Source organism: Tamandua tetradactyla, chromosome 1, assembly GCF_023851605.1.
Source record: "Tamandua tetradactyla isolate mTamTet1 chromosome 1, mTamTet1.pri, whole genome shotgun sequence".
Classification (NCBI taxonomy): Eukaryota; Metazoa; Chordata; class Mammalia; order Pilosa; family Myrmecophagidae; genus Tamandua; species Tamandua tetradactyla.
In genome coordinates, this window is record NC_135327.1 from 68,714,520 (window position 1) to 68,858,698 (window position 144,179).

Consider the following 144,179-nt stretch of genomic DNA (forward strand, 5'->3'; position numbering starts at 1 on the left):
CTACCTCTTACCCATGTATTGTGTCCATAGATTTGCACCACTCAGATATTCCTTCTAGGGAACCTGCTGTGCGGGGCACAGTTTCCTGCAGCCTGCAGCTGCAGAATCTTTGGATCTGCATGATACAGTGCTGCAGCCCCACCCATCCTGGGCTGCTCCCAGCCAATCCCTGAATACAGTGGTGTCACTTCTGTATACAATAGGCCATTCCTATCTGAAGCAGGACTCCTTTAATGGGCAACAGTTGCTTGGGGATTCCTGTCAGCTTGACCAAGACTTCTTCAGAACTGCTTTTGTTCTAAAGCTCTTCCTACCCTTGTCTCCCCCCTGCCTGTGTCCCAGCTGTATCTTGACCCCTGCCCTTTATCTTTCACAGATATTTTGTACCAAAATCTTTTTCATGTCTATCCTTACTTGGCGTCTGCTTCTTGAAGCATCCCAACCGAGTCACCCTCACTCTAAAATGTCCTTTCTGACACTAGCCAATGACTGACAGCCAGTATTTCATAAGATGCATGTCTTCTGTTCCTTTTAGTCCATCATCCATTCGAAATATTTATGAAAAATTAACTCTGTGTTAGTGAATGGAAGAGAAGTTCCAAAGACGAATAAGACACAGTCTGTGTCCTTAAGGAGCTGGTAGTTCATGGAGATGATGGACACTCAAAAGTAAGTATAAAACAGGGTTAAAATTACAATACACTACATTATAGAGAGCTAAAGGATCGCATAAGAAGAAACATTTGGGGAATGAGTGATAAAGAAGAACAATGCATTCTATAGAGAGGGGAGCACCAGGGTGAACTTTGGATTTGTTGAAACCTAGAAGAGAATTAGGGGAAATGGAGCTAATAGCATACTCAACAATCTTTCCAGAGAATCACCAGTAGAAGGAAGTGAGACTTCTACCTCAGGCCAAGATTTAGTAACAGAAATTGGATTTACCTTCCTGTCTAAAACAACAACAACAATAAATTAGAAAGCATATTCAAAACAACAGCTTTTCAGACATTGGACTTCAGAAGATGATCCTTGAAGCACAGTAAACAAGAGAGAAAATATAATTAATTACTATTAATTTTTTTTACATGGGTAGGCACCAGGAATCAAACCTGGGTCTCTGGCATGGCAGGTGAGAACTCTGCCACTAAGCCACTGTGGCCTGCCCAATTACTATTAATTAAAACAATGTCGAAATATATAGCCTTCACAAGGTTCCCAGATCACAGCACAGGAATCCAAAGCGAGCACAAGTTGAGAAGTCATAGATAAGTGGAGAGGGAAAAAGACTAAAGTGTCTAGAGTTTCCAGGGAAAAGTTACAAAGGGGAAAGAAATGCCCAGAGTAAACCCCAGAGATCAGCAGAGGGATGCTTTGAGTATTTAACAGAGTCCTCATCAGCCCATCCACATGTAGAAAATGCCAAGGCCAGAGAAATAATTAGCTAAAAGTGGTAGAAGAAACAGTGCTTGATGCTCACACAAGGCTCAGTGTAGAGCCAGTTTCCATCAGCCACAAGGGAAAACTGCATAACTTACAGGAAACTGAGCAGGATGCTTGGACTAGTCTGGCCACAATAGTAAGGAATAGACAGACTTAGAATGAACACTTTCACTGGTCCCACAAAGCAAAATTTCAAGGCATGCCCTAAAGGAAAAAAACTGCTTCTGAGTAACTGAATTCCAGAACAAAATTCAAGAATATATATATATATACACACACATATATATATGTATATGAATACAAAAATATCCAGCACTCAAAAAGGTAAATTCACAACATCTGGCATTCAATCAAATATGATCAGTCTATGAATGGCACTATTTCTATTAAAGAAATTATATTTATAGCTAAAAGCCTTTCCACCAAGGAAAATCCTTGCCCAGATGGATTCACTGCTTCATTTTACCAACATTTAAGGAAGAAAGAATTTCAATCCTACAAAAACTCTTCAGGGAATTGAAGAGGATATAGTTTCCAACTCATTTTAGGAGGACAGCATTGTCCTGATGCTAAAACCAGGCAAAGATATTAAAAGAAAGGAAAATCTTAGACAAAATCTGTTATTTACAAAAATTATTAACAAAATCCAAATCTGTGTTTATATCAACTATTTGCCTGGCAATGTGCCCTTAGAAACATCAGCAGTCTGAGAAGGGTGAAGGAGGCATAAAATGGAGGAGAGGCAGTAAGGGCAAACACGCAGAGGTGAGATTCAAAGCTCACAGATACTAAAAGACAGTTTAATTCAATGTCTCTGGATAGTAACAGGTCACAGATGGTGACAAGAGATCAGGAGAAAGGGTATTTTGGTACTGAACTTGATGGCCATACTAAAAATATGTGAACCTTTCTTGGGGTAGCAAGGGAGTCTTTTAAGTGCCCTCCCACCTTTTTTCTCTCTTCTCCTTTCCTTACTTCTTTCTCTCCCTTCTCAAAATCTCTTCTTTTATTTCCCATTGTCTCTTCCCACTTGATCTCACCCACTATACCCTTCAATTTTTCATCCTCCAAGATTGCATTTTCACTCCTCCATCTTCTCCTGGGATATCTACACCAGTCATCACACACTACCATGAGGAAAAGGAAAGAGATCAAGAGTGACCCGAAGGTGTTTGTTTTGAGCACCAAGTTTGAGGGTCATATTTTAAACAGAGTTTGGGAAAAACAGAGCATGGATTTGTGGAGCAGCAATGATTCTCAGGACCTAACTCAATATTGCTGAAATAGATAAGGCCATTTTGTTGGGAATGTGAGAAGAGACTGAAGATGCAAGAAGAGACTTAATTAGTGAAGATCTTTTTTTTTCCTGAGAGTAAATGGATGTCCTCCTCCATGCTTTCCCTTTCTTTCCTTCTTTCTGTTTTTCTTTCTCTCTTTTTTTTTTGAAGAAAAAAGTGACAACTTTTTAGAATGTTCTTTCTGGTGATAGAGCAGAGTCTAGATTTATAGAAAAATCTAAAAGGAGGAAGACAAATCAGGAGGCTAGAACTAAGATCAGTCACACGATGACTAAATCCTCCCTGCTGAGTTACTTCTCTGAAATAAAATTACCCATTGCCTGACATCAGCACTCTTTTTGCCAAATCTTCTCATTTTGAATGCAAATTCCAAAGTGTGCTTTCAGCTAGGGATAATTATCTAATTCTCTATTATCCAGTGCGTATGGTTTCATTTTCTCTCTTTTCTTCCCTTTGTTTAGTGTGTGGCTTCTGGCAGGCTTGGGAAAGACATGACTCACTTGCCTGTCAGTGCAGCTTTAGTGAGAAAAACATCATGGGAAAGGAATTGAACTTGTCTCAAGGGCAGAGTAGTAGTTGATTACTAATTACTGAAATATCGTATCTGAAGGAGGGAAGGCAGAAGTCTATTTTCCAAGGCTCCAAGAAATGAACACACATGTTTGTGACTCCCTGGGATGACCTGAGAAGTGATATATCTGAGAAGAATGAAAGCTTTTGAGCCTCCTTATAAGATCCACTATGGCTTTTACCTGATGAGTTTCTCATTCTCAATCATGAAGGATGGAGCATTGGTTTGCACACTTTCCAAAGAAAGGTGTATTACAAGTTCCCAATAAGTTCTCAAGAGGAGGCTTAAAACAGAAAAGAAAGGGAATGAAAGAAATTGAGCACTTCACTTTCTAAAAAACAATAAGGGTAATCTCTCAGAAACACAAATTAATTACTCAGCAAGACTGGGGTGCTGTGTATTTCTATCTGCTCTTTTGTTAGAATTAATTTAGGTTTACATAAAAACTACAAAGAGTATAGAGTGTTCCCATGTATGCCACCCCCAGTTTCCCCTATTGTTAACATCCTACATAAATATGGTGCATTTGTTACAATTAATGAGCTAATATTGAGACACTATTACTAACTGAAGTCCTTACTTTATTCAAATTGCCTTAATTTTTCCCTAATGTCCTTTATCTGTTCCAGAATCTATCCAGGACATTATATTATATATGGATATCATGTCTCTTCAGGTGCCTTTTGCTTTTGACAGACCTTCAGACTTTTCTTGATTTGATGACTTTTACAGTTAATTGTCAGATATTTTGTAAAGGGTCCCTCTATCAGGATTTATCTCATTTTTTTTCCTCATGATTAAACTGGGGTTATAAGTTCTAGGGTGAGAGACCACAGATGTGCAGTACAGTTTTCATCACATCATATCAAGGGTACATGCTATCAAAATGGCAACACTTTTCATGTTGACCTTGATTGCCTGACTGAACCAGTGTTTGTCAGCTTTCTCCACTGTTAAGTTTCTCTTTTTCTCCCTTTCCATGCTGTGCTCTTTCGAAGAAAGCCTCTATGATTAGGAAACACTTAGGAGTAGAGAGTCATGCTCTACCTCATTGAAGGCAGAGTATATGCGTAGGCTATTTGGAATTATTCTGCAATTATTGTCTCTTCAACCCTATTTATTTACTTTTTCAATCTCTTATTTACCAGTATGGACTCATGGCTATTTATTTTATACACTGGCTTATAATTCAATACTGCTAGTGTGTTCCAACTTAGGCCTTTGGAATTTTTTCAGTTGACTTCTGTTTCTCTTGACATAATCATTGTGGGTTGTTTATTTTTGTATTGTTTAGCTTCAATTTTGTTTATTTAGCACTTCTTTGCTTTCTGACATTGTAATATGCTCCAGGCTCATCTTGTTTATTTGCTGCCCCAGCCCTAGAATCAGCCATTTCTCCAAGAAGCCTAGTTCCTTGTATTGAATAATGACATTGGAAACCAAGACCTGGGTGCTAAATGAGCTCATTGTTACTGTGGTGTCATTGCTTCTCAGCCTGAAGAGCAAGGAAATAGATGTGTGTATACTAACCTATATATACACACAGCTGTAAATATTTCAACATGTAACCATCTTATCTATATCAAAGTAAACATAAATACATACAGACATCTCCAATTCTAATCCATCACCATATGGGTCATGGTACACATCTCTCCTTGTTTATCCATAAACTCCCTCTCTAACAATAAGAAATCTGACTACCACTCTGCACCATCCATTTACTTAATTGTTCAATTTCAGTTTAAATGTACAGCAGTATCAGATTGTTAGTCCATACCTCCACAAGAAACAACCTTATCAATTACAGTAAGGTAATTAGGTACACGTTCTTTTGCCTTTAGTCTTACAGACCCTTATTTCCAAAGGTATTTGTCAGCATCTGTTTTCCCTAACCCCTTTCAGTGAGGTTGCTACATATATTTCTAATACAGTTATATTATTTTATCATATTATCCATTCCATCCTGGGATCCCTCAATTTCCTAGATAACATTTTTTAATTTACATATTTTAAGTTTCCCTATTTGTGATGTAAATTTCTATAGGTTCATAAAATCCATCATTACAGTATCATAGAGAATAGTTTCACTCACCTCCTTAAAATATCCACTGTACTGAAACTATTCAACCCCCTCAAATCCAACTACCTCTGAGAAGCACTGAGCATTTTACCATTTCTATAGTTTTCGCATTTTCCAGTATGTCATTTAATTGGTATCATACAAAAGGGTAGCCTTTCAAACTGGCTTCTTTCATATGAGAATATGTATTTAAGATCCATCCATGTCTTCTTGTGACTTGATAGTTCATTTCTTTTTAATCACTGAATAACAGTCCATATATGGATGTATCACAGTTTCTTTATCCATTCACATATTGATTTCAGGTTTTGGCTGTTATGCATAAATCCATTGTAAATGTTTGCACATAGGTATTTGTGGAGAAATAAGTTTTCACATCAGTTGAGTAAATACCTAGGAGAATAATTACTGGATGGTATGGGCTGATTATGGGTAGCTTTGTTAGAAACTCAAACTATTTTCTGAAGAGATTATATTTGCATTCCAACCAGTAAAGAATCAGCTTCTGTGGCTCTGCATCCTCACCAGCATTTGATAGAATCAATATCAATATATATGTTTTTAATGGATGTGCAGTGGTCTTTCATTGTCTTAATTAAATTCCCTGACGACAAACGATGTTGAATGTCTTCTTCTATGCTTATTTGCCTCCTGTATATCTTCTTTGGTGAGCTATCTATTCACATTTTTTGCCTTTTTTGAAATGGAGTTGTTTCTTATTGCTGAGAATTTTGTTCTTTAAACAAATTGGATCCAGTGTTCTTCTTTTTTCTTTTTAAGGTTACTAATTATTGATTCAATTTCTTTACTAGACAAAGCCTATTAAGATTACCAATTTCTCCTTGGTGTTTCAGTTTGCTAAAGCTGCCAGAATGCAATACACCAGAATTGGATTGTCTTTTACAAAGAAATTTATTAAGATACAAATTTATATAGCTCTAAGGTCATAAAAAGTCTGAACTGAGGAATCCAGAGAAAGATATCTCTTGACTCTGAAGAAAGGCCAATGGTGTCTGGGTGTCTCTGTCACATGGAAAGGCACATGGTGATGTCTGCTGGGCTTGCCTCCCAGTTTCTGGTTTCAAACAGCTCTCTCTGCTTCTCTGGGTCTTTCTGGCTCCCCCCAGGGCATGTTCTTTCTGCATCTCCAAATGTCTGTGTCTTGATTTCATCTCTCTGATCTCTGTGTCAGCTCTGAGTGCTCTCTGTTTTCTGCCTTTTATTCTTTTTATAGAGGACTCCACTAAAAGGTTTGGGATTCACCTTAATTGGGTGGGTCATCTCCATGGAAATAACCTAATCAAAAGATCCTACCCACATTAGGTCTGCCCCCGCAAGAATAGATTAAAAGAGTATGGCTTTTCTGGTGTACATAACAATTTCAAACCAGCACAGTGAGTTTGGGTAGTAAATGTCTTTCAAGGAATATTTTCATGTCATCTAACTTATCAAATTTGTGATCAAAGAGTTATTCCTAACATTCACTTACTATCCTTTTGATGTGAATGAGATTAGTAGTGATGATATCTCTTTCACTACTGGTATTGGTAATTGTGTCATCTTTCTTTCTTCTTGGTTGAGCTAGCTAGAGGTATATTAGTATTATCTTCACAAGGAATCAGTTTATAGTTCATTGATTTTCTTTATAACTTTTCTGTCCTCAATTTCATCAATTCTGTTCTAATGTTTATGATTTCTTCTATTTACTTCAGAAGAAATTGCTCTTCTTTCTCTCATTTCTTAAGGCAGAAAATTAGATTACTGATTTTAGATCTTTCTTTTCTAATATTTGTATTTAAAGTTATATATTTTCCTCTAACTACTGCTTTTGCTACATTACTTAACTTTTGATAATTTATAATCATTTTCAATTAGTTCAACATGTTTTAAAATCTCCCTTGGGACTTCTTTAAATCAGGTGTTATTTAAAAATGCTTTATTTACTCTCCAAATATTTTGGCATTTTTTCCAGCTATCTCTCTGTTTTTGTCTGCCAATTTAACTCCACTTTGATCTGAGAACAGATTTTGTATTATATCTATTTTTCAACTTGTTAAGGTGTGTTCACAAAATGTGGTGTAACTTGGTGAATGTTCCATGTACACTTGAGAAAAATTTTATTCTTCTGTTGTTAGATGAAGTTGTCTATAAATATCAATTAAATCAAGCTGATTAATAGCGCTGCTTAGGCCAGTTGTCTTCTTATAAGTTTCTATATGCTTGACCAATCAACTATTCAAAAAGAGGTGTTGAAGTCTCTAACTATGGTGGTGAATTTTCCAATTTCTCTTTGCAGTTCTATCAGTTTTCATCTCACATATTTATGATCTTTTGTTATGCGTATACAAATTTAAGATCATTATATTTGGGGGGGGGGTTGACCCCTTTATCATTATATAATGCCACATTTATCCCTAATTAGTTTCCTTGTTCCTAAGTATTCTTCGTCCATATTTAATATAGCCATACCAACTTTCTTTTGACTGGTGATAGCATGGTGTATTTTCCTTTCTTCCTTTTATTTTACCTAAGTAAAAAGAAAAAAACACCATTTATATTAAAATGGGTTTCCTGTAGTCAACATAAAGTCAAGTCTTGCGTTTTATCCACTCTGACAATCTCTGTTAATTGGTGTTTTTAAACCACTCACATTTGAAGCGATTATTGATCTCACTGAAATAATGTCTAAAATGTTTTGTAATTATTTTTTATTCATTTCATTTGTTGTTGCTTTGTTTCTCCACATTTTTTGGCTTCTCTGGTTTAATTGAGCTTTTTTGATGATTCTAATTTCTTCTCATAGCATAAATATTGTATTACTTTTAATATTTTGAGTAGTTGTCACAGAGTTTGCAATATATATACTTTTAACTAATCTAAATTAATTAGATAACTAATTTTGAATGACACTTTACAGCTTCATCTGTATTGTGCTTACCTTATAACAGAAGATTCACAATTTATTCTTCTTGTTCCTTATATATTGCTGTCATTCATTTCACTAATCAATATGCTATAATCACCCAATATATTGTTACTATTACTACTTTAAATATTTATCTTTTAGACAAATTAAGACTAAGAAAATGTAAAGATTTATTTTAACTTCCTTTGTTCCTTCTCTGATGTTCTTATTTCCTTTGTGTAGATCTGAATTTCTAACATGTTATTTTCCTACTGCCTAAGGAACTTGAAATATTTCATGCAGAACAAGCCCACTGATCATGAATTCCATTAGGTTTTGTTTCTCTGAGAAAATTTACTTCTCTTTCACTATTGGAGGATAATTTTACAGAAGATAGAATTCTAGGTCAGTGTTTAGTTTGTTTTTCATTCTTTCAAGACTTTAAGAATCAGATTCTACTCTGTTCTTGCTTGCATGGGTTGTTGAGAAGTCTGCTATAATTCTTAACCTTTTTTCTCTGTTGATAAGGTGTTCCCTCCACCCTCCAGCTTCTTAGAAGTTTTTATCTTTGTCTTTTGCTTTCTGAAGTTTGAATATGATATGCATAGTGTCTATTTTTTGTGTATATACTGGTAGGTGTTCTCAGACTCTCCTGGATCTTTGCTTTGGTATCCATCATTAACTTCACATAATTCTCAACCATTATTACTTCAATTTTTTATTTTGCTCCTTTTCTCTTTCTGCTCCTTCTGGCATTCTTATTCCACATGTATTACACCTTTTCAAACTATTCCACATTTCTTGGATGTTATATTACCTACCTACCTACCTTCCTTCCTTCCTTCCTTCCTTCCTTCCTTCCTTCCTTCCTTCCTTCCTTCCTTCCTTCCTCCCTCTCTTTTTTATCTTTGTGTTTTCGTTAAGGACATTTCTATTGATATATCTTTAAGCTCATTGATTCTTTCTAATGAAGAGCCAACCACAGGCATTCTTCACTTCTGTTACTGATTATTGATTTCTTTCACTTCCTCTTGATTCTTTCTTGAGTTTCCATCTTTCTGCTTGAATTACTCATCTGTTCTTGCATCAGTCTTTTTTCATCAGGGTCCTCAACAAATTAATCATAGTTAATTAATCTGTAATTCCAAAATCTATGTCATATCTGAGTCTGCTTCTGATGCTTGCTTTGCCTTGTCAGACTGTGTTTTTCCTGCCTTTTAACATGCCTTGTAATTTTTATGTTGAAGGACAGCCATGATGTATTGATAATAAGAGCTGAAGTAAAAAGACATTTAGGGTGAGGTTTTATGTTCACCTGGCTAAAGTTTGTTATATCTGTAAATGCCCAAGCTTCAAACTCTTCCAGTGCCTTTTCTTTCTCTGACTTCTAAGTGCTCTTCCTCTTGGAGAGTTTATATCTTGCAGCTCTTTAATCTGTAATCCACTGTTATTATACTGAGTCATGTTAGTGAGCAGGTAAGGTGTGGAGGAGGGAAAATGTTCTATAATTTTAAGATTAAATCTCAGTATTTTTACTTCAGCTCTTATTATCAATTTTGGAATGAAACAAGAGCTGAATAAAGTATTTTACTTTTATTTTTTAAATATAAATTATTTTTAAACATAAAAAAATTATGTTTTTTATAATTCCACAAGATTAAATACAAAAGTACATAAATGTATCTAGGGTCTTACGTATACAAATAAATGTCCAAGAGTATAAATCTACTGGAGGACAGATATGCAAATAAAGAAAACTAAAGGGATATGGTAAGTATTCCAATAAAAATTCCATGAGAAAACAGGAGAGTGAGACATTAATTATGCTAAAGAACCAAAAATTGCTAGAGAAAAGAGGAGAGATTTCATCTTGGCCTTTCAAAACAAATGTGAAATCAGCAAATGACACACCTTATTCTCATTGTTCATCCTGTACTATTCTTGACTTCAGCAATTCATGTCTTCATCAGAACTCCAATTTCCTTGTCTATAGCCTAACACAAGAAAATGTTGCTGACCTTCAAATATGTAACTGAATCCATTGCCTTCCTTGAGTAACAGATGTTGGAATATATTAACAGATCAATATCCAGGGCCCCAAATACCACAGCAAGTCGTGCTCACAAATCATTGTTTATTTTGCAGGGCTAAGCAAGTTTTGTAGTCTTATGACACAATTAAAAATAAGAGCACTAAAAGAAAGCATTTGTCATGGTTTAGGCTCTGCAGAAGAGAGAAATTGTAGGCCTTTGTCCCCTTTCTTGAGGAATATTATTACATTCCCTAGTGGGATAATAAAATATCTCCCACCCAACAATATTGAATGAGGGTTAAGGAACTTGGCTTTTCTGGGGCTCACAACAGATTCAAACCAGCACGGTAGAGCTTTATCAGTTTGTATTTTTTTCCTAATATAAAATGTAGCTAAGGAATGAAAAGGAGATAACAACAAGGCTTGGGTAGTATAATACTAATTAAAATTAGAAACTTCAACTGCCTTGTAGTCATAGAAAGAGCAAAGTGCTATGACAGAGAACAGGATAGGAAAATATTATAAAAGATATAATAATACAGTTATAAAAGAAATTGGCATATGTTTAGACTCCAGTAATAAAGTCACAAAGTGCTCACATAACAGAAAAATGTGACTTGTTCTATAGAAAACCTGCAAGGAATAATATCATTATTATAAATATATCTACATTTGAGAACTTAATTCAAGTTAATAATTAATCAAATTTTGTAAACATTAAAATTATGCGATTTGAAATGATGTGATAAAAACATTCTTAAAGACCCACTGTATGAGAAAGATTTGCAAAGCAAATGTGAATAAAAAAATCTGTTAATGCTTATGAAGAACCACATATTTTCATGGGAGGTGCCACAAATGAATTGCAAATTCATGGTATGCACACAGCAGAGTTAATTTTCTCTGAAAAAGAGATATGTCTGTCATTCTTTGCTTGCATCTGTGAACTAAGCTTTAGAGTTTCAGTGGTTTATTATCATGCTGATATTTTAATATCATCTGAAACTTTTCAATATATTATGGCAGGAGTTTGTAATCCATGACAAATTCAGCCTGCCATACGCTTTTTTAAATAAAGCTTAATTTTGGAACACAGCCAAACCCATTTGGTTATGTATCATCTACATATGACTAGTTTTGTGCTACAATGGTAAAGTTGAGTAGAGACTGCATGGCCTGCAAAATCTAAAATATTTAGTATCTGGTCCTTTTACAGAAAACATTTGCCAATCCCTGTCCAATAGCAATGTGATGCTATCATTCCTTAAGCTGCTATGGTATTGCCACTGACAATATTGAAAAATGCATCCCCCAACCTAATACTTTGGAATGGATGTCTCATGGGCCAACCCCATTAATGTATGTGTGGTTAATGTGTGGACAAATCCTCAGTATATATTAGAAATAATGCTGAGAAAATGAAAATAGACCCCTTAAAATCAAACAGATGATTTATAAATATATTTAGTCTGAAAATCTAAAGTTATATTAACATCTATTCTTATGGGAAAAAATTAGTCTTGGATTGTGCAAATGTTGAATATTGGGATGTCTCCAAGGCCAAACTTCTAGCATATAAATGAAGCTGTTCACTATTAATGGAGCACCTTTTTTTGACATGCTCTATATGCTGACTCAAAGTCAAGTGTGCTTTCTGCCACAACATGCTAACCTCATTATGCAGCTTGCAGTTTGGAATGAAAAAGTTAAGTTTTTATTACTTCGTTGGAGTTTTCCTTCTAAAATCATACATGGCATGCTTACATAAATATAATTTGATTAAATGGATTGATTTTGATCATCCAAGACTTTGATAAATTCATTTGTGTATGCTGTTTCCTCTTCCTGGAATTCCTTCCCAATCTTCTCTACCTAGAGAAATCTCAAAAGCATTTAGGACAGTTTAGTCTTATCTGCTTGGAAACCTTTGCACAGTCCCATTCCCCAGGGCTGGCTCTGTTCTCTCTCAGCCTTGCAGAAGTGTTGCAATTCCACACATTTCTGTCTTCCCTCCTGGACCATAAGCACATGGTGATGTGGACCTGACACTGTCTCTATTATTCTCGTGGTCTTGCTTATCTGATGCTCAGGACATTCTAAATACAAACTTCCTAAAGGAATTCTTTTTGTGTATTTCAAGTATCTCAAGAGAATGTGTCCAATAATGATTTTTATTATTATCCTATCTACCATGGAAATATTCTTGAAACATGAATCTCAAACATTAATTTATCTGTTCTAAAAATTTCTAAATGTTTAGAAAGCCTAAAAAAATCAATTTGGGATAGAAAAGAATTTATTCTATTTTCCCTCAATTATTAAGATACTACAATTAATAAGAAATTGGAAACCACAAAAAATTTTGAATTATTCAAGTCCTACCATCCAAAATAGCTGCTGTTAAAACCTGACTGCTTTTTAATATACCTTCTTTGAAGTTTAATCATTCATGCCCGGTGGACGTCCTCTTTCAAGGGTGTACATAACAGAATGAAGACGGTCATACTGCTTTCACATTAAATAGTCTAATATATTTCTAATTACTTTAAGTGGTCATGTTGCATTTAATAAAAAAATTATCACCAATTATTTTTTTCAAGGTGATTTCTGAGCTTCAGGCTGTAGATTTACATTAGCTTGCTTGTTTTCAGTGAAGTTGGTTAATGAGTTTCTGTAAGCATGCCATGTACTCATAAAGGAAATATTTATTTTCATATACTGTAACCACCAATCATAAGACAACATTCCTGCCTGCATATCAGTCCTTTCTTCCGGTTTCAATTTCCTTCTTCAGAGAGTATATCCTTTAGAAGTTTATTTAGTGAGAGTCTGTTGGTGGTAAACTCTGTGTGCTGGTTTGAAAGGATGTATGTACTCTGGAAAAGCCATGTTTTAATCAAAATCCCATTTCATAGAGGTAGAATAACCCCTATTCAATACTGTATGTTTGAAACTGTAATCAGATCATCTCCCTGGAAGTGTGATTTAATCAAGAGTGGTTGTTAAACTGGATTAGGTGATGACATGTCTGCACCCATTTGGGTGGGTCTTGATAAGTTTCTGGAGTCCTATAAAAGAGGAAACATTTTGGAGTATGAAGGAGATTCAGAGACAGCAGAGAATGCTTCAGCACCATGAAGCAGAGAGTCCATCATCGAGCGCTTTGGAGATGAAGAAGGAAGATGCCTCCTGGGGAACTTCATGGAACGGGGAGCTTCATGGAACAGGAAGCTGGGAGAGAAAGCTATGTGCCCTTCCAGTTGGGGGAGAAACCGTGACTGTATTCACCATGTGCCTTCTTGGATGAGAGAGAGAGACCCTGAACTTCATCAGCCTTCTTGAACCAAGGTTTCTTTGCCTGGATACCTTTGATTCAGCATTTCTATAGACTTGTTTTAATTGGGACATTTTCTCAGTCTTAGAACTGTAAACTAGCAACTCATTAAATTCTCCTTTTTAAAAGTCATTCCATTTCTGGTATATTGCACTCTGGCAGCTAGCAAACTAGAACACTCTGTTATTGCATATTTGAAAAAGTGCCATTGTTTTAAAGTGATGGTATATTGGGGGGAAGGGATTGTTTATTTTCAGTTATAATTTCTTCATTCCTTAACATTTAAAGTATAAAGCAGAAAGCAAAGATAATAATGAAAAATTCTATTTTATTGTTATTGATGATTTTTTCAGTTGGTACAATTTTTGCTCCTTTTCATTCAATACTTATTTTTCTTTCACTGTTTCTTCGGCATTATGCACATTCATCATGATGTCTTCAGGTGTGGGCTTCTTTTAATTGTTTTTCTTTCTATTCATCATCTTTGGAATTCATTATGTTCCAAAAAACCATGAATTTTTGTTCTTCATTAATTCTGGATAATTCTTAGCAATGAACCATTTATTATTCCCACATCCCATGCTCTATTTTTGGAAATTCAATTAGATGTATTTTCATATTCTCAATATTCTTCTTTGTGTAACTTGATTTCTGCTTAGTATTTTCCTCTTTTCTTTCTATGCATTCTACTTCAGGTAAATATTTCAGGTCCTATCTTTCAGTTCAGTAATTATTTTTCAGGTATATCTTATATGATATTTAACACATTGTGTAGGGGCATTTCATTGTAATGACTTATTTTCATTTTAGCAGTAATAGTTGGTTATTTTCAACTTAAGTATTGTTTGTAGCATTTTGTTATTTTCTTTTCATTTCATACTTCATCTTTTATTTCTGTAAACAATTTAAATATAGCTATTTCATACTTTGTATTCTATGCTTCCATTATCTGAACATCCTGTTTCTCTTGGTGCTAACTCAGGGTGACTGTCTCTTTATGTGCTTAGTAATTTCAGATTGGGTGCTCATGTTTTTATGGCTCCTGCAATGTGTGAGTTAAAAGAGCAATACTTCCCAAAGATAGACTGATATTAAATTTTTTTCTGCCAGGTGTCCAAGGTATAACCATATTATATTAATTTCTAGGTTTGGCATTTTCTGTACCACGCAAGTAATGTAAATTTGATTACCAACCATGTGAAACCAAAAACCTACGACCCAGGGAAGACTATTTTTTTCCTCACTGAAAGCACAGGTTAAGACAAACAAACATCTTTGACACTTTGACTCCTTTTGTTCACTGGCTGGTAAGTGAGTCGTTTTTATTCCATTCTTTCCCTGGGGCTGTGGCCAATAGAGAGCCCTAGCTTTATGCCAAGTTCTAGATGCCAATCTCTGCATTGTGAAGCCAAGGATTTGTAGCTTATCTCTCTCATAGCTGTTAAAAACTAGTGTTGATATTGGCAAGCAGATTAAGACAACTATGTTTCAGTTCCTAGCCATAGATTTTGTTTACAACTGCCTTTTCATTGTTGGTCCTTATGTATTTTCCTTAGTTTCTTGGAAGATAAATTATGAACTTGATGCTACATTTGTTATTTTCTATGAAACGTTTGGAGGTGTTTTGATGCATGAGGGTTTTTAGATCATGTTCTGTACTAGTTATGTCTATAACTTCTTTTGAATTAATGGAAATTTCATTACACTATTTAAAGATTATCATTTAAACAAATTTTGTACATGGTACTGAAAGGTATATTGTACTAAAAAGACAAGTACCTTTCTCAAAGCCTACTGGAACCCATGTGTCCCATTCTGCATAGGCAATGGTTTTCAAATCCTTTAGCTTTTATGTATTTCTTCATAATTCAAAATGATGTGATAATTCCACCTTGCCTTGTTGAATGAATTTTAGAAATTGTTATTGCTCTTCACCTTTGGTAGATACAGATTTGTTTCACAAGCCCCTTAACTATCTTTATCTGCATCTTTACTGCAGATACTCCTTTACATTTCTCCTAATAAGGCTAAGGTACTTTTTTTTTTAGTAAAATCCATAAAGATTATTTACGTTGTTCTGACTGAGTAAATATTATCCAGTATTGATTCCAGTACCCTACTATGTTTACAATACAGTATTTCACATATTTTTTCCAATGGTCAGTTATTGTTTCCTTTTTAAAAATAGCTTTATTTTGAAATAATTAATTATAGAGTAAAAGGAATTTGCAAAAATAATAAATTCCTTGTACCCTTCACCCAGTTTCCCTCAATCTAACTATAGTACAGTATCAAAACCAGGTGACACTAATACAGCATGCATGCATAGTTTGATGCCCCTTTATCACATTTGAAAGTTTTTGTAATCACTATGAACTTCCATCATCACAAAGATCCCCTTCCTGCAACCCCTTTATACTCACACCTCCACCACCCCTAACCCCTGGCAACCACTAATCTGTTTTCTATCTCTATAAATTTGCCCTTTGAAATATATTACATTGAAATCATAAATTATGTGACCTTTTGAGATTAGTAGTTTTCACTCAGAATAATGTCTTTCAGATCCATTCAAGTTATTGCATGCTGGTGGGCTCCTTCACTTTTACTTTCCCAGTAGCAATGTGTGCGAAATCCAGTTTCTCCACATCCTCTCCAGTATTTAGTACTGTGGTGGTTGTTTCATTTTATTTGCTCTAACATGCATGTAATAATATCTCTTTATGGTTATAATTTGAATTATTATAGTGGTTCACGATGTTAAACATCTTTCCATGTGCTTATTTGTCATCTGTAGCTCTTCCTCAGTTAAGTGGTTTTTGCCCATCTTCTAATAAGATTGTCAGATTTTTAATTTTGAGTTATGAGAACTCTTTATAATTTTCAATATGGTTCCTTTGACAGATATGTGATTTGCAAATATTTCTCCAAGTCATCCTCATCACAGGGTATTTTGCAGAGTGAAAGATTTTTATTTTGATCAGGTCCGATTTGTCAATTTCTTCTAACGGATCAGTCTTTTGTTTTCATGGCTAATGAATTCTTTACCAAGTCCCATGTCCACAATATTTTCTCTGATACTATTGTTTAACAGTTTTATCTAGTTTTACATTTTACATTAAAGCCTATGATTTAGTTTGAGTTAATTTTTGTATAAGTTATGTTGTGTAGGTTGAAGTTCATATTTTGCCTATGAATGTCCAAGAACTTTTTGATGAAAGAAAAGAGCTATCCTTCCTTCATTGAATTACTTCTTAAAACTTCGAAAAACTTGATTGGTGACACTATAAGATGGTGGTATAAGACATCCCTGGGGATATTCTCTTTAGAAACAGCTAAATAAAAAGGTAGATTCAACTCACTTGGAACCTAGGAGGATGATTGAGTTTGGAGAAAGACTCAAAAAATGCTGGATCAAAAGAAAAAAATATAACAAAAAGAAAGGTGAGTGGCTACTCTGGCTTACCAGTAAAGAGCTCCCCATCATACTCAGTTCTGTATGACACACAGTGGCAGTACTCTGCCCAGGCACCTACTGCCCTGGTCATTGACCACTAAGCCTCCCATAAGATCTATGTAGTGTCCCAAGCGCATTTAGGCACAGAAACCCAATGAATCTATTCATGGTAAGCACAAACAAAGTTGTCTTCTGGGAACAAGAGTGAACCATGGCAGAATTGTTGGCAATATCTGCACATTCACAGCTCATTCCTTAATTTCTCATGCACCTAAATAAAATTCTGACTCCTTGGCTTGGGATCCTCTAATATGGAAGTTACTGAAGATGGAAAACAGCACTGAAAAGGGGGAACTTGAATTACAGTAAGGCAGGGTGGGACCAGGAATGAAGGTAGTGAAAAGTTGGTCTGGAGTGTGGAAGAGCAATTGAGCAAATAATAGCCACTATGATCTTTGCATGAAAACAAAGAGAACAGGGTACATGGGTGGTTCAGTGGTAGAATGCTTGCCTTTCATGCATGAGACCCATGTTCAATTCCTGGACCATGCGCACGTGCGCACACACACACACACACACACACACACACACACACAAAGAGAACAGCCTAGGACTTCAGAGGAAAAAATGTGGAGAGGAAATCCTTTCCTGGAGGGGAAACAGTTGTACATAATAGGGTAGTCTTAAGTCACTGTGCATGCCCAGGGAAAAAGGTGGGCCACAAATACTAGGAAAATCTGTAGTGTTAACCATGCGCTGCTCTAAAGGTTCAGAATAAACTGGACTAAGTGTTGAAAAAGGTTAACATAATGGCAATCTACAATTAAGCCCTAGGCAAAAGGGAGAAACTGTTTTCCAGAGTTAGCATATCACAATAATCAAATGCACAGACATCAAAAAAGATCACAAGTCTTACAAAGAAATAGGAATAACCATGGAATGGAGAATGCCTTCTTAACTAAAAGGGGGGAAAGAAGTGGAACAAAATAAAGTTTCAGTGGCTAGAAGATTTAAAACAGAGTTGAGAAGTCATTTTGGAGGTTACACTTATGCAAGCTTCAGACAGGTTTTGCAAACTACCACATTATGTCAAGACCAATGAATAGTATTCTTGAATATCCTAGGGAGTGCTCTAGGCTCTATCTAAGTCTCTATAAAAGGTTTTCTTAGTAAGTTTATTTTTCCCTGAAGACTGAGAGGAAAATCAAATGAGAGGGAGGAGGTAAAACTGAGAAATTAGAATGTAATAAATGACTGTGACTACTGACTCATTATATAAATACTTCTTTTTAGTGTCCAGTATTTTAGAATAGCCAGAAAAAAATGTCAGAAGTTGTTGAACTGTAATTCAGTAGCACTGGTTTTTGGTAATGATTGTAAAACTAAACAGTAATAATAATAAAAAAAGGTGGTTGTCCATGTTTGTGTGTTTCTACTTCTGAAAGTTTTGTTCTATTCCACTGACAATAGATAGATAGACAGATAGAGATATAGAGATAGAATAGATATATAGATGAGATATATAGATACATATATTACTGACAATAATACATTTTCTTAGTCAAATACCTCAATTGTAAGTCTTAAAATTGGATAGAGTCCAATACCACTGGTCAATAAGAGGGTGAGGAAAGTGGTATGGGATCTTTGGTGTTTTCTATTTTCTACTTATTTCTTTTTCTGAAGTAATGCAAATGTTTAAAAAATGATCTGGTGGCAAATGCATAATTATGTGATGATACAGTGAACCACCGATTATGCACTTTGGGTGAACTGCATGGTGTGTGAATATTTCTCAAAAAAATTACATTAAAAAAGAAATAGGAATATATGTTGCATTCAGGGGAACAAATTAAAACTTAAGAAAAAAAGGCAGACATTGGGACAAATAATCAAAAGTAATCAATCAAATCTCCTAAATCAATTCAAGGAACTAAAGTAAGGTATGGATATAAATAACCTGAGTAATATGTATATAAAGCTAAAAAATGATAAGAAAACAATGTGTGAACAAAGGGAAGAATTAGAAGGTTTTAAACAGAACCTATGTAGAAGAAAAATACAATAATTCATATTAAAATATATTCAAGACATTCAACAGCATACTTGAACTCGTTGAAGAGTCAGTGAACTAGAAGACAAGACAATCAAAATCATAGAGTTGGAAGAAGAGATAGAGAAAATAATCTTTTTTAAGTGAACAGAACCTAAGGGACATATAAGACAACATCCAATAAGCCATTATATGTATTATGAGAGTCCCAGAAGGAAAGGAAAAGGGACAGGAAGAATATTTGAAGAAATAATGATTGAAAAACTCTAATTCTTAAGAAAGACATAAATATACAAGTCTAAGAATAGCAACAAACTTCAAACAGAATAAAACCTATTAGACCTACTCCAAGACACATAATAATCAAAATGCCAAATACAAAGATAAAGAGAGATTTCTAGAAAATAGGAAGAGAAGCATGATTTGTCATATAATGGGATACTCAAGAAGACTAAGTGTTGTTTTCTCACTACACTATCTCAAGAGGTCAGTGGTATGGCATATTTAAGGTAATGAAGGAGACATCTGCCCACAAAAATTCTTTATCCAGCAAAACCCTCCATCAAAACTGAAGGAGAGCTTAAGACATTCACATATAAACAAAAACCGTGAGGGTACATCACCAAGAGATCTATCCTACAAGAAATGCTAAAAGGAGTTCTTCAGGTTGGAAAGAAAATATAAGAGATAGTAGCTGTAAGCAGTATTTGTGAGTATCTCCAGTAAAGATAATTATATTGCCAAATGCAAAATCCAGTAGTAAGATATCCTCGGTGTATAGTGCTACTCTTTGTTTCCTATAATATTTACAATACAATTGAATAATAACTGATTATACTTCCTTTTAATGGGCATGCAAAATATAAGAGAAAGGGTATAGCAAAAACAACATATCTTTATTACCTGGGGTTCTACAGGCAAACAGAACCAACAGGAGATATCTTTAAATAAAAGATTTTTATAAAAATGGCGTCACACAACTGTGGATGTGCACAAGTCCAAATTCCATAGGACAGGCTGCAAGATGGGAATGTTGATGAAGGTTTTTGATTAATTCCCCAGGAGAATCTGGCTGGTTGAAGTAGAGAAGGATAGTTTCTCTTCTGACTGCTGAAATCATCACCTCTTCTTTTAAAGTCTTCAACTGACTGGATGAATTATCTTTTATTGTTGAAGCCAATTTCTTCAGTTGATTTAGATGTATTCAGCCATGGATGTAAACAACTTCCTGATGGTTTAAGTCCAAGCGGTGTTCTCACAGTAGCAGTCGGGCTAGTGCTTGATTAACCAAACAGCTGGATATCATCAACTGGTTCAGTTGACAAATTAACATAACCTTCACAGTATGTTTGTGAACTAGTAGGGAGGACATACTTTGTTTAATACAAACCCCAGGATGATCACAAAAATGTATTTAAAGTATACACAGAAAGATATATACAGAAAGTTTCTGCATATTTCTTTCTGTGTATACTTTAAATACTTTCTGTATATTTCTGTATAAGATCAACTATAGAGAAAACAAGGTTGTAATAACTGAAAGGAAGAACAAAAAAGATATTAGCTATACTAATATTGGACAAAATAGAATTAAATTAAAAGGGTCAATATACCAATAAGAAATAACAATCATAAACATACATGCACCTAAGCACAATTACCAAAAAAATGCATGATGAATACTGACAAAACTGAAGGGAGAAATGGACACCTTTACATTAGTAATTAGAGATTTGAATATTAGAATTAGAATATTTGAATATTAGAGTTATTTGAATGGATAGAAGACTGAGACAGAAGATCAATAAGGAAATGGAGAACATTAACAACACAATAAATGAGCTAATTCTAACTTACATATAAAGAACACTGCACCCCAAAACATAAGAATACACATAGTTCTCAAGTGCATCTGTATCATTCTCCATGATAGACCACATGTTAGATCACAAAATGAGTCTCAATAAAATAAAAGATTGAAATTATACAAAGCATCTTCTCTGACCACATTGGCATGAAGCTACAAATCTATAACAGAGGGGAAACTGAAAAATCTACAAATATAAGGACATTAAACAACACACTCTTTAAAATGAATGGGTAAAAGAAGAAGCCATAATGGGAATCAGGAAATACCTTGAGACAAATTAAAATGAGGACACAACATTTCAAAACTGTTGAAACAGAACAAAGGCAGTGCTCCAAGGGAAATCAATAGACTTAAAGCTAACATTAAAAAAAAAAGAGGAAAGAGCTCAAATCAGATACCTAATCACACACAAAGAAAAATGAAATAGAACAGCAAACTAAACTCAAAGCTGGCAGAAAGAAAGAAAAAACAAAGCTCAGAGCAGAGATATATGAAAAAGAATTTTTAAAAACAATTGAGAGAATGATGCATGGGTTATTCAATGGTAGAATACTTGCTTTCCAGGCAGGAGAACAGGTTCAATTTCCAGACCATAAACTGCACCTAAAAAAGAAAAAAAAAAAAAAAAAAAAAAATAGGCTCTTTGAAAGGATCAATAAAATTGACAAAACTTTGACTAGACATAAAAAGAGAAATTGCAAATAATTAAATCAGGAATAAAAGGGAGAATATACTGACACCACAAAAATAAAAAAGGATCAAAAGAGGATACTCTGAACAATTGCTCATCAAAAAATTAGGTAACCCAGATGAAATGGGAAAATTCCTACAAAGACACAAACTACACATGACTCTAAAAGAAATAGAAGATATAAAAAGACCAATAAGAAGTAAAAAAATTAAATCAATAATTAAAATCTTTTCTACAAAGCAAAATCCAGTACCAGACAGTTTCACTGGTGAATTTTAACTAACAATCTGATACACAGGTTCAAAAAGAGAATTAACACTAACAAAGCTCATACTCTTTCAAAACAATTGAAGATGAAGTTATATTTCTCAATTCATTCTATGAGATCAGCATCACACTAATACCAAAACAAGATAAAAATATCACAAAAAGAAAATTACAGATGAATTTGCCTTATAAGATAGATACAAAGATCCTGAGCAAATTTCTAGCAAACAATCCAACAGCAAGTGCATATTAAAAGAATTATGTACTAAAATAATATGAACAAAAGGGTCAATCTTAAAAATTATACTGCATATCCAGGGCAAAAATCAGATTAAGAAGACCTGAGAAAATCTGAAAAGTTAAACATGGGCTACTCTGAAGGTCTAGAATAATTTAAAACAAGTGTCAAAGAAGACTCTTAATACAAAGCAAATTGACCATAAAGCCACAGACATGAAGAAACAGGCCTTAGAGTTAACCTATCAAGAGAATCAGATGCTTACACATCAGGAAAAAAAAAATCACTAGCCATACTAAGAAACAGGGAGATATGACTCAGTCAAGGAACCAGATTAAACTTCAGAGGAGACTCAGAAGTTAGGACAACTAATCAAAGATGTTCAAACAAATCTCCTAAATCAATTCAAGAAGATGAAGAAAATGTGCATAAAAAATAAAGGATAGGGCGGGCCGCGGTGGCTCAGCGGGCAAAGTGCTTGCCTGCCATGCCGGAGGACCTCGGTTCGATTCCCGGCCCCAGCCCATGTAAAAAACAAACAAACAAACAAAATACAATAAAACAAGAAAATGTTTAAAGATGTTTCCTTTCCTTCCTTCTATCCTTCCTTCCTTCTCTCTGTCTTTCCTTCCCTTCCTCCCTCTCTCTTTAAAAAAAAAAAAAAAAATAATAAAGGATAATAAGAAGATACTGTGTGAGCACAAAGAATAATTTAAACGTATAAAAAGAAACATAAGAAAAATTGTGAGGATGAAAGTTAAAATACTGGGAATTAAAAATATACTAGAGGCATATAAAAGTAGATTTAAACAGTCAGAAGTATGAATACAAGCTAGAAAATAGGACAATCAAAATTGTACAGTCAAAAGAACAGATAGAGAAAATAATAGAAAAAATTGAGCAGAGTCTCAGAGATTGACTAGCAGCATGAAACGCAAACATATGTGCCATGGATGTCCCAGAAGTAGAAGAGAAGGTTAAAGGAGCATAAATAATATTTGAAGAAATAATGTTCAAAAAATTTCCCAACTCTAATGAAAGACAGAAATATGTATGCCCAGGCAGTGCAATGCAATACAAACACAATAAATTTGAATAAATCTACTCTGAGACACATACTAATTAGAATGTTGTATTAGTTTGTAAAAGCTACCAGAATGCAATATATCAGAAACGGAATGGCTTTTAAAAAGGGGAATTTATTAAGTTGCAAGTTTACAGTTCTAAGATTGTGAAAATGTCCAAATTAAAACAAGTCTATAAAAATTTCCAATCTAAGGCATCCAGGGAAAGATACCTTGGCTCAGGAACACCGATGATGTTCAGGATTTCTCTCTCAGCTGAAAAGGCACATGGTGACATCTGCTAACTTTCTCTCCAGGTTTCTTCAGTGGCTTCCCCAGGGCTCTGGCTGTTCTGTTGGCTCTGTTGGTTCTCATGGCTCTAAAGCTTTTAAAGTGCTTCCTTCTTCAAGGGCTCCTGTAAGCAACCCTACCTTGAATGGGTAAAGATATATCTCCATGGAAACCATCTAATCAGAAGTTACACCCACAATTGGGTAGGATCCATTTCCATGGAAACAATCATAAAGGTCCCATCTAGCAATATTGAATGAGAGTTAAAGGGCATGGATTTTCTGAGGTACATTAAAACTTCAAACCCACCCAAATGTCAAATGTCAAAGATAAAGAAAATTCTGAAAGCAAAATAAAAGCAGTTCATTACATTGAATTAAATTGGGACTAAGTCCCAATTGCCATGGAAGCAAAAAGGCAATGATATGATATATTTAAGGTATTGAAAGAGAAAAACGATGAGCCAAAAAAGTCTTTATCCATCAAAACTGTCTTTCAAAAATTAATGGAGACTCCTCTGAGTTATTAACAGCCCCATCCAACATGAAAAGTTAGAATGGCCATAGCTCAAATACCCTTAAAGAGTAGATAGAAAAATCAAAGGCATTGGTGGAGTTATACAGAAAAGGTAGGGTTTAACAAATGAATATGATTGGTGAACCATTAAATTGATATTTCTTTTAGTCTCCAGTATCTTAGAGTAGCTGGAAGAAAAATCTAAAATTGTGGAATTGTAACCCATACCAAACTCTGAAATCTATTCTACAACCACTTATTGTGCTGTGCTTTGAAATTTATTGCTTTATATATATATGTTACTTTTCACAAAAAAATTTTAAAAAGTCGATTGTGAGGATAAAAAGTATTTATTCCTTGTAGCCTCTCTATTCTGCAACAGCTAGAAGAAAAAATCTGGGACAATCGTGTGGTAGCCCATGACAAACTCTGGGATCTGCCATGTAACTACTTGTTGAAGGGTACTTTGAAAACTATTGCTTTCTTCTTTCTTCGCTTTGTATATATGTTACAAAAAGGTTTAAAAAAATTAAGGGAGAATGTATGAATTTTTTCTTTTTTCTTTTTATATCTTTTTCTGGAGTGATGGAAATGTTCCAAAAAAATGATCATGGTGATAAATATACAACTATGTGATGATATTGTGAGCCATTGATTGTACACCATGAATGGAATGTATGTGTGTGAAGATTTTTCAATAAAAATATTTTAAAAATAAGGCAGTGTCTAAAAGTATTCACAGATAAACAAAAACTGAGACAGTATGTCAACAAGAGCCCAACCCCATAATTACTATATGGTGTCCTGTAGGGTGAAAGGAAAACACAGGAGTGGCTTGGAACAGTGTGAAGAAATGAAGATACTCAGTAAGGTAACTAAAAGGGTAAACACAAAACCCAGTAGTACTATATCCTCAATATATAACCCTACTCTTTAATTAACATATGAATCAATAAAATTGAACAAGAGAAAGGTATATTTCTTGATAATGGATGTATAAAATATAAATGGTAAAGTGGGAAAAGATAACATAAAGATGGGAGCAGAGTGATATGGGAGCACAGAACATATATGCTATTGAAGCTAAGTTGGTATCCTTTCAGATGGAAAGACTATAAATGTAGGTTGTGTAATTTAAACTTCAGGATAACGCCAAAGAAAAAAATATTTTTAAAACATACAGAAGCAGAAATGAGAAAGGTATCTGTCAGATGTATCCCAAAAGGTTAACTATACAGGAAAAAAGGATGCAATAAGTGAAAAGAGAGACAAAAGAATAATATGACATATAAAAATGAAAGGACAAAATGGCTGAACTAATCACTGACTTTAGTGTAATAACAGTGAGTGTTAAAGGATTAAACTCCCCAATCAAAAGACGCAGGTTGGAAAAATGGATAAAAAAATCATGGTTCAACTATATGTTGTATACAAGAGACACATCTTAGACACAAAAGCACAAACAGGTTGAAAATGAAAGGATGGAAAAAATATATTCCATGCAAATAGTAAACAAAAAAGAGCAGGGGTAGCTATATTAATATCAGAAAAAAAAATACTTTAATTCAAAAGCCATTGTGGGGTTTTTATAAAAGCAGCTGTTTCTTTTAATCCTTATTCAGTATTTTAGGTTGGAAAGTTCATTAGGTTATCTCCATGGAGATGTGACTGACCCAATTGTGGGTATTAACTTTTGAATAGAGGGAGATTTGACTCCACCCATTCCAGGTGGGTCTTGATTATGTTACTGGAATCCTTTAAAAGAAGAAGCATTTGGAAAAGCTTGAAAATGACAAGAGAACTACAGAGAAGTACAGAGAAGTACAGAGAACTTGAAGATGAAGCAGAAAAATGCCTCTGAGGGAGCGTCACTAAACAAGAAGCCTGGAGAGATAGGTAGCAGATGTCGCCATGTTCGCCATGTGCCTTTCCAGATGAGAGAGAAACCCTGAACTTCATTGGCCTTTCTTGAGTGAAGGTAACCTCTTGTTGGTGCCTTAATTTGGACATTTCTATAGACTTGCTCTAACTGGAACATTTTCATAACCCTAGAACTGTAAACTAGCAATTTAATAAATTCCTCTTTTTAAAAATCATTATGTTTCTGGTATATCTCATTCTGGCAGCTAGCAAACTAGAACAGCCATTATGAGACAACCAGGACATTTTATATTAATAAAATGAGGAATATATCAAGAAAAAATATATTTATGTAGCTCTGCACGTGTCCTCAAAATACATGCAGCAAACACTGGCAAAACTGAAGGGAGAAATAGACATCTCTACAATAATACTTAGTGACTTCAGTACACACTCCATCAATAGAGAGAACATCTAGATGGAACAATCAATAAAGAAACAGAGAGCCTGATAATGAGATAAATGAACTAGATCTAACAGACATATAAAGAACATTTCATGCCTAAACAGCAAGGTATATATATATATTGTTCTCAAATGCACATGGACCATTCTCCAGGAGAGTTCACATGATGGGTCACAAAACAAGTCTCAATAAATTTAGAAATACTGAAATCATACAGAGCATTTTCTCTCACCATAATGGAACGAAACTGGAAATCAATAACAGACAGGGAACAGGAAATCCACAAAATATGCGGAAGATAAATAATACTTGCTTAACCAACCAGTGGGTCAAAGATGTAACTTCAAGGTAAATCAGAAAATATCTTGAGACAAATGAAAACAAGCACATAACCTACCAAAACATATGGGATGTAGTTAAAGTTGTTCTGAGAGGGAAATATATAGCCCTGAACACTTACATTAAAAAAGAAGAAAAAGCTAAAATCAAAGACCTAATTGCACATATGAAGGAAAAACTAAAGCTTAAAAAGAACAGCCAGTTAAGGCCAAAGCAAACAGAAAAAAGAAATTAGCCATAATTAGAGCAGAAATAAATGAAATTGAGGATAAAAAAGCAATAGAGAGAATTAACAAACCCAAACTTAAATATTTTAAAAGATCAATAAAATTAGTGCATTCTTAGATAGACTGACAAAGAAATAAAGAGAGAACACACAAATAAAATCAGAAATGAGAGTGGGGACATTAATTATGACCCCACAGAAATAAAAAGTTTTCATAAAAGGATAACATGAACAACAGTGTACCAACAAATTAGACCACCTAGATGAAGTGAACAAATTCCTGGAAACACACCAACAACCTACACTGACACTACTAGAAAGAGAGGAACCCAACAGATCAATAACAGGCAGAGAAATTGAATCAGTCATCAGAAACCTCCCTAAAAAAGAAAAGCCTAGTACCAGATGGATTCACAGGTGAATTCTACTGATCATTCCAAGAAGAGTTAATACCTATCCTGCTTAAACTCCTCCAAAAAATTAAAATGAAAGGAAAACTATCTAACTAATTCTATGAGGCCAACATCACCCTAATACCAAACCCAGATAGAGAACTACAAAAAAAGAAAATTACATTCCAATTTCTCTTATGAATATAGGTGTAAATTTCTCAACAAAATGCATGCAAATAGAATCCAACAGCACATCAAAATAATTGTACACTAAGATCAATCAGGTTTTATCCCAGTTATACAAGTGTGGTTCAACATAAGAAAATAAATTAATGTTTATGTTACATCAGCAAAATGAAAGAGAAAGACAAATGATCATCTCAATTGATACTGAAAAGTCATTTGGCAAAATGCAACATCATTTTTTGGGAAAAAAAAACACTCAGAAAAGTAGGAACAGAAGGAACTCACTCAACATAATAAACGGGCACATATGAAAACCCACTGCTAACATCATACTCAATTTGAAAGAATGAAAGTCTTCTCTCTAAGGTCTTGAAAAAGGCAAGGATGCCCAGTGTCATCACTGTTATTCAACATAGTACTAGAAGTTCTAGCCAGAGAAATTAGTCAGTAAAAAATAAATAAAGGCATCTAAGTGTGAAAGGAAGAAGTAAAACTCTCACTTTTGCAGCTGACATGATCCTACATAGAAAGTCCTGAATAATTGACAATAAAGCTATTTATTTGGAAGGTTATGTGGCCCCTGAATACATGAAAACTTCCTGAAACAGAAGAATGAAGTTGGAGGACGCAAATAACCTGCCTTTAAATTTTATTACAAAGATAGAGTGGTCAAAATAACATGTTGCTGGCACAAGGATAGATAAATCAACCAATGGAATCAAAGTGAGAGTTCAGAAATAGACCCACACAACTGAATCTTAGCAAGGCTGCCAAGCCCACACAATTTGGAAAAAAAATTAGTCCCTTCAATGAATGGTGATGAGAGAACTAGATATCTATATGCAAAAGCATGAAGGAGGACCCTTATTTCACATCGTATACAAAAGTTAACTCAAAATACATCAAAGAATTTAATATAAGGACCAGGACTGTTAAACTCCTAGAAGAAAATAAAGAGAAGAATCTTCAGCATCTTGTGTTAGGCAATGATTTCTTATTGCTGAAGCAATAAAAGAAAAATATAGATAAATTAAGACCCCCTCTAAATTAAATATTTTTGTACATCAAAGGACTTGTCATGAAAATTAAGAGATAACTTATTCAATGGAAGAAAATATTTGGAGAAAAACGAGAAAAGAATAAGGGTTACTATCAGAATATATAAAGAAATCCTACAGCTCAACAATAAAAACAGTACACAATTTTTAATAGACAAAATATTTGAATAGACATCTCTCCAAAGAGGATAAAGAAATCACAAAAAAAAAAAAAAAGCACATGAAGAGTTGCTTAAAATCACTATTAGGGAAATGCAAGCCAATCCAAAATGAGATATCACTTCACACCCAATACAATGGCTACAATTTTAAAAATTACAAATATTGGAGAGGATGTGGAGAAAGAGGAACTCTCTTTCATTGCTGGTTTGATGTAAGATGGTATAGTCACTGTAGAAGACAGTTTGGCAATTCCTCTGGAAGTTAAGTATAGAACTACCATATGATCTGACAACCCCATTACTAGGTACATACTCATAAGAATTGAAAATAGGGATGCAAACAAAAAAGGTATTTGTACACCATGTTCACAGCAGCATTATTCACAATTGCCAAAAGTTATAAATAATCCAAGTGTCCAGAAACTGATGAATGGACAAGCAAAATGTGGTATATACATGTAATTGAATATTATGGCAATACTGTTTCATAAATTTTAACAAAGTTACTAGGCTAATGCAAAATGTTAGTAATAGGGAAAACTATGTGTGTGAAGGGTGCTTATATAAGAATTCTGTACTTTCTATATGATTTTTCTATAACTGCTTTAGTTTTTTTAAAAAATCAGTTGACCGTACCTATATGGAAATATTTCTGGGTCCTCTGTTCTGTTACATTGATATATTTGTGTATCATCCTGCCAATTCCAAACAATTTTGATTATTATAGCTATATAATAAGTCTTGAAATCAAATAGATGGATTTTTTTCTTCTTTCTCAAAATTGTTTTAATTATTCTAGTCCTTTTGGCTTTCCAAATAAACATTAGAATAACGCTTTCTATATCTAAAAAAGAATTTTGCTAAGATTATGTTAAATTTACATACCAATTTGACAAAAATTAGCATTTTTACTATGTTGAGTCTTCCAGTCCATGTACACAGAATATTTCTCCATTTATTTATATCTTCTTTGATTTATTTCATTAGTATTTCATAGTAGTTTCCAGCATGCAAATCCCCTACATATTTTGCTAGATTTATACCTTAATTTTTCAGGTTTTTGAGCAGGTTGTGAAATGGTATTGTGTTTTTAATTTCCAATTCCATGTGCTCATTTCTAGAGTATAGAAAGATAATTAGATTTATATATCAAACATGTATCTTGCAATCTTGCTGAACTAACTCATTAGATCTAGGAGATATTTTATAGATTCCTTGAGATTTCTATGTAGGTAATCTGGAAATAGAGACTGTTTTAATTCTCCTTTTCTGATCTGTGTGTGTGTGTGTGTGCTTCTTTTACCTTACTTTAACTGAACTGGCCAGAATATCCAGTTTTATTTTGAATAGCTATGGTGACAGTGGACCTCCAATATTAGAGAAATAACACTCATTCTTTCACCAGTAAGTATGATGTTAGCTATAGTTTTTGTTTTATTTTTTGTAGATGTCCTTTAAAAGTTGAAGAAGCTGTCTTCTAATTTTTAGTTTGCTGAGATTTTTACCATAAATGGATGTTGAGTTTTGTCAAATCTTGTTTTGCCTCAATTGATATGATCAAATTTTGTTTATTTAATAGATGTATTGCATTTATTGTCTTTAAAATATTGAACCAGCCTTGCATTCCTGAGATAAACTCTTATCATTCTTTTGATGCTGTATGGCAGGGTCACATTTCATTATTTTCCATGCGAGTACCTCATATTGCAGCACCATTTGTTGAAGTTTTGTTTTTTGTTTGTTTGTGTGTTTGTTCTGCTTGTTTGTTTATTGTTTGGGAAGTGCATGGACCAGGAATTGAAGCCGGGTCTCCCACATGGCAGGTGAGAATTCTACCACTGAACTAACCTTGCACTCTGTTTGATTCAATTTTTACATTAGGGATACTATCTTGTAGTTTTCTTTCTTTCTTCCTTCCTTCCTTCCTTCCTTCCTTCCTTCCTTCCTTCCTTCCTTCCTTTCTTCCTTTCTTTCTTTCATCTTTGTTTGGTTTTGCTATCAGAGTAATTGAGGCAATGTAAAATGAGTTTGGAAGTATTCCCTCCTACTCTATTTTCCGGAAGATATAGCCCAATATTGGTCTTATTTTTCTTTAAATATTTGATTGAATCCCCCAGTGAAAGCATCTACGGATTCAATTTATTTAATAGCCAAAAGACCATTCAGGTTATCTATTTCATCTTGGGTAAGCTTTAGATCTGTAGTTTTTGAATAATTGCTCAAAAGGAAGACATACAAGGATACACTATTATCTCAAAATGGAAATATCCATGAAATCTTTGGCTAAAAATTCTCAATTATACTTAGTCTGCTTTAGTATAGATAAATAGTACATACCTTAAGATAAGTACTTTAATTATACTTGCTATCTCATTTTTTTTATGTTTTATTTGGAGTCATTGACAAACTGTCATATGTCAAGAGAAGAGTTCAGATTGTTGCAGGGACCTGAAAAAGATTTTAGACAAGACATTAAATCTTTAAGTATGATAGAATTTTTTCAGTAGAAATTTTTAAGGCATAATTAGGAAGGAAATAAAAAAGTATCAAAGCAATATAAGGAGGACTTTCTATCACTTGGAACTCTTCTAGTGTAAAATTATGAATTCCGGGGTGGAATTCAGGGACCACAAAACTACCTGCTAGGGGAATTGGAAATATCTTCATTGTATGACTCCCAGATCCCAGGTTCTCTTACATTTATCAGTGTTATATTTCTACATTGGTTTTATAAAGTAGGCTATTTTAATACGATGTTGCTTTAAAATTTAAACATCCTGAGAACGCTATTCTTCTTGCTAAAATATCAGTGATCTGCTTCAAAGAGATAACTTGACTTTGCTAGATATTTTCCAGCCTTTGGTAGCTTTGTAAACTTTTCATTTATTGTTTATTTTGCATTGCTTTTCTTTAAACACTAAAGAGCAAAGAATTTAAATGTAATTTTTAATGTTTAGGACCATATCCTGTTAAATCACAGATACCCACTATGGCTGAGCAAATGTTTACCTTCAGAGCCCACCTAAACAAAATAAAAACAACACTCACAAACATTCCTGAGGCCTCTCTCCTGAAGTTTTAATCCTAATCTTAAACATTTGCTGAACTAACTTGAGTAAAGTCATGACTGCAATCTTATTATCTGTTCTTCTTCATGTATACCATAAATGCCAACTGATAATTGATCCTAGAAAAATCAGTCTTTTGTGATAATTTGTTTTTAATTAGTGGAATTAATTAAATGTGCTTTTAATTAGTGGAATTACTTGATGTTGGCAGACTAGAAACCTCATATAGGCATATGCTGCGGGATTTGGCGCAGGGTCCTGTCAGTGCATGCCTAACCCTCGGAGCCAAAGAAAAATCTCCCATAATTAGCTTCTTTGCTTAACTAGCCTCCTTATTAAGAACCAAAATATCAGTCATGCTGGATAAGCATATCAAGATATCATGGACGCCAGAAGATGATGAAATACTTTGGCAAGAGTAATGACCAGCGTTGTTATAATAACTTGCGGTTCGACTCCTATGTGGAGGGGGAAACAATGTCATTGCTGATTGCTCAATATCCTTGTGTAGATGTGACTGCCATCTAACTGGGGAGGTAGAAAAGAGGATTTTTGTTTATTTTATTTTTGTTTGTTTTATTTTGAAACTGAAAAAATAGTCTCTCAGTTGAGGGACAGTGGGAAGGCTCCTGGGTTTGAAGTCGGTGGTCACGAAAATTAAGTTGCTTCCCTGTTCCCTGGTTCTAAAAGTTTGTGCAAGTCATCACCAGCATCTCCAAGACTCCCTTTCCACCTCTACAAAATGAGGATGCACTTCATGATGAACATGAGGGAAAGCGTTGAAAGCACACTGTAAACTATAGGGATAGAGATACTGTTATTCTTTCTTTAAAAATGATGATTACTTCATCTTTACAGAAACTTCCACTAAAATGAAAACTAAAGGCAAACATTCCTAAATGTTACTAAAAATGCAGTCATTATGGAACTTTCTGAATCCCTGAATTTTAAGCTTTAATTTTTAAGCCTGCTCAACAAAGGTTCCTTTTTTTCTCTCTGAATATAACCAAAGCTAAATGTGGGCATGAAACATGGGGAATTTTGTGGTAATGGGGCCAAGAAGTATTTATTGTTTCTGAAAGCACTTCCTGAAAACATTTATAACCATGGAGCCAATAGAATGACTGCTTTAGAGATAAGTATGCTGGAAGGAAGCAAAAGCCATTGCAACACAGGGCTAAATGCTCTGGAACTGGTCTTCCTTGTATTATTAAGCATAATTTTTGCATTAATATGAAGAGCCAATATAAAAGTTCCCTGCTGGGCTTACACAATAATTGTATGATTTCCACCTTATTCCCTACGGTGGGGCTGTTGAACTACTGACCTCTATAGTTTTTCTTAATCTGTTCCCCCTTTATAAAATGTTTACTCCCCAATCTCTATAGAACCAACCCTATCCATTTTTTAAAGTCCCAGTGACGTACCATATTGTCTACATGCTCCCTTTTTCCCTTACCCCACTACATATTATTTCATTCTAATGAACTGTCATTTGCCATTTGCCTTGTGTACTGGGTTTTACAGTGTCCCCCCGAATTCATGTTTACTTGTAGCCTATAAATGTGACTTTATTTGGAAATAGAGTCTTTACAGATGTAATCCAGTTAAGAAGAGGTCCTCCTAGGTTAAGGAGAGCCCTTAGTTGATAAGACTGGTATTCTTACAAGACAGAGAAATTTGGATACAGCCACACAGACACACAAGGGAAATGCCTTGTGATAAGGGAAGCAGAGAAGGAGTGATGCATCTACAAGTTAAGAAATGCTGAAGATTTTTGACAATCATTGAAAGTTAGGAGGAGGCAAGGAGGGAACAGCCCCTAGAGTCTTCAGAGCTGTGAAATAATAAGCTCCTGTTGTTGAAAGCCATCCAGTTTGAACTAATTTGTTACCACGCCCTTAGAAACTAAGACACCTTGCACTGGTATATTCCGTGAGGGCAAAATCTAAAATGCATCCACCTTACACCACCTCCCACCCACACACACTGTCTTAGGATAGTACTTAGGTGTGTTCAGTGTATTCCACATAAAATTAATCAAAAGACAAAAGTCATATTCTTCAGTTGCAATAGCTGCATGTGTCTTCTTACAGGGTAAGACAAAGGCAGTGTTACTAGCACTGGCCAGTCAAGGTAGGAAAATTTGATTTGAGAACTTAACTCTTTTTCACTAATGAATCAGCAAAAACACACTAGCCAGCTCATACAGGAACAGATGGTGAGGCTGGTCACTGTTACCAAGTTAACTGGTAACCATTATTTTACAGAGTCTATTAAAGGAGAATAACTTGCCCTGCATAATAGAGACTTTGTTCTTTAAAATAAACTGAGGGAGAAACGTAGACCATGAATAAGAAAAGCATGGACACACAGACTAGCTCAGCAGAGCATGACAAGTAGAAGCTCAGCAGGAATCAAAATGACTCCAGAGCACAAATAATTTCTTAGTCAAGGGCTTTCACCAACATTCTGCTGAGAAGAAAATTAAAATACAGTATTAAAACTATGGCATATAATATAATTTCCTATAACTTAAAATTAATAACAATCGAATAGCAAACTGTAAGTCATTAAATTTCAACATATGGCTTAATCTCTAAACTTTAGATTGTTTTTGTAATCTTTGAAGTTAAAAAAGCCTGTAGATATTCATTCGATTACTTATAACAAAGTGAACCCTGTTGTGGAGATGAAGATGCTTATTAGGACAAATATAAGAATGTTCTTCCATGAACTAGAACAAATGTATGTCACTATTACAAAGTATGAATAATAGGTTGGTGTTCTAGTTTGCTAGCTGCTGGAATGCAATACACCAGAAATGAATGGCTTTTTAAAAAGGGGGATTTAATAATTTACAAGTTTACAATACTAAGGTCATGAAAATGTCCCAATTAAAGCAAGTCTATAGAAATGTCCAATCTAAGGCACCTAAGGAAAGATATCTTGATTCAAGAAAGCCAATGAAGTTCAGGGTTCTCTCTCAAGTGGAAATGGCAAACACGGAGTCTGCTAGCTTTCTCTCTTGGCTTCTAGTTTCATGAAGCTACCCAGGAGGCATTTTTCTTCTTCATCTCCAAGTCCCTAGCTGGCAGACTCTCTGCTTCTCATGGCTGTGTCATTCTTTGCTCTCTCAGAATCTCGTGGCTTTCTCTCTTGTTGTTCTGTAGCTATTTCCAAAGTGCTCTTCTTTTAAAAGATTCCAGTAAAACCAATTAAGATTCACCTGGAATGGGTGGAGAATCATCTCCCCTAAGGAAGTTTAATACCCATACTTGATTGAGTCGCATTTCCATGGAGTTAAACTAATTAAAGTTTCCAACATACAGTGCTGAATAGGGATTAAAAGAAGCCATTGCTCCTTCAAGGTTGATTAGGATTAGAACATGGCTTTTCTAGGGTAAATAAACCTTTTAAAATTGGCACAGTTGGTATGTCAGGAAAATATACCTAATGCAAATTATGGACTATAGTTAGTAATATTAAATATTCTTCCATCAATTGTAACAAAGTTACAAGGCCAAAGATAAATTTCAATAAAAGGATCATGTAAGGGATTTGGAGTTTTTATTTTAGGAGCAATGAAAATGTTCTAAAATTGATTGTGGTGGTGAAAGTGCAACTCTGTGGCATGGAAACAGTAGCTATAATTAACGATCTGGGGAATTCCAAGCACACTGCTGAAAGTCACAATTGGTTTATTTTAGCTATCTATGATAACTTAAGGATAAACAATTGAGTTAAAAAGAGAGAGAGAGAGACCAGTTAGTTTTCAAGCAAAATTTAGATGAAATAGAAAGGAGGCAGGTCTCACAGGTTTGAAAATAAAACTTATTTATGATCCTAGGCATGTCCAGATGTCAATCAATGCTACAAATAAGATCCTCAAACCAAGATCAAATCCAGGATAGGTTTTAAGATCACTTCTTAAAGACCTTTTAGAAGGTAAAAAGACCTTTTAAGAATCTTTTAGAAGGTAAAAAGACCTTTTAAGAATCTAAAAGGTTAAAAATCTAAATGGATTGATTCTCTCTGTTAAAAATATGGCTACTAAGAAGATTAAGATCATCATCCCACAACAATTTTAGAGAAAGCCCAAAGTAGACTAGTGCTTGGCTCATAGGGATTTGTGGTGATAGCATTTGCTTAATGCAATGGACCTCAATCTCATAGGAAACCAATAAAATTTAAAAGAATTGTTCTATGGAATCACTACCAGCTTGACCTAAAAGAAACAGAGACAGTACAAAGTGTAAGGAAGCCGTTGGACCCTCAAAAGTTTGTTCCAATAGGCCAAATTTTAATGTGGCTCCCCAAGTTTCCTGGACTCTTTCCCCCAGCTATTGAATCAAACTTTCATGTAGGTGCTTCTTTGCAGGGATTTTGCAAATGTGATTAAGGTTCCAAATCAGCTGTCCCTGTGATAGGCTTGAGAATAATCTAACAAACCCTTTAACAGCAGAAGAGGAAATCAAGGAGACTTTCTCCAACAGGCCTGGAAGCAAGCACCCATGTTGTGAACTGCCTTTGGGGACCACATGGTAAGGTACTTGTGGTAGATTCAGTTGTCAACTTGACCAGGTGAAGGCACCTAGTTCTGTTGCTGTGACCATGAGCCAATGGTACGTGAACCTCATCTGTTGCTGATTACATCTGCAGTCAGCTAGAAGGTATGCCTGCTGCAATGAATGATGTTTGACTTAATTGGCTGGTGCTTAAATGAGGGAGCTCAATGTAGCACAGCCCAAGCAGCTCAGCATACCTCATCTCAGCACTCACAGCTCAGCCCAGGCCTTTGAAGATGCAGAAAGGAATCACCCCAGGGAAAGTTGTTGGAACCCAGGGGCCTGGAGAGAAGGCCAGCAGAGATCACCCTGTGCCTTCCCACGTAAGAAAGAACCTCAGTTGAAAGGTAGCTGCCTTTCCTCTGAAGAACTAAATAAATAAATCCCCTTTTATTAAAAGCCAATCTGTCTCTGGTGTGTTGCATTCCGGCAGCTAGCAAATTAAAACAGTACTCCAGGTGACCTCTGAAAGCTGAGTACAGTCCCCAACCATCAGCTAGCAGGAAAATGGGGTCTTCTGTCCTACATCCACAAGGAAGTGAAGTCTGTCAACAATTGCCATGGGCAATTGGGCCAACAATGGGCCCTTGCTGGGGACTGAATCATATCCCTCATAAAGACATGTTCAAGTCTGAACCCTTGGTTGTGTGGGTATGAACTCATATTTAAATACAGGACCTGTGAAAATCCTGTTTAGATGAGGCCAAATTGAATTATGTGGGCCCTAATATTTATGACTGGAGGGCTTTTAAGTGGAGGAAACCTGTACATAGTTGGTTAGTAGGAGCAAGAAGTCAAACGAAGCAAAAAAATGGGGCAGAGCACCATGTGATAGAGACAGAGATGGAAGTCTGGCAACCCCAATGATTGTGGCAGCCAACACCAGAAACACTACAGACGCTGAGAGAAAGTACAACCTGTTGAGACCTTGGTTTTCGGTTTCTATTCTCCAAAACCATGAGCCAATTTATCCCTGTTGTTTACCCAACCCATTATGTGGTATTTGTCATCACAGCCCTGGCAAACTAAGACCACCCTGATCCAGCCAAGAACCTCAGCCCAGGCTGATGCATGTATCTCAGCCTGGGAAGACCTTGCACAGAGAATCCAGCCTCACTGTACTGGACTTATAACCCACGAAAACTGTGAGATAATAAATTAGTGTTGTTAAAACCCACTGAGTTTGTGTTAATTTGTTATGCAGCAGGAAGCAGCATAAGAAATGAGTCAGTCCTATGGAAAAAGAAAGAATTACTCAGTACCCAGAGTGTGGAGCCAGCAGCAGGACTAGTCCTTATCCATGAACTGCAACCTGGATCTGAATGGACCTCAGAACTGACATGGATTATGATGCTGTAACCTTCTGTCCTCTTTGAACATGAGGGTCTTGAGTGGTCTTTCTTATTTGTGTTCTACAGTTGTATGTTTGGTGAATGAGAGACACATAAAAACTACCTCTTTAGTTCACAGGTTTTCAGATGTCAGGAATCTCTCCAAAGAAACTTCAACTTCATCTGAAATCATCAGTGATGGAACTTTGGGGGGAATTGGAGAGGGAATGAATGTAATTTTCATGTAGGGGGAATGTAAATACTCACAGGACAGAAGTATGATCATAGTGGTTTTCATATTTGTGTAAAAATCCTTTAACATTCTCCTCATTAGGAAATAGAGTCTCTTTCCCATCCCTGCGACCCTGGGCAAGACTTTGTGATCACCCCTATATGGAAGAAATCATGCTTCGTGACTTCTGAGGTCAGGCTAGAAAAGTCCATTCAGCCACTGTTCGTTTTCCTTGGAGTACTCTGACTCTCAAAGTTGTTTGAGATGGCCAGCTCCTCTGAGCTCACCATGTGGAGAGGTCACCTGGAAAGAGGAAAGAAAGAGTAATAATGGTACCTAAGAAGACCCTCTGTGCTGGCCCCAGCACGAGAACCTCCTCAGCCCAACACTGGACATAGAGGTGAAGGCACCTACATTTGTCTGCAACCCCAGGCAGAGATGCCAAATAAAGAGAGGGTAGCCCAGCCAGTTCGAGCTGCTAATTCATGAGTGAAACCATGGATACTTATTTTTAAAAAGAAGAAAAACCAAAGACAAAGAGAAGAGATTAAACAATAGAACAGTCATCTAAGAGGATTTCCAGAAGGATGTAGCAGAGAAATTAAAGGAGATATAGTTTGAAGAAAAAAAAATCTACTTAAACAGAAAAAAGACTCTGCCTTTAAGTTGAAATGAACTTCCAAATGTTAGCAAAGACATTGGGACAATAAACAGCTACACTGAGATACATTCTGGTGAGATTTCTGAGCTCTGAGGGTAGTGGCTCCGTTATGAGCAGTTATTTAGACAATTATGTCATTCCTTCTTTGCAAGTACATGCTTCCTTATACCACATTATCTTCCTTGAATAGCTTTAATTTTTTCAAGGCACATCATTGACTGATTCTTTTGAATAGCTTTCCTTTGTGACAATCTTTTAGTCTTCACTCATGATTTAAGTAAAAAAAAAAAAAAAGGCTCATTCACTGGCAGAAAAATATATCAGAAAGAAATGGAAAATGTGGAGAAAATGGTTTGCTGCCATGCTAGGCATACCAGAAGCCTGTGCCTGGGGATGGGCACCTGGGATTTTAAGGGAAATCTAAAAAAATATTCTCTGCCCAGACCCAGACCTCAGGGTCCATGTTCTTTCTGAATTCCATTTTGACTCTCTTGATCATGCTCTCCCCTCCATGACTCTAACTATAGGGATCAGTTGATATAACACCTCACTCCTGCTCTTCCTTCCTCTGATTCTTCTCCCTACAATTCCTTGGGCACAAAAGTCTGGGCTTTCCTCTTCCTTTATTCCATTTCCCAATTCTCCATTCTTGGCCTTTAGTAAAACTATAATCAACTTAGGCAGATCTTATACTTGAAATACTACTGACAGCTAAAGAAGTTGAGGCTTTTTTTCCCCCCACTCTCAAGACATTGCTTGGTTTCAGAATCTTTGTATCACTAAAGTGGTAGAAGTAAGTTGCTTTACTCTACAAATAACAGAATATTTATTTAAAAGTGTCCTAATGATTTTTTAAAAAGGTATTTCTTATAATGAGAAATGAGGAAGTTGAATGGCTGCAGTAACTGTTCATTCATTGAATCAGGCTTGTCATCAAGGGTGCAGGCTTAGTCCTTTGGAGGATGATTTCATGCTTCCATTCACCCCCTCTTTGTAGCAAGGTAGCCACAAAGATTTAGCCATTGGATTCTTACTCAGCAACATGCAAAGGGAGTCCATCTCTATGGAAAGAAAAACCTTTCCCAGATCCGTATCCCCTGCCTGTGCAGAGAGCCCCCTGGAACCACTGTACCATTGAGGCTAGGAAACCAAGCCTTGGTTAATGCCAGCCGCTTGGATGGGAGCAACACTTCCAGAGAAGGATCAGGTGCAAGTAGAGGAGATGTTGGTTGGCAAACAAGCATCTTCCATAGAGATCAAGAAATTCTGAGTAGCATCACCATTTTCTTTCATAGAGTGAGGGCCCTCATAGTTCAGCCATGGAAGAGAAGGAGAGAAATCAAAATGCATTAATTAAATATTTTCAAAGCATTATCCATATTAGATCTGCAATGGACAAATATGCATTGAAATATGATCTGTTGATTTCTGTGAGGGTGTGATAAAGTCTGTATCTGTCTTAAGAGGACATAGACAAACAACTTATAAACCTTCCAAGTGGTAGAGAAGAGGCAAACTTCAAACCCCTGAGGCAAGATAACATGATAAGAGAAGGTACTGGGAAGCTCAACCTCAGATACAGGTCTTCAAACCCAATAGAAACATGTGGATTCAAAAGACAGACCCTGAATGGGAAACTTTGCATTCTATGGAAAACCATCAGCGATTTTTATAAAATGAAAATATAAGACCTGAAATGATTATAGGCATACCTTGGAGAAATTGCAGATTTGGTTCCAGACCACAAAAAAAGCAAATATTGCAATAAAATGAATCACATGAGTTTTTTTGGTTTCCTAGTGGATATAAAAATTGTGTTTGCACTATACTATAGTCTATTAAGTATGCAATGGCATTCTGTCTACAAAAAAAAACAATGTATATACCTTACTTTTAAAACACTTTTTTTGCTACAATAATCACCTTGCCTTGATGTTGATAGTTGCTGACTGATCAGGGGAGTGGTTGCTGAAGGTTGGCAATTTGTTAAAATAAGAAAGCAATGAAGTTTCCTGCATCAAATGACACTTCATTTTGTGTAAGACATCAAACATCCGATGCTGTTTGATGGCATTTTACCCACAGGAGAACGTCTTCTAAAATTGAAGTCAATCTTCTCAGGCTATGCCATTGCTTTATCATCTAAGTTGTAATCTTCAAAATCCTCTGCTGTCATTTCAAAACTGTTCACAGCATCTTCACCAGGAGTAGATCCCAACCCAAGAAACCACTTCCTTTGCTCACCCATAAGAAGCAACTCTTCATCCATTAAAGTTTAAGATTTTAGCAGTCATCTTCGGGCTCCTCTTCTAATTCTAGTTCTCTTGCTGTTTTTACTATATGTGCATTTACTTCCTACACTGAAGTCTTGAACCCCCCAATGCCATCCATGAGGGTTGGAATCAATTCCATCCAAACTCCTGTTCATGTTTATATTTTAACTTCTTCCGATGAATCATGAATGTTCTTAATGGCATGTAGAATGGTGAATCCTTTCCAGAAGGTTTTCAATTTACTTTGCCCAGATCCATCAAATAAATCACTATCTATGACAGCTATAACTTCAAAAACTCTTCCTTTCATGTAAACATTTAGAGACCGCTATAGGGTTATGGATTGGCCTAATTCAGTATTGTCATATCTCAGAGAAGAGGAAGGTTGAGGAGAGAAAGACAGACAGGGAAATGGCCTGTCAGTGGAGCAGGTCAGAACACATACAATGTTTATCAGTTAAGTTTGCTATATTATATGGGCATGGTTCATGTGGCTGCAAAACAAATCCACTAGTAACATCACAGATTACTGATCACAGATCACCATAATAGGTATAATAATAATTTAAGAGTTTGAAATATTGCAAGAACTACCAAAATGTGACAGAGAGACATGAAGTGAGGCTTTGAAAAATAATTGCACTGATAGACTTGCTTAATGCAGGGTTGCCACAAGCTTTCAACTGTGAAAAAAAATAATATCTGCAATATGCAATAAAGCTGAGCATAATAAAATGAGATTGACCTGTATGTTTATATCAGCATTTTTAAAACTGATGAAGTCTTTGCAGAGCTGTCCCAAGAATAGCTATCCCAATATGTATGTAATAAATGAAACAAGTAACTGTAAAATTCTATGATTTTTAGACATTTAAGAAATGCCCAGGAGAGAAAATAAATGAATATTTATATTTTCCTTGACCTTAAGAGTAACAAAAGTAACTATTTTCACTTTTTAAGCAATGTTGCTGCCTTATCTTGTTTTTATTCCCTGGAAGCTGCCACTCAGTGACTGTTGGTCTTTCAAATCTTGTTTGTATCTGTGACTTTAAGCAATCTAACTCCTTTAAGTCTATTTCCTGGTTTGCTAAATGAATATAATAATTATAAATGTACAGTGGGTTATTCAAAGAGATGTGGGTGAAAGAGCTTTTTATATTTGACAGGGATTATAAAAATAAGTTATTGTCAAAAATCAAATGTAATGAACAGGAAGAAGAGGATTCTGGTTAACCAAGAGAACAGTGTAAGATGCTCCAAGTGCCATTCCCTCACAGAATGTGTGAACAACAAGCACAAACTGGGTGAGCCATCCTCCTCAAAAATTAGGGAAACAATTACAAACAAGAGTTGCAGTAACTGGGCCAGTGACAGATTTAAAAAATGCTGCTTTAAAAATGGTAGGAGTGGGTGGTACAAGAGTAGCTCAGTGATGGAATTTCCACCTGCCATGTGGGAGACCTGGGTTTGTCCTTGCCAAAAAAAAAAAAAAAGGTAAGAGTAGTTCATGGCCTCTTTGCTGGGGCCCCTCATACCCTCCCTGGTGTTGTGGATCCAGCCTGCACTCCTACTGTGGGTCCCTGGCCCTGTTCTAGTGCTAGCTGAGTAACCCTGCGTACATACTAGAATTCCTGAATGTCAGTATGAATCTATAGGATGGCAGCCAGAAGGAGTGAACCAGTTAACTTGTCTCTGACTCACCCTCCAAGAACTTGTCCTACAAGGAGAAGCAGCTTGCTGATGGTTAAAGCAATGTAAGAAACAATTAAGTTGAAGTTGACTAAGGCCAAGGGTTACCGGCTTTCAGACATATACAAAGCAACCAGGAGGGGGATGTCTATTTCCTGGTGGGTAAAGGGTCTGTAGGTGGGGAAATTCCTAAGGCCATGTGAAAGCATGAATGCAGGATGAGAGCCGGGCTCAGAAAAGATGGAGAGGACCCTGCATTTCATTCCTATCTTGGGCTAGTCTTCTTGATAGAGAGGACTAAACACTAGCCAACTAAAACTATCCTGATTTTTTACAGAATGTTCCAAATGGAAAACATTTTATAAAGTTTTATAAATGTTTATTTCTAAATCTTGGTCTATTCTTTAATTATAGAATTAAAAGCTTGAAATAAATACAGCAAAAAATCACTGGAGTAGGATTACTAAAATTTTCTAGCAACTCATGACATGCTAAATTTATCTTATCTTAAACATGGTAAATTTAGAAACACTCAGTGAATGGGCTACTTTGCTAGTTTACCTTGCATAATTTGGAAGAAAATACTTTTCTCATGTATCTTGTGACAGAATGAGAAATTCAAGTTTAGTATGCAAAACTCTGATTTCTTAGTGTAATCACTTTCGTATAATTAAACACAGTTTCAAAATATAACAGTGTTTTGTTCTGCATGTGGTATCCTTATAACAAAATTGGAATCATTGCTGATACTGATCCCGGAGCTGAAAGGAAGAGAAATTTATGACCCTAAATTGCCAAATTATCCTTTTTCAGATAATTAAAAACACAAGCAAAAGATGTAACCAGGTTTGGCCATGTTAGTGATACTTAGATACTTGGAGATATTAACACAAAGAATAATTGTGTGTGAGGGTGTATATCTTTTAACAAAAGCAAACAACGAACCTGGGTATGAAAAATACTATGTCTACCATTATAAATAATTCATTGCTGACACTATTATAAATTTCTCTGAGAATATGTAAGTTGATGTAATTGCAGTGTGTTTAATTTTATCCAATACTGTTTTGCAAGACACTGGTATCTTATTTGCAGTCAGTGCCTGTTGACGCAGCAGCTGTATGTGATCTTTCCTGCTGTCCTTTCTGTGACATCTGGCAGGACCTGACTATCTAGTCAGATGTCACTTTATTTTTGCTAACTCATTTAAACAGTGTTTGGAGGCCTAATACAATTTCTTTCTTCTATGGTACAGAATGTACATGGGTGTATGTATTTTGTTTATATAATGAAGTATGCATTGCAAAGAGTTCTGCTTCTATATTCCACCCCTGACAACGATGTACCTTAGAAAGTGTTTCCAAGCAGCATGTATCACCTAATTCTTCCTTTATGATGAATTGCATGGACACCTCACAATTTACTTGCTCTCCCATCTGAATTGCCATTTCCATTCTTTCCAGCCCTTCCTAATGTAAACAATGCTTCAAGCAACATTTTTATGACTATCTTAGAAATTATATGTCATGATAACTAGTAAGATAAATCACTGCAAGTTTGACTGCTAAATCTTTTTCTATTCGGACAAAGATTACCCAACTGCGCTTTAAAAGTGCTACATTCCGAGTCGAAAACCCCTTTACAGTGCCCTTGTTTTGACTAGTGGTGCAGAGCACCCAAATTTTGGGTCATACATATTCACAGTATTCAGAATAAAATCATGTGACATGCTGACTTGCTATTTTAAAATAATAAAGATACAAAAATGATTAGGCTAGGGATAGGTACCTTATAAATATCTGCAGACCTACAAAAAACACAAGCAGTGCAGTGCTCCAAACTTCCTCAACTTGCAAGTACATTTACAAGCTCAAAGTCATGCCAGGGAAATGGCAGAAGTAGCTTTGAACAAAATCCAGGTTAAACCAGGTACACAAGTTATCACGATGCTAACTTGGCTATTGGTAGACACACGTGGGTCTTTCCAATGCATTCAATGTTTCTTATAACAACAAATATTCCCCTAAATAATTGACCTTCAATCAAAATCTTTGGATTTCACAGGATACAAGTTGAAAAGCACTGAAAGACTAAGAAATGAAAGTCAAGACCCCAAATTTCCTTGAAAAATAAATAATTCTACCTTGTTCATAGGCTTAAATTTTTATTCTATTTTCAAAGTCATTCAGATGACCCAAATGGACATCTTGAAGGATACAATTTTTTAAATTTTCTTAGTAACCAAAATTTTCTAACTTATTTTATACATTATATTTTCTTCAAAATCACTTCTCCACAAACCAAAGTATTTGACTCCATCTGAAAAGCTGTGAAGACATCCAAAAAAGTGATAACACTTATTTCATCAGTCACATATTCTTTAGCAAGTGGACTATAAAGAAGACCTAGGAGCTCCAACATTATGAGCACTTAAAAAGTAGTCTAACAGAAAATGATTGCAACTTTTTATTTACATGCCCTGCCTAAATACAAGAAGTAACATGTATTATGAGGCTTAGAGGGAAATATATATATGTTACAGCCTAACATAAAATTAGGACTAAAAATACAATTAGGACAAGGTAAAAAAATTAAACATGGAGAAATATTATGAAACCATGAGAATGTTACTGCAGAAAGTACAAGCTATCAGGTTTGTACTGTGGTTACAAGGACCACCAATTTGTCTAGAAATTAGAGGGTGGGGAAACAGAAAAAGCTAAGAACCATCTTGTTCTACTTTTTAAAAAGTGGATCTCTGGCATAAGCATGAGGAAAGGAAATCTTTCCAATGCTCCAAAGGAGAAGTGTATAATGAAACAAACTAACCTGTCAAAACCCCTGCCCATAAAGTGATACACTTATAATTAAATAAATGACAGTGTAACCACTTATTGCAGCTTTAATCTAGACCTCTAATCCAAGAAGTCCACTACTATTAACAATCATTAGTAAATGTGAATGTCTCTTGAGAAAGAAATTCTAATGAAAATGAATCACAGTTCTGTTTTACAGTAAAAAATGTTATTGGATACTGACTCATATGAAGCACTCTGCTCAATATTTTATGTGATCATTTCATTGCAACAATCCTGAAGGGACACATACTATTGTTTTCCCAAATACACAAGCACTGGAACTCAATAAGACTTCAGCTAGTTAAGTCATTCAAAGCCACAGACATAGTAAGGAGCAGAGCCACTGTATGAATCAAACGTATTAACCACAGTTAGCTAGACAATAAATTATTTATTTTGCTGCATTACAAACACAAGATATTGCAAATATTTTGGTAAAATTACTATTGCAAAAATTTTTGGTAGAATATACCAGAAAAATAGTTTTCAAATTATACTTTAGGGAAGTAAATTTATTCAATTAAAATTAGGTGATGAATAAATATTGGAAGGTCAATTTTGGACCTAGAACCTTCCATAAAATAAATCAAGTTTGGAATCTGTATGTATGATTTTGCACAGGAAGAAGGACCTTTCCAGTACAACAAATATTTCAATGGGCACCGTCTCCTAAGAATAAAGTCACATGTGTAATTCTTTGTCTCTCAGCATAAGAAAGAACAAGGGGAAGTGACATATGTTCATGTGAAAGTCCATTGGCCATGTCCTTGTCACTGCACTACGCTATTTGAAGTATGATTGACTAATATTTATGGATTGTTTTACCCATGATATCATATTGAAATCATCTCTGGGTTTAGCCCACCCCCACCTCCAATTTATACCGCGAGCTTTCTGAAGATTCAGTAAAGAATAGGTGCCCTATAGATATCTATAGGACTTCAAACCAAGAAATAAATTATATGTCAGGCCCTAGGTTATCACATTACGTAACATCATCTCATTTTAATTCTCTGCAAACTTTCTGAAGAGTTATTGTTAGCCATTGTTTTAGTTTGCTAAAGCTGCCTAATATAACATACCAGAAAAGTGCTGACTTTTCACAATGAGATTTTATTAGTTTATGTAGCGGTCAGGTTCTCAAGAGAAAAAGAACGAACAGGAGATATCTGTAAATACGAGTCTCTATAAAAAAGTGTCTCACACAACTGTGGGAGCGCAGGAGTCTAAACTCTGTAGGGCAGCTGTGAGCCAGAAACTCCCATAAAGGACTTCCTTAAATTCCCCAGGAGAGGCTGGCCGGCCTCTGCATAAAAAAAGAGATTCTCTCTCCTGACTCCTCCTTTTAAGCCTCCGGTTGATTAGGTTAAAATGTCACTCATTGCAGAGGGCATTCCCTTTAGCTGATGTTAGATGTAATCAACCATAGCTGAAATCTACATGCTGAGGGTTTAAGTCCACAGCAGCAGAACAACTAGGCACCGTTATCTGACCTAGCTGACACCTGAACCTAACTACCATATACCCACCCCTTGTCAACTTGGCAGCTATACACGTCACCTTAAACCATTAATCTCTAAACAGAAAATAATCACAGATATACTTCATTTAACAAGCTCATCTGTCTTGTATACAAAGCACTAAATCTTTCCAGAATAGGGTGCAAGGTCTTGGATAAACTTGATACCCTATAGCTTAAATACTATAACATGAACAATACAATTTATGTCATATAATAAGATGAAAACAAGATACTTGTTTTATGTACAAATGCAAACATACTCATAACAAAACAAGAAGGAAATATTCACACCTCATAGTCCTCCTTTCCGCCACTTGTCATATAGTCATAGTTAATATCCCATTACCCATTCCATATTCCCTTTATCCTCAGCAAGCACCTCAGTTGGCCATCATTCTTTGTCTGCAAGGGTGACCCATACCTTCATTCCTGAAGTTTCTGGGCCATTGGTAGTCCTGCCTGGATTGGGTGGTTGCAATTTTCCATTGACTTTAATCACAGGGCATGACAATACTAAGAGAAGCTAGGGGATCTCCTGTATTCCAGGAAAACACCTCTTTACCCCATTTGTAGTTGCAGCCCTGTTTCCAGTTGATAGTCAAGATCAATCACCCTAGCCAGTATAGTATTTTCCCTCTTTGCTTGTTGATTCAGAGACATGAGGAGCCCAAAGTGGCCAGGTGGCAGCATTGCATTCTGGTTCAATAGAATCGTTGTTGTATCTCCTTTTGGAACTCAGACCTGTAGACCAGCATAGCTCAAGATTTCAGGGACAGGAAGCAAAAAATTTCCTAGTGGATCACTAAGGGGAATAGTGAGGGGTGACATTTCCATTTCTAACTCTTGATTCCTAGACCTGTGAATGCTGGAAATGGGAGAAACAACACCATAGAATGGATGCTCATTCAGAGCATAAATAGCTTACTGGAGAACATTATCCCAGCCCTGCAAGTTGCCACCTAGTTGGTGCTATAATTGAGTCTTCAAAAGGCCATTCCATCATTCTATCAATCCAGCTGCTTCAGGAAGACCAGGTGCCCATTTCTGCCTTTCATTTGCTGTGAAGTGGGTTTCCTGAACAGAAGCAAAGCTGTGGGAAATACCATGAAGATGGATAAGGCATTATGTAAGCACATGGATGGTAGTTTTGGCAGAAGCATTGTGTGCAAGGAAGGAAAACCCATATACAGAGCATGTATCTATTCTATCTATAACAAATTTCTGCTCCTTCCATGATAGAAGTGGTCCAATGGTATCAACCTGCTCTAGGTACTGAGGTTGATAGCTTCGGGGAATAGTGCCATGTAAGGAGTTGGCTGTGTGTCTCTGCTGCTGGCAGATTGGGCACTCAGCAGTGTCTGTAGCCAGGTTGACCTTGGTGAGTGGAAGTTCATGTTGCTGAGCCCATGCATAACCTTCATCCCTACCACCATTACTATTTTTTTCAGGAGTCTATTGGGCAATGACAGGAGTGGCTGGGGAACAAGGCTGATTTGTATCCACAAAACAGGTCATCTTATCTACTTGACCATTAAAACCTTCCTCTGCTAAAGTAACCCTCTAGTGAGCATTCACAAAGGACATGAATATCTTCATGATTTCTGCCCACTTAGAAAAGTTGATCTACGTACCTCTTCCCCAGATCTCTTTTTCACCAAACTTCCAATCATGCTCCTTCAGGTCCCTTACCATCCAGTCAAACCATTAGCAACAGCCCATGGATCAGTATATAAACACACTCCTGCCAGTTCTCCTTCCAAGTAAAATAAATAACCATATGCACTGTTCAAAATTCTCCCCACTAGGAGGATTTCCCTTCACCACTGTCCTGGAATATTCCAGAGGGGGGCTGCAGTGCTGCAGCTGTCCACTTTCAAATAGTATTTTCATATCATACAGAACCATCTGTGAACAAGGCCCAAGCTTTCTCTTCCTCAGTCAAGTAAGGAAATTCCCAAGAAGTCATAGCTCTGGGCTTAGAAAGAGAAGGTAATGCGGCAAAAGTGGGGGCCATGGGCATTTGGGCCACTTCCACATATAACTTACTTGAGGCTTCAGGACCTGTTTAGGCCCTATCTTGTATACACCATTTCCATTTTATTATGGAGTGCTGTTGTACATGCCCAACTTTATGGCTTGGTGTGTCAGACAACACCCAGCTCATGGCAGGCAACTCAGGTCTCATGGTAACTTGGCGGTCATTGTTTAAGCATTCATCCTCTACTAAGGCCCAGTAGCAGGCCCAAAGCTTTTTCTCAAAAGGAAACTACTTATCTGCAGAGGATGTTAAGGCTTTTCTCCAAAATGGTCAGGGTCTGCATTGTGATTCTCCCATAGGGACCTGCCAAAGGCTCCAGACAGCACCTCTATTTGCCACTGAAACTTCCAACACCATTGGATCTGCTGGATCATATGGCCCAAGTGGCAGAGCAGCTTGCACAGCAGTCTGGACTTGTCACAGACCCTCCTCTTGTTTTGGTCCCCACTCAAAGCTAGCAGTTTTTCTGGTCATTCAGTAAATGTGCTGGAGCAGTACACTCACATAAGGAATATGCTGTCCTCAAAATCCAAGGAGGACAAGTAGGCACTGTGCCTCTTTTTTGGTCATTGGAGGGACCAGATGCAACAGCTTATTCTTTACCTTAGAAGGGATATCTTTTTTTTTTTCTTTTAACGTGAGTTTTTTATTGAAGTATTGCATATATCATAAGTATATGGTTTGAGAAATTTTTCACTAAGTGAACACATCCCAAATTAAGAAACAGAACATAACCAACATCCAGAAGTCCTTTTCTGGTTTATGGGAGTCATTTATATTGAACATTTATGCTCCTGCTGTATAGTTTTCCATTATTATGAATATACCCTAAATGGCAATTTATTTATCTATCCTACTACGGACGGCACTGGGTTGTTTTCAGTTAGGGGCTATTATAAGTAGTTCTGCTGTGAGGATTTTCTTATGTGTCACCTCGTGAACATATGTGTGCCTTTCTGTTGAGAATATCCCTGAGAAGTGGAATTGCCAGGTTACAGGATACACATATGTTCAGTTTTGATAGGATCTGTATAACAGCTTTCCAGAATATTTATAGTGGATTATGACCCACTGAAAAAATGGGAATTCCTCAGTCTATACTGATATAAGTAAACAAACAAACTAATAAACAAATGGGGAAGAAGCGGATCACTCCCCTCCTTTACCCTAGAATGCCTACTGATCAGTGTAGGACTTAAGGAATCACCATTTGGTAACCATCATAGTAAAAATTGATCTAGAAAATTATACTAAACCTATTGGGTGAAATTTTGAAGAGAAACAGGGTAATAACATGGTTTCAAAGTATCTCCCCACAGATATTACTAATAATTATTAATGAACATGCTAGTTACTTAAAAATACTTTTTAACTTCACAGAGGAGAAATCTGAAACATGCCTTTTGTGTGACATCCCACCAATGGGCCAAATCAGTGGGTGCACTCAGAAGAACATAATACTAATTCTGTGGTATTCCTGGAAGACTACTGAATTCAAATTTGAGGAAACATGAGACAGAACCAAATTGAGGAACATTCTATAAATCCATAGCCTGTACTCTTCAAAAAAACGTCACGGTCATGAAGATAAGGAAAGACTGAGAAAGTGGTCCAGATTGAAGGAGACTTGAAAAGATCTGAAAACTAAATGTAATGCATGATTCTGTCTTGGATCCTTGAACTGTAAAAGACTTGAGCGGAATAATTCGTGGAGTTTGAGTGAGGACTGTGAATTTGATGGAGTATTTTTTTTTTATTAATTAACGGAAAAAAAGAAATTAACCCAACATTTAGAAATCATACCATTCTACATATGCAATCAGTAATTCTTAACATCATCACATAGATGCATGATCATCGTTTCTTAGTACATTTGCATCTGTTTAGAAGAACTAGCAACACAACAGAAAAAGATATAGAATGTTAATATAGAGAAAAAAAGTAATAATAATAGTAAAAAAAAAAAAAAAGACATACAAACAACCAGACAGACAAAAACAAAAAAAACAAAAACCTATAGCTCAGGTGCAGCTTCATTCAGTGTTTTTTTTTTTGTTTTTTTTTTTTTTATTAATTAAAAAAAGAATTAACAAAACAATTAGAAATCATTCCAATCTACATGTACAATCAGTAATTCTTAATAACATCACATAGTTGCATATTCATCATTTCTTAGTACATTTGCATCGATTTAGAAAAAGAAATAAAAAGACAACAGAATAAGAATTAAAACAATAATAGAAAGAAAAAAAACAAAAAAAACAAAAACAAAAAACCTATACCTCACATGCAGCTTCATTCAGTGTTTTAACATAATTGCATTACAATTGGGTAGTATTGTGCTGTCCATTTCTGAGTTTTTATATCCAGTCCCGTTGTACAGTCTGTATCCCTTCAGCTCCAATTATCCCTTCTCTTTTTTTTTTTTTTTTAATTAACGGAAAAAAAGAAATTAACCCAACATTTAGAGATCATACCATTCTACACATGCAATCATTAATTCTTAACATCATCACATAGATGCATGATCATCATTTCTTAGTACATTTGCATTGGTTTAGAAGAACTAGCAACATAACCGAAAAAGATATAGAATGTTAATATAGAGAAAAAAATAAAAGTAATAATAGTAAAATCAAAACAAAACAACACAAAACAAAACAAAAACCTATAGCTCAGATGCAGCTTCATTCAGTGTTTTAACATGATTACTTTACAATTAGGTATTATTGTGCTGTCCATTTTTGAGTTTTTGTATCTAGTCCTGTTGCACAGTCTGTATCCCTTCAGCTTCAATTCCCCATTGTCTTACCCTGTTTCTAACTCCTGCTGAACTCTGTTACCAATGACATATTTCAAGTTTATTCTCGAATGTCCGTTCACATCAGTGGGACCATACAGTATTTGTCCTTTAGTTTTTGGCTGGATTCACTCAGCATAATATTCTCTAGGTCCATCCATGTTATTACATGGTTCATAAGTTTATCTTGTCTTAAAGCTGCATAATATTCCATCGTATGTATATACCACAGTTTGTTTAGCCACTCTTCTGTTGATGGAGATTTTGGCTGTTTCCATCTCTTTGCAATTGTAAATAATGCTGCTATAAACATTGGTGTGCAAATGTCCGTTTGTGTCTTTGCCCTTAAGTCCTTTGAGTAGATACCTAGCAATGGTATTGCTGGGTCGTATGGCAGTTCTATATTCAGCTTTTTGAGGAACCGCCAAACTGCCTTCCACAGTGGTTGCACCCTTTGACATTCCCACCAACAGTGGATAAGTGTGCCTCTTTCTCCGCATCCTCTCCAGCACTTGTCATTTTCTGTTTTGTTGATAATGGCTATTCTGGTGGGTGTGAGGTGATATCTCATTGTGGTTTTGATTTGCATTTCTCTAATGGCCAGGGACATTGAGCATCTCTTCATGTGCCTCTTGGCCGTCCGTATTTCCTCTTCTGAGAGGTGTCTGTTCAAGTCTTTTTCCCATTTTGTAATTGGGTTGGCTGTCTTTTTGTTGTTGAGATGAACAATCTCTTTATAAATTCTGGATACTAGACCTTTATCTGATATATCATTTCCAAATATTGTCTCCCATTGTGAAGGCTGTCTTTCTACTTTCTTGATGAAGTTCTTTGATGCACAAAAGTGTTTAATTTTGAGGAGTTCCCATTTATTTATTTCCTTCTTCAGTGCTCTTGCTTTAGGTTTAAGGTCCATAAAACCGCCTCCAGTTGTAAGATCCATAAGATATCTGCCAACATTTTCCTCTAACTGTTTTATGGTCTTAGACCTAATGTTTAGATCTTTGATCCATTTTGAGTTAACTTTTGTATAGGGTGTGAGAGATGGGTCTTCTTTCATTCTTTTGCATATGGATATCCAGTTCTCTAGGCACCATTTATTGAAGAGACTGCTCTGTCCCAGGTGAGTTGGCTTGACTGCCTTATCAAAGATCAAATGTCCATAGATGAGAGGGTCTATATCTGAGCACTCTATTCGATTCCATTGGTCGATATATCTATCTTTATGCCAATACCATGCTGTTTTGACCACTGTGGCTTCATAATATGCCTTAAAGTCAGGCAGCGCGAGACCTCCAGCTTCGTTTTTTTTCCTCAAGATGCTTTTAGCAATTCGGGGCACCCTGCCCTTCCAGATAAATTTGCTTATTGGTTTTTCTGTTTCTGAAAAATAAGTTGTTGGGATTTTGATTGGTATTGCATTGAATCTGTAAATCAATTTAGGTAGGATTGACATCTTAACTATATTTAGTCTTCAAATCCATGAACACGGTATGCCCTTCCATCTATTTAGGTCTTCTGTGATTTCTTTTAGCAGTTTTTTGTAGTTTTCTTTATATAGGTTTTTTGTCTCTTTAGTTAAATTTATTCCTAGGCATTTTATTCTTTTAGTTGCAATTGTAAATGGGATTCGTTTCTTGATTTCCCCCTCAGCTTGTTCCTTACTAGTGTATAGAAATGCTACAGATTTTTGTTCATTCAGTGTTTTAACATGATTACTTTACAATTAGGTATTATTGTGCTGTCCATTTTTGAGTTTTTGTATCTAGTCCTGTTGCACAGTCTGTATCCCATCAGCTTCAATTACCCATTGTCTTACCCTGTTTCTAACTCCTGCTGGACTCTGTTACCAATGACATATTTCAAGTTTATTCTCAAATGTCCGTTCACATCAGTGGGACCATACAGTATTTGTCCTATAGTTTTTGGCTGGACTCACTCAGCATAATATTCTCTAGGTCCATCCATGTTATTACATGTTTCATAACTTTATCTTGTCTTAAAGCTGCATAATATTCCATCGTATGTATATACCACAGTTTGTTTAGCCATTCTTCTGTTGATGGACATTTTGGCTGTTTCCATCTCTTTGCAATTGTAAATAACGCTGCTATAAACATTGGTGTGCAAATGTCCGTTTGTGTCTTTGCCCTCAAGTCCTTTGAGTAGATACCTAGCAATGGTATTGCTGGGTTGTATGGCAATTCTATATTCAGCTTTTTGAGGAACCGCCAAACTGCCTTCCACAGTGGTTGCACCATTTGACATTCCCACCAACAGTGGATAAGTGTGTCTCTTTCTCCGCATCCTCTCCAGCACTTGTCATTTTCTGTTCTGTCGATAATGGCCATGCTGGTGGGTGTGAGATGATATCTCATTGTGGTTTTGATTTGCATTTCTCTAATGGCCAGGGACATTGAGCATCTCTTCATGTGCCTTTTGACCATTTGTATTTCCACTTCTGATAGGTGTCTATTTAAGTCTTTTTCCAATTTTGTAATTGGGTTGGCTGTCTTTTTGTTGTTGAGATGAACAATCTCTTTATAAATTCTGGATACTAAAACTTTATCTGATATGTCATTTCCAAATATTGTCCCCCATTGTGTAGGCTGTCTTTCTACTTTCTTGATGAAGTTCTTTGATGCACAAAAGTGTTTAATTTTGAGGAGCTCCCATTTATTTATTTCCTTCTTCAGTGCTCTTGCTTTAGGTTTAAGGTCCATAAAACCACCTCCAATTGTAAGTTTCATAAGATATCTCCCAACATTTTCCTCTAACTGTTTTATGGTCTTAGACCTAATGTTTAGATCTTTGATCCATTTTGAGTTAACTTTTGTATAAGGTGTGAGAGATGGGTCTTCTTTCATTCTTTTGCATATGGATATCCAGTTCTCTAGGCACCATTTATTGAAGAGACTGTTCTGACCCAGGTGAGTTGGCTTGACTGCTTTATCAAAGATCAAATGTGCATAGATGAGAGGGTCTATATCTGAGCACTCTATTCAATTCCATTGGTCGATATATCTATCTTTATGCCAATACCATGCTGTTTTGACCACCGTGGCTTCATAATATGCCTTAAAGTCAGGCAGCGCGAGACCTCCAGCTTCGTTTTTTTTCCTCAAGATGTTTTTAGCAATTCGGGGCACCCTGCCCTTCCAGATAAATTTGCTTATTGGTTTTTCTATTTCTGAAAAATAAGTTGTTGGGATTTTGACTGGTATTGCATTGAATCTGTAAATCAATTTAGGTAGGATTGACATCTTAACTATATTTAGTCTTCAAATCCATGAACACGGTATGCCCTTCCATCTATTTAGGTCTTCTGTGATTTCTTTTAGCAGTTTTTTGTAGTTTTCTTTATATAGGTTTTTTGTCTCTTTAGTTAAATTTATTCCTAGGTATTTTATTCTTTTTGTTGCAATTGTAAATGGGATTGGTTTCTTGATTTCCTCCTCAGCTTGTTCATTACTAGTGTACAGAAATGCTACAGATTTTTGAATGTTGATCTTGTAACCTGCTACTTTGCTGTACTCATTTATTAGCTCTAGTAGTTTTGTTGTGGATTTTTCCAGGTTTTCGACGTATAGTATCATATTGTCTGCAAACAGTGATAGTTTTACTTCTTCCTTTCCAATTTTGATGCCTTGTATTTCCTTTTCTTGTTTAATTGCTCTGGCTAGAACCTCCAACACGATGTTGAATAATAGTGGTGATAGTGGACATCCTTGTCTTGTTCCTGATCTTAGGGGGAAAGTTTTCAATTTTTCCCCATTGAGGATGATATTAGCTGTGCGTTTTTCATATATTCCCTCTATCATTTTAAGGAAGTTCCCTTGTATTCCTATCTTTTGAAGTGTTTTCAACAGGAAAGGATGTTGAATCTTGTCGAATGCCTTCTCTGCATCAATTGAGATGATCATGTGATTTTTCTGCTTTGATTTGTTGATATGGTGTATTACATTAATTGATTTTCTTATGTTGAACCATCCTTGCATACCTGGGATGAATCCTACTTGGTCATGATGTCTAATTCTTTTAATGTGTTGTTGGATACGATTTGCTAGAATTTTATTCAGGATTTTTGCATCTATATTTGTTAGAGAGATTGGTCTGTAGTTTTCTTTTTTTGTAATATCTTTGCCTGGTTTTGGTATGAGGGTGATGTTGGCTTCATAGAATGAATTAGGTAGTTTTCCCTCCGCTTCAATTTTTTTGAAGAGTTTGAGGAGAATTGATACTAATTCTTTCTGGAATGTTTGATAGAATTCAGATGTGAAGCCGTCTGGTCCTGGACTTTTCTTTTTAGGAAGCTTTTGAATGACTAATTCAATTTCTTTACTTGTGATTGGTTTGTTGAGGTCATCTATTTCTTCTTGAGTCAAAGTTGGTTGTTCATGTCTTTCCGGGAACCCGTCCATTTCATCTAAATTGTTGTATTTATTAGCATAAAGTTGTTCATAGTATCCTGTTATTACCTCCTTTATTTCTGTGAGGTCAGGAGTTATGTCTCCTCTTCCATTTCTGATCTTATTTATTTGCATCCTCTCTCTTCTTCTTTTTGTCAATCTTGCTAAGGGCCCATCAATCTTATTGATTTTCTCATAAAACCAACTTCTGGTCTTATTGATTTTCTCTATTGTTTTCATGTTTTCAATTTCATTTATTTCTGCTCTAATCTTTGTTATTTCTTTCCTTTTGCTTGCTTTGGGATTAGTTTGCTGTTCTTTCTCCAGTTCTTCCAAGTGGACAGTTAATTCCTGCATTTTTGCCTTTTCTTCTTTTCTGATATAGGCATTTAGGGCAATAAATTTCCCTCTTAGCACTGCCTTTGCTGCGTCCCATAAGTTTTGATATGTTGTGTTTTCATTTTCATTCGCCTCAAGGTATTTACTAATTTCTCTTGCAATTTCTTCTTTGACCCACTCGTTGTTTAAGAGTGTGTTGTTGAGCCTCCACGTATTTGTGAATTTTCTGGCACTCCACCTATTATTGATTTCCAACTTCATTCCTTTATGATCCGAGAAAGTGTTTTGTATGATTTCAATCTTTTTAAATTTGTTAAGACATGCTTTGTGACCCAGCATATGGTCTATCTTTGAGAATGATCCATGAGCACTTGAGAAAAAGGTGTATCCTGCTGATGTGGGATGTAATGTCCTATAAATGTCTGTTAAGTCTAGCTCATTTATAGTAATATTCAGATTCTCTATTTCTTTGTTGATCCTCTGTCTAGATGTTCTGTCCATTGATGAGAGTGGGGAATTGAAGTCTCCAACTATTATGGTATATGTGTCTATTTTCCTTTTCAGTGTTTGCAGTGTATTCCTCACGTATTTTGGGGCATTCTGGTTCAGTGCGTAAATATTTATGATTGTTATGTCTTCTTGTTTAATTGTTCCTTTATTAGTAGATAGTGTCCTTCTTTGTCTCTTTTAACTGTTTTACATTTGAAGTCTAATTTGTTGGATATTAGTATAGCCACTCCTGCTCTTTTCTGGTTGCTATTTGCATGAAATATCTTTTCCCAACCTTTCACTTTCAACTTATGTTTATCTTTGGGTCTAAGATGTGTTTCCTCTAGACAGCATATAGAAGGATCCTGTTTTTCAATCCATTCTGCCAGTCTGTGTCTTTTGATTGGGGAATTCAGCCCATTAACATTTAGTGTTATTACTGTTTGGATAATATTTTCCTCTACCATTTTGCCTTTTGTATTATATATATCATATCTGACTTTCCTTCTTTCTACACTATTCTCCATACCTCTCTCTTCTGTCTTTTCATATCTGCCTCTAGTGCTCCCTTTAGTATTTCTTGCAGAGCTGGTCTCTTGGTCACAAATTCTCTCAGTGACTTTTTGTCTGAGAATGTTTTAATTTCTCCCTCATTTTTGAAGGACCATTTTGCTGGATATAGGAGTCTTGGTTGGCAGTTTTTATCTTTTAGTAATTTAAATATATCATCCCACTCTCTTCTAGCTTCCATGGTTTCTGCTGAGAAATCTACACATAGTCTTATTGGGTTTCCCTTGTATGTGATGGATTGTTTTTCTCTTGCTGCTTTCAAGATCCTCTCTTTCTCTTTGACCTCTGACATTCTAACTAGTAAGTGTCTTGGAGAACACCTATTTGGGTCTAACCTCTTTTGGGTGCGCTGCACTTCTTGGATCTGTAATTTTAGCTCTTTCATAAGAGTTGGGAAATTTTCAGTGATAATTTCTTACATTAGTTTTTCTCCTCCTTTACCCTTCTCTTCTCCTTCTGGGACACCCACAACATGTATATTTGTGTGGTTCATATTGTCCTTGAGTTCCCTGATACCCTGTTCAAATTTTTCCATTCTTTTCCCGATAGTTTCTGTTTCTTTTTGGAATTCAGATGTTCCATCCTCCAAATCACTAATTCTATCTTCTGTCTCTTTAAATCTATCATTGTAGGTATCCATTGTTTTTTCCATCTTTTCTACTTTGTCCTTCACTTCCATAAGTTCTGTGATTTGTTTTTTCAGTTTTTCTATTTCTTCTTTTTGTTCAGCCCATGTCTTCTTCATGTCCTCCCTGAATTTATTGATTTCATTTTTGAAGAGGTTTTCCATTTCTGTTCGTATATTCAGCATTAGTTGTCTCAGCTCCTGTATCTCATTTGAACTATTGGTTTGTTCCTTTGACTGGGCCATATTTTCAACTTTCTGAGCGTGATCTGTTATCTTCTGCTGGTGTCTGGGCATTTAGTCAGATTTCCCTGGGTGTTGGACCCAATAGATTGAAAGATTTTTCTGTGAAATCTCTGGGTTCTGTTTTTGTTATCCTGCCCAGTAGGTGGCGCTCGTGGCACACGTTTGTCTGCGGGTCCCACCAGTAAAAGGTGCTGTGGGTCCTTTAACTTTGGAAAACTCTCGCCGTGGGGGAGGTTCGCCAGCCGAAGCGGCTTGGAAGAGTGCCAGCTGGCCCAGGGGTCCGAACGTGGGGAGGGTCGCCAGCCGCCGCATCCCGGGAAAGCGCCCGTCCGAATTTCCTAGTCAGCCCGGGGCGCCAAGCGTGGCAGGAGGGCGCCACCCACCGCGGCCCGGGAGAGTGCATCATTCCCAGCCGGACCGGGGAGTCACGTGTTTATGGGACCCCCCCGGTCACCGTTCTCCGCGGTCTGTGGATTTCCGATCCAATTCTCTCAGTTGGTCCGGGGGGCCGTGCGTGGTGGGGATGCCAGCCGCCGTGGCTTGAGGGGACCACCTGCCCAATTCTGCCAGCTGGCCTGGGAAGGAGGAAGGGAGGGACTCCGGCCACTTGCCGCCTGGCCCGGGGAAGCCCGCGCCCGTCGGCGATCTCACCGGAGCAGGTTCTCTCAGCCAATCAGCCGTTCCAGGATGAGGTACGCTGTCTTTTTAATCTCTGTCGTGGCTCCGGGAGCTGTTCTGTATCATTTCTACTCCCCTAGTAGCTGTTCTGGAGGAGGAACTAAGATCCGTGCGTCTTACTAAGCCGCCATCTTCTCCGAAATTCTTGATGGAGTATTTATTATATGAATTTCATTTCCTGATTTTGAGGAGCATGCTGGAGCCACCAAATTTTCCTTTACCTATCCAGGAGACAGAGGAACACTTGATTTCCTGCGCGGGAGACGCCTTTGTTTCTGCCGCCGCGCTGGGACCCTCTCCACAGAGAGAAGGGATATCTTGACATGCTCCACACCACTGGACACCTAGAAATTTCATTGAAATGGAAGGCCCCTGTGTTTTGTTGGATTTATCGCCCATCTCCCTGACACGCAAATGCCTTACCAATAAATCTAGAGTAGTTGTTGATTCTCGCTCACTACTTCCAATCAGCCTGATATCACCAATACAATGGATCAGTGTGATATCTTACGGGAGGGAGAAATGATCAAGTTCCCTCCAAACAAGATTATGACATAAGAGTGGAGAATTGATATACCCCTGAAGCAGAACAGTGAACGTATATTGCTGGCCTGGCCAGCTGAAAGCAAACTGTTTCTGGTAGTCCTTACTGACAGCTATTGAGAAAAAAGCATTTGCCTGATCAAAGCTGCATGCCAGGTACCAGGAAATGTGTTGATTTCCTCAAGCAATGATTCCACATCTGGAACAGCAGCTGCACTTGGAATCACCACCTGGTTAAGTTTATGATAATCCTTTGTCATCCTCCAAGAGCCATCTGTTTTCTGAGCAAGCCAAATAGGAGAATTGAATGGTGATGTGGTGGGCATCATCATCCCTGCCTCCTTCAAGTCCTTAAGAGTGGCACTAATCTCTGCAATCCCTCCAGGAATCCAGTATTGTGTCTGATTTACTATTTTGTAAGGTAGGAACAGTTTGAGTAGCTTCCATTGACTTTTCCTACCATAATAACCCCGACTCTAGGAGTCAGGGAATCATTGTGGGGGTTCTGAAAGTTGCTGAGTATTTCTATTCCAATTATGCATTTTGGAACTGGGCAAATAACTAAAGAATGGGTTCTGGGACTATTGGACCCACTGTGAGATGGGCCTGAGCTAAAACTCTATCAATCACTTGACCTCCATAATCCTTTACTTAGACTAGTGGAGCAGAGCGACATTTTGGGTCTACTAGAATTAATGTCACTTCCGAGCCAGCATCTAATAATCCCCAAAATATCTGATCATTTCCTTTTCCCCAATGCACAGTTACCTCATAAAAGGCTGTCAGTCTCCTTGGGAAGGCTGGAAGGAAGATTAACAGTATAAATTTGTGACTGTATTCCTGGCCTTCCCCTCATTCAAGGGGCTCTGGTCTGTGAACTGTCTCAAGTCTGGAAATTGATTAAGGGACTATGACCTTCTGTTTTTGTAATTCAAGTAAGACTTTTGTTTGCTTGACCTAGAACTCTTCTGCTTATACAGCTCAAGCAAGAATTTAGTAGACTGCCCATCTCTTATACTTCAAGAATTCCATGATCTACTAGCCAATGCCATAGTTCTCTGGAAGTCATATTAATTTGATTGCTGCTTGACTCCTGCTTTGAGTCTGCTATCCACTATGATAACCACGCCCACCTTGCTTTTGGCAATTAATTGTTGCCACGTAACTTCTGCCAACTTGGGATCCTGTCACCCCCATTGTGTTTAAGGATTCCAGCTCAGTAACAGTAGTTTCCATAGTAATATCTGACCTACAGAAGGACAACTACAGAGCTCTTCAAGGGCAATGGAACCAGTCTCACATATTTATTCATCGCAGTCTTGATTAAAGATATGTCCTCTGGATAGCCCTAGGGTGTTTGAGTAAGTCTTCCATGATAAATCCACTCTAACGTTCCAGTCTCTCTAAGCCTTTGGATCTCCTTATCTCCATTATACCAAAGAAGTTCTGACACTTCAACCTCTGGTAATGTTGGCCACCTTTTGTTCCATGCTTTAACCAACTATGCAAAGAAACTGTTAACACTCTTTGTAACCTCTCACGCTAAAACACTGAATCCAGAATCTCTGCATAAATGGTCCATATCAGTAAATTCAGCCTGATCCAGCTTTATATTCCTTTCACCATTATCATACACCATATCATGGTCAGGTTCATGTGTCACCTTTGCCAGGTGGTGCTGCCCGGCCGTCTAGTTGGGCAAACACTGGCCTGTATGTTTCTATGAAGACATTTCATGAACTTAAATCAAGACCACGTTGGTAACATCCACAGCTGAGGGGGAGTGTCTTCTGCAAAGAATAACACAATCTAATCACTGGAAGGCTTTTAAGGAGAACTCAGAAGAGACAATCACTCTTGGCTGCTTTAGCCAGCCAGCCTCTCATGAGAGTTTGTTGAGGACCTTCATTGGAGCTGCCAGCTCACGGAATGCCCTACAGACCTTGGACTTTATCCCCACAGTTACATGGGACACTTTTATAAATTTTACGTTTATAGATATCTCCTGATGATTCTGTTTCTCTAGAGAACACTAGCTAATACATACCCTTACTATCCATTCCCATATATAATTCCCCTGATTTCTGTCTATATAAATTGGGAAACTCACACAGTTCTTTTGGAGTATAGCGTACATCTTCATAGGTAAGAATTTGCACCTCACCCTTCAGAACTTGTTGGGACTTTAGTTCAGTTAAAGGCCTGAAAAAAAAGTAGGGTAATGTGGTGCATCATGCAAAGAATTTAAGTGTCTTTCAAGCCAATTACCTCAGGGAATTCCCTTGCAGTTTCATGTGGTGAAACAGGATTAATCTCTCCAGATAGAGGAGTGAGGGCTCTTTCCTCAGGAGAGATGGCTACAGGTCTACCAGGCCCTGAAGGGTTAATCTCTTCGGGGGGGGGGGGGGGGCGGGATTGAATTGCAAATCCCTCAGGGCAGACAGGAGGTTAGGAAGCTATTTCCTCAAGCTTAGAAACTTACAATTCTGAGCCCATGAAAATGTCGAAATCAAGACATCATCAAGAAGTTACCTTCTTTCTGAAGACAGGCTGCCAGCAATCTGAAGACCAGTATTTGTTGGTCTCTCCCTTCTCTCCTTGGTTTCTTTACTTTCAGCTACTGGCTTCTCCATCTGTGGCTTTATTTCTCAGCTTCTATCCTTTCTCCTTGTCTTTTCTGTCTCTCTCTCTGTTTTTCATCCTCTTATATCCAGTAAGATAATTAAGACCCACTTGGGACATGCCTCAACTGAAATAAACCAGTCAAATGGTCACACCCACAGGAATAGATTAGCTTTAGGAATATAATTTTTTCTGGGGTCTATAAAGCCTTCAAACCATCACAGTCACACTTTAGAGATCAAAGAAATGAGCATTACTCCCATGTCACACAGCTATTAAAGCAGCACAATATAGATGGTAACTTGGGTCCACCTGGTTCTAAAGCCCATGTTCTGTGCATGATACTTCACTCTTCTCTAGAAGAAGAGAAATTTATTTTAATCCAATGGTTATGTTCATAAATAAAAATTCATCAAGCTCATATATATGTATAAAAGGTATGCAAAAATTCAAGTGCAGTTTAAATGAAAACAGTATTTCTTCATCTCTTATTCTGGGTTGCATGAAGTTAGAAAATGCAGAGATTAATCAAATCATGTTTTTGTCTTTAAGAGTAAAGTAATCACATATAATCTAAGTGACTGTTCGGGGTAGCAGTAAATCAAAATGTCACTGAACTCTATTTGTCAAAATTGACATATAGAGAATGAATAGCGAAGTAATTCCTGCAGAGAAGAACAGGCTTCAATTTCCTGTGGCTAGGGAAACCTTTGTGAAAGAGCAGGGAAGTCTGAAGCATTAATGAGATGTACGTTAATCCTTCTTAAGTAGTCTAAGTTAAAGAAGTTAGAGGAATAGGAAACTGAAAGACATATTTGTTTATTGGGAGAAAAAAAGGTCATGGCATAAGGAGGTTTTACATTTTTTAAAAAATATTTCTTCTATCCTTTGCTGCATGTGGTATGATAATCATGAGCAGTAAACAAGGAGAAATTTTGCAACTATGAAGAGGGTGTGGAAAGACCATGGAAATGATTTCTGATAGACGTGGATTTGCTTCATATCTTCTTGCCTTACAGACTGTGTAACATTGGAAAATCCACACAGCATTCTTGAATTCATTTTCATAGCGAAACCTTATTATATCCAGTAACTGCAGACTCTGCATTGTCTCAATTTCATCAAACCATTCTCTGACCACCACCTCCAGTCATCTTTCCATTCTACTCCAATTCCAGTAATCCTTCAAACCCACTGCCCTCCACAACCTTTGAAATCTGTGATTTATTTTATTTCCTAATATCTTTCATGTCTGCTCCTCTCTCTTCACCCAGCTTAATGCTATCATCAATCACAAAAATAAATCCCTCGCATTCACCTGCAAATTCCTTGTTCTTTCTCCATATGCCAGTTTGGCAAAATCTCAGTCTGGTTAAGTACAACTCTAAGCATCCATTCTGCTAAATGTCACTGGAAAAAACAAATGAACAAATAAAGAATAGTGATAGTGGTTATAGAGAAAAAATAAGGTGGGGATTAAAAACAGAAAGAATCAATTATGTTTGTTGAGTGGGGTTGCAAATATCTTTGATATTTATAATGAGAATGGAAGGCATATGACGAAATGGATTTTTGTTGTTGTCTTTTTATTTCTCACTGCTGTTTCCCTAGTTATCATCAATCACTATTGTTAATTCATATTTGTAAAACATCCCACCCATTAGCAGAATATATCTTTTTAAGTGTATATGAGACATTTACTATAATAGATCAGATTCTGCACAGTTCTGCAGCTCTAAGTAATAGAGCTCAAGTGATAGCATGTATATTCTAAAATCACAATGAATTAAGTCAGAAATCAATACTAGAAAAATGTTTGGAAATGCTCCTAATATTTGGATACTTAATTATACACTTTTAAATAACTGTTGCGTCAAAGAAGAAATCAATATTCAGAATGAAAATGAATCACAGTATTTCAAATTTGTGAAATGCCACTAAAGCAATAGTTAGGGAGGAATATATAGAACAAAGTTCCTTTATTATTAGAAAGAGATCACAAATCAATGGTTTCAGCTTCTAACTTAAGCAACTAGAAATTAAATGAAAGAAAGAAAAATAATAAGGAAATCAATGAAATAAAAATATAAATACAGAGAGAGAAAATCAGTGAAACCAAAAGCTGGGTTCATTGAGAAAATCAAGCAAGTTGATAAACTTTAGCAGATTGGCCAAATAATAATAATAATAATAAAGACACAAGTAACCAATATCAAGACCGAGAGATATGATATCACTACAGGATCTACATGTATTAAAAGAATATTAAGGAAATATTATGAACAATTTTGCCACAATATATCAACAATTTAGATGAAATAGATAAACCCCTTGAAAGACATAAACTACCACAGCTCACTCAAGAAGAAATGAATAACCTAAATAGCCTTATATGTATTAAAAGAATTGAATTTGTAGTTAAAAATCTCCCCACAAAAAAAACCTCACTGCTGAATTTTTCCAGACATTTAAAGAAGAAATATTACCAATTCTATACAAACTCTTTGAGAAAATTGAAGTGGAGGAAATACTTTCCAAAATCTACTATTAGGTTAATGTTAACTTGATAGCAAAACCAGGTGAAGACTCAAAAGAAAGGAGAACTACAGACCATTATTCCTCATGAACATAGATGCAAAAATTCTAAACAAAATGATGACAAATTGAATCTAATAATATTTAGAGAAGATATTACACAATGACCAAATGGAGTTTACCTCAGGAATGCAATGGTGATTCAACATTTGAAAATCAATGTAATTTACCATATTTACAAAGAAAAATCGATAACTATCTCAATAGGTGCAGTAAAAGCATTTGGCAAAACTCAGCATCCATCCCCAGTAGAAACTCCCAGCAAATGAGGAGTAGATGGGAAATTCCTCAACATGAAATGTAACATCTCTTAAAATCTCTGTAACTAACATCACAATTACTGGTAAAAAACTGAATTATTTCCCCCCTAAGTTTAGGGACAAAGCAAAGATTTTCCCTCTCACTATTTATGTTTAATATTGCACTGGAGGTTCCAGCCAGTGAAATAAAACAAGAAAAAGATATAGACATCCAAATTGCAAAGGAAAAGTAAAGCAGTCTTTACTCACAGATGATATGAAACACGAAATGAATTTACAGAAAAGATAATGAACTAATAAGTGAATTTAGCAAGATTCAGAATACAAGATCAATGTACAAAAATGATTTTATTTCTATATGTCATTAATGAGCAAACATAACTTGAAACACCACAAAATACCATGATGCAAAACAAAAATTTTTCTTATGTTCTTTTAAGAGTTTTATTTTGGGCCGCATTTTTCTAATCATTCAGATTTTTTAGTAGTAATGTTATTTTTTGAAGTTTAGCTTTATCTTTTTCCAGTATATTTTTTCAAGTTTAAGGAAAAAACTGTAAGGCTGTTAGATGAACCAGGGGTAGAGACTAAGCCACTTTTTTGGAACACAATTATTCTCTTCCCCATGCTGTGAAGATTCAACGATGAGATATAACAAATTACAAGCATAGAGGAGTATTAGAAATTTCTTGTTTTTTATTTTTATTTTTCACTATTCTTTTATTGACATGCTGAATAGAAAAAAGGAAGGCATGTCAATTTAAACATAGACAGTAGTCACCATGAAGGCTATTTAAATGATTTTTAACACATAATAGTAGTTGCTTCAGAGAAAGAGTTATGATGTAATCAAATCTCAGCATAAACGTATTTCTCTTTGGAATAGTAACCCAAATCAAACTCTGAAATCTATTCTACAACTAATTGTTGCAATATGCTTTGAAATGTATTGTTTTTTGTATATGTGCTATTTTTCATGAAAAAGAAAAATGTCTATTATGATAATAAGTGCACAGCTATATGATGATATGGTGAATCATTGATTGTACACTTAGGATGGTTACATGGTATGTGAATGTATCATATGTATCAATAAAAATAAATAATTTTTAGAAATCTGGTCTGTGTCAAGATAATATTCAAACCACATTAAAGAAGCAAGTAATTGCAAGACATATGCAAGCTGGTAGGTGACATTTTCTGGTCTGGTGCTTCCTTGTAGCTTTCAGTGGAGGTTAAGCTCATTTGTGAGAGACACTCACCATTGAAACTACAGCATTCAGAATCAAGGCTTTAAAGTGAATTTCCGTCAACACTAGAGTTTAGTAATGCGGACATAGCATTATATTCTATTTGAATCCTTTTAAAACAGAGTGGATCTTCAGGTGCACAAACATTTTTTTAATCATAACGGTATTTTAATCAGGCATTTAATCCTGAGCACCACTCAAGTCATGCCATCGTAGCATAGCTCAGTATAGAGTAGGTGCAGCGACTTAAAGATCACTAGTCTGGACGCCCCGTCCTGACCCCCTCGGCCTTCAACAAGCTGAGTGGCCCTGGGCTCAGTGTGCACATTTGCAGTGAGGGTTATTATGATGACAGCGCTAAGGCTCTAAAATTCAGTGAATCTGATGGTTTGCTCCTTGGGGTAAAACTGCAGAATGCATATTGAATTTCCTTTCTTTGGTAGGTTTAAGCCAGGCCACTATTTACTTCTAATATTACAAGTCAAATTTTTCTTATCTAGCGTTGGCATTGGAACACAGCAGAGCTGCCAGCTCCAAGGGAACCCCTTTGTTTGAAGAGATTTTGCTTTGTTTAGTAGTAAAAGTAAAAGAAAAAAGATGTCTAAAATTTTGTCAAAATCCTGGGGTGTTTTAAAATAAATATTTGAATGTAATGAGTCTGAAAACTGAATGTGTATTTTCTATGTTTATTTAACCTTAATTTTGCATAAGTGTCGCTTGAATGTTCCAACAATGGAAGGAGAAAACGTCTATGTGAACAGTTTTTACATATTTATCCTTTATTCGATGGAATCGACAGGTTTATTCAAGTGGTGGCTTTAAATTTTAAAAATTTTAAGATAACTGAAAATTAAATGCAGTCAGATGCTAATGTTTAAGTCTTTATTCAACTATCTACACAGCTTCTTTCCCTTTAAAGAGTTCCTGAGGCAAAGGAAAAACTGTTTTTCATAATCAGAAATAAAATTTTAAGTTGAAGACCACAAAAAAGGTATTTTTCTTTGAAAATTAGTGTTCCCACATGCCTGGTTAGAGAGTAAGATCATAGTTAAGAGTCTACAATTTTGTTATGTTTTATGTCTATGGACCATAACACTAAATTCATGAATTCTTCCTAGTTACTAGTGAGTCTTTTTTTAATATGCCCAAAGTTGTAATAATTTAATTTTATAACATCAAAGATGTTTGAGAGAGTTTTTGTGGTTGGATACAATAGAATCTGTCAATTAAGTAACCGTTGCTTTTGGACATTTTGCAGTGAAACATACAAATGTGTGCATACCTTAATAACTGCTCTTTCCTATTTCTTCTTTTTTACAGAAACCCATCCATCCTATTTCTGTATTTCTACCACCCCAAACTCTAGTATATCCTTCATATATAGATATCAGGTGTGGATCAATGAATATTTCAATGAGGGGTAAGAAAAAAAAAAGGCTGAACATAGTTCAAGTCTTCTTAGTGAGTGAACACAATAAATGACTACTTGTGAAGGTGAGTCACATAGGTAAACCCCTAATCCTCCAATTTATGTGTGATTATATTGCATGAGCCTGACAGTCATGGGAGATTAGCACGTGAATTGATTGGAGTATGTGTGCCAACGCCATCTCAAAGGCAAGATTCCAGACACTTCAAGAGCCTCTGTTTTCATATAACAGACTACAAAACCAAACAAAATAGGTTTATTTCAGGAATCATGGAGCAATGGCATCTCCTGAGACCCTGGAACAAACACTGCAGAGTGCGGGACAAGAGAAAGCCCTACCACAAACACCCTATATATGAGCTTGGCAGCCCAACAAACCAGCGCTGAGAATAACCATTAGCCCAGCTACAAACACAGAGGTGTTTCAAAGAGGCACATACTCTGAGGTTGCAGGTTGGAACTTCTGAGGCTCCCAGAACTGTACTTACAGGGTTAGGTTCATTGGTGTGGGCTGCATGACCTCCACTGGGGAGCTAGTCCACATGTAGACCCTGGTGAAGATGCACCAAGCATCTAAAGGACACACTGTCCTAGCAGAGATATTGTTTCCACCATGCTGTTCCTGGGCTGCAAGTAGGGGACAAGACGATGCTGGGAAGGAAGAAGGAAGGTTTTTATTTTGCTCACTTGTTTTTTTGTTTACTTTTGTTTTTTGTTTGTTTTGAGTTTCTAAGAAGATATTTTAAGTAAAAAGCAGCCAATAACAATTTAGGAGAAATACGATCAAAGGAAAAAGAAGACCAAAATTAACAACCTCTGAAGCAGCAGATACAAGGAAAGCTCTTGCCTGCAGCCCAGCACATGGCTTTGTAATAGAGAGAAAGGAGCAAAAATACACCTGCCTGAGGAAGACCAAAACCTGAAAGGCAAATAAACCATTCTCCTTCCCATCTTAGTTTGTGTAATAATGTGCTTATTGTTCTCAAAAATGGAAGACATGATAACATAAAATAGTACAATGGTGCCTGGACCACATCTAGAAAAAGTTTTCTATTTTCTCTGACACTAAAACATATAAACAATAGGGACTAAAATGCTTGAACTAGAGATATGAAATGTTCACTGGATTTCAGTTCAAGAATCATTAAGGAAGGTAGCAACAGGCATTTTAAGCAGGAAATCTCTGTTGATATGGTTACACAAGGGCTCTCTTCTATCTTTCATCTGTTCACTTCTTTTCTGTCATTCTACCTACACCTGATCAAATTCAGGGAATGATCTCCTGTTGTGTTGGTTTGAAAGGATGTATGTACCCTAGAAAAGCCATGTTTTAATCCTAATCCCATTTTATAAATTCAGCCATTTCTTCTAATCCCTATTCAGGATTGTATGTTTGAATCTGTAATTAGATCTTCTCCCTAGAGATGTGACTCAATCGAGAGTGGTTGTTAAGCTGGATTTGGGTGGGTCTTGATTAGTTTACTGGAATCCTATAAAAGAGGAAACATTTTGGAGGAAGCTGGAGATTCTGACAGAGCAGAGAATGACATAGCCACAAGAAGCAGAGAGTCCACCAGTCAGAGACCTTTGGAGATGAAGAAGGAAAATGCCTCCTGGGGAGCTTCATGAAGCAGGAAGCCAGGAGAGAAAGCTAGCAGATGATACCGTGTTTGCCACGTGCCTTTCCAGATGAGAGAGAAATCTTGACTGTTTTTGCCATGTGCCTTTTCACTTGAGAGAGAAACCCTGAACTTCATCGACCTTCTTGAACCAAAGTATCTTTCTCTGGATGCCTTAGATTGGACATTTTTATAGACTTGTTTAATTGAGAAATTTTCTTGGCCTTAGAACTGTAGACTAGCAATTTATTAAATTCCCCTTTTTAAAAGTCATTCTGTTTCTGGCATATTGCACTCTGGAAGCTAGCAAACCTGATTAATTAACAGGACTGGCAGAAGACTGATGATAGAATGTGAAGCTAGTGGGCTCCTTGAAAGAGAGGCGTCTGGCTGCAGAAGCAGAGTTGATCCCATGCATAGGGAAGCCAGACTCTAGAGTAGCAGGTTCTGGATGAGTGCTGAATTAGGATGGAGAACATTCCACCCTATTTTTCTACCTCTCCTTCTCTACTGGCTTCTTTCCTTTTATAAAGCTGAACATATATTTTGCAATCTTAAACAAAACTCTTACGTATCTGTAATTCTCTCTCTCCTTTTATTCACAAACAGATGTCTAAACAGGCATTATACAATTGCTTTATTTGATTCTGCACATTCCTTTCTCTTCTTAAGTCATTAGAAGCTGGTTTCTATTGCTTCTCTTGCTAAGGAATAGAGTGGGCTGTTTATTCTGAAATACAATGGACACTTCTTCACTTTTTAACTTTCCATTGTGAAATTCTTGCTTTTCTCTTGGATGTCTGCAGTGACTTTTCTCTAGATTTGTCCATTGACTGACCTACCCTAGTCTTCTTGGTACAGACACAATTCTTTGCTTCTATTTAAGATAAAGATTCTTTGAATTCCTTTCCCTCTTTTTGCTTTGCATACCTTCTCAACCCATTCAACCTCCCATCTCCAACCCCTGCCTCTTTCTAGAACACAAATGCTAATTACTGACCTTCTAGTAAAAATTTCCAATTTATAAACATCAACTCAACAACTGCAAGGCAGAAATAACTGTCTTTGAATTGCACACTCCTTATTTACCAAGGTTTCTGGTCTCAATCTTCCCTTGAAACTAGGAACTGAGGAGACATGTTCAACTGCTTTCCTTCATCATCTTCATCTCAAACTTGAAGAGCATCCACATCCTCAGAATCTGTTTCCTTTGTTCTAAATCCACTGTCTTCAGGTAGGTTCACTACATGTTTTGTTGCTGCTGCTGTTGTTGTTGTTGTTTTGATTCCTGCAAAATATCTGGACCAATCTCTCTGCCTGCAGGTGTTTCATTACAATAACATCTTAGACTGTCTCTCTGGGTCCCTGATACCTAGATGAAAAATGCCAAATGTTACATGATGATGCAGGCTCACTCTGCCCTGATCTCCTGCTGTGTCTGCTGATTTTTCTGCACTGCACACCTACTCTCTGGATCCAGTGAACTTGCCATCCTCAGTTGTTTCATGCCCCAGTGATGCATGGTGCAGATGCCATTTGTGCTGGTTTGAAAGGATGTATGGCCCCTAGAAAGCCATGTTTTAATCTAAATCCCATTTCATACAGGTAGAATAATCCCTATTCAATACTGTATGTTTGAAAATGTAATCAGATCATCTCCCTGGAAATGTGATTCAATCAAGAGTGGTTGTTAAGCTGGATTAGGTGATGACATGTCTCCACCCATTTGGGTGGATCTTGATAAGTTTCTGGAGTCCTACAAAAGAGGAAACATTTTGGAGAATGAGAGAGATTCAGAGAAAGCAAAGCAGAATGACATAGCCATGAGAAGCAGAGTCCAACAGCCAGTGACCTTTGGAGATGAAGAAGTAAAATGCCTCCCGGGATGCTTCATGGAACAGGAAGCCAGGAGAAGAAGCTAGCAGATGACACTATGTTTGCCATGTGCCCTTCCAGATGAGAGAAGAACCCTGACCGTGTTTATCATGTGCCCTTCCAGATGAGAGAGAAATTCTGACTGTGTTCACCATGTGCCCTTCCACTTGAGAGAGAAACTCTGAAATTTATTGGCCTTTTTGAACCAAGGTATCTTCCCTGGATGCCTTAGATTGGATATTTCTATAGACTTGTTTTAATTGGGACATTTTTTCGGCCTTAGAACTGTAAACCAGCAACCTATTAAATTCCCCTTTTTAAAAAGCCATTCTGCCTTTGATATATTGCATTCCAGCAGCTAGCAAACTAGAACACCATTCTCTGACATATTTTGTAACTTCTACTTCCTTGCACAATCATAGTTGCAGTCCCAGAGTTACCAGTTTTCCCTCCTCTGGACATCCTACCTGGATCCCCTCCAGTCATTCATTCATTCATTTATTGACTCAGCAAACTTTCTTTTGAGAACCTACTATGTGCCAGCCCTGTGAAAACCCCTGGAAAAGCAGAACTAGGAAAAATAAACAAGATCTCCAGTCTCATGGAATTCTAATTCTGGAGAGCATGCAAACCCTTTTTTTGCAATCCAGAGCATCCAATGTCACCTTCTTGGCACTGAATATTTCTATGCCATTACCTGTCTGCCTTTCGAGTTCCTTTCTGAAACAGGAACTCCTTAAAGGTTGGGCTAAGTCTCCTCCCTTACTTCTGCGCTGAGCTTTCTATCATTTAGTTTGACACAGGATTCAGAAAATATTTATGATATCAGTGTCATAGTTCTGGTAGAGCAGGACATGACAAAACAACCTCAGACCAGAGAGCATAAAATGACAGTTCTTTAACTGCACCAAGCCTAGCATTACTTTGTTTTTCCCCCCATAGTGTTGAAGGTGCATGAGTTGCCAATACCCAAATGTGAGATGACACCATGCCCTGCCCACACAAAGATTCAGATTTCTGATGGGTGGGTGTAAACCAGGGCAGCACATTCCTTGAAATTCTTACTGTTCAATCTAAAATGTATGCAGAGTGGAGGAGGTAAGAATGCCTCTCTTCCCCTTCCTTAGGCATGCATTTTCTCCCAGGCACCAAACTGGTGATGCTTCTGACTCCTTGCTGCCTAGACTTGTTTCTGACATGCAGCTTTGAAAGAGAAGCCCCTTTCTCCATGGGACTTGACTAGTGTCCATTGAATTATCTCCAGTTCAGCCTATCTCAACTTCTCCTTGAGGGCACAGGTACACATGTTTCAAACCATCTTTCCCTGAACTTTTCAGGAAATAAAAAGTAAAAATTCTCACTTGACAATTGAACAGCAGTACTCAGGAACAGCTCATTCCCAGCTCAGCTTCACTCAGGGTGCCTTCTTGACATCAAATGAGCCTGATCTCATCTGTGTGTGTGCATGTGTGAGTTTATACATAAGCATACGAAATGGAAATAGCACTCCATTTATTTGAATACTGCGCTATCCCTTAGTTGTTTTCCAACACTTACAAAAGATGGTATTTGGCAGATTTAAAAGAAAATGTCCTTTATTTTAAAAGGAGAATGGGGTGAGAGTGACTGGCACATAGAAGCTACATCTGTTAGAGTTTAAAGCATTTGCTCTTCCATGTTTATTATGTGATTTTCTTTATTTTTCTTTGGACATTTTACAGCTGCAGTTCAATAAAATACTGGCAGAATAATAGATCAATGCATATGCATTAATTTCTATCAATACTGAAGGACTCATCATTCATTTGGAGAAACTGTTGGGTCTTTGATCTTTTTGTTTCCTTCATCCCTCAACAAAATAGAAAAAGTCGTAATAAATAATGTTTACCTCAATTGTATAGTGGTTTCACAGATAACAAAATTAAATTGCCAGCGTCATAGGTGATGAAATCAAGAAAAATTTATGGATGCCCGTTTGACTAGTGTACTCCTAGGAAAAATGCTCTCATATAAAGACAAATTAATATCTCATTGAAGATAGAGTATAATGCCTGAGAAGACATTGAGGTAACTGGATAATATTTTTAAATAATCAATATATTAGCTTAAGTTTTATCTTTTATGAAGTATGGAATCAGAATCAGATGCATATGTGCTATTGTATGTGTGTGAGAGCAAAAGAGATAGAGAGAAAGAAAGGAACACACAGAACACACATCTGTACTTTTTATCCCTTCAGAGTAATGTGAATATATAAGCTAAAAGTGATGGAAAAGGGGGTAAGTTTTACAGGAAGAGTAAAGGATAGGATGAAAGATAAATCCTCTAATTTTTAATAAAATACCATTATGTTTTATCGTTATGAGCATTGGAGCTGAACCAGACTAATCTGCTTCATAATGCAGACCTTTAATTTACTTATTAAGACCTCTTTAAAATTAAAGCTTTTTGGATGCAAGGATAGTTCAGTGGTAGAATTCTCGCCCGCCATGTGGGAGACCAGGGTTCGATTCCTGGCCCAAACACTTCCCAAAAACATACAAACAAGCAAACGGAGAAATAAAAGACAAACAACAATTCAACAAATGGTGCTGCAATAACAGGACACTTGCATGGAAAAAGAATGAAATGTGACACCCGGCACACAGCATGAAAAAAAAAAATTATGCTATTGAGAGTAATCACTTCTTCCTTGCTGGCACACAGAAAGCATATAATAAATGGTAATTACCATTTTAGAGATAAAATATATGAAGATGTAACATGAAATATAAAGCACTGGATAAGTCAATAGAAGAGTGTAAACATCAGTACAGGAGGTGAGGTTATAGATTGTTGGAATCTTGAAGATATTCTTTCCTTCCTCCATTCTGCTAAGACAAGATTGAGGCTTTGTCGGCCTCCTTCCCTCTTCCATCTTGGACCACCAATAAAGTTTTTAAGTTTCAGTTCTTGCCAATCACAAAGGAGAAATTCAGCATTTATTTAGTGGAGTGAATGATGAGGTAAATGACAAAACCTTGCTAGGTTATAAACACAGACTTAATTACTTGTTCCATTAAAGGTCTTCTTGTTATTTGTGATGTACTTAGATTGGTGCACATCTTGTGGTTTTTAACATCTTCAGATTTTATGCTTTGGAAATTTAACTTCACTTTACTCTTCCAATCTGAAGAAACAAGTCACTCGGTCCTAAGTTCTATCTAGTTATAGAGGGTCCCTTAGGGCTCAGAGAAAAGGTTGCTTTGCAGTAAAAGGTCATTCACTTCCACTATTTAGAACCTAAATTTTCATCTGCTTAACCAAAAATCCAACCACAAGCTCTGGCATATTTGTGAGTTCCTTGAGGTGAGAACGAATTTAAGTATCATGTTTCTATGTTTGAATGGAAAACCATACTTCTTTTCTACGTTATTTCAAGATACCCTATAAAGTGAGGGTGCCAAGTCTGAAGACCTAGGCTATTCTTGAACTTCCCTACAACCTGGCAGTGTGAACTTGGAAATGGCAGTCTCTGCCTTGCGTCCCACCTAACGAGCCACCTGCAATTCCGGGTCAATAGGAACTGGCACTAATGGACTCCTATAGTAATAGGAGTCTGGACATTATTTTCTGACCTGTGCTCCTGCTGATAAGCAAGCCAAGTGTGGCATGAAATAGATATTTATATAACCATAGGGTATTTTCTTCTTCTTTTTTTAAAAAGAAATATCCCCATCCTTGATAGGGGTCACTTAAACTGGAAATGGTACTATAGAATTGTAAGTAAAATCACACCTTAAAGCCATCTTCTTCTCCCCCTCTTCTTCCTTCTCCTTTAACTCTCTTCTTTATTTCTTGTCTTTATTTTCTGGACCATTATTTTCTTTCCTAATCATAGGAACTCCAAACTCTATGTAGACAATCTAATAGAGTTAGCACACCAGCTTCCTAAATTATTTGATCTCTTACGTATCAGGGTATTTTCTTCCTCATTTTCTTACGCTAACCTCCTTAGGTCATCAAGTAGAATTATCATCACCAATAATTTTACAATTGACAAAATGTTAGCTTCAAGCAAATCATTGGCTCACCACTACTTCATATCCTTCTCATTTGAAAACTCTAAAAATCACATTCACTGAAATTTAAATTAATTAATGATTTAATTATTACCTACCTTTCCCTCTACCCCATGCCCAGAATTCATATCTATCTAGTCAATATAGAGTCCAAGGCCCAACAATAAATTCGTTCCCCTGAGAATACCCAAATTTTCTCTTACTATCTTCTACTGCTTGTGGTCTATCGCTTGAGAATTCGATGAGCAAAAGAGTCAAACCATAATTCTTTATGACTTCTCTCCTAGCTCCTCTCCAAACCTCTCAAATAAATAAACAATATTATCAATCACCCACGTGGTGAAGAAGACTTTAAGAATGAGACTTTTTTCCTTTCTTTGCTTCACTTACTTCATCTTTTCATAAGTCAGCTCCAAAACACACCCTAAACCTTTGCCTATCTCCATTTCTACTCCAGTATGCTATTCCAAATGGCCATAACATCTCTTTAAAACCACTTCAATGTTCCTAACTAGACTTTTTGCTTCCACTTTGGACCCCTACAAATCATTCTCACTGGAGGTTTTTAAAGAGGGGAAAGCTAGGATCTGATTTGTGTTTCACAAAGAGTGCCTCTTTAAGAACCTCCAGTGACTCCCCTACGCCACTTAGAATGAATAGTTCTGGTGTGCAAAGTCTCACATATTTTTTCTTTCATTTTCAACTGCATCCCCTATAACTCCCTCTCTCCTAGTTCATTCTAGTTCTCTCACCTTGCTTTCTGTTTCAGAAGGTTTATTCGTACTTCAGGACCTGTGCACTTGCTCTATGGATGCCTGGAATGCTCTTCTCCTGTGACTTCCCATTATACACTCCGTCACTTCATTCCAGTTCCTGTTCAATGTTCATTTTCAGAGAGACCCCTCCTGAGCATCTAGCCAAATGAGGCCCCAAGTCATTGTCTATCTGCTATTAAAATTCTCTGCATGATACTTAATACAGCCTGTATTTTAATTGTGTGTGTGAAAAAGGGCGTCTCTATTATTAGTCTCTGTCACAAGAACAAAAGGCCCAAGGGAATGCAGACTTTCTCTCAGTATCTGTCATGATCCCTGCAGCTCATGGGTTTGGAGTAGACCCTTGATGAATCCTGGTTTAATAACTGAAGTCTGCTGGGGTAGCTGGTAGACCTATTAGGGTTTGAGAATCATTCCTCAGGTTTCATAATCATCTATGCCTCAAATGAACTTGAGAGTTCACTTTTTGCTTCACCCCAGGAAGTTCACATTAGCTTCTTTGCTCAGTATTTCTAAGGGTAAGATCAAACTTAAAACTTCAAAAGCAGTGCTGTTTTAGACCTTTGGAGACAGAAGGGGAAATTATCCAAACACTGATGTGTGCCAAGTAATGGTGCTGTACAAAGCAGATGATAAAGTTCAAAAAAGATAAAGTTATTTGGAAGAATTTTATCTAAACTTATTATAAATGGGTTTATAAATGTAGACTGAAAAGTAATCAAATGAGAAAACTGCAGTTCAGGCGCATTCAAAAGTGATAAGAAATAATTAGGGAGAGAAGAAAGAGAAAGGCCCCTTGAATTTTAGGCATCTTTGTCTCAAGGTCTTGGTTTATCTGTAGACAAAGCTTGTGTTCTGCATTTCCTTCAGTTAAACTAATTTCCTCAATGTTAAATAAAGGCAGTGTCTGGCATCTCCCATGCTTAACATAAAATTTCCCACTTTACAGCCATTATTTCTTCAGTATAATTGTCAGGCAACCTGTTTACAAAACACTGAGACAGCATTCTAAGGAATGCAGGCCAATGTGCCCACTGCGTTTTCTTCAGCTATCATATTAAACCCCTTAATATTTAAATCCTGTAATAGTTATTAGGGGTAGAATGAAATATGAAGCCAAAGATAAAATTACCACCATTTTTTGTTTGTTAATTTATTTTTAAGAAACAAAGAAAGTTTTTAATTTGGGGACATTGAGAGGCACAATTTTCCTGATTTATTCCTAAATATGTTAACCATTGTCTTTGATATTAAAGATTTTCCAAACTCAGCATCATTTCTAATGGCCAGCTCATTGTTTGGCAGAGTAAAAACCTGGTGTGCAGGCTTGACCTCATCAACATGGCAATGTAAAACATCTCCTGAGAAACCCTCCCCAGAGATTTAGCAAACAAAAGAACAAATCCTAATTGCTTAGAACTGGAGAACAGTAGAGACTAGAGAAGGACTCCACAAGCACTGAATCGAATAAATTGAAAATGTCAGGAAGGAAAGTTCTGCTCAGGATGGTTGGGTGGCTCCTGTTGCCGTCCCCTTCACTCAATCCTGGGCACCTCGGGAGTTGCACAGAGGCTGCACAGCTAAAGTATACTGTGGACAAAGACTATATATATAACAACTAACAGCAGAGAGCTAGAACTCCACACATATCCAGGCACAGGGACTTAAGTCTGCAGAGATTCAGGGTGGAACACAAAATGCTTAGGAGTGCTGCATGCAAATGACCCACAGGGGTAAAAAAAAAAAAAAGAGAGAGAGAGAGATTGCGCTAAAACCTGGCAAAATTGTGCACACACTCAATCTAGTTTCAATCAGCAGGACCACCTTAAGGCAAAACTGATGTTTCTGTAGTGACCCAGCTTTCTAGATTTACCATACAAGGCTCCCCAGGACAGGACACACTGGAAGAAACCAGAAGCAGAAAAGACTCATGCATAAAAAAGGGGTGGGGGACATAAACTGAATTGCTATAAGATAGAACAGGCTCCAGAACTGAATGTGTAATGAAAATGGGACACTGAGTAAGGGAGAGAATTTAAACAAATAAAAGGAACTGGGGAAAAAAGCCAAACTGCATAGATCAAGAGTCCTGGAAAGGAATAGAAGAAAAGAAACTTTATCCAAGAGGTGAAACAGTTGCACAAAGGGGCAATTTAAAAAACTGAACCACTTATCCAGGGCAAGAACCAAATAAAAAAGAGCTGAGAAAATGCGAACAGTTAACCATAGGCTATTCTGAAAGTCAAGAATAAGTTATAAGAAGGTCAAAAAAGAGCCTAAACACAAGGCCAATTAACAATAAAACCACTAAACAAGAGGGAGAAATGGACCTTCAGAGTTAACTCATCAAGATAATCAGATGCTTAGCCATATGTTAAGCCATACTTAAGTTATAGTTAGTTACAGAAACAAATTAAAACTTCAGAGAAGACACAGAATTTGGAACAACTAACCAATGAGGTTCAAACAAATTTCCTAAATAAATTCAAGGAGATGAAGGAAAATGTGCATAAAGAGATAAAAGATATTAAGTAGACAAGGTGTGAACATAAAGAAGAATTTGAAAGTTTAAAAAGAAACAACAAAAATGATGGGAATGATAAGCACAATAGTAGAGATTGAAAATACCATAGTGGCTTACAACAGCATATTTGAACAAGCAGAAGAAAGAATCAGCATATTAAAAATGAGAAAAATAAAAATTGTCCAGTCAGAAGAACAGATAGAGTAAATAACAGAAGAAAATTGAGCAGTATCACAGTGATTCGGTTACAGCATGAAGCACACAAACATATACATCCTGAGTGTTCCACAAGAGAAGAGAACTGGAAAGCGGCAGAAATAATATTTGAGGAAATAATGGCCAAAAACTTATATACCAACTCTTAAGAAAGACATAAATATACATATTCAAGAATCACAATGTACTCCAAACAGATTAAATCCTAATAGATCTACTCCAAGACACATACTAACCAGAATGTTAAATGGCAAAGAAAGAATTCTGAAAGCAACAAGAGAAAAGCAATTTTTTTACAAACAATAGATCCGCAATAAGTCTAAGTGCTGATTTTTCACCAGAAATAAGGGAGGTGAAAAGACAAAGGTATGATAAATTTAAGGTACTGAAAGATTAAAAACAGCCAGCCCAAAATTCTTTATCTGGCAAAATTGCCCTTCAAAAATGAGGAAGAGTTTAAAATATTCATAGATCAACAGAAACTGAAAGAGTTCACTTACAAGAGGCCTGCCTTACAAGAATTACTAAAGGGAGTTCTTCAGGTTGAAAGGAAAAGACAGGAGAGAGTGGCTTGAAGCAGTGTGAAGGCATGAAGACCAAATAAGGGCAAATGTTTTGGGTAATTACCAGAAAGCAATATACCAGAAATGGGTTGGTTTTACAATGGGGAATTATTAGCTTGTAAATTTACAGTTTTAAGGCCATGAGAATGTCCAAATTAAGGCATCTCACTGAAGAAAGGCCACCATAATCTGGAACACTTCTGTCACATGGGAAGACATCTGGCTGGCATCTGCTGGTCCTTCTTTCCAGCTTCTGTCGCCTTACACTTCTGTCTTCGGTGCCTACTGCTCTCAGCTCCTCCAGGGGCTTTTTCTCTGTGTCCCTTTATTGGTTTCATCTCTCTCTGGGCTTTTCTCTATCTTTTATCCTCTCATAAAGGACTCCAGAAAAAGGACTAAGGCTCACGTGAACTGGGGTGGGTCACATTTCAATTGAAATAGCTTAACCAAAAGGTCCAACCCACAATAGGTCTGCACTCCCTGGACTAGATTAAGAAAGCATAGCTTTTTCTAGGATGTGTAACAGCTTCAAACTAGCACAGTAACTAAAAGAATAAACATCAAACCAAATAGTACTATATCCTCAACAAACATCTCTACTCTTTAAATCCTATAAAATCAGAATACAACTGAAGAAGGAAAAGCCATTTCCTGATAATGGGTGTGCAAAATATAAAGTAGAAAGTGGGACAATAACAACAGAAAGGATATGGGAGAAAAAGACATGTATGCTATTGAAGTTAGTAGCTATCTGTTCAATTTAGCGGGTCATAATATAAACCCCAGGGTAGCATCTAAGTATATTTAAAATATACAGAAACAGAAATGAGAAAGGGATCAGACGGAAAAAAAGAGGCTGCAAGGAGAAAAATAGAGACCAAAAGAAAAAAAAAATGAAATAACATATAAAAACCAAAGGAAAAAATGGCTGAAGTAAGTACTGCCTTTACAGTAATAACATTGAATGAATGGATAAAATAACATGATCTAATTACACATTGCTTGCTCACCTAGACCCGAAGGCACAAATAGGTTGAAAGTGAAAGGATGAAAAAAATATTCCATGCAAATAGTAAACAAAAAAAGAGCTTGGATAGCTATGCTATGGAAATCGGCAAATATGTTCAACTAAAATAAAAGGATATGACATATCAAAAGATATGGGATGCAGTGAAGACTGTGCTGAGACAGAATAGTATAGCCCTAAATGCTTGGGAATGTAGTTGAGGGCTCTTCCCACAACCAATCTTCTCTTTGAATTAGTTTTAAAGAGGCTTTGAGAGTTTTGGAAATTCCCAGAACTCATCAGATTAATGGAAAAAATAAAATATGTACCATTTTAAAAAGGATTAGGGCACAAATAAATGATATCAAGAATTTAAAAAAGCGCAATAGAGAGATTTAACTAAAACCTGAAGTTGGTTCTTTAAAAACATCAAAAAAATTGTAAAGAACCTTAGCTAGATTTAAATAGAGAAGATGTGTTAACACTAAACCCACAAAGATAAAAAAAATAATGAGAGGTTACAGTGATCAACTGTATGTAACAAATTACACAACCTAGATGAAATAGACAAATTCCTGGAAACACACAAATAACCTATATTGACTCTACAAGAAATAGAATATATCAAACTACTAATTGCAAGCAAAGAGATGGAATAGAGTCATAGGATCCCTCCCAGAACCAGATGGCTTCAGAGGTGAATCTTAACAATCATTCCAAGAAGAATTAGTACCAATCTCAAACTCTTCCAAAAAATTGAAGAGGGGGAAACAACCTAAGTCATTTTGTGAGGCCAACATCACCCTAATACCAAAACCAGATAAAACTACCACAAGAAAAGAAAATCGGAGACCAATTCCTCTTATGAATATAAATGCAAAAATCATCAAGAAAATATAGTTTAATATAACTTAAGCAATTAATATAATATACCAAATCAACAAAACAAAGGGGGAAAATACATGATCATCTCAATTGATATAGAAAAAGCATTTGAAAAAAGTCAGCATCATTTCTTAATAGAAACACTCAGAAAAATAGGAATAGAAGGAAACTTCCTCAACATAATAAAAGGCATATATGAAAACCCACAGCTAACATCATACTCAATGTTGAACGACTGAAAACTTTCCCTCTAAGATCAGGAGCAAATCAAAGACACCCACTGTTATAGTGCTCTTTAACACTTACTGGAAGTTCTAGTCAGAGCAATTAGGCAAGGCAAAGAAACAAAATAAATAAATTCCAACAAATTGGAAAGGAGGAGTAAAATTTTCACTATTTGCAAATGACACAATTGTATATATAGAAAGTCACATGAAATCAACAACCAAGCTATAGAGCTAATATAAAATATCAGTAAAGTGGGGGCTACAAGATCAACATGCATAAATCAACAGTGTTTCTGTACATTATTAATGAGCAAGCTGAGGATGAAATTTTAAAAAGTCCAGTTGCAACTAAAAGAATCAAATATCTAAGAAGAAATTTAACCAGAGATGTAAAGGATGTGTACACAGGACTTGTACAAATGTTTACAAAAAAAGAAAAAAATCAAAGGGGCCTAGATAAGTGGAAGAACATTATGTGTTCATGGATGGAAAAACTAAGAGGCCAATTCTAAACAAAATGATTTACAGATTCAACACAATCCCAAACAAAATTTCAACTGCCCACTTAGCAGAAAATGGAAAAGTCAATTATCAAATTTATTTGGAAGGGTTAGGGGCCCTGTTTAGCCCAAAACATCTTGAAAAAGAGCAAAGTTGAAGGACTCGTGCTCCCTGATTTTAAAGCATATTAAAAGCTACAGTGGTTAAAGCAGCATGGTTCCGGCACAAAGATCAATATAGTGACCAATGGAATTGGACTAAGAATTCAGGAAATGAATGGTCCTTTCTATGGACAATTGATTTGTGACAAGGCTTCTAAGTCCACTCAATTTGGAAAGAATAAGCTCTTTAACAATTGATGCTAAGAGTGTTTGATATCCATATGCAAAAGAATGAAAAAGGACCCCTATCTTATGCCAATACAAAACGTAACACAAATTGAATCAAAAGACTAAATATAAGAGCCAGGACAGTAAAACTCCTAGAAGACAACATAGGGAAGCATCTTCAGGATCTTGTGTTATGCACAATCAACCAAAGAAAAAAATAGATAAATGGGACTTCCTTAAAATTAATTACATTTGTGCATCAAAGTCTTTGTCATAAAAATGAATAGACAACCCACACAATGTGAGAAAGTATTTGAAACCCACATATCTGATAAGGTTTTAATATCAAGAATATATAAAGAAATCCTACAACTCAACAATAGAAAAGGAGCCCAATTTAATAAGGGTCCAAGGACTTTAATAGATATTTATCCAAGGAGGATATACAAATGACTAAAAAGCACAGTAAAAGTTGCCCAACATCATTGGCTATTAGGGAAATGCAAATCAAAACCATGACATATCACTTCATACCCAGTAGAAAAGCTATGATTAAAAACAAAAAAATCGCAAGTGCTGAGGATAATGTGGAGAAATAAAAACACTCATGCATTGCTGATGGGGTTGTAAAATGGTACAGTTATCAAAGAATATAGTTTGTAGTTCCTCAGAAAATTTAATATAGAATTATTGTTTGACCCAGCAATTCCATTACTAGGTATATACACAGAAGAATTGAAAGCAGGGACTCAAAAAGATGGAAGAAACCCAAGTGTCCATCAACAAATGAATGGATAAATAAAATGTGGTATGTGCATCGATGGAATAGTATTCAGCCATGAAAAAGAAATGAAGCCCTGATGCATGTGACAATATGTATAAACTTTGAGGGTATTATGACAAGTGACATAAGCCAGGCACAAAAGGACAAATATTGTATGATCCCACTGATATGAATTAATTATAATAAGCAAACTCACAGAGATATAGTCTAGAATACAGTTTACCAGGGCATAGATTGGGGTAGAGAATGGGGAGCTGATAGTTAAGTTTTATAGACTTTATGTTTAGGTTGATAAAAAATGTTGAAAATGGGTGGTGGTGATGGTAGAATGTTATTATGAGTTAATCAACAATGCTGAACTTTGCATGTAAATGTGGTTGAAAGGGGAAGTTTTGGATCATGAATGAACCTAGAATGAAAATTAGAAGATAAAACATGGGACTGTATAACACAGCAAACCCTGTTGTACATGATGAACTGAGGTTAATAGTACAAATATAAGCATATTCTTTCATGAATTATAACAAATATATTACACTAATGCAAAGTGCTATTAATAAAATGTTGTATGGGAAAATACATCTAATATAAATTATGAAATATAGTTAATAGAGCTATTTTAATATTCTTTTATCAATTGTAACAAAGGTACTTAACAAATGCAAAGTGTCAACAATAGGTGGCTATTGGGAATGTTGTGTTTTTACATGACTATTCTGTAAACCTACAATTTTTCTAATTAAAAAATAATAATTTGAAAAAAAGTTATGCTACATGAGAGAACCAGACACTAAGTACTATATCTTGTATGACTCCACTTATATTAGAGGCAATTATAAAGAAATCTATGGAGACAGAAAGAGATTAGTGATTATGTAGGGCTGGGGGAAAGTTAGAGGGATTGAAAGCTAACTATTTCTTTTTGGAGTAATGGATTGTTCTCAAATTGATTGTGGTGATGAATACCCAACTCTGAATATATGAAAAGCCACTGACTGTATACTTTGGGCGGATTGTATGGTATGTGAATTTGTTTTAATAAAACCGCTTAAAGAAAAGAAAAACTTGCAGACCAAGATTTGGAGAAGGAGCTAGAAGTCAAGCCCTTTAGTAAAACAAGTTATCTTCAAAAGTTGTTTCATCAGTTCACACCCTCACCAGAAAATCCATTTATTCACACTTGGCATTGTCTTGAATACTAATGTTTGTCAATCAAACTGGTGTAAAGTGATCTCTCATAATAATTTGGTTTACATACCCATGATTACTAAAGTGTAGAGCAACTGTCTTTTGTTCATTTTTCAGATTGCTGAACACTAAAATGGCTACTCTTTATTGAAATGGCTTAAAATAAATAATTGCTTCTGAAAAATTAATACAAAACTAGTTAAACAGTGATCATTAAGGTGCTGGCCTCATCAACATGACAAGCAAGTTTAGAAACATTAGTATTGGTCTGCTATAATACAATGCCAAAAATAATGACCTCGATATTTACACAAAACTTCTTGTTTCCACAATGATCTCCCTGATTGATATAAAGAAAAAGAGCTCAAGGTCTCACCTTGGTTTACACACTGCCTGTTTTCTATCTTCTATCTATTAGGTGGTTTGTCTTTTTCTCATTTACTTTTGCATGTTGTATATATGTTTTGGTACTGATCATATTACAGTTATATGCATTACCAATATATCCCTATATTTAGCTTTTTTACACTTTTCCTAAGGTTGTTCGTGATAAACAGATGTTTTCAACCTCAATATTATCGGCTTCAACAATCATTTTTTTGCATGTGAAGTGTTTCTTTGTGTGTATGTGTGTCTTTTAGAGAAAATCCTTCTTGACCCCAAGGTTGGAATGACTTTCATCCACTTTCCATCTACCATTTTTAAATTCTTCATCCACCTGGAGTTATTTTTGTATAATAGGAGGCAGGGCTCTATTTCATTTACTCTATATAGAAATATATTTCTTGGCTCCATTTATAATGTAGTCTCACTTTTTGACAATGATCTTTCATGACAGTGTCACCATTTATCAAAATTCCACTCCAATCTTTGTTTCTTTAGTCTTTGTTTCTATATTTTATACTGTAATTCATTGATTCTTAAGCTAACTCTGAGGAAAACTCAAACTATTGATTACTATAGCTTCAAAATTAGATAAATTTGGGTAGTATGTGCTTTACTTGGTTTCTATATTCTATACTATAATTCATTTATTTTTATGCTAACCCTGAGGAAAAGCCAAGCTATTAATTGCTATAGCTTCATAATTAGATCAATTATGTGCTTTTCTTTTCTTTTAGTTAAGAGTTCTTGGAAAACAGAATGTGGTTTCATTTCCATACCACCAAGGCCTAGATTATTGTCATATTCATAAAATGTTAGTAAATACCTGTTGTGACTATTTTAATATTTGAGTTTCCTGCCATTGGTTGGTGAGGTCTTTGTCTTTTCCCCTTGTATCAGGGAGTACTTGGGATTATTTGACCCATGGAGTATGGTAGAAGTAGCACCATATAAATTCCAAAGTTGAGTTAATAAAGGCCATATAGCTTTGCCTTCTTTGCTGTAAATCTTGCTCCTGGAAACCTGAACCATGATGCAAGACTTCTGAGTACCACAAGACTACCATGCTGGGAGCCCAAGCCACATGGGGAAAACACATGGAGGCAATCCAATTGAGACTTCCAGCTGAACCAAGCATTTGAGTTGCCCTATCTAAGATGCCAGGTAATCTAGAGGGATTCCCCAGGTAATTCTAGCCACAGGTATCTAGAATCACTCTTGGTCATTAAGTCTGCCCAGCAGTGGTCCAAGTTGTTGTGAATTGAGACCAGCTAAGTATTTGATGCCATATTCAAAATCCTGGGCTACAGAATCTGTGAGTCTTATGAAAAGGTTCTTTTATTGCACCATTAAGGTTTGGAGTTGTTTATTATACTGCAATAGATAATTAGGTCACCTATTAAATGGAATTGAAGGAAGAGCCATTATAGAAAGAAATGTCGGCAATAGCAGGGTTTGGGGTCTTCCAATAACCTGCAAACCAGCTGGACATATCATCTCAGTTTTTTGCTATTAGCTGCAAAACCATTGTACTGTTCTCAATAACTTAAAAGTTCCTTCTAGCTCTATAGTCTCTAATCCTAAATTAATCCAATCTGATAATCTTGTCATTTAAAGCCAGAATAGACATATTAATTCAACACAGAGCTTCCATCTTCTGGATTTGTCAAGTGAATGTGTGAATTGGTTATTATTTGTATATTTGAATTTCTAGATGTTTAACATTCACAATCTAAAGTGCTTATAAAAATGATTTGTCATTTTTAATGTATATTCTGACAACATTTAGAAGGATTATAGAGAGTATATACATTTACTACAGAGGAATTTAGAAGAAGATACATAAGAGCATACAATCAAATTTATGTTCATGAAATTACTATACACAAGCTGAAATTGTCCTTAACAATCATTAAATTTAACTCTGAGTGTGGTAGAGGAAATGACAAAACATCGTGGTTTATTGAGTTTCGTTGTCTGATAAAATTTGGCAGGTCAACTCGTATGCAAACATCAAAAATGTTTTGGTAAAGTGCTGTAAAGAAATGTTGTCAAGAGTTGTAATAAAAAACATGTACCATACAGCAACTATTAAAGAAGTTAAACAGATCAGACATCAATTAGAGATATGAATGAAAGGACTTGGTTTGGACTAAGGTAAATAAGAATACAGGATAAAGAATTATATTGATTGCATTTTAAAACTTCAAGGTCTTTGTGAGACCAAAGAAAGAGATGTTCATTTGGTCCAAAATTTATATTTTCTGTAGCACACTATCTAATTTAACCTTTATGGTCAGTTTATTTCAACAGCATAATTACATGGAAGCTTGACTAAGGAGTGAGATCTTGTTGGTTTGTACAGGTTAGGGTGATGCCCTGATAACTCCCAGAGTAATTTGGGCAGAAAACTAAAAAGCATTTGCCAAGCCCCCTTGAGGAACTGAGGAAAAATGTGGAAATATTGAACTTCCCCATTGGGAAATTCCTGATATTCTCTCAAGCACTGGGGACTTCCAGTTTAATAAACCAAGCACTCAATCTTGGGGCTTGCCTTATGGAACTTATTCTTGCAAAGGAAAAGCTAAGTCTACTTATAAGTATGCCTAAGACTCACTCTCAGAGAATCTCTTTTGTTGTTCAGATGTGGCTTCTCTCTGCAAGCCAACCCTGCAAATAAACTCAATACCCTCCCCCACTGCCAATGTGGGACCTGACTCCCAGGGCTATAAATCTTCCTGGCAACATAGGTCATGACTCCCAGTGATTAGCCTGTCCTGGAATCATGGGATTGAGAAAACCTTCTTGACCAAAAGGGAAAAGAAATAAAATTAAGTTTCCATTGCTAAGAGATTTCAAATAGGGTCAAGAGGTCATTCTGGAGGTTATTATTATGTATTATATAGGTATGCCTTTTTAGTTTCTAATATATTAGAATAGCTAGAAGGAAATATGTGAAACTGTTGAGCTGCAATCCAGTAGCCTTGATTCTCGATGGTGACTGTATAATTACATAGCTTTTATGGTGTGCCATGTAATTTTGAAAGCCCTCTGACTGATACTCCCTTTATCCAGTATGTGGAGAAGATGAGTAAGAAAATAAAAACAAAAAAATAAACAAATAACGGGGGGGAACTTTTCTAAAACGAATCATATAGTGTTAGATTTTTATATTATGTTTATATCTTGATATCCATGTGGTTTATTTAAAAAAGTAATCAAATTATCAAATATGCTCATGAAATGGAAAAAGAAATGTAACTTGCAAATTCCAAGGAGAAACTTTCATTAACCCAACACCCCTGTTGGGTAGTGTGCTGGTTTGAAATTGTTATGTACCCCAGAAAAGCCACGTTTTCTTAATCTTAATTCGATATTATAGGGTGGAATTTTTAATTGAGTCATTTCCATGGAGATGTGACACACCCAGTTTAGAGTGAGACCTTTTGATTAGATGGAGATGTGATTTGGCCCATTCAAGGTAGATCTTGATTAGTTTATTAGAGTTCTTTAAAGGGGAAAACACTTCAGATTTGCTTCGGAGCTGACAGAGATTCAGACCTCTGGAGATGCTTGGAGTGCTAACAGAGAGAGCATACATCACGTGTGCCTTCCCATGAGATGCTAAGCAAGACAGAATCCAGAGTTCTGTCCCAGAGGAGCTAAGTGAAGGCCCACAGATGCTTAGAGAGGACACTACTGGAATCAGAAGCTGGAAGCAACTGAACTGGGAACAAGGACCAGCAGATGCTTGCTACCTGCCTACCTATGTGACAGACATCAGCTTTTCTTGAGTCAAGGTATCTTTCTCCTGATTCCTTGCTTTGAATGCTATATGGCCTTAGAACCGTAAACTTGTAAATTAATAAATTCCCTTTTTAAAAGCTGATCCATTTCTGCCATATTGTATTCTGGCAGCATTTTACAAAATAGAACAGGTAGATTGCCATACACAAATGAAAATATTGAGGACAAGAGAGACTAATTACAATTGCTCAAAATTATAAACCTTGGTAGTGCCAGAACAAGAACTCAAGTACAGATTTATAATATTAAAATCTATTCTCTTGCCACTATGTTTATAATAAATACAAAATTCAGTTTAATATTGGGAAATTGAATCAGAACATTGACCACTGTGACTGATATCTTTGATAGCAGTTGTGCAAAACTGCAGAGATTTGACTTTTCACAGTGTTAACTTTCAAGAAAGCTGAGGTTACAAACATATGCATATACATATGTATATATATATGACACTCACAGGGATGGTGCCAGCATTGTCTATATTAGGGACATGGGGGAGACTAGCAAATGAAATTCAGAAGACAGAAATGTGCCCTAGAAGACACCTGGAGAATTTGTGGGGCCTGGCCCTGTCTTTATCTTCCTCAAATATCAACCTTCTCAACCAGGTCTCTGATACGAATTGGAAAGCAAACCATTCACCAAGGGGCTTTCTTGGCAATTTATAAGAATAAGGCTGTTAAATAAATGTACTCTCAGTTATTACAATGTGGCATAACATATATGGGCAATAGCAAAAGAGTTGTGTTGTCTAGAAATTTCAATTAATATTTCCATCACAAAAGGCACTTGCCAGCTTTGTTTCATAAGGCATTACATGAAACATTGACCATTAGTAAACATTCAGCTTTGAATCATGTGAAACATTCCTCTGAATAGTGTGATTATAGTTATTCTTTGCCTACAACTCCTTCCATGCATTTTGACCCAGAGGATTCCCAGAGAGCCCCTTACTGCCTTGATGATAATTACAGAGAGAAAGCAACCTGAGTGACCCTGGATCCATCTTCCCTGTTCCCCATCACTGAGGATCTAAAAGATTGCTGTTTCTTTCACTTCTGGCCTTCTTTTCCCATAGCTGGATATCCTGGACACATAGAACAATGCAGTAAATTAAATTTTTACTGGCTATTTTATGTTCCATTTCTTTCCTCTTTTTTCAGGCCTTTTAATTTATGTGAATTTCTATAAACACTCCCTGATGGCACCAACACTCATGTAAATTAAAAATATCCACACAAGTTTAACAACTTTTCCCTTAAAGCTTAGAAATAAAAATGTTAAGAGAGTTCTTGAAATGATTCTAGATTTAGTCTTGGAGGGGCTTTTCCTTTAAAGAGTGTTCATTTATTTGGAATCCTATTTTTAATTTGTCAGTAAGTAATTCACATGCATCCCTTTGTTCTCAGTATTTTAACAGATTTTGTGGGAATCAGAAGGAAAACCTTGGGCCCTTTCTTGAATCTGTGTCCTTTTACAGCTTGTTTCCTGTGCCTGGAATCCTCTTTCCTCCCCCTGCTCTCCTCAAGGACTCCTAGTCAGCTTTGTACAGCCCAAAGTTTGCCTCCAATTGGAAATCATCCCCAATTGCCACAGACAGAATTGAGGTTTATTTTCTCAGCTGCGGTTTTATAGTAACAATTTGTGTTTTTCATTTATTCAACAAATATTCATTGTAACAAAAACAATGAAAAACAAAACATGATGTTGTTTGCCTGCCATGCACCAGTTACTATTATAAGCCTGGGGAGATAATGTTGACAGAGCATTTCCCAAGCTGATGGAAGTTATATTTGAGTAAGATAAAGAAATGCACAATAAACAACTTTATAACATCATGCTGTATAGGTACTAGGAAGAAAAGTAAAACAGGGAAAGGCTAGAGATACAGAGAGCTCTGGGATTGGACAGGGAGGCCTCTTATGTGGTTCTCAGAAAAAGAGTGTTTCAACAATGCAAGTGTTCTAAGGTGAGCATGCTTGGTCTGTTCGAAGCCAGCAAGAAGCCAGCAGGGATAGAGTTTAATGAAGGATGGAGGAAATGATTTGGGGAGCGAGTCAGGAGTCTAATCATGTAAGATTCTATAGGCATGGTCAGTATTTTGGATTTTCTCCTAGGTGATTAGAGGGTATTGAGTACGGGAGTGACATGATCTATCACATATTTTAAAATATCAATCTAACTGCTCAGTAGCTGCCACATTTGGCATTGTAACCCATTCTACACTTTTATTCACCCTCTTGTATGATTTTTATGTAGATGTGTGCTTCCCATTGGGGATATATAACACTAGGGCAATGTTGGGTGGAAACCTGAAAAATCTCAGCAGAAATCCTCTAGTGTTAAAAGATTTCTTTTCAACAGTTAGAACAGAAAAGATAATTCAAAACCCACTAGGGATAGAGGCCCCATTGAATCACAGATTCTTAAAGTCCTGGAATATATGTGGAGGTGGAATCTTAGGTACCCCAGAAAAGTCATCTTTTAATCCTGATCCAATCTTGTGGGGCCAGACCTACTGTTCAGGGTGGGAGACTTTTATTGGATTGTTTCTATGGAGATGTGACACACCCAGTTTTGGGTGTGGCCTTTTGATTAGATGGAGATATGACTTCACCCATTCATGGTGGGTCTTGTTTATTTTAGTAGAGTTCTTTAAAGGGGAAACATTTGAAGATACCTCAGATGCAGACACTTGGAGAACAGTTGCTTCAGAGCTGACAGAGACATTGATGTTTGGAGATGCTTGGAGTGCTGACAGAGAAAGCAGATGCCTAGACATGGGCAGCACCCAGTAGATGTCATCATGTGCCTTCCCATGAGATGTTAAGCAAGTCAGAACCCAGAGTTATATACCAGAGGAGCTAAGTGAAGGCCTACAGACACAGAGAGAGAAATTAATGGGCATTAGAAGCCAGAAGCAATGGAACTGGGAACAACGACCAGGAGATGCCAGCTATGTGCCTTCCCATGTGCGATATCAGCCTTTCTTTGGAGTTAAAGTATCTTCTCTGGATGCTTTAGTTTGGGCATTTCTATGGCCTTAGAACTATAAACTTGCATTGCAATAAATTCCCTTTTTAAAAACCACTCCATTTCTGGTATATTGCATTACAGCAGCTTTCCCAAACCAAAACACTACCCAAAGCAATTTATAGATTCAGTGCAAGCACAATAAAAAGTCCAACAACTTTCTTTGTGGAAATAAAATGCAATAGCTAATCATCAAATTTATATGGAAGGCTAAGGGACCCCAAATAGCTAAAACTATACTGAAAAATAGAAATGAAGTTGGAAGACTAATACTTCCTGACCTTAAAACTCATTACAAAGCTACAGTAATCAAAACAACATGGGTCTGATATAAGAACAGACATATAGACCAATGGAATAAATTTGAGATATCAGAAACTAACCCTCACATTTATGGACAACTAATTTTTGATAAGATGGCAAAGATGACTCAATTGAAAAAGCATCATCTCTTCAACAAATGGGACTGGAAAAGCCAGAACTCCATCGGTTAAAAAAAAAAAAGAAAAAAAAAAAGGAGAACCCCGTACCTCACACCAAATACAAAAATCAATTAAAATTTGATCAAAGATTTTAATATAACAACTAGAACCATCAAATCCCTAGAAGAAAATGTAAGAAAGTATCTTCAGGACCTTTTGTTGGACAATGGCTTCTTAGATTTTATAGCCAAAGCACAAGCAACAAACAAAAAAGTATGTAAGTGAATCATCATCAAAATTAAAGACTTTTGGTCCTCAAAAAACTTTATCATGAAAGTAAAAAGACAATAGGAGAAAAATTTTGGAAACCACATATTCAATAAAGGATTAACATACAGAATATATTAAGAAATCCTTCAATTTAACAAACAAGGAAGCTTTCCCTTGGGAAATTATAGCCCCTCCTTCCTAAGACAGAGACAGGCCCTGGTTCTGGGGGAGCTGAGCTTTATTGCAGCCCCTCCAAATAAAGTGGTCCCCATCTGTGCAACAGCCCCTTCTCTTAGCTCTGTTATTATCTAGGCAACTAAAGATGGACATACTTGATCAGCTTCCAACAATTCCTGCTCAGTACAGTGAGAAAAAGTGCTATTATGTAAAGCCTCAATTAAAATTCCTTTCCTTTTTTGGAAAACAAAACCAAGAGATTGGCAAGTTTTACCGAAATTTGGAATATAATCTTTAATATGGTGATGACTCTACCATATCCGTCCAACAGCATTGTCAAGAAATTGCTTTTCTGGAATGGTTTGAGAGGTGGCTCTACTCTGGGGAACAGCTTGTTTCTTGCATACTCTTTCTCATTCTTCATATCACTTGCCCAATATCCTCTGGAATCTACCAAGGGAGTTAATATCTCTGAATACTCAGTCAGAACCATTAGATAGTCAACAGTCTGGCTGAGACATTAAAATTGTCAGTAAGGTGGGAAAGAGAAAGTACCAGAAAAAATGCAAAAATCAGAAATAGCGTAATCCTCATGTGCATTGAGTATAAAATTCCTGAAAGGCAAAGGATAGGTGTTATTAATCTTGGTGATCTCAGAAGTTGGCCAAGTGCCTGGAGTAAAATAGGTTTCTAATAAATTTTGGCCTAGTTAATTAATTAATTGAATAATTACCATCAACAATTCAAAATTGGTGAAATTTACACATGATTTAGGAGTCACTGTCTTCACTCCTTTTTTTATAATTTATTTTTAGTTTTCCAATAAAAATTTATTGATCATCTTCTAGGTGCCCAAAGAAATTCTTGGCACAAGGCACAAAGCAGGGAAAGAGGTAAGATCAATGCCTGGGTCATGGAGCTAAAAATCAGACATTAAACTGAAAATTGCACAAGGTATTTATTCATTCACATCATGTACCGGTTTCAAAGTATTATGTACCCCAGAAAAGCCATGTTTTAATCCTGATCCAATCTTGTGAGGGCAGTTATTTCTTTTCATCTTGATTCAATACTATAGATTGGGATTTTTTTATTAGATTATCTCCATGGGGATGTGACACACCCAATTGTGGGTGTGACATTTTGTTTAGATAGAGATATGACTCCACCCACTTCAGTGGGTCTTGGAGTTCTTTAAAAGAGAAAGCATTTTGGAAACAACAGAAACAATAGAAGCCTCAGAGCTGACAGAGAAAGCATATGTAGACACTTGGAGAACAGTTGCTTCAGAGACAGAGACACAGATGTTTGGAGATGCTTGGAGGCAGCAAATGCTGCTAACCAAGTCAGAACCTGGAGAGAACCAAGGGAAGCCAAGAGATGAAAACCAGTCCTGGAGAATCAAAGTGAGGAACCCCCACAGGAACAGAAGCTGAAAGCACAGAGCCCAGGAGCAAGCAACCAGCAGATGCCAAGCACCTGAGTACCCAGCTGACAGAAGTATTCCTGAGCCATCTGCCTTTCTTGAATTAAGGTATCTTTCCATGGATACCTTAGTTTGAACAGCTTTGTAGGCTTAGAACTGTTAACTTGTGACTTATTAAATTCCCCTTTATAAAAACCTTTCCAGTTCTGATATATCATATTCTGGCAGCTTGCCAACTAACATATATCATGAGTCCCAAATCAAGATTAGAAATATCTCAGGGCAGTGTCCTGTCTTCTACACATCACAGATCCTCCATGATGCTCCTGTGCATAGACTCTTTCCCTTTCCCTATAACAACACTCATTCTTCTGGAGCATCCTGTTGTGAGTAAGAATTAGCTTCGATTGTAGATATTTCAGACATTCTTTGAAACCTTGAGTTTTGATGAAAACAGAGTTCCTAGTATCTCAAAAGTGGACAATCTACTCTTTCAGAATCTTCATTACTCTTGGAAACAAATAGAATAAAATACTGAAAGATTTTACAGTAGGGGCAGGAAAAGGATCTGATAGAAAAGGAACAGAATTTGAAATCAGAAAACGATATTATAAACTAGAACCACTCCTATTGGTAATGTTCAGGCCCAAAAGAGGAGGGGTTGGAGCTGTTACAGGGTGTCATGCTGGGGTGACCTTGAGAGCCATCCAAATGAGTTATCCAGTTGGCCAGCCTAGGCATGGCCATGGCTTGTGACCAAAGCCAAAAACAATGATGGGTCAGAAAACTGAGGTCAGAAAAATGCCAAGTCAGTTTGAAGTGAAGGGAAGCCAGGCTATCATAGAGGCATCCTGTGATAGGACTGTGGGGAGGGCTCAACTAGATGCTATTTCAAAATGAGGTTGACTAGAAAAGTCATTCCATTATATCACATCACGTCCTTTTTTTTTTTTTTTTTTTGCATGAGCAGGAACCGAGAATTGAACCCAGGTCTCTGGCATAGCAGACGAGAACTCTTCCACTGAGCCACTGTGGCCCACCCCATCACTTCCATTTTAAAACCAAGGCTATCATAGGGACATTTGAGCATATGCCATGTTAGATACGTTGTCCTATCTCCTGAGTTTCTACTATATGCAAAATGGAGCTGATAATAGCTGTTTTCATATAGGTGGTTGGAAAGATTAAATATATTTTAGTTATAATATTTGAGAAAAATGCTAGGTGAACAAACAGCATTATAAAATTTAATCCATTAGTTAAGTCCTGCAGTATTTCACACAACTTTCCCCTACTATCTTTAGGCATGATTTACTTTTTTGTTCATTATAGAGATTTTGAGTTTGTGCTCTTTGTCGTTTCCAAATCACATATTCTTCTAAGGTGAAGCACTTCCATATTTTACCACTATTTCCAGTTACAGTGTAGAGTCTTGAGGTTATTTGTCATATTGAAATTTTACTGCTTTAGTTATGCAGTTAATTTGACATTTTCCATTCACAGCACTTCTTATCAACATGGAAAAAAATTATGCTCTGACGTTTTTTTACCATGTTGCCTCAGAAACTTTGAAGTCATATTAATATCACCCACAATCCTCTGTAACCCTTAAGGAAAGAAAGAAGGTTTGGCATTTAACAAAGGCTATTGATGACGTTCCCATGATAATGACTCCATTCCTCCTAGATGAGGAGACTGAGTTGATGTCTCTGGCACTTTACCACAATAGATATTTATTTCTCAGTTTATCAATAAAGGTATTTTGTGTATTATGTCCTTAGAAAGATGATGGCCTGTGAAAGATACTATGTATCTACTACCCCCCTTCTTTTTTTACCAAAAGGACCTTTATTTTGCTCATCAATGGGCCCAGCTTAAAGGGAAAAAAAAATGCTACATTTCTCAACCTGGGAATGTGTAAGAGTAGTTATGTAAACTGATGCTAGCCTATGAGATCTGTTTATTCAACAAATAATTTTGAGTTTTCACTATGTGTTCTAGTTTGCTAGCTGCAGGAATGTGATGCATCAGAAATGGAATGGCTTTTTAAAAAGGGAATTTAATAAGTTACAAGTTTACAGTTCTAAGGCCAAGAAAATGTCCCAATTAAAGCAAGTCTACAAAAATGTCCAAATTAAGGTACCAAAAGAGGTTATTTTCACTCAAGAAAAGCCAGTGACGTTCAGGGTTTCTCTCTCAACCGGCAACGCGTGTGGCAAACATGATGACTCTACTAGCTTCCTCTCCAGTCCTCGCGCTTCATGAAGCTCCCCTGGGCCATTCTCCTTCTTCACCTCCAACAGCTACTGGCTGATGAACTCTGTGGTTCTCTTGTCATTCTTTGAAGCTTTCTTCAAAATGTTTCCTCTTTCAAAGGATTCCAGTAAACTAATCAAGACCCACGTGGAATGGGCGGAGATAATCTAATCAAGTCCCCAGCATACAGCACTGAATAGGGTTTAAAAGAAATGGTTACTCCAAGTTTGGATCAGATTAAACATGGCTTTTCTAGGGTAAGTAATCCTTTCAAACCAGCTCACCATGTGCCAGGGATGCTTCTAGGTGGTGAATGAGATGTTAGCAAAGGGAAGCCTGCTAGGGATAATTGGGAAAGCACTGCTGTCTACAAATAGGTACATTGCTCCTGTCTGTTCCTTCCTCCCTCTTCATGTCTGGATGGTGGATGTTATGGCTAGAGCTACAGCAGTCATTTTGTCAAGATGAAGGAAAAGCCAGTGGAATTGCAGGGTCTTTAGCCTTGTGATTCAGCCTTGGATGCAATGTGTCTGCACAGCCTATGACACAAGAAAACATTAATGATCTCTTTCATTGAAAGCCATGACTATTTAGGTGTTTTGTAATAAACAGAAAATACAGTATTTAATTGATTTATGTTTTTATATATTATGATAGGAGTTTTTCATTTCCCTTTAATAAACACTGTGTCCCACCTTATGGTATTTACTGTTGTTCAGGAAAATTTTTTTAAAGATTCTTATTTTGAAAAGCAGCTTAGAATATAAATTATGGAATAACAAACATCAGAAATTTTCTTTTTAATCTTAGAGATTCTATTCTATAATATGCTTTCTTTAAAAATGTGCATATTGAAACTCAGAGGGATTAGATAATTTATGTAAAATCATACTACTAATTAGTAGGTGAATTAGAATGTAATTCAGTTTTCATTGATACCTATTTCAATAAGCTTTGAGGATCATTGATTCTGCAGAATATCATAGTGGCTATTATACTGTTATTACACGTTCCATTGTCCAAGGAGTTTGGGAAATATTGTAATAATGTTAAGCAGGTCAGTTTTCTTAGGACTTCTCAGAGCCTTTAATATACAAATGCAGATGATGAATCTTGAAAAACAGAAGTGTGCAAAATATTCTCAACTATGTTATGCCAGGGATGCTGCTTTTCTTGGAACATTTCATGGGACTGGTATTCTGAGGAATACACTTGGAGAAACAAAATCATTTATTACTTCATCTCAAAACCTTTGAGAAATGATTCAAGATATAAATAGAAAATATAGCTAAAAGTTATCAGGTCATAGTTAAACATACTAAAAATTATAGCAGCTCTTTCTGTTATAAGGAACTTAAGCACTGAAAAATTTAAAATCTAAGTATCCTAGGTAGGAAAGATCTTTGTGCAAAAAAAGTTAAAGACTGCCATGCTAATTTTAAATTTGCAAAGGAGGAAAACTGAATATTTCATTTCATAAATGGTATGTTATTGCTTCACTGGGCAAATATCAATCCATATTTAAGCATCAAATGTATTAATTTATAATCTATTATGTTAATTACTAAAATTTAAAACTGGATGAGCTAAAATAATTCATATTTTTTACTTAACAAGGAAAATACATTAGTAATTTAGGAACAAAGTAAAATATTTACAGGAACAAAATTTAACTATAGTCATTTTTCTTTGACAACTTTTTATTATTTGGTCTTCAGCAGCCAATCTATGACTTGTTTTTAGTTCTTTACTTCTCAGTCTGATGTTAGAAGAATGAGTCTTATTCTAAGGATATTTAATTTGGTGATGTTACCTCCTTTATGACTTTGCCGCCATCATGTGGATAAGAAGTTTATTAAATGTCAGAAAAAATGCCAAGCTTAAAAAAAAATGTTGAATCTTTAGATTTATGTCAGGTCTTTTTATCCTAGGGTCTCGTGACTCCCTGAAAGTTCTCTCCAAGGGATTCACGATGCTTGCAAAATTTCTTGGTATAGCATATGTTTCTGGTGAGCTTTCATCACAGCCTCAAAGATCTTGTTACCAAATAATGATTAAGAATCATTAACGTGAGTTATACTATTGAAAATGTAAAATCTAAAAACGTTAAATGAACTTTTAAAATGTATTCCACTTTTGGTGGCAGCACTACACTCGAGGGAAGATACTATATAATAACAAGAAAAAATATTTTTAAATAAAAGCAACTTTTCTGATGGGCCTTAGGATTAACATCCCATGCTTATTGTTGTATCTCCAGTGTATGCTGATATTTCATCCTTCTTAGAGGTGTCGCAGTTCTTCAGAGTCGTCATAAAGGTTTCCTAAGACACTACATATGAGAAAGAGACCTGTAGGACTGTAAAATGAAATTCACACTGGGTCTTCAAAAGTGTGAGCTTTTAGTCTGAGGAAACAAATTCTACCATGTTTCGTATTCTGTGTCATCAAAAGAAATGCATTTTCAGTGTTCCAAAAGAATTGAAGTCGAAGTGTTTTGTTTCAAAGTATTTTACCATTGAAACTGAAAATCCAAATAACTAGTAAACTACTTTCTTTAAACAAAATTATAAGGCATTTTTGCCAAGTAATGATTATTTGCAAACTCAAAAGAAGACTGGAATTTTCTCAACAGCTGGCATAATTCTTTCCTGGTTGTCTTTATGCAGAAATCCAGATATTTGAGCTATAAGATACATTTAATCCACCCAAGGTGATCATTTAAGGAAGGCCAGCTGTCACCATCACGAATGGCCATGTTCAGTCCAATCTTTGCACCCAGATGACAAAGCCTGCAATTTCTTCAGCAGCTGGTGTCCTATTGACCATCAGAAAAAATCCAGATGTGGGAGGGAAACTGGACACAGACTATCATGTTGTTTTTAGAACAAAGAGGTCCTAAAACGCCCTACTAGAGCATTCAGCAACATTCACAGTTTTGTTGTTGTTCAGTTTTTTGTTTTAGCTTTGTGGGTTAGATGCATACTAAATTTCAACAAAACATGTCTACTTAGGTTTATACCATCAGGAGATTCAGAAAACATGGTTACTGCAAATCTCTATTTGGGAAATTTTCTGAGGAACTTGATGAGAAAGAAAATCAGGTTTTAAGTGAAAAATGTAAAACGAATGTAAGAATATTTCTGGAATGAAAACATATTTTTACTAATTTATCAACCATAAAATTCTTTAACCCAGTGAACCTCCTGACATCTCATGCATCTCCAGACAACACTGTCCAAGGGAACTTTAGGTGATGATAACACTCCATATCTGCCCTGTCTGATACTGGCTACACACGGCTATTAAGCACTTGAAATGTGATGGAGAAACTGAATTTTTAATTTTATTTCATTTTAATTAATGAGAATTAAAATAGCCACATATAGCTGGAGCCTGTATTGGATGTCAGAGCTCTAGAGAATCAGTTGTAAAGTGAGACACCATGTTTTATCCCCATGACTTATTAAGTATAATCAGCCAGAAAAAATAAAAATAGAACTGTAAACTTACAACTTAATAAATTTTTCCTTTTTAAAAGCCATTCTGTTTCTGGTATATCACATTCTAGTGGTTAGCAATCTTAGAGAACCTGTCCTTCACATGTAAAGACAGATAGTTTGATCAGTTTTCAGTATGACGTGCCTATTTCTAGATTTTTAACTATGTACCAGAATAACAATATCATATTAAACAGAAGATTGTTTTATCTCTGATATAAGATCTCTATAATAACTTCTAAGCTTTTTAATACATTAAACTGAATTTGAGATTTTAGCAGGATTCTTTATAAACTTTGTTATAAATTTTTCCATCTTTAGGTTTTAGAATAAAGTTTTAAAGGAAAAATTTTAAAGTTGAAGTCCATTGGCTATTTGTGGACCACTTATATTTCCAGAAACCACTGCTGACTTTTAAATGACACAAAAAACTAGAGTTTGTTTCAAAAGTTTGAGAAGCAAGTTAATAACATTGTAGCCTTGTCATTAAATGATTGAACCTTATAATCACATATTTGAGATTAAAATATCACCACTTCAATGGCATTTAAAAATTAGAGTTTCTTAATAGTAAGCAGAGTGTATCCTAGGAAGAAACCATATACACTGAAGCATAAGCAGGAATCAGTCATGAAATCATAGCAATGATGTGTGGACTGTGGATGAGGCTGCGGCAGCTTAGGTTGGAGCAAAGTCAAACTTCACAGCTATTCTCCATCTTAGTCTCCAGCTGCCAAATTGACATCTCTCTGCATGAGTGTTTTTAGGTTTACATTTCTGAAGTGGCAATATGGGGATGTTTTCTTAAAAGAGCAAAGAAAGCAATGCTTTCATCGAAAGAAAAAGTGAAATGGTGTTTGTGGTTCAATCAATCTCAGGGAGAGGAAAAACATTCAATATCTTGAAAACAATTTGGTTTTGCTCAGGCCATGTTGGGGTCATGGCAATGAATGGCAAAATGTTATTTGTTTAAAATGGGCTCTGGCATGGAGGGCAAATGAGACCCAGACAAATGAACTGCTTTGGAAACTTTTTATACAGTCTCTGGTAACAGCAGCTCAGGAGTGGAATGTACTAAGGAAGAGGAAATATCAAACCCAGCCTAATCAAATATTTTTCTAATCCAAAATTGAATATACTTTGGTTTTACAGGCCCCAAGAGGTGCATCAAGTGGATAAATTACATAGCATAGCCACAAACAACTAAGTGGAGTATTTGTAAGTCATAAGACAAGAAGTTAGGTACAGTCAAGGATCATTAACGCCCCTTATTCCATACAAAATTGCTTGAGAAATTAGTTTCCATAATCCACTTCTAGCTTGTACAGTTGTGTTTTGAACTGTGGAACAGGGGAAAGGGTTCTTACCTTCAATGACCTGGGTCCCCATTCTTTGCCTTCTATTGTTTTTGTTACCATGGATAAATTACAGCTCTGAGAACATTCTTTCCTGCATGCAAAAAGTATGGGTCATAATGATAAGAACAGCAATAAACAGAAAATGTGAATGACAATTAAAAACATAATTGGAATCCCAGAGTGACTTGAACAGTGAGTGAAAAAATATTTGCGAAGTCTCCTTGGGGAATGGTGAGAAAGGGGGGAAATTCAACTTCCCCATTTGGAAAATTCCTGATATTCTTGCAAGCAGTGGGAACAACCAAATCAATAGGCCAAGCCCTCAATGTTGGGGTTTGTTCATATGAAACTTATCCCCTCAATGGACAACCTAAGCCTACTTAAAATTAAGCCTAAGAGTCACCCTCAGGGAACCTTTTTTTGTTGCTCAAATGTGGCCTATCTCACTCTCAGCCAACATGGCAAACAAACTCACCGCCCTCCCCCTCTCTATGTGGGACATGACTCCCAGGGATGTAAGCCTCCCTGGCAACATGGGACAGAAATTCTAGAATGAGCTGGGACTCAGTATCAAAGGATTGAGAAAACCTTCTTGACCAAAAGGGGGAAGAGCGAAATGAGACAAAATAAAATGTCAGTGGCTGAGAGATTTCAAACATTTGAGACATTATCCTAGAGGTTAAACTTGCGCATTTTATAGATATACCCTTTTTAGTTTAAGATGTATTAAAGAGGCTAGAGGAAAGTGCCTGAAACTGTGGAGCTGTGTTCCAGTAACTATGTTTCTTAAAGATGAATGTATAATGATATTGCTTTCACAATGTAACTATGTGATTGTGAAAACCTTGTGTCTGATGCTCCTTTTATCTATGACATTGACAAATCAATAAAAAATATGGATTAAAAATAAATAAATAGTAGGGGGAACAAATGTTAAAATAAAAAGATTGAAATACTAGTGGACAATGAAAGAAAGTGGTAAGGGGTATAGAAAAAAATAGGGGAGACAAAGGTTAAAATATACTGAGTAGATGAAAATACTAGTGATCAATGAGAGGGGCGGGTAAGAGGTAAGATATGTATGAGTGTTTTCTTTTTTTTAATTTCCTTTTCTGGAGTGATGCAAATGCTCTAAGAAATGATCATGGTGATGAATATACTACTATGAATATACTACTATGTGATGATATTGTGAGCCATTGATTATACACTATATACAGAATGTTTGTATGGTAAGAATGTTTATGTTTTTATGTTGTTTTGGTTTGAGAATAAAAAAATAAATAAAAATAAATAAATTCCAGCTTTAAGTAAAAAAAAACAAAAAGCCCAACTAGGAGACCAAAGATGTTTGATCTATAAGCCTTCGCTGCATTTATAAATCCACAGACATATATTATTTTCTTGTTGAAAATGATGTATCAGTCTGGGTTCATGATTCTACCCTACTTAGCTTTCTTATTCATTTCCAGTTGTTTTTTTAACTACCTCAGTCCTAATAAGCATTTATCATGTCCGTCCTGTGTGTCAGGTTCAGGAGCCAAAAGAGATACCTAAAGGAGAGATGACTCCCAGGGATGAGTCTGGCCCTGGCATCATGGGATTAACAATGCCATCCTGACCAAAAGGGTGAAAAGAAGTATAACAAATAAGGTGTCAGTGGCTGAGAGAGTTCAAACAAAATCAAGAGGCTACTCTGGAGGTTGCTCTTATGCAAGGTTCACTTAGACCTTGCTACCTGTCATAACTTGTCAAACCCCAACCAGAACCATCCCAGCCAATCCTAAAGAACACTTAGGGCAATGAATAAGAGTCTACAAAGGTTCCATGCACTAGGGAAACTTTCAAGAAACCTACAAATTCCATATGGGTCCCTGGGCCAGATGAGTCCTCAAACCCAGAGGGACAGCCTGTTCAGAACATCAGCTGGTTCCTTCTCCCTACCCCATGTTATTGACAGCCTCTTCCAACAGGAAAAAGTTAGACTGGGCATAGCCCAAATACCCCTAAAAAGTGGGAGAAAGATCAAAGATGATGATGGGGTTATATAGAGAAGGTAAAAAACGAGTATGCTTGCTGAATCATTATATTGATATTTCTTTTAATCTCCAGTATCTTAGAGCAGCTAGGAATAAAAACCTAAAATTGTGGAAGTGAAACTCATACCAAACTCTGAAATCTGTTCTACAACTAATTGCTGTGCTATATATATATAAAATTGCTGTGCTATATATATATAAAAACTATTGCTTTTTTTATATAATGCTATTTTACATGCATAAAAAAGGAAAGAAGCGATGATAAAAAATATATATTCCTTCTAACCTCCAGTGTTCTGGAGCAGCTAGAAGGAAAAATTTGAGATGATGATATGGTAGCCCATGACAAACTCTGAAATCTGTCTGTCCTGTAACTACTTGTTGAAGAGGGCTTTGAATATTACTGCCTTTTTCTTTCTTTGCTTTGTATATATGTTATACTATACAATAAAAAAGAGATACCAAAAGGAAAAATATATATAAATATAAGTGAATGGGGGGCATGGGGGAGGTATGGACTCTCTGTGGAAGAAAAGGAAATGTCTTCATATAGATTATGGTGGTGAAGGCATGTCTATATACTTAGGTTGGACTGTGTGAGTGTGAATTAAGCTGTTTAAAAATGAACAGGAAGGAACAAGTGCTAGAGAAAATGCAGAGAAAGAGATGTTCCTTATTCACTGTTGGTAGGGAAACTGAGAGGTGCAGCCCCTTGGAGGGCAGTGTGGTGGCTCCACAGGAGGCTAGGGGTGGGGTTGCCATATGATCTGAAACCCGTTGCTTAGTGTATACCTAGAGGAACCGAGTGTGGGGACAGAAATGGACATTTGCACACTGATGTTTCTGGTGGCTGTGTTAGTGGTCCACAATGAATAGAGGTGACCTAAGGGTACAGCTACTGAGGAATGGAAGGGGGAACTATGGTGTATACATGCATTGGACTACTGAGTGACCACAAGAAGGAATGAAGTTGTGAGGCATGCACCTGGGTGAATGAAATTTAAGAACTATATGTTGAATGAAATGTCAAGAACCAAAAGATAAATATTAACATGCTCCGATCATTAGACTGTGGTTAGAAATGATGTATGTACCCTAGAAAAGCCATGCTTTAATTCTAATCCCATTTTGTAAAGGGAGCCATTTATTGAATGTTTAAAACTATAATTAGATCATCTTCCTGGAGATGTGATTTAATCAAGAGTGGTAGTTAAACTGGATTAGGTGGAGGCATGTCTCCACCCATTTGAGTGGGTCTTGATTAGTTTCTGAAGTCCTATAAAAGAGGAAACATTTTGGAGAAAGATGGAGATTTGGAGAAAGCAGAGCAGAACGACATAGCCACAAGAAGCAGAGTCTGCAACCCAGCGACCTTTGGAGATGAAGAAGGAAAATGTCTCCTGCAGAGCTTCATGAAACAGGAAGCCAGGCGAAGAAGCTAGCAGTTGATGCATGTTTGCCACATGCCCTTCCAGAGGAGAGAGAAACCCTGACCGTGTTCACCAAGTGCCTTTCCAGATGAGAGAGAAACTCTGACTGTGTTTGCCATGTGCCCTTCCACTTGAGAGAGAAAACTTGAACTTCATTGGCCTTCTTGAACCAAGGCATCTTTCCCTGGACCTTTGATTGGACATTTCTATAGACTTGTTTTAATTGGGATATTTCCTCAGCCTTAGAACTGTAAACTAGCAACTTATTAAATTCCCCTTTTCAAAAGCCATTCCATTTCTGGTATATTGCATTCCGGCAGCTAGCAAACTAGAACATGGACTAACTGTAATATAGAAAATGGGTGAACTGAAGTCAAGTACATGGGTTACCAGGTTGGGGCCTATTGTAAAGGATCATAGATTGTAAGCTCTTACAACAGTCACGTATATTCGAGAGTTATAATTGTTATTTCTAAACTCTGAGATACGGAGTTTGTTTATAACGTGGTCATTCCCAGAAACTTCAGGTATTTATGTGACACTTGAGACTCATAGTTAGAGCACTGAAGCTATGAAAGTCAGCAGTGCCCCATACAGGCACTAAAAACTTGAAAAAGTGACCAGACTTTGAGTAGAGATATGAATAAAACTGACCTAGATAAGACAAAGGTAAATCAGAATACAGGGTAAAGGATGATATCATTCATATTTTAAAACTTCAACTCCTGTGTGAGATCAAAGGGAGAGATGTTTTCTTTGGTGCAAAATTTATATTTTGAGTAGCACATTACATAAATTAGTTTGTATGGTCAGTTTAGTTGAACATCATAAGGACATGAGATCTTAAATAAGGTGTGAGATCTTGTTAGTTTGTCCAAGTTAGTGTGATGCCCCGATATATTCCAGAGTGGTTTGGGCAGTGAATAAAGAAGTAGTTGCAAGGTCCCCTTGGGGGAATGGGGAGAAAGGAGGAAATATTCAACTTCCTCGTTTGAAGAATATCTGATATTCTCACAAGCAATGGGGATAATTAATTCAATAGGCCAAGCCCTCGATCTTAGGGTTCACTCCTATGAAACTTATTCCTACAAAGGATAGGCTAAGCCTACTTAAAATTAGCCCTAAGACTCACCCCCAAAGAATCTCTTTTGTTGCTCAAATGTGGTCCCTTTCTCACTGTCCTCCCCCTATATGGGACATGATTCCCAAGGGTGTAATTCTCCCTGGCAACATGGGACAGAAGTCCTGGGATGAGCCAGGACCCAGAATCCAGGGATAGAGAAAACCTTCTTGACCAAAAGGGGAAAGAGAAAAATGGGATAAAATAAAGTTTCAGTGGCTGAGTGATTTCAAACAGAATTGAGAGGTTAATCTGGAGGTTATTCTTATGTATTATATACGTATCCCTTTTTAGTTTATGGTGTATTGGAGTGGCTGGAAGGAAGTACCTGAAACTGTTGAACCGTGTTCCAGTAGCCTTGATTCTTGAAGATGATTGTATAATGATATAACTTTTACTATGTGACTGTGGGATTGTGAAAACCTTGTGTCTGTTGCTCCTATTATCCAGGGTTTGGTCAGATGAGTAAAAAAAAATATGAATAAAGGATAAATAAATAATATGGGAGACAAAGGTAAAATAAATTGGATAGATGGGAATACTAGTGATCAATGAGAGGGAGGAGTAAGGGGTATGGTATGTATAAATTGCTTTTTCTTTTTATTTCTTTTTCTGAAGTGATGCAAATGTTCTGAAAAATGATCTTAGTGATGAATATACAACTATGTGATGATATTTTGAGCCACTGATTATACACCATGTAAGGACCGTATGTGTGTGAACATTTATCAATAAAAATACTATGATATATATATATATATATATATATATATATATAGGAAGTACCTAGAAAATATGTACTCAAATCACAGATCCCCTACCTCACAGTTGTGTAAAATGGTTTTCTATCTGTCAAGTGGAATGCTAAGGGTATTGATTCTACACAACACTTGTAAGCATTATGTGGGATCATGCAGTTCTCATTTGTTTAGTGCCTGGTCATAGTGAGTTCTCGATTCATATTTATTATGCTATGAAGATATCAATAAGGAAGAGGAGGAGAAGGGGGAAGGCGGTGCAAGGGTAGTTCAAAGGTAGAATTCTTGCCTGCCATGCAGGAGACCCAGGTTCGATTCCCAGCCCATGCACTTCCCAAACAAACAAGCAAACAAACAAAAAAAGCAGCCAAACAAAAAGTCAACAAATGGTGCTGCAATAAGGGGATAGTCACATGGAAAAATAATGAAATGTGACTACTGCCATACAGCATACAAAAAAAGAGAGAGAGGGGGGAGGGGGAGATGAAAAGTAAAAGACTCCCCCCAGTAAAATTTTGTTGACTTTCCACCAAAATTTCATCTTCATTTTTGACATGTCAAATTGTAGTTTTGACACTCATCTAAGCAAATTAACTGTAAAAGAAAAGTATCATGCCTATGTAAGAAACATACAGAGTAAATAAAATAACTTATACGCAGAGTAAATAAAATATTCTGCATGTGGCATCTCTTGAGAGCAGCCCACATTTATTCCATAAATGCTGCATGTTTAATATAAATAAACAAAATAAGCAAAAAGATGCTAAGAAAATAAAATTCCATCCTGCAGAAATAATCACTACTAACAATTTTATGCACTTTTTTTCACATTTATAAAAAGGAAGGAAGAAGCATCTATTGGCAATGAGATGGTGAATAAGAAAAGAAGAAAAAGGGGACAAATTACATCTTGTTAGAAAAAAGACAACCACAGATCAGATGACTCAATACCCATCTCCACCACCAAAAGAAATATGAAAAAGTCACTAAATACCTGGATTTTGCTAGATAATTAAAAAATCAGTGATGCTATATACTGATAACAATATACACAGTATCTGTAAAAGAAAGCAAAATCCATAGAGAACTATTGCAGAAAATCAGGAAATACATTTTCACACAAATCAACTAAGAAAAGTTACCCCTAAAACATAATCATGAAGCAGATATATCAGCATTTGTATTAGTTTCCTATTATGCATAGAATACTATTCCAAACCCACTGGTTTAAAGCAACATTTTGATTTATGTTCTTACTGATTCGCAGGTAGGTGGTCTAGGCAAGGGTTAATTGGTTCCCATTGGAACATCAGCTCAGAATCTAAAATCACATCTAAATCTCAGTAGCTCAAAGTTCAAATTTTCACTATTTATATCACCTAAATCAGGTTAGAATGAGGCTCTTCGGTGTAGTCCAATAAGAATAGTTACTGAATACAATTTCTCTCCAGCTGTAAACCTCTGAAATTAAAGGGGCAAGCTGAGTGCCCCGAATGCTCCCTGCATACAATGGTGGGACATGGATGTGTTAATAGCTACAGGCATTATGGTCAACAAAAAGGAAAATAAAAAGTAAAAGGAAGATATTGGCCCACGGTAGTTCTGAAATCCAGCTGGGGAAATGGGAGCTCCTAGATTAGGTTTCAGGGCCTGGAAATAAATCTTTCCATCTCTAAACTCTGTTGTCTGGAATCTGCATGCCACTCTCTAAATTACTATACCTTCAGTTCACAATAGATAACACAGGCTTACTGCAGAATTGTTTTATTAGGCTGATTCCTAAGTAGAATTTTGTACTCGTTCCGCTGCTTGTGGTCCAAGCTAGTGGTGTATCTGATGAAATAATTTTCCAAAGAACTTTGCAGGTTTTCCAAGGATTTTAATCCATTAGATGAAAGCCAAATCTACAAATCTTTTCAAGATAACTGTAGTTCTACTTTCGGCTCTGCTGCCATGATGGAGGGAAAAGTCCCCAAACTTTTTGAGAGACTAACCCCTTAATCTCTTGAAAGAACCCTCTTTGTGAGTAAATACTCTAATATTCATTCATCACTTTCAAATCCTACTTTTGCTTTCCACATAGCTTCCAGAAGCAATTTTGCTAAGCTTTCTGTTACTAAATAGCAAGAACCCTCTTTCCTATACATTCTCATAACAGGTAACTCACTTCCTTCTGAACTATCACTGGCAGTGTCTTTAAAGCTCAGATTTCTACAAGCAACATGTTCATGGATAGTTCAGCTTTCTCTATGATGTTCCAAATTCTTCCACCTCTGACCATGTCCAGTTCTATAACCACCTCCACATTTTTAGCTCCTTACTTCCAGGTGCCCAAATCTATGTTAGTTTGTATTGCTATGTGTACCAGTTTGAATCTGTGATGGACCCCAGAAAAGCCATATCCCTTAATCCTCACTCAATATGGCTGGATGCAAGATTGTTCCCATGGAGACGTGACTCACCCAATTGTGGGAATTAACTTTTGATTAAAGGGAGCTATGACTCCACCCATCTAGGTGGGTCTTGATTTATCTACTGGAATCCTTTAAAAGAAGCATTTTGGAGAAAGCTTCAGAATGACACAGCCATGAGAGAGCCTATGCAGCCAGAAACTTTTGGAGATAAAGAAGGAAAAATGCCTGGGGAAGCTTCATGAAGCAAGTAGCCTGGACAGAAAGGTAGCAGATGCCACCATGTTTGCCATGTGCTTTTCCAGTTGAGAAACCCTGAACTTGATCGGGCTTTCTTGAGTGAAGATAACCTCTTATTGGTGCCTTAATTTTGACATTTTTATAGACTTCCTTTAATTGGGACATTTTAATAGCCATAGAACTGTAAACATATAACATTAAATTCCCCTTTTTAAAAGCCATTCTATTGCTCATATATCACATTCCAACAGCTAGCAAACTAGAAGACTATGTGACAGATTACTACCAATTTACTGCCTTAAAACAGCACCCATGTATTACCTCACAATTTCTGCAGGTCAGAAGTCCAGGCACAAGCATAACTCTGTGGTCTGCTCAGGTCCTCACTGTGATCAAAATATTGGCCAAGGCTGTGATCTCACCTGGAGCTTAGGGTCCTCTTCCCAGCTCGTTCAAATTGTTGGCAGAGTTCAATTTCTTATGGTTCTACAACTGAGGTCTCCATTATCTTGCTATTGCCCGAAGTAACAATCAGCCCACAACACCCACTTTCTGTTCCTATATGTGGCCCCTTCATACATGGTTCAGAACATGGCTATCTGCTTTCTTCCAGGCCAGCAGGAGAGCATCTCTTGGTATTTCTTGTATCTTTTAAGGGCATGCCTAATTAGCTCAGATCCATACAGGATAAACACCTTTGTATTAACTTTGACTCACAATTGCTTAGGGACCTAATTGCTTCTGCAAGATCCCTTGGCCATATAACATGATACAGTTCTGGGAGTGTTCTATTGTCACTGTAATTGTCTGTTCACAGTTCCGCCCACACTGAAGGCAAGGCTGTTGCCCAGGGCATGTACTTCAGGAGTTGGCAGCTTGCAAACTAACGTAGAAATCTTCCTACTACAACTCTCTAAAATATTTTATATCTCTTGAAGCATTATAGGATATGAAAAACCATCTTGGATTAGACATTTATAGGATTAAAAACAAAATGGAGAAAACCAGTGATAAATAAAAGAGTTATTTGAACTCAGAAAGAAATTTAAGAAAAGGACAAAATTATCTTAGAAATGAAGACTAAATTGCAAGCTACCCCAACAAGAATAAACTCAAGTGAAATTTTAATGAAGGTCATTAAAAAAAAGCAGGAAACCCACCAAGAAAATAATAATTGCAAGTAGTAAAAAATAAAAAGAGTCAAGATAGAAAATAGTGGATATGGAAGACAAGCAAGGAAAAAATAATGCTCGTATCACTGGAGCCCAATGAAGGAAATAAAATAGTGAACAAAACTAGTATTTAATAGTATAATTTTACAGATATAGCAAAATATTCAAATGCACAAATTGAAAGCCTTGCCAAATATCTGGGGAAATTAACCCTAAATGATAAATAATGAGACATATACTGAGTATATATAAAAAAGATAAACAGATTTCAAAGATTTTAAAAATAAAATCCTTAAGGTCTTCAGGCAAAAAGAACTGATAACTTATAAAATCAAAATAATAATAATAAAGTAGCATCATACTTTTCAAAACCCACATAAAAAGCACAGTATCAATGGAACAGCATTAAAAAAATCACTGAAAAACAAATATGAACCAATGATTTATATTTATCCCAACTATCCTTCAATTAACAACACTATATAAAGCAGTTTTCAGTATATAAGTTCTTAGGACAATCTGTTCCCATCAGCTCAACTTGAAGAATATAAGTGAGACTATTTTTTATTCAACCAAATAATGACTGGGAAACATCAGCTGATGGCGAGTCTTTAATATACTCAAATTTACTTGTTTCTCTAAAACAAATGTGAAGATGTGGTGAAAGATCAATGTACACATACGTTGTAATAATGGAGAATTAATACAACTACAAAATGGTAAGAGAAGGGACAGAGAAATAGCTCATTGTTGTGTAGTCATTAGGTTGTATTAAGGGAAATAAACAAACAGACAAAAATACCGTTTCAAACCAGTAAACATACTGTAAAAAAGAAAGTAGGAAACTGAGATAATTTAAGAAGTATGAGAGTAACCACTAGAATAAAAATACAAAGATTCCTAGATAGGGAAAGATGGAAAGACGGAAGGAAGGAAGGAAGGAAGGAAGGAAGGAAGGAAGGAAAGAAGGAAAGAAGAAAGAAAGAAGGGATAGAGGGAGGGAGGGAGGAAGGGAGGGAAGAAAAATAGATTTTTGTAGAGAAAGAAACGTAGGTAGTATAATAAAAACAATTATAAAATATTCTGATAAAACTGAGACCATACCAATAAGTCATAATAAATATGAATGGGCTTATGCATCCATTAAAATTAAATTTTAATTTAAAATTAAATATATTAAAATTAAAAATACATACGATTCAACTCCAAAAACATAACACAACTAGGTAGCAAATACAAGAGACATATCCAATAAATCAATTCAGAAAGGTTAAATATAAAAGATATGGATAAAAGTATAATGGGCAAATGGAAAAGAAAAAGTAGCAAAGTAACAAAACTGATATCAGACAAAGAAGATTGCAAATCCCAAAGTATTCAATGCAATAATGGACACTTTTTAAGGCTGAAACCTACAATCCATAATGAGGATCAACACTTAATGAATATTTATTCACTAGATAACTTATCAAGTACTTTTATGAAAAAATATTGCAGGAAATACAAGAAGACATATAGAAATACACTGATTATAGAAGACTATATTTTACCACTCTCAGTACAAGAGACATTGGATAAAAGAAAAAAATACAAAAGATCTAGCAGCATAAGTAGATCTTATGAATTGAACTCTAAAGCTTATAATAAAGATTACACATTCTTCTCAAGTTTCATTCACAAAAATTGGTTACATATTAGGTTACAAAGAAGGCATGAGTATCTTTCATGAAAAAAGTTATATTACAAACACATTTTGTGATCACAGAGTGAATAACCTAGAATTCAGTAACAAAACCCCAAAAAAATAAAGGCCCTTCTACCTGAAAAGTAAGAAACTCATATTAAACAACATCCAGGTAAAAGAGAATTGCAAAATTTTAGACAATAATGACAATAAAAATACTACATGTCACATTATACAGGATGATTTAAAGCAGTGATCAGAGGAAACAATTTTATCACTAAAAATGAAAGAAAAAATAAATGAATTAATATCTCACCACAAAAAAAGAAAAAGAATAACAAAGTAAACAAAAAGTACTCATAAGGAAGAAAATAATAAAGAAAAAGCAGAAATTAATGAGGAATACAATGGAAACAGAACTAATTAATAAATTCATATTTTTAGATTTTAAAAGCAGACAAATTACTAAACAAATTAATTAAGAAGAAAAGAGAAAAATTACAAACTTACAAAATAAGAATCAAGCCAAAAATAACTTGTTATTCTTGCTCTGTTAAAAGAGCAAAACTTTAAAAAAAGAAATAGTGTTGCAGATCTCTATACAAAAAAAAAAAGTGAAACTATAAATAAAATAGAAAATACTCTAAGGAAATACAGATTACTAATGTAACCCCATTAGAGGTGAAAATATTAAATAGAATAATTTCAAAAGAAGAAAGAGAGAAAACTACTATAAACTATTACATAAAAAGCACTGCCCAGATGGTTTCATAGCTGAGTTCTATCAGACCTTTCATCAAACCTTCAAAAACCAGATAACCCTAAAATTATATAAATTATCCCAGAACAGTAAAAGAAAAACTAGATTCCCTTTATGAAACAAGCATAGCACTGATAGCTAAACTAAATAAAGACACAACAAAGAAGGAATACTATCACTCTTAAATATCAAAGAAAATTTTCAAAAGAAAATATTAGCAAGCTCTATCTAACACTATATTAGGAAAATGATATACCATAATCAAGTGGTATTTATTCCAGGTCTGTATAATTGGCTCAATATTAGGGAATCCATATGTATTATACAACATATTCATTGTAAGAAATATGTGCAATTATCTCACTGAATGCTAAGAGAGACCAACAAAATTCAACTACTATTCATGATAAAACTAATGAAGAGAATAGGAATCGAGGAATGGTTCCTGACACTATATATATAATAATCTAGTTTTAAAACTAGTATCATATATATATATATATGGGGTAAATAAGAGGCTCTTCCACTAATAATAAAAGAAAACAAGAATGTCCAACTCTCTGCTACTATTCAATGATATAAAATAAGTAGTCAATTTAGGCATAAGGATGGACCAAAAAGAGTATAAAATTATCTCTATTTGAAGAAATGATAATATACTGGCAAGCCCCAGAGGAACAATGATGAAAAGTGATGCAAACAATTCAAGCAATAAAAGAATTCAGTGTGGTAGGAAACAAAATTAAGATAGAATTTAATAGCCTTCATAAACACAAGCAATAAAACTTGGTAGAGAAAACCTAATTTAAAATGACAGTAAATTTAGAAGAATAAGTTTAGCAGGAAATGTGCAAAACTGTATAAAAGGAAATACTTTAAACTACTGAAAAAACAGAAGAAACAAATTTTAAAAATATCCTATGTATTTAAATAGGATGAGTCAACATATAAAGATAAGTTACCCAAAAATTAATTTGCAAATTCAAAGCAATCTCCATAAAATTTTGTTTTTAATGTTGATATCAAAATTCATATAGAGAAGCAAATATTCAAGAATAGCCAAAAAATCACTGAAAAAGTAAAATCATGATAAGAGACTCTCCTTAACAGAGAGTTATATAAACCATAAAACCTCAATAATTTGGAGTGAAATACAATTCAAATGAATATGTAGTATTTGAAAAAGGTAGCATCTCAAATCATTGGGTTAAATATTAATTTTTTATTCATCAGTGCTGAGACAGTGGAAAAAGATAAAGTTAGGGCCCTGTCTCACACAGTACAGAAGAAAAGGCTAAATGGATTACGGATCTTAATGTAAAATCTTTCTGTAAAATTTATACCATATCAGTACTAGAAAAAAAATAAATGAATTCTTCTTTAATCTTCATGGAGAGAAAGTTTTCTTAACTACGACTTAAAATGCAGAGGCAATATAAGAAAAGATGGATAAAAATAATAATTAAATAATTAATTTGAAAAATTATGCCAAGATACCACAGACATTTCAAAGGACACCTAATGAATTGGGGAAAAAAAGCTGAAACAGATATTGCCACTAATGGACTAACATCCCCCCTCCATAATATATAAAGAACTCTTTAAAATTTAAAGAGAAAGAACAAAAAGTTATGTAGAAAAGTGAGAAAAGGACATGAACAGATAACTCACAACCAAGATATTAAAATGGCTCTTAGACATATGAAAAAATCTTCAAATTCATATTCAGGCCATTTCAAATTAAAACAATTCCAGACTGTAGAACTTTTTTTTTTTTTTGAGAATGACAGTACATTTTGTTTGTAAGGCTGTGGTGAAACAGTTACTCTTATACCATGCTGGTGGGAATGCAAATTGAAATCACCCCTCTGAGGCAAATTTGTCAATACCTAACAGTTGCACATGCTTTCAACTCAGCAATCTCCCTTTTAGGAGTCTACCCTAAAGCTAAACCTTCAACAATATGAAAATACATATGAATTTATTGCAGCATTGCTTGTAATTTCAAAAGATTGAGAACAACTTAAATCTCAGTATATGCAAGAGAGGTTGAATAAACTATCACATATCCACATGATAGAATATTACACAATTATAAAAATGGATAGGGAAGATCTCTGTGAAATAATATGCAGCAATTTCTGGGAGATCCATTCAATCAAAAAAGCAAACCCCAAAGGTATATCTGTGGTGTGCTACCCTTTAAGTAAGAAGAGGATATAAGGAAAGGATATAAGATAAAAGATGCAAGAAAATTCACATGCATCTGTTCCTTAATGTAAACAAAATACAGAAACAATAAATTTGAAACTAAATAGACAAGTTACCTATAAAGGGTGAATGAGAAGAAAGTATGGAAAGAAAGGGGCAGGCAGAGGGGTAGTAAGGGTGAAAATAAGAATGATGATTTTTTAATTTATCTTTGGGCATAGGCTCTGACTCTCAAAATTATAATGTTTCACATACCTTTCACGTCTCTAAAATATAAACAATCATGTGGATAAATGGGAAAAGGACATGAACAGACAACTCAAAAACCATGATATTAAAATGGTCCTTAGACATATGAAAAAATCTTCAACCAAAATGGAATACAAACAGTAACAAATGATATAATACTAACTGTATTATAAATTTGCCACAAAATTACACTGAAGGGAGTGAGGAAGAAGAAACTAACATAGCTAACTTTGGAAACCAGTACTTTGACTGGATTCTATTGTAGCAGGCAGCCCTTTTTTGTCCAAGCCATTTCCTCTCACAGCAGGCAGGCCCCTGTTGACTCAGGCCATTTCCCCTTTGAGAAGTCTCCCAGGCCCCAAAGATGGTTGAAACTGCACATAGACAGGACACTCGCTCCGGGAACGGTTGAAACTGCATATAAGTGGGATAAGAAAAATTCCTGTAGAGACCCCGCCCCTTCTGCACATTGGCAGGTAGCCAAGCACTTCCCTTAAAACTCTGTGACAACTCCTGTTGGGGGCTCAGACTTTCAGAGGTGGCTTGGCTGATCCCTGTGTGCACGGACTGATAAAGCTTGCTTCCTGAAACTTCAGAGCCACGATCCTGTTCTTCTGGTGTTTCACGTAATGTTCCTGGAGGCCTGTAGCCTTGTCCCTGGTTTCACACAACATTTCTGGAGGCTCACCCGGGATTGAGAGGCCGTTGATATTCTCACCTCCCTCGCCCTTGGTGGTAGCGGTGTCCAGACTGAAGACCCAGTGGAATCCAGTGCCAGCACTGGGGACCTCCCCCATCTTTTAGAATCCTGACCTCCCCAAGTATGGTGCCTGTCACCACCAGAACAGTGACGGATCTGGGACAGTTTCTGGAACCAGGTTCCTGGGAGCACCACCTATCTGACTGGGAAACACCAGCATGCATTAGGTATCAGACCACTCATAAAAAGCTAGGGGAGCCGGAGTAGAAAGGGAGTCTGATCACCTCCCAAGACTACCCAAGTACCAGTCTCTGTCCGTAAGACCTTGGGAAATGGATGTCTTCAGGTTTGGCTTTGGGAAGGGCAGTACAGGAGGGGTGTTGGAGTGAGTGTGTGACTGTGTGAGTGAGAGGAAGGCCTGGGCCACAGGAGCCGAACACCAGGCCATGATTCAGTTTGGACCCTGCAGTTCCTGCAACCCTGCTAAGGGCCAGGCCAGACCTAACGACACAATGGTTTGTTCAAAACCCTTTGTTGTTCATCTGCAAGCACTCTCCTTAATCGTTGGTGCCACCGATATGGGAGGGGAAGTCAGTAAGACACCATTATGGTGCATCATGTCCAAATTTAAGAAGGCTTTTACTGATGATTGGGGAGTCAAGCTGACCCCCAGGCAACTTAGGAAGCTGTGTGAACTAGAATGGACCACCTTTGGAGTAGATCAGCCATCTGAAGGAAATTTTGAGTTGAAAAAAGTAAAGGCAGTTTATAGTACAGTGTCAGGGACGCCTGAACACCCAGATCAGTTTCCCTACATTGCCACCTGACTGGAAGTCACAAAGAAAAAGCCAGGATGGATAAAGACTTGCTTTGATGGACAGTGCCAGGTGTTTCTCACCTAAGTGGTAGAGAAGTCCCACAAGGAACCGGGCAGCAAGCCCAAGTTCCCAGTTTTATTTTTTTTTTTAACATTTTTAAATTTTATTTTATTTATTTATTTTATTTACATGGGCAGGCACTGGGAACTGAACCTGGGTCTCGGGCATAGCAGGCAAGAACTCTGCTTGCTGAGCCACCGTGGCCTGCCCAATATTTTTTTTTTATTTTTTTATTTTTTTATTAACGGAAAGAAAAAAAAAAAAAGAAATTAACACAACATTTAGAAATCATACCGTTCTACATATGCACTCAGTAATTCTTAACATCATCACATAGATGCATGATCATTGTTTCTTAGTACATTTGCATCGGTTTAGAGGAACTAGCAACACAACAGAAAAAGATATAAAATGTTAATATAAAAAAAAGAAATAAAAGTAGTAATAATAGTAAAAAACAATAACAACAAACAAACCAACAAGCAAACAAAAACAAAGAAAACCCTATAGCTCAGATGCAGCTTCATTCAGTGTTTTAACATGATTACTTTACAATTAGGTATTATTGTGCTGTCCATTTTTGAGTTTTTGTATCTAGTCCTGTTGCACAGTCTGTATCCCTTCAGCTTCAATTACCCATTGTCTTACCCTGTTTCTAACTCCTGCTGAACTCTGTTACCAATGACATATTTCCAGTTTATTCTCGAATGTCCGTTCACATCAGTGGGACCATACAGTATTTGTCCTTTAGTTTTTGGCTGGATTCACTCAGCATAATATTCTCTAGGTCCATCCATGTTATTACATGGTTCATAAATTTATCTTGTCTTAAAGCTGCATAATATTCCATCGTATGTATATACCACAGTTTGTTTAGCCACTCTTCTGTTGATGGAGATTTTGGCTGTTTCCATCTCTTTGCAATTGTAAATAATGCTGCTATAAACATTGGTGTGCAAATGTCCGTTTGTGTCTTTGCCCTTAAGTCCTTTGAGTAGATACCTAGCAATGGTATTGCTGGGTCGTATGGCAATTCTATATTCAGCTTTTTGAGGAACCGCCAAACTGCCTTCCACAGTGGTTGCACCATTTGACATTCCCACCAACAGTGGATAAGTGTGCCTCTTTCTCCGCATCCTCTCCAGCACTTGTCATTTTCTGTTTTGTTGATAATGGCCATTCTGGTGGGTGTGAGATGATACCTCATTGTGGTTTTGATTTGCATTTCTCTAATGGCCAGGGACATTGAGCATCTCTTCATGTGCCTCTTGGCCATCCGTATTTCTTCTTCTGGTAGGTGTCTGTTCAAGTCTTTTTCCCATTTTGTAATTGGGTTGGCTGTCTTTTTGTTGTTGAGTTGAACAATCTCTGGGAACAGTGCACTCTCCCGGGCTGCGACAGCTGGCGCCCTCCCGCCAAGTTCCCAGTTTTAACCGGTGCACCAGAAGAAGAAGGAAATCCCCCACCTTACTCTGTGCCACCAACACCCACAACTCTGCCGAGCTCCTCCTCCACAGCAGCCCAGAAACATCGCCTGAGGCTCCTCTGAGTCCAGCCATCCCTGGACTCCCTGAGCCACGGCAGCTGCAGTCCCAGCCGGGTACAGCCGCTCCACCTGCAGCCACATCCTTAATGCCTCTGAGAGAAACCCGAGGACCTCCCTATGGCAGTGTCCAGGGAGACTTTCAGGAAGGGAGAAGAAACTTCATATATATATCCTTCACTTCTACCGACCGGCTAAACTGGAAGTATCATATGCTGTCCTACACTGAGAGGCCCCAGGTGATGACTGACCTATTCCTGTCCATTATCCAGATTCACCAGCCCACCTGGCCTGACTGCAACCAGCTGCTTGTAACTCTCCTCAGCACTGAGGAACGTCAGTGCATGGTGATGGCAGCACGGAAGTACCTGGAGGAAAGTTCCCCTAATGGCCCTTAGACCCAGCCCAATACACCACCACAGTTTTCCAGGAGAGAACCCAGAGTGGGGCTCAAACACTGATGTAAGGTTGCAGTTCCTTCATCTGCTCTGTGAGGCCCTACTCCAGGGCTTCCAGAAAGGCAGCTGAAAGGCCACCAACACGACCAAGGTCAAAGAGGTCTTGCAGAAGCCAGACAAAACCCTGAGTGAATTTCTTGAGCAGTGGATGGAAACTTTCCACCAACATACACATTCAATCCTGAGGCCCCAGGGAGCCAAATGTTGGTAAATGCCGCCTTCATGGGACAAGCAGACCCAACATTCAGTGTAAGCTCCAGAAACTAAATGGATCTGTGGGCATGAACATGAGTCAGCTGATAGAGGTGGCCATGAGGGTCTTCATCAATCGGACCAAGTAGGGGCCAAGGAAAAGAAATAGGAATTCAGGGAAAAGGCTCAGATGATTGCTGCTGCCTTTGAGAAGCAAGACCAAGGGTCCCGGCCAAAGACAACCTGACGGGACTGAGTGCCCCTGGGGCGAAACCAGCGTGCTTTCTGCAAGGAGGAGGGGCATTGGAAGAACAAGTGCCTCATAAAGCTGTCCTGTTAACAGACAAAAGAAGGTGGGACACCGCCGGCCCCAGGCCTTGTCCGGATCCCAACACCATCGCCTTGGCTGTCAATGAACTCTCTGACTAGGGCAGACCAGGTTCCATACATTTAGGCCCCTGGGCACCCATAGTTAGAGTAAAATTATGGGGCCAAACAATGAACTTTGTGGTGGATATCGGTGCCAAACACTCCCCAGCCCCTAGGGGATGCTCACCCATTTTCCAGCCAGCCAATAGACATAGTGGGTGCCACCAGTGTAGCGCAGAAGAAGCCATTCCTGAAGACCAGAGAATGCAGCATTGGGGGTTGCTCTGTGTCACACCAGTTCCTGTACATGCCCGAGTGCCCATTGCCATTACTGGGATGGGACCTCCTCAGGAAACTGCATGCCCAAATTACTTCTGGCCCCAAAGGAGAAGCCTCTTTAAAAGTTGATGACCCATTAAAGATCCTGCTTCTAACCACACCAACTGGCAAAGAGTGGCTGGCGGCTGCACAAGGAGCCTAAAGTCAGAGGGGAGGTCTGCCCTAGCCTGCCATTTCCGGACATTCCACATGTTTGGGCTGAACACAACCTGCCAGGCCTAGCCAAATACTGCCCGCCCCCCTTGTGGTAAATGCCCTGAAGCCCATGGCATACACATCCTGTGGCCGTGCAACAGTACCCAATCCCTCAGAAGGCCCTTGAGGGGATTCAAGGCCATTTGGCATGGCTGGAATCCCATCAGATCATCTGGCCCTGCAACTCCCTTGGAACACCCCGCTGCTATCCATCAAGAAATTTCAAACAGGAATTTCGCCTAGTCAAGACCTGTGAGCAGTCAGTGCAGCCGCAGAAGCCATTCACCCCGTGGTTCCTACCCCGTACAACCTCCTCAGCCTGGTCCCAGGGAAAGCCAGATGGTTCTCATGCTTAGACTTGAAGGATACCATCTTCTGCATCCAGGTAGACCGAGTCAGCCAGGAAATATTCGCCTCTTAATGGGAAAGGCCCTCCGTGGGAACCAGAAGACAGTATACTTGGACTTGGCTGCCTCAGGGGTTCAAACCTCCCCCACTATTTTGGGGCAAGGGCTAGGGAAGGACCTGCAATCCTTCCCAGCCAAAGATTACAACTGCACTGTCCTACAATATGCAGATGACCTCCTGCTTGCAGCCAAATCCCTCAGTGACTGTGAGTGAGGGACAGAGCACCTTCTCCATCACCTGGACAAGTCAGGGTACCACATTTCCTGGAAAAAGGCCCAAATCTGCCAGCAGCAAGTGAAATATCTGAGTTCTTACCTACTCCCCACAAGGGACCTGGAGTCTGGGACCAGAGCACAAATGAGTAGTTTGTGCCCTCCCCACAGCAACTTCCAGAAAACAGATCAGGAAGTTTCTAGGGGCAACCGGGTTCTGCAGACTCTGGATCCCAAACTATGCACTCCTAGTGAGACCTCTCTACAAAGTCACAAAGTGGGGGGAGGAGGGGTGCGACAAGGATCCATTCCAGTTGAGGATCAAACAAGAGCACACTTTCCAATGTCTAAAGTAGTGACACACATAGGCCCCAAGTCTAAGCCTCCCGGACTTGGAGAAACCCTTCATCCTGTTCATCCATGAGCGGGAAGAGATAGCCATTGGGGTCTTAACCCAGACCCTTGGATCATGGGAAAGGCCTGTAGCCTACTTCTCCAGGCAATTGGACAATATAACACTAGGATGGCCTTCCTGCCTAAGAGCTGTTGCCACTACTGCCCTCCTAGTCCATGAGGCCAGAAAGCTCACATTTGGGCAGGAACTGACTGTGCTGGTTTCCCATTCAGTCACCAGCCTTATGGAGCAAAAGGGGCACCTCTGGTTGTCAAATGCAAGACTCAGCAAGTACCAGGCCACTCTGTGTGAAACCTCAAACTTGTACCTTGGCATATGCCTGGTGCCTGTCAGGTTTGGGGCCCCCAAAACATGATAGCATAGAAACTGTAGATGATGTTTACTCCAGTCACCCAGACCTGAAAGAGGAACTGCCAAAATATCCCAGCATTGAACTGTTCATCAATGGAAGCAGCATGGTAAAAGAGGGATACGTTATGCTGGGTATGCAGTTGTCACCCTAGTAGACATACTAGAGGCAGAGGCCCTACCTTCAGGAACATCTGCCCAAAAGGCTGAGCTCATAGCACTCACTCAGGGTCTGCAGTTGGTGGCAGACAAGAAGTCAGTATCTATACCAACTCAAAGCATGAGTTCACAACCCTACATGTGCACAGGGCATTATACAAAGAGCAAGGGCTAATAACATCAAGGGCAAAGCACATCAAGCATGGGCCAGAAATGCTGGCCTAACTGGACGCAGTTTGGGCCCCTCTGCCATGGCTGTCATCCATTGCCATGGCCACCAGAAGAGAAATTCCTTAACTGCAAAAGGCAACCGTAAAGCAGACTCATCTGCCAAACAAGCAGCACTGGGACAGTTGGTGTTCCCTCCAGAGCACAAACTGCTCTTTGCTCCCCTCATCCCCTACCCATTACAGTGGTGGAAAGAAAAGCTGAGCTATTCCAAGTCACAGGGAGACTGGCTAGTGAGGGAAGGGAAGAAATGCCATGATGGATGGTGGGTCCTGTACGACACATGTATCACCGTCCCTGAAAGCCTAGCCTGACCTCTAATGAAAAATGTTCACTATCAAACTCATTTTGGGGAAAAGGCCCTCACTGCTAGTTTGGCCACTCACCTCTACATATCCAAGCTCTCCTCTTGGGTGAAGCTAGCATGTAAGAGCTGTGTCACCTGCCAGAGAAACAATGCCAAGCAGCCCAGTGCCTGGATGGGAGGTCTGAACAACCAGCTAGCAGGTCTGAGTCCATTCGAAGACCTACAGGTAGACTTCACAGAGCTGCTGCAGGCCCAGGGATATCTATCTCCTGATATTCATCTTCACTTTCTCAGGTTTGGTGGAGGCGTACCCCACTCACTCAGAAACAACCCAGGAGGTGGCATGAGCCCTTCTAAAAGACGTCATTCCCTGGTATGGCATGCCGCTTACCATTGGCTCTGACAATGGCCTGCTTTTGTAGCCAAGACCTTCAAAAAGCTAGCAAAAGCCCTGCAGATAACTTGGAAGCCATCTGTGTATCAGCCTCAAAGCAGCAGAAATGTGGAATGGATGAATCCAACTCTAAGGGCACAATTGAAGAAAATCTGCCAAGAAACAAAACTGACCTGGGTACAGGCACTCCTTGTTTAGAATTGGATCTGCACTGATAAAGAAAATAGTTTTCTTCCCTTTGAACTAGTATATGGAATGCCACCACTCCTTACTAGAGTCTTGTAGGGAAATCTCAATAGAAATTGGGAACCTAAATCTAACCCGGCACTTGGTTCAGCTGGGACGGGTTCTAAGTGAGCTGAAAGGGAAAGCATTAGGAGCAGTGGCTGAGCCTTCAGCATCTACACCCCCACACATGAATTTGAACCAGGGGATTTAGTATGGGTGACTGACTGGAAAAAAAGACTCCCTCCAGCCTCAATGGAGAGGCCCATACCATTTTGTTTTAGTAAACCCAGCAGCTGTCAGAATTCCAGAGATCATCCTGTGGATCCACCACTCTCTGGTCAAGAGGACCACCACAGATGACGCCTGGAAGTGCAGCCTTGACCTGAACACCCAACAGGCATTATTCTCCAGAAGCCACTGTGCCCTTCTCCATCGCAGCTGATATCAGCTGACCAACCCACAACCTAGGCCTGAATGACCATCATTGCTGTGCTTAGCTCACTAGAAGCATCTTGTCGATACATGGCTGAAGCTTGAGGAGACCTCCGAGCCCTGCTTTGGTCAACCTGAAAGCTGACTGATCTACACACGGCCAAAGGTTGAGGAATTGATGCATGGACATCCCAACCTGCCAGGTCTGTCGACTTATTGCCTTTTTTTTTGCTCTTTGCATTTGTTCTTCATTTAGCAGTCTTAGCCCTCCTGGAAGCAGGATGCCTGGAGTTCTTCCCTGAGACCAATTTTACTTTAATCTGGTGGGACCCTTTCTACACAGTTACTCTGTAACTGTCATCATGTTTCTCACCCTCATAAATTTGCTCATTGTCCCCATGGTCCCTTCAGGAGGGGGCAACGTGTGCCAGGTATGTCTCAAAACTATTTATTCCAGGGAAGAGGTGAAAACCACTGTGGTGTACTATCGCCATACCACCTGCCCGGGTCAGTCTTTGACGTGCGCATTTAACACCATAGAACACACTCTCTGCCTAGGCACCTCGAAGTGCCTTGACTCGCAGTCACCAAGTACAGCAGCAGAGTATTTCCTACGTTGGCAAGGAGTGTGTCTATCATCTAGCACTTTGCCTGGTGCATGGATCACTCTAAGATTTACCACATGCATGTCCATAGGACACTCTATCACCATCGGTATCTCTTCCCTAAGGATAGGAGAGTGCCTCCAGTCGCCACCAAACTTCACGCCCACTGTCGTCACTATAGCTACTCCTTTGATCCTACCAGATACACTGGGAAGCCAGTTGTCTCTCGTATCCCGATGTTCCCACTACAGTGGAACATTGTGGAGTTGCCAGGGACTAGTAGCAGAAAGTTTCCTCACATTACACAACTAAAAACCCTCACCGAAATCTGGATGGAGCCCCCTACAACATTCATAGTCAGTCAAAACAAAGCACACGAGCCCCAGAGCAAAGCTCAAGGGTTCCGACTCCCCCCAGCTACCCCAGAGCTAGACCTGCAGAAAATCTGTTCATTGAACTAGTCGAGTAGATTGCCTCCTCCCTCAGTATAACATCATGCTGTATTTGTGCAGGTACAGGTATCGGGGTTCGGTGGCCTTGGGTAGCCCAAGAATAGGGGGAATCCAACCCTCTAAACCTTACTCTTCCAGACATTCCTGAGCCTCAGGGAAGCTGGTGGAGCCTGGTAAAGGCAATGATAGGGAAATGCTGTGTGGCACAGTGGGCCCAATCATTTTCTGTCCCCGTCGGGGAGCGTGTGTGCTCAGGAAGGCAAGTACTTCATGAAAATGCCAGCCAAGTTACCCCTTATAAAATATCCTTAATTTGACCAGGTATTGGAACAATGTAAATACCCCAGGCCCTTGGAAAGCCTCGGCCGGATTTTACTAGATATGCAGGGAAACGGCTATAAATGGCTGTCTCCCAGGTAGACGGGGTCCTGCACGATTGGGACCATTTGCCCAGCTGTCTTCTTGGCCCCCGTTCTGGGGTAGCCAGCTTGGGTGCCCCCTGCCTGCACTCATCAGAGAAACATGGGGAGTGGCAGATAACATCCAAATAGGGAGTTGGGAAGATAATGAGTGGCCTCCGGAACGAATAATCCAATATTACAGACCTGCCACCGGGGCTCAGATGGGTCATAGGGGTACCAAACCCCCATCGACATGCTCAACTGTATCAGCTGCCTCCAAGCAGTTCTGGAAATAATAACTAGCAGAACTTCATGGGCACTAGAAGCCCTAGCCGATAACCAGGACAAAATCCAGGCAGCCATTTACCAAAACCAGCTGGCCCTCGACTATCTCTTGGCAGATGAGGGAGGAGTCTGTGGGAAATTCAACTGGACTGACTGTTGTCTCCAAATAGATGAACAAGGAAAAGCTATTAGAGAAATAACCAATGAAATGAGAAACTAGCCCATGTCTCCATACAAACATGGAAAGGGTAGAACCCAAGTGAACTGTTTGGAGGATGGTTCTCTATGTTCGGGGGCTCAAAACCCTAATTGCTAGTGTCCTAGGTTTCTAAGCATATGCATCCTTGTCCCAGGCCTCCTGCTGCTCTTAATAAGCAGCTTATGACATTCAGTCGAAGCCCTAATAGAAAAGCAGACCTCGGCAAAAATTCTGGCAATATGGAAGCACCAATACCAGCCCCTACAACTAGAAGAAAATGAAGTATAAATGATGCAACTGTTCCCTAGCATGGACAAGCATCAAAGGGGGGAATGTAGCAGGCAGCCTCTGTTTGCCCAAGTCGTTTCCTCTCACAGCAGGCAGGCCCCTGTTTACTCAGGCAATTTCCCCTTTGAAAAGTCTCCCAGGCCCCAAAGATGGTTGAAACTGCATGTAGACAGGACACTCGCCCCAGGAACGGTTGAAACTGCACATAGGTGGGATATGGGCACTAGAAAATAACTAGCAGAACTTCATGGGCACTAGAAAAATTCCTGTAGAGACCCCTCCCCTTCTGTACATTGGCAGATGAGGGAGGAGTCTGTGGGAAATTCAACTGGACTGACTGTTGTCTCCAAATAGATGAACAAGGAAAAGCTATTAGAGAAATAACCAATGAAATGAGAAACTAGCCCATGTCCCCATACAAACTGCACATAGGTGGGATATGGGCTTCTAGTGCCCATGAAGTTCTGCTAGTTATTATTTCCAGAACTGCTTGGAGGCAGCTGATACAGCCAAGCACTTCCCTTAAAACCCTGTGACAACCCGTGTTGGGGGCTCAGACTTTCAAAGGTGACTTGGCTGAGCCCTGTGTGCACTGACTGATAAAGCTTGCTTCCTGAAACTTCCTGGTTCTTCCGGTGTTTTGTGTAATATTCCTGGAGGCTTACAGCCTTGTCCCTGGTTTCATGCAACATTATAAGGTCAAAGGCAAGGGGAAAAAAAAGCTGTACATAAATGTTGTCATCTACTTAGTAACAATGTTTCTCATGAGGTCACAGTATTACAGGCTAGTAATTCTGAACCTGTTTTATGTTTATACTAGAAACAAATGTCAATACACTGCAGATAGTGAGAGCCAGGTTTCTCACCATTAGAGAAGGTAATTACAAAAAAGAAAATGTTAAACTGTGGTTTTGAATTATAATCCAAAAAATCAATATGATCTCTCTCTTTTTCCTGCCCTCCTCCCTGTGCATATATATATGCAGTTTCCCTATAGGGCATTACCTAGCAAAACTACATATGTGCTCACTATTCAACCTCTCTTTTAGGAATTTATGTGCCTTAATTTGTCTATGGAGCTTCTCGTCATGAAATTTTTGTTTAATTTTCGTTAATATTATTTTTAGCAATCTTTTATTTTACTGCTTCTGCATTCTTAAATTATTTTTTATTAGAGTGTAGGTTTGCAGAAAAAAAAGCATGTGGAAACTACAGAGTTGCCATATACCCCGAATGGGGCTCAACCTTCAGCTTGGCCCCTATATTCTTCAACCAACCCCCATTATTTGGGGGACACTTATTTTCTGGTTTCCACACACACAGTTTCCCTATTATTAATATTTTGCATTAGTGTGATACTTTTGTTACAATCGCTAAAACTACTATTATAATACTATTACTAACTGTAAGCCATAGTTTACATTAAGGTTCACTGTTTGTGCTGTACAGTTTGATGTTTTTTTATTTTATTTTTATTTCGGTCTTATATGTACAACCTAAAATTTCCCAGTTCATCCACTTTTAAATATACACTTAGGTGTTTTAATTACATCCACAGTATTGTGCTACCACCTAAATCATAGTTAAGAAGGCCTTCCCTACCAAATAAAGACCAAAATATAAATATGGAGACTTTGGTGGGTTAGCATACATGCATAGATTTCCTATCTCTGCTGAGGGAAACTAGAAGCAATGACACTCAGAACTACTAGCACTATTAACAAATGCCTAGATTTTGGTTTCTAAAGACAATTAGCCAATAAAAAGAACCAGAGCTCCTTAGAAGACTGTTTTGTTTTAGAGTGAGGGAAAACTCAGGTTGAGCCGGGAACACTCAGTAACAGAAAATAAGTGTCCCCCAAATAATGGGAGCTCATTGAAGAATATGATGGCTAAGCTGATGGGGCTTCTAGTGGCCAAAACTGGAACAATTTGAGCAACAAAATAATGACAGTAATGAATTTTAGCCCATAGAATAAGTCCACAAATCTGTATGGAAATAAATAAGCAATCAAATCAATATGTGTGGGAAAAAAGACATCTCTTCCTTTGACTAGATTCTCATTTAAATCATAGCAGGAATTAGTTCATGCAACTGAAGATTGACAAGTCTGAATTCCATAGCACTGGCAGCAAGTTGAAGGCGAAGTTGAATTCCCTGGGGCCAGCTGGTTTGCTGAAAGTAGAGACAGAAATTCTTCTGATTTGTTGAACTCTTCAGTTCTGGTTTTAGTCCAACTGATTGAATAAGGAGACCCCTTATTGCTGAGGGCAACCTCTTTTGTTGATTACAGATGCAATCAACTGACTATAGATGCAAATCCATCTACAAAATACCATCACAGTACCCATCACACCAGTACTTACTTAACCAAACAACTTGACACCATAATCTAGCCAAATGATACCATGAAATGATCCACAAGGAGTTTGTAGGAGCAATAGAGGGATTTTATTTTTCAAGATAAAAGAAAGTATAGCTTGTAGCGTGATGTAGATGACACAAGATGGAAAAGTGCTGAAGGGTGGATAACAAACAGCAGGAGAAATGCTCTTGGGTAGGAAAAGTGGGATCCAGAGCACAAGCTGAAGGTTTGGTCTCAGGAGTAGATTATTTATTGCTATAGAGGGAAAACAGAGGATTAGATGATTAATAAATTAGAAAATGAATAGATATGGAATATTTGTAGAGTAGCAACCCAACATTGCTGGCAATCTTGTAGTTTGTGCCCCTACATCATACTGACGCTGGTTTTAACCAAACTAACATTTTGTCTGTGAAAAGTAAAAGAACAGGAGGCTGGAAATGGTAATTGCAAAATCTGGGAAGATCCTAGGATGGCTGAAGTGGCATGGATGATGGAGAACAATGTCAGAGATAAGAGAAGGTGATAAGATATGAGCCACGTCATAGGAAGGATATGAAATTTCAAATATTGTAACCACCAATAGATAGTCTAGGCATCATATTGGAGAAGAAAAACTTCTTGCTGAGATATAATAGTCATAGAAATACAGATGGAAGATATCTAATCATTAATTGCAATGATAGCATGTTGTTTTATCATCATCACCATCACTGTCCTCATTGACTTCTTCATTCTACATTTTGTCCAGCTGAACATGACATGTCCATTTGATGAATAGGAGGGATGGGCTTATGAGAGATCTACTGTTAAGAGGGACTGAGGAGACTCTTTAAAGAAAAATAAGGTAAAAACAAAGTCAGTTAACCTACTTATATAACTTAATTTATTAGAGGGAAGCCAGAATTCTGATTTCTAGTGGGTTAGTAAGCATATAGGTATATATGCATAGCCTAGATTCTTTCACCAAAATAGTCACTGTTTGCATTAAAAGGACAGGAAATGTTGTGAGTATAAGTTCAAAGCACTGTTGTTACTTCCTTCACTTCTCCAAGACAAGAGTGTGCATCAACACTATTTTTGAGATCTTTCAAGAGAGTGTAATTGAAGAAGGAAGGAAGAATAACCCCTTGACTTTGTTTGTTTGTTTGTTTGGCATGGGCAGGCTTCAGGAATCGAATTCAGGTCTCCCGCATGGCAGGCGAGAATTCTGCCACTGAGTCACTGTTGCACTGCCCAACCCCTTGACTTTTAAATAAATGCAGCTGGGATATCTTGAAAGTTTCAGCAGAAGACAAAACATTACCCAAGAGAAACAAAACAGCCTTGATTTACAAGCAATACCTTCAAGAAGAACATCAGGCTGCCAAACACACTTCCATAGCACCTGCTTGAGATGGTCATCGTGTACAGCTGAGGAGGTTATTCACGGCATGAGCCAAGACCCAACTGGAGTTACCGTGGTTAGTGGGGACCCCAAAGCTGGTGAAGTAGAAAGAATTAAGGGAAAGCACAGAAAAGGACCCAAAAGCAAGTTACTAAAACTCATTTAGCCCGTCTCTTCATCTGTAAAGTTGGACTGATGATACTAAAAAGGTTATTGTGAAGGTTCAGTGAAGTAACGCACTTTATTTATGTAACACAGGGAACTTAGTGAGGTCCACTAATTTTTCAGACCCCAAATTTCTGGAATCACCTTGTTTCCACCATCTACAGCCTCTCTTTTCTGTGTTCATATTTTTTTCTAACTTTGAGTAACTGAAGTGCATTTAAGCTATTTATCAAGATAGCCTTCACTTAGGTCTCATGACTTTACGTGGGACCCCCAAATTGAACAGTTGTGCCAGGAGGTATTGTTCAGAAGAAATGTGGACTCCTGTGCCTGAAATCATGCTCAGAGTTCCATATGCAGAAAATATGATGTACTTGATCACATAGATGTGTGGGAACAAGAAGAAAAAAGTTCTGGAAGCCTTGATCCCTCCCCCTTCAGACCTTCAGGATGATGGAAATGCCATCATCTTCTCTTTCTAAATCTGACTTCCTTCTTGACCAGCAATTTAGAGTGGTATTTGAAGGCACTGGCATTGGTTGAACCCTGTACCTCCTCTTACTTTCTGAGATCCTGACAAGCTATCTCACCCCCCAAGGTTATAATTATAACAGGAAGGGTAATACCAGTAAACATTTGCACAGCACCTTGTGATAGGCCAGAAAACACTTCTGACTAGGCTACCTAAAGCATTCTTGGACATAGATTCTAATATTATTTCTTTAATAATAATTTTTATTGGGCCATGCCAGTACATATTTCATAGGATTGTGAGGAAAGTTTTTTAAAGATATAAGCAGATTAGACTGGCATACAAAAAATAAATATTCACTATGATGATGTTGATTATTTTTTGGATGCTGGCCCAAGCACCTCTTGCTCATTGATCAAATCCTGACAGCTCCAACATGTATTAATCTACCCTTTCTCACCTTCTTTTGTCAAGTCAAAGCTTTTCTGAACATTTGCTTCAGAGGGGTTGACTCTCCTCTTAGAACTCATCTTCCAGGGAGAGATCCATGGAAGGTTAAGACAAAAGACTTTTGAAGGCAGAACTCCCATACCCCAATCCCCATGGGCACCCCCTTCATGATATCTGGTCCTCTTACTCAGAAAGCCCTCCCTCCTAACAGATGCTGGAGAGGAGGTTTAAAGCCCTGCTTTACTCTATCATCTTCCTCTCTCTTTTGAAAATTGGGTAGAAAAGTTTATCCTACTTCCAATCACCAGTTTTTTTTCTCTCTCTCTTTTTCTATCAACTTCCCTACACAAGTTACATTGATTCTGAGACTAAAATTCTTATTGTTTGCTCAGACTTTACAGGTGTAAATTATAATTAGTGTGAGAGGATTCTTGTATGCAGAAATCTCTGTATAAAGATGAAGGAGGAAGAGGCCCTGTAGTATGGTTCCCAGGTGCCTGACCCTATTTTGGAAACTTTGTTGAGATTCCCTGCCTCCCTGCAGAGATGGCTGGGTCTAGGGAAGCGTAGACACCTGGAGCTTTAGCTCTGGCCAAATCTAATCTTAAGAGCCTAATGAAGAGGTTAAAATAGGAAAATAAAATGTGGCATTTCTAAGATTATCTCCTACCTAAGATGACTGTTTTGAAAAATATGGAGAGAAAAATCTAGCTTTGGTATATTCCATTCCTCAATTTTGGGAAATATCACCCAAATGGATCAGTTATCTAAGTGTAGAAAAAAGCCAAGACAGGCATGCTTTATGTACATGTCTATCTGCCTTTTATTCTGAGATAGTATCCTTTCTTTTTTGTAGCCTAAGAGTGTTTTGACATTTTCTTTCTTTTTCATACTTTGGTCATTGTGAGAGATTTCAAACTCTGGTGGAGGGAAATGGTGTATAATTGTTTGGGTGCTGGGAATTTGAAGAAAGAATGACAACAACTTGGAGATGAGAGAAATAAGTTGCTCTTGGGAATAAAACAGACATATCTATACAGATGGTTTAAGGCAGAACACCTTCCTAAGAACCGATCTAAATAATGTAACCACTTAATTAAAAATAATCATGCAGTCAGCATGAATTGTAGTAGGCCATTTATTATATTTTATTGCATTTAATCATCACATCAAATTTAGGAAGGAGGGAATATTCACAGATCTATGTTCTGCATGAAGAAATGGAGGCATCAGGGGATTAAGAATCAAAAAAAAAAAAATTGTGACCCACAGAGGTCATTGTCAGCAAAAGCTGACATGAAAAGGGAAAATGAAGGAGACAACATTTTCATCTTCACTATTTCCCTTGGCTCTTTAGGAGAAACAAACACATCTTGGCAATGAGAAAGGCGTTCTACATCCTAAGTAGGGAGTCTTGCAGGATTCACCCAACATAGCACATACTTTTCCACATTTTTTTGAACCAAAGGCCATTCTGGACCCTGCAACTGAGTGGGAAGGGCATGCATGCAAATAACCTACAGTGGAACTGGGGGACTAAGAGGGAGACAATAACCAAAGTCCACATGTGAGAAATTACAGATCTGACACTTGTTTTGATGAACTTGCTTAGGGAGTGACACTAAATATGACAGTAGGCTTTCTGGCCTCAACAACTGGGAGGCTTATGTTAAACCCCAGAGCAAAGCCTAGGACATGCTAAATTTGGAGGTCTGTTAGGAAGCCAAATAAATATACTAGCAAGAAGTTGGATATATAAAACTCAACTTCAAAAGAGAGATTAGAAGCATTAGCATACTGTTGTTATTTAAAGCTTTGAAGTGGAAGGAATCACTGGATGAAGCAAGCATGTAGATTTAAAAAGAAAGAAAAATAGGGGGAAAAAATAAGAGGATATTGTAAGCCCAGAAGCCGAGTGAAAAATAAAAATGTTTTAAAAAGAAGAGACTGGACGTCTGTTATTGGGAATATAGTAAATAGAATTGACAATTGGACTTTGATATGCCATATGATATTCAAAGTCTTTAGTAATTATGCTAGTTGGCAGAAAGAATTAAGATCAGTTTTCATCTTTTCTAATGCTTTTTATAACTTTCAAACATTTTGCTTTGACATTGAAAACTTCTTATTTTGACTTTATGGCCCCGTTTAATTTCCAGAACATTTTATAAATCTCAAAATATGTTAACCATTGAAGGATATCAACATTGAGCCATTAGAAAGTAAAGCAAGAGTTATATGCTATACTCATAAATATGTTTTTACTATGTGAAAATTGTATATCTATTCTAATTGCCTAGTCTAATACATGGGTTAAAAAGAACTTTGATTAAGAATCTGTATATATGGGCTTAATAATGAAAATTAAGTTTTTAAAATATACTCCGGAATCCCACTGCAATTCTATTTAACATATGCATGTTTCTTTATCCTACCTCATCTTAGAAATAATCTGGACTGCTTATTTTTTATTTAATGCCCTACCAGCATTCCACTGAATTAGCTTTCCTTGGGGAATTGTGTTCCCCCAAAAAGACTTATTGAAACCTAATCCCCTGTCCTGTGAATGCGAACTTATTTATAAATAAGATCTTTGAAGATGTTATTTGTTAAGATGAGTTCTGAGTGGACTAGGGCCCACCCTAATGGTGGGTGTCTTTATAAGAGCTAATCTGGACACAGAAAGACAGAGTCAGATAAGAAAGAGAGAGCTGGCCATGTAACAGCAGCAGAGTTGGAGTCATGCCACAAACCAGGAACACCATAGACTGACCAGTCAACCATCAGAAGTTGAGGGAAGAGTCATGGAATATACTGATCCCTTTAAGAGGAAACATGACCCTGCTGACACCCTAATTTCTGACTTCTAGCATGCAGCACTGTGAGATTATAATTATTTTTGTTTAAACCAATTAAACTATGGTACTTCGCTACAATTGCCTGGCAAGCTAAGACACCTGGCGAGAAGACAAGAATGATCTGACATATCCCCTACATTTGCAAAGAATTAACTTAGCAAAATATTTTTACTTATAAATCTAGTGTTACTTTACCCATTTTATTCAATCATTTAACAAATATGTTAACAAATATTTATTATGCATTTATCATATGCCAGGCACTTTTTCAGGTACTGGAGATATGAGTCCAATATAGAGCTTATGTTGCAGTGCACATACAGCATGAATAAGGAGTTAGAGACAGTGAGTTAATTAAGGCCACATGTCTAGTAGCCACAAGAAACAGAATTCAAATGCATTATTTTGCTTCTCGTCCAATAATGCTTTCAAATCTACCCAATCTTTCTTCCATGCCTGAGGAGAGTTTTCAACAAATGGTTGCTAAAACTTATTCTCCAATAAATCCAATAACCAAAATTTACATCACCGGGACTACATTTACTCAGTTCTTTTCACTTTATATTATACCCCCAGTCACAGTCCAATACAAAAAGTTTTAGTCAATACATTTTTTAAAATTTTATTCAGGGAAAAAAAGAATTTCTGTCTTCCTTGAAGAGGCTGGCCATACTTCTTTACTTCATTAATTAAAAATGTCTTTGCACTAGCCATGCTCTCCTTTTATTTTGATTACTATAAAGTTCAAGCCAAGTTTGAATATTGGAGAATCAGTTATAGCAAATAACCCAAGAGAGTGTGCATATTTTTATTATTCTTATTTTGACTTGATTTTCTTTATGTGTTTTAATTTCCCCTGATCCAATTTATCAGTCTATCTGTTGAAGGTAGATTCATTTCAAATCCGGAGGCCAATACTGTAACCCATGCTTAAAATAACTGTGGTAAAAGTAAAAGTTTTCCAAAATAAACATTATACCTATTTTGACTCTCTTAATTTGTTAGACAAACAGTCCCAGGATAATGTTTTATTTTTTATTTTTTTTACATGGGCAAGCATCGGGAATCGAACCCGGGTCCTCTGGCATGGCAGGCAAGCATTCTTGCCTGCTGAGCCACCATGGCCCACCCAGGATAATGTTTTTTACACTTATTGTTCACATATTTTGCCTTCACTATATCCCCAGTTAATAGGTATTACATCTGTAACTTTTACATCATTTAGTCTACTGATGCTAAACCCCAGGTGAAGAACAAAGAAAGGTTCATTGAGTGAAGCCAAGATGATGGATAGAGATGGCATCCTCCATGCCATCAGACTGAGTAGGGCGTGGGGGAGTGGATGCTAAAAGCTTCCAAAGAGAAGACAGGAGCATATGATCTCTCAGGAGAATCATCTAGCCTACCTAAACTTTGGAAAAGCAGTCTGGTTTTTCCTCGTTTCCCAGCAACAATTCTCCAGCCATTTGCTACGTGTTTGAAGTATGGAGAAAGGGTAGATAGAGAGAGGTGACACTGAATTACGGAATAGGTTTTAAAATCTAGGGGAAGGGTATTTTACAATCTAGGGGAAGGGAACCTTCTTTCTTATTCAGAATCCCACTCTGGAGTTGAAATGGACACCACCATGTCCTAGTTCCACAAACTCAAGCCAAACATTACAGCAACAATGAAACACGTCAAACTTCTGCAAGCCAGAAGTTGCTTTATTAAAATTACCTCAGGACCCATACTATCAAGAAAACTACAAAGAGGGTCTTTGTTACATATTGAGTTGTTGAGTAAACTAACATCCAGCTGCTAAGTCAGAGTAACAATTTCTGACCAAGAAGACACTGTCAAGGGCCATCCTCTGTCCTTTGAGATTGGCCCTTTTCCTTTTTACAGCCCTTTCATTTTTGCTTTTTGAAGATGTCTGTCTGCCAAAGTCAATGAAGTTTATATCTGTCTTAATACTTTACTGCTTTTTGTGCACAGTAAGTAATCTATAGCTACCCAGACAATGTGATCAAGATATTTTATCTGCCCAACCATAAAAATATTCTGGTGTCTTGGTCAGAAGAGCTGTTCAAACAGTTGAGGAAAGCCCATGAAATTTCATGGTTAACAATAAGCCTTTAAAAGGAGAGGGAAGTGGTTCATGGTAAGAATAAATTGAAGAAGCAAATTTAGGCTTGCATGTGGCATTAAAATAGGTGCTTGATATATGGCTACAAATTATTATTCCAATAGTCCTATCAATTTGCAGACCAAATTCACTAGCAGATCAGTGCCTGAAAAGGGATTTTTGGGCTTTAAGCATCTATCTTAACTGGAACCTAGGGAAAGGTTTGAGAATGGCAATATACGAAAAACCACATACTCACATACCCCACTAATTTACATGCTGTTTTCCAATTGACCAATAAGTAAGTATCCCTTGATTTACAGAACTCATTGCAAACAGACATAGAAACTCATATCTAATTTATAACTAAAGGTACCAAAGCACAGCCAGAATAAAAATAAATTTATTATAAACAGTGTTTATTAAGACAAATATTGCTTTTAGTTATTTTAGTTACTGAAGAGAGGCAAAATTCTTTAACCCTGGAAATGTTTCTACAACTCACCAGGGACTCTGGGACATGGGTGAGCTAGTTGCTTGCAGAAGACTGTCTACATTTCACAACGTTTGCCTGAAGGGGAGTAGAAATTAGCAGAAATATTAAGAGGTTTCATGTGGTTTTAGGCTTGACATTTTGTACTTGGCTTTTCTCAAGTTCAGTTATTAGAACCCATTATAAGCATTGACGAGAATGGCCAACACGATTAAAATTGTGAAACAGTTTCCACTATAAGCTTTAATTTGAGGATACTTGAATTTTATGAATAATTCCCATTTGGTTGAAATTTTCCATCTTCAGTTTTTACCCAAAGGTGATTTTTTTGTTTGTTTATTTGTTTTGGAAAATATGAGGACATTCAACTGTTTGAGAGTCAGAACATGGAAAAATTCATTTTCTGATTGAATTTGTTAAATACTTTTATAAAATATTCCAAACAATTTATATTGTCTGAACTTAAAATTATAGATTTTCAAAGTGAAGCTTTGATAAGAAAATTTAAAAATTAGAATAAATATATAAAATGTATGATTAAGCTCTTAGAACAAAAATGTATTGGAAGAATATGGGACAAATTAATTCCAACTCATATTCATTCTTTGAGTCTATAAAATTAGAGAACATTCTCTCTTAGGGTGTATCAAATTTCTGTAGGCCAGGAACAATATGAACTTCATGCTATTCCCAATTTCTCTACCACCTTATATTCAGGTAGAGAATAAATATGCCCTCACAAAGTACTACTCTCTTGATTTTGTAGAAAAAGGAAAGTCTTATCCTATACTCACTCATTATAGCAATACAATCCCAGATGAATTGATGATGTCATCATTTTAGGGGAGGGGGGTGCATGGTCTGGTCCAGGAATTGAACCCAGGTCTTTGACATGAAAGGCAGGCATTCTAACCACTGAACTATCCATGCACCCAACATTTTCAAATAGAAACTATAAATCTTTCCAAATTCAGCATTGACAGAAAAAGAGGTTGGGAGCCATCCTTCCAATCTTACAAAAACAAAAGATGAACAAACTAAAAATAAATGAATTTTCTTGGGTCCATTAGAGAATGGAGGTTGCAAAGCAAATTGCCACCCCCAAGTCTGTAGAGACAGGGGCATCCAGTCAGAACCAATATCAGCTTACATGGAACAGAAAATGCTGGATCCATAGATTTGTAGGAACATTATAATGATAACATTAAAAATTGCTATAAGCTGAGTATGGACTAACTCAAGAGTGATAAACTCTTAAGACCTGCTGACTTAGAGAGGTCTCCAAACTATGGATTTGATCACCCAGATTATGGTGATGAGAAAAATTGTCTCCTGGTACTGAAAGCAGTTGCTTAAGAAAATCACTGTGAAATAAGCCAGGGAGTTTTCATTAAAAACAGCTTATTCTATAGAGGAAACAAACAAACAATCAGATTAAAACACTTTGCCAGATCCTTATCCCAGGTGGGGGAAGAGTGTTCTCCTACTTGAGGCCTCTCTAACCTTCCTATCTCACCCAGGGGAAATTTGTGAGGGTCACAGCCTAGAGACATAGCCCCCTGAAAGACTGATATTTAAACCTAAAATTATAGTACACTTTTCTTTCCTTTCAACTTACCACCACACTAACAGGGCTGGAATAAAATAATGGTGGATTACATCTTAAAGAGCTGAAAAGCACAGGAACATTTTGAGGAAGAGGTTTAAGAGCCCCCAACTTCAAGAGAGAAAACAAAGGACAAAAGAGGGATTTAAAGCCTCTGACAATTGATGGAAGAGCAAATGTTAAACAGAGTCCAACTCGAAGGCATACATAAATTCTTTCTATTCCAAGACATACATAAATTTTCGCACAAAGAATTATTTACCTCAGTCCCTGTTACAAAATATAACATGATCAGCTTTCAACAAAAAAAAAAATTTTGTCATGCCAAAAGGAGAAAAAAACAATCTGAAGAGACAATGACTTGCTAGGACCAGATACAAATATGGCACAGATATTGAAATTATCTGACAAGAAATTGAAAATTAATACAGGGAACATGCTAGGCACACTGTTGGAAAGATAGAAAACATGTAAAAACAGATGATTAATGCAAACAAAAAGATAGAAATCAAAGAATGAATCAAAAGGAAATTTTAGAAAGAAAAATTGTATCATTCACAAAAAAAAATGCCTTTGATGGACATATGAATAGACTAGATGTGCCTGAGAAGAGACTTAGTGATCTTCAGGCTATGTCAATAGAAACTTACCAAATTGAAATTAAAAGAGAAAAAATAATGGAAATAAAGGACAGAAAAGAATATACAGGAAGTGTGGTAGATCTCAAAAGTTATAAGATACTCACAATTGGAATGTCAGAAGGAGAAAAAAATAGAGAAAACATAGCAGAGGAAATATTTGAAATTTAAAGGTCAAGAATTTCCAAAAATTAATAATAAACATCAAATCATAGATTCAGAAAGCTCAGAATGAATGCCATTAAACCTGCACCTAGCCATATCATATTCAAACTTCAGAGAACCAAAGACAAGGAGAAAATAATGACAGAAGCCAGAGAAAAGAAATGTCTAACCTATGGATGAAAATAGATTTAAAAAATTGCATTGGCTTACTCACCAGAAATCACTCACACAATAGAGTGGCATGAGATACTTAAAACCTTGAATGGAGAAAGCACCTATCTAGAATTTTCTGTCCAATGAAATTTTATCCTTCAAAAGTGAAGAAAATTAAAAACTTTTTAAAAAAAATCCAAGGAAATTCATAAGCAGCAGACTGGCACTGCAAGAAATATTCAAAGGATATCTTCAAATAAAAGAAAAATGATTTAGTCATTTTATTAGTCAGGATCCTCTAGAGAAGCAGAACCAACAAGAGGTACCTGTAAATATGAGATTTACAAAAATGTCTCATGCAACCATGGGAATGAAGAGTCCAAAATCTTTAGGGCAGGCTGTGAATCTGGAAACTCCAATTAAGGGTATCGATGAACACCAAGGAGAGGCTTACTAGCTAAAGAAGCAGTGAAAATTCTCTTTATTCCCTTCAAAGCCTTCAACTGATTGGGTAAAATCCAACTGACTGGATTATGGCGGGTGCTGCCATGCATATCTGACTTTATGGTTTGTTGGATCAGACAATACCCAGCTCATGACAGGTACCTCAGATCTCATGGTAACTTGGTGGCCCATAGTTAAGAATTCAGTCTCTATTAAGGCCCAGTACCAACTCAAAAGCTATTTCTCTAAAGGAAAGTAGTTATTGGCAGAGGATGGTAAGGTTTACTCCAAAATCCTAAGGGCCTGCATTGTGATTCTCTTATGGGAGCCTGCAAAAGGCTCCAGGTGGCATCTCTATTTGCCACTGACACTTCCATCACCATTGGATCTTATGGATCACATGACCAACGACAGCCTAGACCTGTCACAGAGCCTCCTCTAGTTATGGTCCCCACTCAAAACTAGCAGCTTTTCTTGTCACTCTGAAAATGGGTAATAGAAACACACTCAAATGAGGAATAGGTTGCCTCCAAAATCCAAAGAGGTCAAGTAGGCATTGTGCCTCTGTTTTGGTCATAGAAGGAGCCAGATACAATAGTTTATCCGTCACTTTAGTAGGCATATTTTGGCATTTCCCAAACTGCTGGACACCTAGACATTTCACTGAGGTGGAAGGTCCTTGTATTTTTGTTGGATTTATCTCTCATCCCCTGACACACAAATGCCCAACAAATAAGTCTAGAATAGTTGCTAATTCTTGCTTACAGGGTACAATCTACATGATATCATTGATATAATGGACGAGTGTGATATCTTGGGAGAGGAAAAAATGATCAAGTTCCCTGCAGACAAGATTATGACATAGGGCAGGAGAGTTGATATACCCCTAAGGCAGGACAGTGAAGGTATATTGCTGTCCTTGCCTGCTGAACACAAAGTGTTTCTGGTGGTCCTTACTAACAGCTATTGAGATAAAAGCATTTGCCAGATCAATAGCTGTATACCAGGTATTAGGAAATGTATTGATTTGCTCAAGAAATTAAGCCACATCTAGAACAGCAGCTACAATTGGAGTCACCACCTGATTAAGTTTATGATAATCCACTGTCATCCTCCAAGAGCTAACTGTTTTCTGCACAGGCCAAATAGGAGAGTTGAATGGGGATGTGGTTGGAATCACCACCTCTGCATCCTTCAAGTCTTTAAGGATGGCACTAATCTATTAAACCCCTCCAGGAATCAAGTATTGCTTCTGATTTACTATTTTGCTGGGTAGGGGCAGTTCTAGTGGCTTCCACTTGGCCTTTCCTACCATAACAGTCCTCACTCCATGAGTTAGGGAACCAATGTGGGGATTCTGCCAGTTACTGAATATGCTTATTCCAATTATACATTCTGGAACTAGGGAAATAACCACAGAATGGTTTCAGGGACAAACTGGGCCCAGTGTGAGGTGGACCTGAGCTAAAACTCCACTGATCTACTGACCTCCATAAGCCTCTACTGTGACTGGAGGACCAGAATAACATTTTGGGTCTCCTTGAATTAGTGTCACCTTTGAACCAGTGTCTAGTAATCCACTAAATATCTGATCATTTCTTTTTCCAAAATGAAGAGTTACATTGGTAAAAGGCCATAGGTCTCCTTGGGAAAAGCTGAGAGGAAGGTTAACAGTGTAAAATTTGGGCAGTGTAACAGGGTCCTTCCCCAGTGGTACCTGGCCTTCCCCTCATTCAAGGGTCTCTGGGTCTTTAAACTGTCTCAAGTCTGGGAATTGATTAAGGGGCTGTGACTCTGTTTTCAGAATTTATGCTGACTTCTGTTCACTTGACCTAGAACTCTTCTACTTAGACAGTTCAACAAGAATTTAGTAGACTGCCCATCTATTTTGCATCTAGGTACCCATGATATACCTGCCAATGCCACAAATCTCTGTGAGCCAGATTATTTTGACTGCTGCTTTGAGTCTGTTGTCCATTATGGTGATCATGCCCACCTTGCCTATGATGATTAACTGTCTTCACATGGTCTCTGCCAACTCAGGATCTGGTCATCCCCATTGTGTTTGAGGATTCTGGCTCAGTGACAGCAGTTCCCACAATAATATCTGACCTACAGAGAAGTGCAACTACAGAGCTCTTTGGGAATGATGGAGCTAGTCTCACAAATTTATTTCTCAAAATCTGGTAAAAAGGTGTGTCCTCTGGACATTCCTGGGGTGTGGCAGCAGGCTTTCCATGAAAAATCCGCTCTAATATCCCAGTCTCTCTAAGGTTCTGCAAACCCTATCTACATATTATACCATGAAAGTCCTGGCATCTTGACCTTAGATAATGTCAGGCACCTTTTGATCCATGTGTCAGCCAATCATTCAAATAAACTGTTAACACACTTTGTAGCTCCCTTGAGCTACAACTTCGAACGCACTTATCTCTGCTTAGTGGGCCTGTGGTAGTTCGAGTCAGTTTTCAACTTGGCCAGGTGAAGGCACCTAATTCTGCTGCTGTGGACATGAGCCAATGGTATATAAACCTCATCTGTTGCTTATTATATCTGCAGTTGTCTAGGAGATGTGCCTGCTGCAATGAATGATGTTTGACTTAATTGGCTGGTGCTTAAATGAGAGAGCTCAATGTAGCACAGCCCAAGCAGCTCATCTCAGTACTGCAGCTCAGCCCAGGCCTTTGGAAATGCAGAAAGAAATCACCCCGGGGAAAGCTGTTGGAATCCAGAGGCATGGAGAGAAGGCCAGCAGAGACCACCCTGTGCCTTCCCATGTAAGAAAGAACCTCAGTTGAAAGTTTGCTGCCTTTCCTCTGAAGAATTAACAAAATAAATCCCCTTTTATTAAAAGCCAATCCATCTCTGGTGTGTTGCATTCCAGCAGCTTGCAAACTAGAACAGGGCCCATATCAATAAAGTCAGCTGGATCCAACTTTATAATCCTTCCCCCATTTTCCCACAGCCTTAATATCCATTCCCAACCACATTCCACTGATTTCTGTTGATATATACTGGAGAACTTATGCAGTTCTTTTGGAGTATAGCATACCTCCTCAGGAGTCAAGGCCCTGCTGGGACATTAGTCTTGTTTTAGGTCTTGAAGAAAAGAGCATGGTAGGGGTGGGTCACGAAAAGGATTAGAAGTGTCTTTCAAGCCAATTATCTCAGGGCATTCCATTGCATTTTCATCTAGTGAAATAATATTCATTTCTCCATGGACAGGAGTGAGAACTCCTTCCCCAGGGAAAGTTGGAGGTGGACAGCTGTTTCCTCAGGACAGATCATTACAGGTCTATCAAGTAAAGACTCAGCAGAATCCAAGATTTCCATGTCTCTATTGCTATCATGACAAGCTATATGTCCCCATCCCAAATTTCAGGATCAGTTTTTTTTCCAATCAAAGCTCTTATTTTAACAGCAGACACACTGCAAGGTTGAGATTTTAATTTACATGGTAAAGCTGCTACTGACACAATGAGGCTCTGTGTCTGGTTTTCATAGATCTCAAGTCTGTGACCACAGGAAATAAAGATTTTCTTTAAGCACACACTTGGAAATTTTTGCATCTTTCATATGGGGCTTTAGCTGCAAATTTGAAGCCTTCACCTCATCCTTTTCCCTCATAACTGTATCCAACATATCTAACAACAACCAGCCAACACCATTATACCTCTTAACTCCAGAAAACTCATTAAGATGTCAAAAACACTCTCACCCAAAACCTTGCCTAGTATAAGTATGCAATTAGCAGAATCAAATGGTGACATTTTGCATATCTCTATTGTCAACTCATGCTGTGGATTGTCAGTGCCATCTTAATATTGGAAACAGAGCCATTAGTGCCGTTAGGCCTAATCAGAGGAAAAAACCAATTGTAAAAACCCAGAGTTCTCTAGAGAAACAGAACCAACAGAAGATATTTGTAAATATGAGATTTACAAAAGTGTCTCACACAGCCATGGGAATGCAAGAGTCTAAAAACTGTAGGACAGGCTGTGAAGCTGGCAACTCCAATGAAGGTTCTCAATGAATTCCACAGAAATGGCTTAGGCTGAAGAAGCACTGAAAGTACTCTGTTCTCCCTTAAAGGCCTTCAAATGATTGGTTCAAATCCACCTGAGTGAATTATCTCATTTATGGGGGAAGGGGCACACCTTCAGTTGATTTCAGATGTAATCAGCCACAGCTGCAACTAACTGACTGATAATTTAATAAACCAGCCTTCTGGTTTATCAACCAGCCATGAAATAACCTTGCAGTAACAGTTACGTCAGTGCATGTCTGACCAGACAATTAGGCACCTAACCAATTAACACCAGAACCTAACCATCACAGTCATAAACTCAAATCTATATAAAGAAAGAGCAACAAGGAAAGAATAAGTGGAGGTAAATTCTTCTCTGTTATTCTGTTTCCTAATTGTTTGGTGGCTATAACATGGCTATAACATGGGATAAGTGAAATGGATGACAGTAATGCACCAAGGAATAGGACAGAAAAGGAAATATTTTGTTACATTGCACTACATGTGAAGCCATATAGGAATATTTGATAGTGGAATTAGATTGGTTAAAATGTATATATATTATAAACTCTAGGGTACCAAATAAAATTGCATAAAATAACTGGAATTTAAAACTAGAAAATGCAGAAAAGGTAGAGGAAAGAATAGAAAATGCAATGACTAGCAAATAATGACATATATTGTAGATATAATTCAACTAACTTAAAAAAATATTATAATCACATATATATTGTCCAAATAAACAATTAAAAGATAAAGATTGCAAGACTACATTAAAAACAATACTAAAGTATATCTTGTCCCCAATTAATCTATTTTAAATAAAAAGACATAGAGAGCTTCAAAGGAAATGGATGGAGAAAATATACCATGCTAACTCTAATAAAAGGAAATGAAAGGTGGAGTATAGATATATTAATTTCTGACAAAGAAGACTTTAGGAAAAGGAAAGTTATCAAGGATAAAGGGGGTATTACATAATAATAAAGGGGTTAATTCTCCAAAAAGAAATAAAAATCCTAAGTGTGAATGCAAAGTTTTAATATATACATAAGGCAAAAACCTGATAGAAATGTTAGAAAAATTCACTATTACAGCTGAATATTTCAATATCTCTCTTTAAGTAACTATTAGAACAAGTAGCCAGAAAATTAGTATATACTTGACCTGAATGGCACAATTAGTAAACATGACCAAAATGACATTCAAATCTCAAGTTTACATGCAGCATTCATCAAAAATAGAACATATTCTGAGCCACAAAACACACCCCAACAAATTTGAAAGAATAAATATCTTATCAAGTATGTTTTCAGATCACAATGTAATTAAAATATAAATCATTAAAAGAAAGAAAATATGTTATTTGGAAAGTATTCACCACATTTATAGATAACACATAGGTCAAAACAGAAGCCCCAGAAAAATCTCAAATTTATTTTGCAGTAAATAAAATGAAAATGCAAGTTATCAAAATTTATGAAATACTGTGAAAGCAGTGTTTGGTGGGAAATTTATAGCATTAAATGTATCTATTAGAAAATAAGAAAGACATGAAATATATAACCCAAGCTTTTACCACAGGGGAAAAAAGAGAGAAGCAAGAGAAATTGAAACCTAAAGCAAGAATTAAGAAAAAAGATAAAAAACAACAAT

General features: G+C 37.1%; 1 long non-coding RNA gene across 3 annotated transcripts; it reads right to left on the minus strand.

Annotated features, from left to right (window-relative positions):
• Nucleotides 1-31,171: 31,171 nt before the first annotated feature.
• LOC143684798 (uncharacterized) lies at nt 31,172-101,585 on the minus strand. 3 transcript variants are annotated; one of them, XR_013176171.1, is made up of 4 exons: nt 101,487-101,585; nt 101,093-101,174; nt 38,036-38,303; nt 31,172-31,249 (listed from the first exon to the last, which is right to left on the minus strand). It is a non-coding gene; the product is annotated as an uncharacterized LOC143684798 (long non-coding RNA). The 3 variants fall into 3 exon arrangements; XR_013176179.1 differs by lacking the exon at nt 31,172-31,249 and adding an exon at nt 34,178-34,341; XR_013176176.1 differs by lacking the exons at nt 31,172-31,249; nt 38,036-38,303 and adding exons at nt 62,296-62,489; nt 63,681-63,772.
• Between the last annotated feature and the right edge of the window lie 42,594 nt (nt 101,586-144,179).